This window comes from Vigna unguiculata, chromosome 11, assembly GCF_004118075.2.
Source record: "Vigna unguiculata cultivar IT97K-499-35 chromosome 11, ASM411807v1, whole genome shotgun sequence".
NCBI lineage: Eukaryota > Viridiplantae > Streptophyta > Magnoliopsida > Fabales > Fabaceae > Vigna > Vigna unguiculata.
This window is the reverse complement of record NC_040289.1, coordinates 5,267,927-5,390,019: the sequence shown is the minus strand read 5'-3', so window position 1 is coordinate 5,390,019 and position 122,093 is coordinate 5,267,927. Positions and strand designations below refer to the sequence as shown.

Sequence of the window (122,093 nt, the reverse complement as noted above, 5' to 3'; positions counted from 1 at the left end):
TACCACTATCTTTTTCTTTTAAAAATTCAATTATCCACACTAAATCACCTTAAAAAATAGAAGATAAAAGTCAAAAAAATAGGAGTAGTCAAATTATATTTTTTTTTAATTTTCTATTGTCCTATATATCCATCCTACTACCGAAAGGGTTGTTCAAATACAATCATCAATTTTATCAGATAACAAAAATTACATGTCATTAAGTTTTAGGAATGATGCATTAACAGTACCAAATTTATTATAACAAAAGGAAAAGAAAAATGGTGCATTATTGATCATATGCTATTTCTTTTGTCATTATTCATTGAGAAATGTTAACAGCCAAACAACCATAGATCTGGACCAGAAATTTTCAATTATGTGTGTACCTTTTGCCAATTAAGATGAACACCTTTCAACAAATTATAGCTCACATGCCTTATTTAATCAAGTATGCGGGTACGTTTGGTAATATATTAATTTGTTTTGTAGTCTTTTAGCTATTATTTTATAAATGAATTTTAGAAATTATTTTCAAATATTAATCACTATTTTTTACTTCATCATAAATTTAGTCTATTTTAGTTTTAAATAAGATACATGGTCTTCCTACTTTTAGAAAAAATATATAATTTTGATCCAATCTTTAGTTTTGTATAAATTATTTACTTTATACTTAATTACTTAAACCATGCTATTATGATATCTTAAATGAATGTAGTAAGTCCAAAGTTCCTGAATCTAAGGGGAAAAAATATACATTAAATTGTAAATTTTTTATCAGAAAATGTAGAATAAGAAAATATCTTATTTCAATGTGGAGAAAATAGATGGATTTTTTTTTACTTAAACTTAAAAAATAAAAGGTTAAATATGTTATTGGTCCTTCAAATTTAAGTGAAATTTGTAATTAGTTTATCTTTACAACTTTTGACCAATTTAGTCATTCATTTTTAAAAATGCATAATTTAGTTCTTTTAACCAAATTTTGTAAAGTTTATCTGACATTTCAAGTGCATTTCATGATAGTATTTGAATTATTTATATTGTTTGACACATTTTTACTTCAATGTTAACTCAAATATTGTCATAAAATGCGTTTAAAATGTCAAATAAACTTAACAAAATTTGGTAAGAATAACTAAATTTACGCATTTATAAAGATGAAGGATTAAATTGGTATAAAATTTAGAAGAGTGACTAATTCCAAAATTTATTAAAACTTGAGGGACAAAAAACATATTTAATAAAAAAAAACATCATTATTTATATTTTAATTTCTTTCCTTTACTAACAGTATGGTACCGTTTGGTAGTGGGCCACCTCTACTTGTAGCCCAAACATGATACCCCAAGGACAATGCCGAATTATAGACATAAAAAATGTTACTTTTTAGTGAGTTCAGATAGTATACTACTTTAGATGTGTTAAAAATCTGGTTTGAGTGAATATTATTATAGACAATTTCGATTTTAAATTTTTTTTCATAATCGATAACCAAATCTGACTCTGATTGACGATGAAATATATTTTATTTTGTAATTAAATATAAAAATACTAATGGTGTATAATTACCATAAAATAATATAATTTGGTAAACACTATTTCAACTTTTGAAATATTCAGAATTTTTTTTTCATTTTACTATCACTATTTTATTTATATTTATCTTCATTTCTTATTTATTTTTCTTTAATCGAAGACCTTCAATTATCATTTTGTTTTTATTTTTCTCTCGTTTCTCCCGATACATTGTATAGATGTGATTCTAATCAATGCAACATTATGTGAATATAAAAAGAAAACTTCTTTATCATCTAAAATTAACTTATACCTAACCTAAGTTTAAAATATACGATAAATATATATTTTTATGTTTTTTCTTATAAATGGTTATTCAGAAATTTTTGCACTCAATCCTCAATAATCATGGGGAATCTAACCGACAGTGTTGGCATAAATAGCCATTTAGAAATAATATTGGATGAAAATAAAAATAAAAGTAAGTATTTTTTATTTTTTTATTCATTTCAATACAAATACCTTTAACGTTTATGTTATTTTTTATTGACACAATCGATTTTCTTATCTTTTTAACATCTTTTATAGTCGCAAAGTATTTCCGTAACTAATTATAGGATTGTATTTTAATATTTATTTTCGTTTTACATTTAATAATGAAAAGTAAATAATAAATAAAATAATGTTTTTTTCTCATTTTCTCAACCATATAACTTATTTTATCAACTTATTACCTCAATTTTTTTATCTTCCATTTTTTTCCATTCTCTCAGTTTCTTTCCCGAGTTAAACTCTACCAAACAAATCATAGAGAAAAATGTGGTCAAGTGTGGTTACAATCGTTTATTAAGAAATTAACGGCTGTAAATTACAGTATAATTAACTATAATTTCAATGATTAGTTTTTAATCAATATAATAATAATAATGATAATAATAATAATAATAATAATAATAATAATAATAATTGTTATTATTATCCTCTTCTCGCTAAAGACACTTTTTTATCCCATGTTGTTCAATGTTTTAGAAAACAAGTAAAAATTGCCCAATCTCAATTTCTATTTTATAATATCAATATAAAATACGAAACTTTTTTTTATTTATATCTTTAACCATTTGTTATCCATGAGAGAGATTGTAGTAAATACGTGCGTTAATAATTACTATTAAAAAGATATATATTTAAATTCTTTTCACAATTTTTTAAATATAAATATATGTTATCACTATATTTGTTAGAATTATAATAAAAGTAATTTCTGAATATCTTTTATTTTTCTTATATTTCTTAAGATTAACAGAAAAAGGAAAGCAGTATTCCCGCAAAGATTTCCCGTAAAGAACACTGTACTTGATCGGTACTATTTCGGTGCGGAACCAGACAATCTCAAGATCTCTCTGTGTCGAACCTCCTCCTGTTCTTCCCTAGACTTCTCCTGGATCTTCTTGCCGTCTGCACTCCGGGGGTGAGGGTACCTGCAGGCACTCCGACGCTCAAGTTAGAGAGTGATCAATATGGGTAGTGATAGGTTAATCAGAAAAGCGTACCTTTACCTGTTCACTAGGCCTTAATTTTCACCAATTTCTTAATGGACCTGTTATTAATATTTGCGGGCCATTTGTATTTGAGGATCGATTCCTTCCTTTTCCGACTGAGGTTGCACGCATCGGTTCTTTCCTTATTGGCAGGAATTGTTCTTCTGTGCCTTTAATAAAGATCAGTTCTTTCCATTCCAAAGTTTGTCCGTCTGTACTTTTCACATATCAGTTCCTTCCTTTTTGGGGTTTGGCCGTCTGTACTTTTCAAATATAAACTCCTTCCTTTCTTGGCCGTTTGTACTTTTCCAATATCAACTCCTTCCTTTCTTGGCCGTCTGTACTTCTCCAATATCAACTCCTTCCTTTCTTGGCCGTCTGTACTTCTCAAATATCAACTCCTTCCTTTCTTGAGGTTTGATTGCATGCTGCCCCTCTGTAACACATGTTCCGCCTGCTACCCCTTGGGCCGGGGTGTACTCGGCCACGAGGCCCAAGAAGTACACGGCCGCTGCGCTTACTGGGCTGCCAGCGTTACGCTGGAACCAAGCCCTCGCGGTTGGGCCATCGTGTGGGGATGCCCCTTTCTGGGCCGGGATCATCTCGGCCAGTTTCCTCTTATTGGGCCGGGTACTACCCGGCCATACACTAACACCAGCCCCCCTAGGCTCGTAGTGAACGAAGTTCACAAGAGGCTATGATGTGCTGCCTTTGGAAATGGTGTCGAGACGTTCCCAACCATATGCGTTTATGAGTCTTGCTTTAATTATGGGGAAAGAGAAAGTATTAACTTGGCTCGCCGTTCGAGGTTGTCTTATCATAATGAGGTGGTTTAGGTGGGAAGTTTCAACGGAGATGTGCCGACAACCGTTGGATGCAGCGAGATCTCATGGTGATGAGGGGGTTACTTTTGTGAGAGTGGTCCACTATAAATAGAGGTGGGGTCTTGATGTTGTGAGGCAAAGGATTCATTTAGGAAGTGAGCCACCACCAGCCGAGCCTTTCCCGTCTGCGCCATCTCAGGTATGTCGTCCTCCTCTGCTTATTATCTTTCCAGTAGGCATAGCGACTCTGAGGAGGAAGGGACCATGTTTGACTCCCCGTGTAGTGATAATGTGCAGAGGGACGATGAGGACTCTGTGGGTGCCGAGGAGTTCTCGGCCCTACGTCACCCGGGGTACGAGTGGGTAGATCCCCGGGTGAAGCTCCCTCTGTCTAGGTTTAGTAAATCTGCCACCATAGTTGATTTTCGTAAGAAGTATGATATTCTAGCTGATACAGTAGACGATCGTGTTATTAGTGTAAAGCGAGCCAGGAGTGGGGATAGTGTATGTCACAGTCAAGAAGGTCATTCGCATGACTTTTTCTACATGTACTCTACCTTAGTCTCTGATTTGCATGTGCGTCTTCCCTTCGATGATTTTACCATGGGAGTGTTACGGGTGCTGAATGTAGCACCCACCCAGCTGCATCCTAATAGTTGGGCGTCCCTTCAGGCGTTCCGACTGGTCTGCCGAGTGTTCTATTTGAGACCCTCCCCGCAGGTTTTCTTGCAGTACTATTGTACGCGTCCGGGGGATTTGGTTAGTTGGTTGTCTTTAGTGGGTCAAAGCCACCAGTGTCTACTCGTGTCTTACACGCAATCTTTTAAGAGGTTTAAGACTGGTTTCTTTAAGGTAGTCATCCGGTCCGCTGGGTCAGGATATTTTTACTTTGAAAATGGCGAGCCCAAATTTCCGTTCTACTGGACCAAACATCCCACCCCCTATCGAGTTTGGCCGAGAGCATCCCTTACCCAGGAGCAGTGGCGGAGTTTTATGTATGCAGGGGGGTGCCTTGGCACCCCCAAAAATTTTGAAATTTTTTTTTACCATATATATTTTGATTTTTTTTTATAGATATTAGTATTTTGATTTTATTTTATTATAAATATTAAATCAAATATTTTATTTCCTTTATAAACATAATAATTAATAATAATAAATAATAAAATATAAAATCAAATATAATAAAAAATAAAGATTAAAAAGATTTATCAAGATATTTTATATTATTTGTTTTCACTATAAATTGTGTTTTTTATAAATTGTTCTCATATTTCATTCTCATTTGTTTTCTTTTATTTCTGAAAAGAAAAAGATCTATTATTTTTTCTCTTATTTCTCCTTTATTCTCTTCCATTCTCGAGGAAGAAAAGAAGAAGGTAATTCTCTATTGTCTCATTTGATAGTGAAATATTAATTCAATAATTTATTTAATGAGCCACTTTTATATGTTTATGCCTTGAATTTCTTACACATTGTTCTCATCTTCCATTCTTACCTATTTTCTTTTGTTTCTGAAGAGAAAAAGATCAATTATTTTTGCTTTCATCTCTCAACTGTTCTCTTCCATCCTCGAAGAAATAAAGAAGGTAATTCTCTATTGTCTCATTTGATAGTGAAATATTAATTCAATAATTTATTTAATGAGTCACTTTTATATGTTTATGTCTTGAATTTCTTACAAATTGTTCTCATCTTCCATTCTTACCTATTTTCTTTTGTTTCTGAAGAGAAAAAGATCAATTATTTTTGCTTTCATCTCTCAATTGTTCTCTTCCATCCTCGAAGAAATAAAGAAGGTAATTCTCTTTTGTCTCACTTGATAGTCAAATATTAGTTTAATAATTTATTTAATGAGCCTCTTTTATATTAATTTTTTATTTTATCAACATAGAAGAAAAAATGATTGTACTGTGTGTTTTTTATAATTGAATTTTAAGTGTGGTTTGATTATCATCGAATTTTATTTTGGTATTTATGTCTCTCAATTTTTTATTAGATTATGATAAATCATTTTTTAGTATTTTTTTTAAATAGGTATATTGATGAAGAATAAAAGAATAGATTCATTTTTTAAAAGTGATAAAAGGGAAGCTACCCGTGAAGATGAAAACAGGACAAATTCAACTCTTCCAGATATTCTGAAGCATGATACTAATGTTCCAATTGTTCAATCAGAGGAGCCCCCTTTTAAGGTTCAAAAAATTATAGGTGAGGAGTTTCATATTAATTCTTTGGAACGTGATCCAGGAAAACGTATTCAAATATGGGAATATCCAATGAGTCAAAGAGATGAGATTCGAAGAGCTTATTTAAAATGGGGTCCATATCAAATGCAACTTGAAAATTATCCTTATTCTAAGGAAAAACATCCAAGGAGATTTCAATCTAGTTGGTTTAAAATGTTTCCTTCTTGGCTAGAGTATTCCCCGGCTAATGATGGAGCTTATTGTTTGGCATGTTATCTATTTAGTTCAAAGCCATATGGTCGTTTTGGATCAGATGTGTTTACTAAACAAGGTTTTAGATCATGGAGAAAGGTTAATGCGGGAAAAAGATGTGCATTTCTCAACCACATTGGAGATAGTGACAATAATAAAATGTATAAATTTTGGATGTATTATTTTGGCTCCCCCAACAATGTTAGTCAAGATCCGCCACTGCCCAGGAGGATCTGTATGTGCTGTCTTATTTGGACCAATTGCCCAAGAAACTCTCCTCCAAGAAAATTATTGGTGTGTTTAGTTCCTCTCGTCCACGCGACGACCTTTTCGGTATGTATGTTCGTCTAACTCCCCATAGAGATGCGTCTGGTATGTTTGGACTAACGCTTATTTCTTTTTTGCAGATATCATGGCTGCTGCTGGTCCTTCTGGCAAAGAAGTGTTTCTGGAGCTGAGGAGGAAAAAGCTTGAGGAGGAGAAGAGGAAATGGGGTGAGAGTGCTAGCCGTGTTCCCGCGGAGACGACTTCCCAAAAGGGCGACCTGATGCCTCTTACCGCGGCGAAGAAGAAAGGCAAGCGTAGGGATTGTACCGCAAGGCCGAGTACTCCTCGGTCATCCTCCCCCAAGAAGTCTCGAGGCACTTCCTCTGCTGATGATGCGGCTGACGCTTTGTCTACGATGTTTGATGCACAACTCAAAATTAACCAAGGCATAGAGGTTTCCTTATCGTCGGAGGAGGCTGAGATTGTTTAAGCCATGCGTCCTTAGACTGTGCTGTACGCGCTGAATGAATTTCACGCCAGGGCGATGGTGATGGGTCGCCATCTGAACACAGTGCTAAGCCAACTGCCAGAGACAAGCAAACTGACTGCTGAGATAGAGAGTTTACTGAGGAATTTGGCCGAGTCCAATAGCAGGAGGCAAGAGGTTTCGCTTCAGTTGGGAAGTGTGAAAAATGAGCGATCTCAGCTGCTAGCAGAGCGTAATATCTTGAAGGCGCGCTGCAGGGATTTTGAGAAGAAAGATGAGGATTCCCAGGCGGCCTTGGAGCGTCTAGAGAAGGAGCTGGCGGCTGAGAAGAGGGATAACGCTGAGAAGGCTGATTGGATTTACCAGTTGGAGGGGTACGTGATGTCCCAGCACGAGGAAGGTTTCCACAAGGCCTTGCGCCAGGCTGCTCACTACTTTAATTTTGACGCGGGAGATGGGCGTTTCAATATTGATGAAGATGTGTACCAAGGTTCCGTCATGGCTGTGGAGGACATCCCTGTTGCTGGGCAACAGAAACCTACTGCTTCCCCCGAAGATTGATGTCTTATTTTGTATTTTCTTGTTTTTAGAAACTATTTGTCGAGCTTTGATTTTCTATTTGTTGGACATGTATTAAGACACATTGTATGTTTGGATGTGATGCTTCAAACTTTCTTTTAGATTTTTGTGTTTGCGTTTTGCTGCTTGTGTCTCTTTGTATGTTGCTATTTGTGTTTGCAGGTGAAGGTGAGATGTGCTCGACCACTTTGGGCCGTGATGTGGCTGGCCACCTTTGGCCGAGATGTGCTCGGCCGCTCCTGGCCGGGATGTACTCGGCCACTTTGGGCCAGGGTTGCGTTTTCTTCTAGGTCATCTGCTCCTTAAGCTTTAGCATGGTTGTGTATTACCTTAGGTGTTTGCTTGTATGGGGGGATCATCTAGGGCGATGAAGCTTCCTTTCCCATTGGTATAAGTATGGGGGGATCATCTAGTTCGATGAAGCTTCCTTTCCCATGAGAGAGTATGAAATTTTGTCGGTTATTGTTCTTGATCAGGATATATGCATTTGTTGACAATAGATAAGATAATTATAGGATAATGAAATAATCATGCTTTATTTATGACTATGATGCCTCGTTAAAACCTTCTTGACCAAAAATCCTCCTTAGGGAAAAAAGATCAAGGTAGGAAAGAGTACATCATTTATTGCGCAATCGAAATCACAAAAGAGTCTGAAAAATAAATGTTTGACAAACTAACTGTAATAAAACTTGAGATGTGAGGCGTTCCAGGTGGCTGGGACAGGGGCACCAGATAGGTGCTCCAACCTGTATGCGTCGTTTCCCACAGCTTCGCTGATTCGGAATGGTCCTTCCCAATTGGGCGAGAACTTCCCTTCGTGCTTCCGAGCGGCACTTGCCATACGCCATACTAGATCTCCCTAGTGAAACGATCGTGGTTTGACTTTAGTATTATAGCGGCGCTGGGCCCTTAGTTTAGATGCTTCCTCCCGAATGCGAACTTGATCTCGGAGCTCTTGAACCAGGTCCAAGCTTGTTAGCATACTTTCTTCATTAAGACGTGCGTCGAACAGGCGGCGCCGTAAAGAGGGCTCTCCAATCTCGACCGGGATCATTGCGTCTACTCCATATGCTAAGCAGTAGGGTGTCTCTTGTGTTGTTGACTGCGGGGTGCAGCGATATGCCCATAAGACTTCTAATAACTCGTCAGCCCACCTTCCTTTGGCATCTCCCAACCTCTTTTTAAGTTCTCATAGTATGACCTTGTTTGCTGCTTCGGCTTGCCCATTTGTTTGTGGGTGTTTGACTGAGCTGGTTATATGTTGTATATGGAGTCCCCTATAGAACTCAGCTAGCCCCTTGTCGATGAACTGTCTACCATTGTCTGTTATGACGATGCTTGGTATGCCAAACCTACAAACTATATTCTTCCAGACAAATTTTTGTACCTGTTGGGCCGTGATCAAGGCCAGTGGCTCCGCCTCAATCCACTTAGTGAAGTAGTCTATAGCTACCAACAAGAACTTTACCTGACCTTTCCCTGGGCTGAAGGGCCCTAGAATATCCATGCCCCACTTGGCGAAAGGCCAAGGGGAGGTAATACCGTGCAACTCCTCTAACTTGAGATGTATCATGTTACCGTGCTGTTGGCACTGGGTGCACTTCCTTACGTACTTCTCGCAGTCTTCCTTGACAGTCGACCAATAGTATCCTGCTCACAATACCCGAGCTGCCATGGTTCTAGATCCTGAATGTAAGCCACAAATTCCCGTGTGTAACTCTTCCATAATATACTAGGCTTGGTGGTTTGTGACGCATTTTAACAGAGGGTTGGAGAAACCCCGTTTGTACAATTCTTCACCAACCAAAGTGTATCGAGAAGCTTTCCTACGCATGATAGGGTCATCAATTCCATTCGTGTCACCGTGTTGAATGAACTGTATAATAGGAGTCATCCATCCTTTCTCCTCTGGTGCGACTGTCTCAGTAGTATTGCATTCTGCCAAAGTTACAGTAGGACGGTCGAGTGTGACATGGATCACTGTATGATGTTGTCCCTTGACTTTGGTAGTTGCCAACTTCGAGAGCAAGTCGGCTCTAGCATTTTGGGCTCTATCAACATGCTTTACGCTCGCTGTTCTGAATCTGTTCAACATGCCCTGCACAACATGATAATATCGTAATAGGAGGGGGTCCTTTACTTGGAAAGTGTCGTCCAAGTGTCCTACAATCAGTTGCGAATCAGATCGGCATGTCACCGTATCTGCTCCCATGTCTGCTGCAAGGGTCAATCCTGCTATTAATGCCTCATATTCTGCCTGATTGTTAGAGGGTTTAAAGCCAAAGCACAAAGCTTGTTCGAGTAGTAAATCATTCGGTCCTTGCAAAACAATCCCAGCGCCCCGCCTTTCGCATTTGAGGAGCCATCCATCGACAGGATCCAACCTTCCTCGCGTACGTCAGGATCTCCCGTTAATTCGTTGACAAAGTCTGCCAGGCATTGTCCCTTGATCGGCCCTCGAGCTTCACATCGAAGATGATACTCAGATAGTTCTATGGACCACCCGACCATTCGGCCGGCGAGGTCGGGTCGCCTCAAGACTTTGTGTTTTGGGTAGTCAGACTTGACTATTACCTCGTTCCCCTGAAAGTACGGTCGCAGTCGTCTAGTTGTTATCACAAGTGCTAGGATTACCTTTTCCACTGTCTGGTATCGCAATTCTGCATCATGTAGGGCTTTGCTGACAAAGTACACGGGTTGCTGGTCCCCCGCATGATCTTGTACAATGGTCGCGCTAACAACATTGGTAGAGATGCCTAGATATACTAACAAGGGTTCTCCCTTGCTAGGTTTCTGTAGTACTGGGGGAGAAGACAAATACTCCTTCAATGCTTGGAAAGATTGCTCGCAAGCCTCGTCCCATACGAATTTTTGCGCTTTTTTCATAAGCCTCAGCATCGGCTGGATTCTTTCTGCTAACTTAGGCATAAAACGTGACAACGCAGTTAGCCTCCCTACCAATCTCTGTATCTCCTTGATGTTGGCTGGACTCCTCATGTTAACAACCGCTTGGCACTTGTCGGGGATGGCCTCTATTCCCCTTTGGGTTAGCATGAAACCCAGGAACTTCCCGTCTGCAACCCCGAAAACACACTTTTCTGGATTCAGTCTCATGTCATACTTCCGTAGGGCTGCCAAGACCTCGTCCAAATCTTTGACGTGTTGCTCGAGTGAATCTGACATGACTACCATGTCGTCGACGTAAACCCCCATACACTTTCCGATGAGATGACGAAACACCTTGTCCATCAGCCGCTGGTATGTGGCTCCAGCATTCTTTAGCCCAAAAGGCATGACTTCATAGTAAAAGTTAGTTTCCTCTGTGATGAATGCCGTTTTTTCTTTGTCAGGAGGATACATTGGGATCTGATTGTACCCAGAGTATGCGTCCAAAAAACTAAGCACCTTGTGTCCAGCTGCACTGTCTACCAATCTGTCGATGCTTAGGAGAGGGTATGTGTCTTTAGGGCACGCCTTGTTCAGGTTGGTGTAGTCTGTACACATCCGCCATTTTCTATTTGCCTTTTTTACCAACACTACGTTGGCCAGCCAGGTCGTGTAGGTGGCCTCCTTAATGAAGCCTGCTGAAATTAACTTCTGTACCTCCACTTTGGCTGCTTCCCTTTTTTCTCCTCCCATCTTCCTTCTCTTCTGTGCAACAGGCCGAGCTTCCCGAAAAATAGACAGTTTGTGACTGACTACTTTTGGGTCAATGCCTGGCATGTCGGCCGCACTCCAGGCGAACAAATCAACGTTCCTCTGTAACACTTCCCGCATCTCGGGGGTCTCTACAAGTGTCCTACTGACATGGGTGTATCAATGCTCATCGAAATGGAATTCTTCTGTGCTTTCGATTGGTTCCACCCTCTCCTCGCTGCTGACCCGCGAATCCAGGTCTACTTCTACTTATTTTTATCTAAACTATTTTAAAATTTAAAAACACTCCTGGAATTTGTAACCAAATATATTTTTGAATATACACAGAAATAGCATTCCTAAGTATACTATTTCTAAAATACGATTACAAGAATCTAAGACTACTTTCGTTTTACATTTTTTGTATCACCAAAACTTTTTCTCCTTATAATGATGGTTAAGATCACAATCTATAAATTTGGAACAATAGCCAGGGTACATAAAACTAAAACATACGTTGCAATGTAAATAAGTATTGAGATAAAAATACCAAACTGGGAAAAGAATATATGTACTTTTGCCAAAATTTAGCCCTTCTTATATTCTGTTAAAACTCAGAATACAATTTGAATACTATAATTACAGATATTTGAAAAACTATTGAGATATTTGATTTTCTTTATATAAATATTGTTTAGCTTGAGTTATGGTGAATTCTCGGATATCAGAACTATTTACTTTGCTTTTACTTTTCGTACTTACGAGCAATGAGGTTTTGCCTCAGTCTTTACAAAAATACCTATCTTTCCCTGACATGATTGAAGGATCATTAATTTAGCTTGATAATATACAACAAATACTTGACCAGAATTCACAAAGCATTTATAAAGCATTTTATTTGAACTGAAACAATTTTACGATTTTATTCAATCATCCTATAATTTTACCATGATCATGGATGGTATTTGAATTAAATATTTTAAGGAGTACATTTGCAACACAGGGGGGAATCTTTCGGTGTGTTGATGTTTTTGAATCCTTAAACTTTGTCTCCAAATAAGACATCATGCATAATTGTTTTCGAAATGCCCTAAAGATTCATGATTACCTCTGAAAAGATTTATATAAGGGAGCCAGTTGAAGATATCATTTTCCATCTTCAAACTAAACCAGTTGAAGATGGCATCTTCCATCTTCAAACTTTTCCTGTCATCAATCATTCTCTGTACCATGTTGCAGCCATACACCGAAGCTCTCAGAAAGGCAAGCATGTTATGTTACTCTTCAACTCCTTATCTGACCACACAGTAGCCATTGTTTCACAATCACAATTTCACATTTTGCTGCTAGATATATACATACAATGCTTCACAATTGTTTTGCTTTATTTTGATTCTTTGTAGCAGACCTATATTGTATACTTGGGAGAACACTCTCATGGTCAAACTCCTTCCCTTCGTGATCTTGAGTCAGCCACAAATTCTCACCATCATTTACTGGCTCCAGTCTTGGGAAGGTATATGTAGAATCTTCTACCATTGGTTCATTCAAGTCCTATGCATAAAAAAAAAAAAAAACTTTGTTGAAGAATAACTCACTTTGAGTACTTTCATATCTCTTGAGCAAGATTAGTTTGAATAAACATCTAAAACATGATCAGAGTGCATATAAAAAAGAATCTAAGAACTTCTGTTTATCTGTGATATTATTAGCTAGTTTATTACCTGAATAGTTTTTCTTCTTTTTTTGTTCGCAGCCATGAGAAAGCAAAGGAAGTAGTGATATACTCGTACAATAAGCACATCAATGGCTTTGCTGCACTGCTTGAAGAGGAAGAGGCATCAGAGATTGCAAGTGAGAAAAATGATTTGTATTTTTGTAGCCATATTCTGTAAATCTTTTAGGTATAATTGGAGTTATAACACCATTTTGAAGACACAAGTACTATGTTTGGATGTATTGGTGCAGAAAATCCAAGTGTAATTTCTGTATTCTTGAGCAAAGAGTATAAATTGCACACTACCAGATCATGGGACTTTCTTGGCATGGAAAAATATGGAGGAATTCCTACAGAATCCGCTTGGTTGAAAGGAAAATTCGGAGAAGATACAGTTATTGCTAATCTGGATTCAGGTAAATCCTACCCTACACTTTAGTTGATCATAATACAAGAGAATTTGTTAGGAGAAAGAGGCTCTAAAATGGAAAACTTATTCACTTTTCATTGTGATTATTCATGCCATAAGCAATACAATTTATAGGTTTACAATTTTCGTCCGTTGTACTCCCAACGGCTATAAACGACTAGTACATTAACTACCCAACGGCTAGTGCATTAACTATTCAACGGCTAGTACATTAACCACCCAACGGCTAGTACATTAACCACCCAACGGCTAATACATTTAAGTTTATTAAAATAAAAACCCAACAAAACTCCCCCGTAAGCTTAAATGTTTCTTTTATCCTCCATCCCGATCAGTTTCTTGCAGTTATTGAACAACATAGTCGGTAGTGGTTTTGTAAAAAAATCTGCAATTTGATCTCGGCTTCCCACGTGCACCAGCTCCACATTGCCTTCCCTTTACCTGTTCTCGGATGAAATGAAAACGCACATCAATGTGCTTGCTCCTTTCATGGTTGACCGGATTCTTCGCCAACTCAATGGCCGACTTGTTGTCCACTCGTATCACAGTATCTTCTTCTTGTTTCATCTCTAGTTTGCTTAGAAGATTTCTAAGCCATACCGCATGACATACACACCATGATGCTGCAACATACTCAGCTTCACATGTTGATAATGTTACTATGGGTTGCTTCTTTGAAAGCCAAGTGAACGCTGTGTGGCCCATGAAAAATACATACCCGGATGTACTTTTCCGGTCGTCTACATCTCCGCACCAATCACTATCTGAGTACCCTACAAGTTCGTAGTTGTCTGACTTAGTATAGTATAGTCCGAGTGATATTGTTCCTCGAATATACCTTAGTATTCGCTTCAGAACCTTCCAATGATTGTAGCTCGGCTCCTCCATATACCGACTTACTATACCAACACTTAGTAGTAAGTCTGGCCTTGTACTCGTCAGATAGCGAAGGCTTCCAACCAAGCTTCGGTACTTGTTGGCATCAACTCGGTCTCCTCCATCAAACTTCGAGAGTTTTGTACCCGGTTCCATTGGGGTCGAAACCGGGTTGCAGTTTGTCATCTTGAACTTGTTCAAGATCTCCTCGGCATACCTTTCTTGGGACACAAAAATGCCTTTCTCACCCTGTTTGACTTCCAAGCCAAGGAAGTACTCCATCAATCCCATGTCTGTCATCTCAAACTCCTTTGTCATTATGTCTTTGAATTCTTGAATCATCTCAACATTGTTCCCCATGAATATGAGGTCATCTACATAAAGAGCAACAAACATTACATCACCTTTACTTTTCTTTATGTACAGAGCATGTTCATATGGACATTGCTCATATCCTTTCTTCTTGAAGTACTTGTCAATGCGGTAATTCCATGCCCGAGGAGCTTGCTTCAACCCATAAAGCGCTTTCTTCAATCTTAGTACTTTCTTCTCTTCTCCTCTTCTCATGTATCCCAGTGGTTGTTCAACATAAACTTCTTCCTCTAGGATTCCGTTCAGAAATACTGACTTCACGTCCATCTGATAGATTGACCATTTGTGTTGAGCTGCCATTGAAATTAGCAGTCGAACTGTCTCCATTCTAGTGACTGGCGCAAACACCTCAGCATAGTCAATTCCCTCCTTTTGTTTATAGCCTTTAGCAACAAGTCGGGCTTTGTAACGCTCTATTTCACCTTGAGCATTCATCTTCTTCTTATATACCCATTTCACACCAATGGGCCGAGCTCCTGTGGGGGGATTGGACAACTCCCACGTGTTATTGCGCTCAATTGCATCGATCTCCTCATCCATTGCAAGTCTCCACTTCTCATCTTGCACCGCCTCCTCAAAGGTTATGTTCTCAGAACCTGCCAAAAGACAAACAACATGTACCTGTTCAGTAGACTCATACAATTCTTGTATGGTTCGTATTCTGGGTCGTCGGGGTTCATCTTCATCGTTAGTGGTTTCAAAATTTTCTGTAGCCGGTGGTATAGCAATTGACGGGCTAGTATCTCCACTCATCTCTTCAACTGAGTTGTTCCAACTCCACTCATTGGCTTCATCTACTCGAACATCACGACTTACTATCACTTTTTGGTTTATTGGGTCTAACAATTTGTAGGCTTTTGTCATCTCATCATACCCAATAAACATATACTTCTTGCACTTATCCTCGAGTTTCGTTCTTTGCTGACTTGGTACGTGGGCATATGCTACACTGCCAAACACCTTGAGATGAGACACATTCGGCTTTTGTCCACTCCATACTTCTTGTGGTGTCTTTTCATTCAACCTTGCATGTGGACACCTATTTTGTATATAAATGGCACATTGTACGGCTTCTGCCTAAAACTCCTTTGGCATATTCTTACTCTTCATCATGGACCGAACCATATAAAGAATAGTTCGGTTTTTCCTCTCAGCTACACCATTCTGTTGTGGTGAGTATGAGGCTGTCAAAAATCTTCTTATGCCGTGCTCATCACAGTACTTCATGAACTCTGTTGATGTGAACTCGCCTCCCCTATCAGACCGAACAGCCTTAATGTGTTTGTTTGTCTCCTTCTCCACCATCACTCTAAACTTCTTGAACACCTTGAATACCTCAGACTTTTCCTTCAAGAAGTAGACCCATGTCTTTCGTGAAAAATCATCTACAAAAGAAATAAAGTATCTCTTACCACTGAAGGATTCAGGAGTAATTGGTCCACACACGTCGGTATGAATTAGGCCCAGTTGTTCCTTTGCTTGGTACTTGGCATTTCTCGGAAACGAAGTCCTCGATTGTTTGCCGAGTATACATTCTTCACACAATTTACTTTTGAACTCCATGCTTGGCAACCCATGCACCATACCTTTTTTCACCAGTTCCATCAGCCCATCAAAATGTAAGTGACCAAACCGGAAGTGCCACATCATTGTCTCATCCTGGACATCAAGTTTCAAACACTTCTCTTGTATGATCTTTAATTCCAACTTATACATTTGGTTTTTCTTCATCTCTACACGAGCAATCAAACGTCCAAGTTTGTCCTTCAAGTCTAGTACTCGGTCTTTCATTAACACCGAGTAACCCTTTTCCATCAACTGTCCCATGCTCAAAATGTTACTTTTGAGATCAGGTACATAGTATACGTCTCGAATTTCCCCAACTCGACCATCCTTCTGCAAGTACCAGATCGTTCCTCGACCTTTTACCGCAACCTTTGAATCATCTCCAAAAGACACATCTCCAGCTTCTACTTTTGCTAAGTCTTTAAAGAAGTGCTCATCTCCGCACATGTGGTTACTTGCACCTGTGTCAAGGTACCACACCGAGTTGGTTGAACTGCTTTGTTGTCCTGTCGAGTTGTTCAATTGCATATCCTCGGCTATTGACATCATCAACAACCCTCCATTCTCTTCAACATCTTCTGTGAGAAAATTGGTCGTCACTTCCTTCTTACTTTCAGATCGACACTCTTTTGCAAAGTGCCCAACTTTACCACAATTGTAACACCTATCCGAGTTACAATCCTTTGCATAGTGACCGTACTTGCCACACTTGTAGCACTCAACGTTTGAGTTGCTCACCCGACCTCCTCTCCATGAACAGCGTCCTCTTTCGCGCCAATTTTGGTTGTTGGTATGTTCTCTCTCTCCTTCCTGTCCGCCTCGACCTCGGCCACTGCGACCGTTTCCTCTACCTCCCCGACCTCTTCCTCTGCTTTGAGTGTTCTGAGTATAAAACGCCTTTTTCTCCTGGAAATTTGTCTTTGCTTGGAGTGCTTGGCCAAAGTAGTCTTCCTTCGTCTTTCTTCTTCTCTGTTCATACGCTTCCAAGGACCCAGCAAGCTCCTCCACCGTGAGTTTTGAGAGGTCTTTGGATTCCTCTATGGCACACACAATGTTGTCAAAGTCAATTGTCAATGACCTCAAAATTTTCTCCACAACTCGGTTTGCAGGCAACGGCTCCCCATTCTTGCCGAGTTGGTTTGCTACCGTCCCCACCCGAGATATGAACTCGGTTACCCCTTCGTTCTCCTTCATCAGCAGCCTCTCAAACTCTTCTCTGAGAGCTTGAAGACGAACCTGTTTCACACGGTCATCTCCCTTATATGTTTTCTCCAGGATCTCCCACGCCTCTTTTGAAGTCGTAGTGTTTGCTAACTTCTCAAGGCCTGCATCGTCCACAGCTCGGTACAATGCATACATAGCTTTCCTGTCTTTGACTCGTGTTTTTCTCAATGAAGCAATATGGGCGACTGTCTGTTCATCAGAATCCTCTGGCTCTTCGAAGCCACTTTCAACTACATCCCATACGTCTTGGGATCCGAGGTTGGCCTTCATCTGCATGCTCCACTTATCGTAGTTGGCTTTTTGTGTCAACTGGGGTAAGGACATATTGTTGGCCATCACTCTCTCACTATTTGTTTCACTCAGACACTCGGGTAACTGACTCTCTCTAACACTCAAGAACAACCTAGCTTTCTCTAGCTCTCTGGCTGTCTACCTAGCTCTTGATACCACTTTGTTAGGAGAAAGAGGCTCTAAAATGGAAAACTTATTCACTTTTCATTGTGATTATTCATGCCATAAGCAATACAATTTATAGGTTTACAATTTTCGTCCGTTGTATTCCCAACGGCTATAAACGACTAGTATTAACTACTCAACGGCTAGTGCATTAACTATTCAACGGCTAGTACATTAACCACCCAACGGCTAATACATTTAAGTTTATTAAAATAAAAACCCAACAGAATTTAGATATGAAATATTACCTTAGAAACGTCATTGGAATTGTTTGTCAAGTTAGCAAAAAATATTTATGTTGGCGAGATAAATAGATGGAAGGAGCAAAATATATACCGGAACTAATCCAAACATTAAACTGAAACAATCAAACTCAAACTAAAATAGTAACATAGTACAGGAAACTGTATTTTAGCCTAACATTTTTGTTGAACAGGCGTTTGGCCCGAACACCCAAGTTTCAGCGACAACGGATTTGGCCCTCTGCCATCAACGTGGCGTGGGAACGGGGTCTGTCAGATTGACCATGTTTCTCCTCCAAACAAGACTTTCTGTAACAGGTCATTTTCTCTCTTATAATTCCACTAAACACAACCCTTTCATAGTGTATCTGAAATTTTCAAATGTCAACGTACAAGTTAGTGTAATCAATCAGGTGTTGCATTTTTGTATATGTTTTCATCAGAATGAAATAGTTTCAGTTGAAGTTTTGATTACCATCTTTGAAAAAAGTACTCATTACAGAACTATGTTACATGATGAAGCAGGAAGTTGATAGGAGCAAGAATCTTCAGCAGTAGTTACGAGGCACATTATGGGAAACTTGATCCTTCAAAACTCGTATCGCTGCATACAAAGTGTGTTGGTCTGCAAATGATGCTGGTGGCTGCCATGAAGCAGATATTCTACAAGCCTTTGATCATGCCATAAATGATGGTGTTGATGTCATCTCTGCCTCCCTCGGTGGCTCTAATCCTTATATTGAATCCTTCTTCACAGATGCGGTTTCCATAGGGGCATTCCATGCAGTTGCTAGAAACATAGTTGTAGTTTGTTCCGCCGGGAATGATGGACCAGCACCTAGAACTGTCATAAATGTTGCACCCTAGCACAATCGACAGGGATTTTCTCACCAACATTTCTCTCGGTAGAAACCACCACCTTAAGGTAAATTTACATGTTTCTGTTATCATTAACTGGAAGAGATATGATTAAAGGAAAAACCATGCTGCATATATAATCTGGTTTAATTGGATTGCATGTATGTATGAATATCAGGGAGCGAGTCTTAATAGAGGCTTACCATCACGGAAATATTATCCATTGGTTCATGCTGCCAATGCTAGACTTCCTAATTCCACAACCGATGACGCGTAAGCTCGAATTCACCAAAACTTGCTTCTGATATTTGCTTTCATATTGGCGGCTTATTCACTAGCCACAAGTCCATCAAATCTACCATCAGATAAACGCCGTATTCCTTTCAATATGCAACAGGGAACTTCTATGGCATGCCCTCATGTTGCTGGTATCGCAGGTCTTCTCAAAACACTTCATCCTGATTGGAGCCCAGCAGCTATTAAATCAGCCATTATGACTACTGGTAAGTTTGCAAAAATATTTCTTTCCATTCTTGTTCTTCTGTTGACATCATTCAAACACAATACACTTCTTATATGTGTGATTCTGTTATAAAGAGAATGAGATTAGATGGATGAAACTTCTTGTAAATGAGAACAAACTTTAATACTATGTTGTGATTAGATGATGAAAAAGAAAATTAAACTTTTGAAGAGCTTTTCTTGATAACAACAACCTACCGATTCGAGACGCATTTGATCAGATAGCAAGTCCGTTTGAATATGGCTCTGGACATATTCAGCCTAACCTTGCAATGGACCCTGGACTTGTTTATGATATGAGAACAAGGGATTAGTTGGACTTCATATGCGCTCATGATGACAGCCAAAATTTTCTCAGATACTTTAGCCGCATCTCGTACAATTGCCCAGAGTCCTACAACATTGAAAATCTCAACTATCCTTCTATCACAGTAGCAAATCGAGGGATGAACCCTATAAATGTTACTCGGACAGTTACCAATGTGGGGACTCCAACTAGCACATATGTTGTTAAAGCTAACATAACTGAGGGATTTAAGGTTCTTGTTGAACCAAGTTCGTTGACTTTTAAGACTGTTGGAGAAAAGAAGACATTTCGGGTTATTCTTCAGGCAATGAGTTGGCCCAGTAACGGTTTCCCAGTATTTGGGAACTTGTCTTGGACAGATGGAAATCACACAGTAACCAGTCCTATTGTAGTCCTTTAACCTCAGAAATTACTCTCAGGAACAATATCATTTACCATCTCAGTATTTTTATTGTGTTTGTCTTTGATGTTATTAGGATGCAAGTCTAATGTGTTTTTTCACTATTGGAATGTTGTATCGAACTTCGTTTTATTGGAGCTTTGCTTGTATTAGGCACCCTCAAATTGTGCATGGAGCTCATATGCTGGGTTTATTCTAACTACTAGGATTTGAGAAGTTTTCATGTGAATTTGTTACTTTATTTTGAATTGTTTTAATGGTTCAAACACATCACTCTTCCTCTGATAAAGGGAATCCAGACCCTCCGTTTTAGATTATCAATAAAGGATACTTGTTTCCTCCAAGGTATTCAGTTTGAAGGGTTCACACATCTGCCTATAATTGTGTGAATTGCATTATCTTTACGTTTTCCTTTTTTGAAGTGATGAAATACAGAGTGAAAGCAAAAAGTATATCAGTAGTCTTTCTTACACACCTTGACCTTTATTTACAAGGGTTGTTACATCACAAAAGTTTATTTACAAGAGCTATTATATCAGAAGAGGATGAGGTCATGGAAACCTCAAATTTTCAAAATGCTCAAGGGCGGAGGCTTTTATGGACAAAAAAGGACTATCATACTAAGTTTTTTTTTTTTTTAATAAAATTTGACAAAATTTATTTTTCTAACAGGAATTAAATATTTTTTTTTTCAAAATTACATCAAACATTTCTTTGGTACATAAAAGTACTGTCACGTGTATTATCAAAAGTTTCTAAACAAAAACCGCTTTAAAAAATAATTTTCCAAAACAAAAAGGCATCCATCAAAATTTCCATATGAAAATTGTTTTTTAACGACGTGGCAACACCTGAGATAAAAGAAAGGTTTGGTAATGATTAATTGACTACTTTTTTCTTACTATTTCTCTTACCACCTATCGTAGATTTAACTTCTGCATTTTAATTTTAACTTTTAATTTACTTTTAAGTTGTAGAAGTGTCAGAGAAAATAAAAAAAAGTCCATTCTGCGCGTGAGTAATCTTTTAGGCAAAAAATCCTCATTTTTTTAGGTATTTTGGAAGTTACCATTTTTAGGACCTCATTTTTTCGCACCCACCAAGTTTCATAAAACCCATTTTTCCATTCTTCGTTGAACATTGCAAATCATAAGGTAAGAAAACAAAGCCCCTTTCCTACTATGCACACTACAACCCATAAAGCTAGTTAATGAAGCCCCTCCCATTTTTGAACGAAGGAGATTTTTCACATAATAAAGTTGACAAATTTTGGAAGTCATGAGAACACACAATTGTCTCCCTTACAAAAAGGGTGAATCCTAGTTGTGCACACCAATACCAAAACTAATCCCACTTCTTCTAAACCAAGTGTAAGTTCATTTGGAAAAAAACTAACCTGCAACATTTTTAAACTTATCTTGCAACCCAAGCGCAATTATGATGTAACCCATGAAGGAGTTTTTGTATAAAAAAAGTTGACAGATATTGGAAGTGCATAAGAACACACAAATCTCTCCCCTACTAAAAGGGTGGACTTCAACTATGCACACAAATACCAGACCCCATCCCACTTATTATAAACCAAGTGTAAGTTCCTTTGGGAAAAAAACTAGTCTGCATTATTCTTAAATTTATCTATAATCCAAAAGCAATTAAGGTGTAACCCACGAAGGATTTTTTGCACAAAATAAAATTGACAGATTTTGGAAGTGCATGAGAACACACAATTTTCTCCCTTACTAAAAGGGCGGACATCAGCTGTGCACATCAATACCAGACTCTATCCCACTTCTTCTAAACCATGTGTAAGTTCATTTAGGGAAACATTAGCCTGCAATATTTTTAAACTTATGTTGCAACCCAAGAATAATTAAGGTGTAACCTACGAATGCGTTTTCGCACAAAATAAAATTGTCAGATTTTGAAAGTGCATGAGAACACACAATTTTTTTCCCTTACTAAAAGGGTGGACCTCAATTGTGCATACCAATACTAGACTCCATTCCACTTCTTCTAAACCAAGTGTAAGTTCATTTAAGGAAAAACTAGTCTGCAACATCTTTAAACTTATCTTGCAACCCAAGAGTAATTAAGGTGTAACCCACAAAGGAGTTTTTGCACAAAGTAAAATTGATAGATTTTGGATGTGCATAAGAACACACAATTTTCACCCTTACTAAAAGGGTGGACACCAGTTGTGCATACCAATACCAGACTCCATCCCACTTCTTCTAAACCAGGTGTAAGTTCATTTAGGGAAAAAACTAGCCTGCAACATTTTTAAACTTATGTTGCAACCCAAGAGCAATTAAGGTGTAACCTACAAAGGAGTTTTTGCACAAAATAAAATTGACAAATTCTGGAAGTGCATGAGAACACACAATTCTCTCCCTTACTAAAAGGGTGGACCCGAGCTGTGCACACAAATACCAGACCCCATCCCATTTCTTCAAAACTGGGTGTAAGTTCATTTGGGGAAAAACTAGCCTGCAACATTTTTAAATTTATCTTGCAACCCAAGAGCAATTAAGGTGTAACCCACGAAAGAGCTTTTGCACAAATTAAAATTGATAGATTTTGAAATTACATAAGAACACACAATTCTCCCTCTTACAACCTAATCCTAGGTGACGAAGTAAATCAATAACAATATTCATCTCTGCAAAACCCCCAATGTCTTGTGCATTGGACGAACAAAAATTACGACCAAAACCCTTCGTTTAGGGCTTGAAAAATTCAGTCCAAAGAAAAGAAGGGTAGAAGGGGCTAGAAGGGTTATGGTTTGTAATGTAACGAGTACAACAAAAGGGGCTTCGTTTGCTAGCTTTATGGGTTGCAATGTGCTGATTAGAAGGGAAGGGGCTTTGTTTTCTTACCTTATGGGTGACAATGTTCAAAGAAGAAGGGAAAAATGGGTTCTGTGTGAAGTTTCTAGGTGGGTGCGAAGAAATGGGGTCCGAAAGTGGCAGCTTCTTAAAAGCCTAATAGAATGGAGATTTTCTGTCCAAAAGATCACCCACGCGCGGAATGTACTTTTATATTTCCAGTAACACTTTTACAACTTAAAAGTATATTAAAAGTTAAAATTGAAATGCAAAAGTTCAATCCACGTTAGGTGGTAAGAGAAGTGGTAAAAAAAAGTAGTTAACTAATCATTTTCCATGATCAAATATGTTAACTGATACTAGTAAAATGAAAAACCTTAGTATTTTATAAGAGTCTTATACAAATAAGGAGTGAAGCATTGGAATGATGGTGACATCTATTTTTTATTAGGAATCAGTAAAAAACTTTTTTAAAAACCTTTCTATCATATTTATTTTTCTTGCAAAATCTTTTATATTATATCTTTTTTGCAAAATCTTATCTTAATTATTTTCGTTGTCAACAATTGTCTGTCAATGTATTAGAAAGCAAACCTTATAAAACCTAATGTGAAGTGAGGTTATATATATATATATATATATATATATATATATATATATATATATATATATATATATATATTGAAATATATATCTAAAAACTTTAAATATAACAGACGAATACATTAAAGAGTTAGAACAATATAAAAAATATATAAATTATAGGTTCTGTAACGTCCCATTTAATCAATAACCCTAATTAAAGGGAACGTCACACAGTCTGATATACATACATCATCCAAGCATGTTATGACCTTCCAATCAATACACTAAGACTCGACTCGACTCATCCGGTTACATATAATCTAGTCAGATTTAGCATATGCTTGCACTTGTGGTGGATTACCCTGCTCACCCCCAAGCTAAGTGTTACAAGTGTTACAATGAATCAATTCCCTCACACACAAGGTTAGCCCTTAATGAGTTTCAGGTCTCCTGCTACTCTCACCACAGGAGTCAGTCCGCTCTAAGTGAGACTAACTGACTCCTTAGAGTGTCAAGATGCAATCCTTACCTTGAATCCTTACCAAGTTATATAGATGGGGCACCACCATGGACTCCCACTAACAGTGGTCATGGAATTATGTCCCGACCACTGAAGCACCACCAGGAAGTCTCACCTAGAGACTCGTGGGTTTACGTACTAACAACATACCAATCACATTCAAAACAAACAAATAATATTGATCATGCATTTAACACCTCACGCCATCATTTGTAACCCATCCTCATTCATATTCCATGTTGATTTCATACCATCCCATTCTTCTCAATTCAGGGATATAGAACTTCACCTCATACCAATACCATACCATCAAGGTAACATTATTGTTCATACCAAATTCATGACCACATATATAACCAACCATTTCATTGAAATCGCATGCCAAGATTTATCCAAGTTCATCATTCACAATCCATGAATCACATCACTCATGCAAATTCATTCATCTCATACTTTATAAATGCATACCAAGACATACATATATCACAAAATAGTATTCATCCCAAATAAATGAGTGCCGACATTTAAGTACTTGCAATTCCATACAATCAAGCACAACCCACAACCATAATTCTTACACCAAAATTCTCAAGAAAATTTATTATCACAAAACCAAAATCATTGCAGTAATGCGTGACACATTTCTCAAGCTATAGACATCTAATCGACAATCCAACACGTCAAACCATAAAATAGCATGTTATGAACCACATGTCAAAATTTGAGCTCAATCCAACGGTTAATGAGTCGGGAAAGTCAATTTTACTAAAACTGCGTATACCAGAAAAATACACAGTCGCCCAGCGACCCAGGGAACTCGCCCAGCGACTGTGCGACGCATCAGAATACGAGAAATAACGTCAAATATCACAGTTTCATGAATATTTGAACTCCTAACTCAGAAATATACCAAAAACTAACGTTTCCCCCCAATCTTTTCTCATATTTCACAAAACATTAATCGCATAAAATAGAAATAACGTGAAACCCTAGCTTTCCTTACCTAGAAAAGGGCTAATATTGGATTTCGACTCTTAAGCCAGCGAAACCAGTAGCTCCAAAGACAGATCTATGAACTGAAACAGTGGGACGACAAAGGAGACTGGATTCACACAGTGAGTCCCCACATAAACCACGAAAACAACTTAGAAAGGCTAGGTTTGAGAACTAAGTTACGTGAACGGGAGATAGAGGTTGAGCTCACTTGAACTTGGGTAGATCTCCAAATCCTAGCGAAGGTTCTGTGGAGAGAAAATGAGTGAGTTAGGGCACTGATTTTTTAGAATGACTTGCAATTGACCTTGGCTACTTTAGGGGCCTTGGCACCCTATGGGCCATCCCTTTTGGCCCAACAATGTGGCAGCCCTTAACATTAGGGCACTCAATAAAAGTGGGCCTTACAGGTTCAATATTTGTTAAGACACAACTGGCATGTAAGTCCCATTTAATAAAGAAACTTATTTAAATAAAACATGACATAGAATGATATAAAACAACATTGTTATGGAATAAAAATGTCATTCTCTACAGTTGTCCGTAATATTTGGAAAGAAAACTAAGACACACCACGATACCACTAACAAGACGAGATAAAAGTATAACAATATTCAAAATACATGCTCAAGGGACATGATAGTACATGGGTCACAATGCCTTAAAAGAAGACTTGGAGCAAGGGGATTCAACCCAAGATAAGCTATGCAACGAGGTTTCCATCCCTCTGATAATCACGAGGAGTTTCCACATCTGCTCACATCAATAAATTGATGATCATCACAAAAGAGAAAACCATACATAGAACACACAGACAAATAGAAAGGGTAAGCTAGGGTGAAAAAGGTTTTATCATACAATTGCATAAAATTTAAAAGACAAAGATACATAAAACAACCAAGCATGTGATGATAGACAAGCAAGACTCTAAGACTCAATTATCCGGATACATATAATCAGTCGGATTCACTGGATGTTTGCACTTGTGGTGGCCTCTACTGCTCTACAGAGCCATTGCCAATGGGTTTCACCCTACCACGCACAAGATTAGCCTTCAAAAATCTAAGACCATTATTCTGCCAAAGACTAGGGCCTCCTGCTACTCTCACCACTTGAGTCAGTACGTTCTACGTGAGACTAACTAACTCTTTAGACTTTCAGGATATGCAATCCTTACTTGAATCCTTACTAAATTATATAATGATGCACCACCATAAAACCTTCGTGGAATTACGTTCTAACCATGAGGCACCACTATGAGCTCCATCAAAAAGGGTCATGGAATTACGTCCTGACCATGAGACACCACCATTAGATCTTAACAAGAGATTCATGGAATTACGTTCTGATCATGAGGCACCACCATGAGATCTTACCAAGAGATTCAGGGAATTACGTCCTAGACCTTACCAAAATCATGTCTCAAAACCAAACATAAAATTATCATGCATACCAATCTCATGCCCATATTTATAACCAACCATCAAAACATATTCCATACGAGAGATCATACCAAACTCATCAGTTCCAGCCTATACAATTAGAATTCACATGCATATTCACATACTTCGAACTTTAAATAGGGTACTCCCAAACAATCATACAACCAACAATAGAAAATAGGGAAAAGAACACAAATTTCTGCATCAATCTCGCTCAAGCTATGGACCCTCGCTCAAGCGAAAGAGGTCTTTCGCTCAAGCTACAGGTCCTTGCTTAGGCGAGACTGCCACCAGAGAGCACTATAGTGTTCGCGAGTTTTCACTTGGGCGAGACCTCCTCGCTTGAGCGAGACTGCCCTTCGCCCAAAGGTGAGGTCCCTCGCCTGGGCTACAACCAAGTGAACCACAACAGGCTCCCACGAGCTCTCCGCTTGAGCGAGAGCTCGAGTAGGAACCTTGGTCAGTTTCTGCTATTCTCGCCTAAGCGAGGCAAGCTCGCTTATGCAAAAACATCAGATCCCGCCACTATTCAAGCACATATCAATAGGCCCTTCATACCCAACAACATACAGAGGCATTCCATACATTCACAACAGCACACAAGCTATACAAATACGAAACAAAGCTAAAAAATAGGCAGATTTACGGAAAATATGAAAGACCCTAGCTTCCCTTACCTTGAGTGGAGCTAAAAATGTAAGCACAACAGTCCTAGGAGAAGATGGGAGTATGGTAACTCTAACCAGTGCGGGGAACTGGAAAAACAGACGCACAACACCTAGCATAAGGTTTCAAACTTGACCCAAGATAGAATCAAGACACTGGAATGGAAAGGAAAGGGTAAAGTCCAAGTTCAACTTACCCGAAGAAGACTTTTGAGTGAAACAGTGGTTGCTCTGATTGTGCCCTAGCAGAGCTCTACGTTTCAGCTGTGAGAGAGAGAGAGGAGAGTAACAGTTTTGAGCACCCTATGAACTAGCTTTAGACCCAATAGATTAGGACAGACCCTTAAACATCAGGGCAGAATTAAGTGGGCCTTACATGACACATGCATGGGATGTAGAATTTTTTTTCCTGGTTTCTGATAGTGTTATATATATTTGTTTGTAATAGTTATAATATATAAAAATTTATAAATTATCTTCATTTCAGCAGTACAAGTCAAGTCATGATTACAGAGAACATTTTGTAATTTTCTCTACAACTCGAATTCTAAATATGACCAGCCTTTTCTGTTGAAAAGAAAAAGAAAAAACCCTTTAGTAAAAGAAAAGCATCAGTTCTCTTTACTAAAATAATTGAAAAAGTGTGGATCTGATTACTCGTTGTTAGATTTTACTTTGATTGTTAGTTTCTTTGTACAAGTTAAAATTATATTGTAAAATAAATTAATAAATATATTTCACAAAATTAATAAAAATAATTTTACAAATATATGAACTAATTTTAATTTATAAACGGATTATTTTTTTAATTCTCAGAATCGCTTTTAAAATGTTTGCGCATAATACCAATATAAAGGGAAACGCATTAAGAATGGCCGACAAAACTTTCAGTTTTATGGGACTTACACTTTCATTTTAGCATGGACACGTTTAACACGTTTTTTTTTTCACACAGAAAAAATTGAGTTAATATTTATTAGAGGTCCATGATATTTTGAATGTTTACGATAAAAGGAAGTTTAAATTAAACAAAATGCTTGAATATATATTTGTTCTATTCTTGTGTATAACTTTATAATTAATAAATCTAACTACAATTTTATATATAATTAAATTAAGGTTAAGTATATTTTTAGTCCCTTAAATTTTTGTAAAAATTGGACTTAGTCGTCTTTCGATAACTCATTCCAACAAACTAGAAAGAGAGTCTAACTCTTGTATACGTCAAAACACATTATCGTTAGGGGTAAAGCTGTCAAAATGGGTTGGAACCTGCAAGCCAACCTAACCCACCATAGGTTTGGGCTAGGTTGGGTTGAAATTTTTTTACAAATTTTAATACGGGTTGATTTTTGACCTGACCCACCTAGAATCCGACTCACCCGGATTGAACTGTAGTGAGCCGAGTTGGCTCACCAACCCGCAAATAAAGGGTCACAAAGTGTTTTTTGTTAAGTTGGACTTTGCATTTAGGTTGTTTTTTTAGCCAACACATAGATAATTTGTATTTTTGTGATTTTGGTTTGTATTTGAATTGTATTTAGATTTTAATTAGAATTATAATTTAGTTTTGACTGAAAAAAATAATAAATTGTATTTTCTTAATTATGTGAGTCTATGAACCAACCCGTTTAACCTACCAACCCATGGTGGGTCGAGCCAGGTTCGAATTTGTTTGGCTCGCTAACAAGTGAGCCGGGTTGGGTTGCTCACTAAGTGATCAACCCATGGTGGGTCGAGCTGGGTCAGGTCGGGTTACCCGCTTTGACAGCTCTAGTTAGGGATGTCAAAATGGGTCTGCCTGATCCGTTTTGGCCCACCAAAAACTGGTCGGGTCGGGTTGGTCCACCACAACGAAACAAGTTGGATACTACAACCCGTCCTGCCCTTAGGGTGAGTCGGCGGGCTGGCCTGCCACTTTTGTTTTTTAATTTTTTTTTTATTATTTTTTAATTTTCTTTTAACTTTTTTTAAATTTCTATTTATAAATTATATTTTTTATATATATATATATATATATATATATATATATAAATTAGTTTATATAATATATAATTTTTTTTTAATTTTTAAACATAAAAAATAAAAAAAAATGGTTTAACGAGTTAGGCGGGCCGAACCACAGCGGGTTGACAAGTTGGAAATTCCAACCCGACCTATCCTTTTCTTGGCTGAAGCAGGGACTTTGGAATGGAGGTTCAATTTGTGTTGGCAGCTACACAAGCAAGGTGAATTTTCTCTTTGGATAATAATTAACTTGTGTTTATTCGTGAATGGTTGATACATTTACATTACTAATTAGTTTTTCCTTTGGATTGATGCCAATTTTATAAACTTAATGTTTATATGGTTGATTCATATATCTTCATCATTTATTGACTAGTTTTAACTTTGGATTGATGTAAATTTTATAAACCGTTTACTTTAAAATTTGTAGTGACTTCAAGACACCACAATTTACCAAAAATTGGACATGTTTGGATCGAAAATGGAAGGTGACCTAAACAATAAAACGATACTTGAATGCTTCACATTACTTTGAGAGAGTGTTATAAGCATTGTATAATAACTTCAATAAAAAAGACTTAATTTAGTTGAGATTTCCTATGTTTAATGTTGACTCTTAAAAGAGGAAAATGTAAAAAAATAATCCTTGAGCAATTCCTTGTATTATGTTGAAGCACTTATTCCAATCCAATAATTTGGTTCTTGTACAATCTTTTTTCATCATACAGTAGTGATGTGCGTTAGAATGTATCGTATACAAATATAAAATGCAAAGTTGTTTTTCTTGATGATGTTCTACCTAGGAAAACATGATTAATTATAGTAAATCTATCATAAAAAACAATTTTAATTTAGAAAGACTAATGTTCATCTATGTGTTTGGATAGTTGCATAATAACGAAAACAAATTCTCTGTTTGACATCAAAAACAACACCTAATTAGATAATTATTAACATATTTCTCACCGAAAAGATAGAAATCCAAGCTTTTGTTGGGCATATACTCGTAAATTAGAATCTTCTCTTTTTCATGAATGCAGCAACCAAGTAGTTGAACAAGATTAATGTGCTGAAGTTCACATATAATTCGTTTCTAAACTCCACAATTCCTTGTGCAAAACTTCTTGAAAGTCTTTTTATGGCATATCATTAGAGAGTGTGCGTCTCGTCCCTTCCATCTAATTCTCTTGTGTGCGTGAATGTTTTTTCCAGCAAAGTGGTATCCAAGCTTTACACTCTGAGTACCGAGTGCGAGAAAGAAAGGAGAGAGAGTAAAACTGTGTGAGAAAGGAAGAAAGGAATGCGTCTCGGTGAGAGATGTTGTTAATGGTATGGTGATGCCCCAATTGAAGACGAAAACTACTTATGATAATTGGTGTTTACAAATGAAGATCCTTCTGAGATCCCAAGACATTTGGGATACAGTGGATGTAAGACCCGAGAAATTAAATAAATAAATATTTATTTAATATAAATGCGGGTAATGAGATCTTTATAATATTTAATGCGGAAAGTTATGATAAGGAACAATACTAGTTCAAATGGTTGAGAGAATATTTGATTATGTTGAGAGGACTTGGCTTGATAATGGCACTTGAATGGCCATCACTCAATGTATTAGTTAATTTTTGTTATTTTAATTTAATGGGTTTTATTAGGCTGAAAAAAGGAATGATAGAGAATTGGTTTAGTGAGTTGAGAGAGCTTGAACTGTGGATGTGAGGACTGAGTGTAGAGCACCAAAAAGAGAGAATTCTAAAGAGGCTAGGAGGTATATTGAAGCTAGGCCAATTTATTGAGTGTAGAGCATCAAAAAGGGAGAATTATGAAGAGGCTAGGAGGTATATTGAAGCTAGGCAAATTTTCCGTGCGAGAAGAACTTTATGATTTTGCAAATTGAGTAAGGAATCCAGGTTAAGGGAGCTGAACCCATGTTTGATTATATTTACAGTAAATTCTTGATTGGATGATCTGCTTATGTGTAATTGTTCTTCCTGTATGAATTTTGTTCACGTTTCTATATTTTTTTTGTCCAGAAACTGCTTGATATGAACTTACTGTCAAGCGACACATAAGAAATAACCCAATTTATGGGTTTTGGAAAGAACCACTTGACGGTTACGAATGTCCGCCAGGCGACACATGCAGTTTTGGTTCGTTTTGAGTTTTATGCATTCTAGAGTAATTTTGATAGGGGGAAAATGATCCTTAGTGTTGAGTTGAATGTTGAATGTTATGAATTGTGGAGTTGTACTGTGTTTTAAGCTATTGGATGAATAAATGTGTGTATGATCATGAAGGCATGTTAGGGTTTGGGAAAAGTTAGGGATTTTTAGTCTAGGGAATAATTGTGGTATAAAATGTGATGAAACCATGTAAGATTGAATTATGATGGATAATATGTGCAAGTAAAACACCTGACTTGAGACTTTGGGATGGGAATTGGTGAAAGGAAGGGTAATTGGGGTGTTAGGGTTCAAACATGTGTTGAATAATTTTGGGTAATTCCCAGAATGGGATGCACTGTCTAGAGGCACCCAGTTTACCAGTAGGCGCCATCGCAGTGAAGGCTGCAATGTGTGATTTGCAATGAAAATGCTACAGGACTGAAATATTGTTAGTGGTTACTTGATTCTACGTTGGGATAATGAGATAATAGGTAAAGCATATAATAGTTTTGAGTTAATATATGAAAGGTGGTGTGTATTGGTGTCAACCCAATTTAGTAAATAACTCACTGAGATAATTCTATTTCCAACGAAGTAGTAATTTCTACTGTAGAAGCGGTACATAGCCCCGCAGAAGATAAATTTTCGTTTAGCATCTCTCTTTGAACATAAAATGCTGGTCTTTTAGGTAAAGACACTCTTTCACTCTTGTTTGTCAACATTGATATAACATCAGACATTGTAGGTCTATCATTTGCATAATGTTCAACACATAGAAGACCGGCATGAATACACCTCTGCACATCATCAGAATCTAATGACTCCATTAATGATGGATCCACTGATTCAACACACTTGTCATCTTTCCATAATTCCCATACCTGTAAGTATTTTAGAAATTAGACATAGACTATCATGCCAAAAAACAAAACTCATCATGCTAAAAAGAAATCTCACTATAGTTTATTTTACATACGTGTCCAATTAAATTTATTGGGTGATCATCATCATAAAAACTAGTGTTTTTCCGTCCACAAACGATCTCAAGCATCAACACTCCAAAACTGTACACATCAGACTTTGTAGAAAAAACTCCTTCCATAGCATATTCCGGAGACATATAACCGCTGCAAGAAGTATTGCATGCAAAATAAATTTTACTTATACATTAATACAAAATAAATGTAACAAAGAGTTCAGCAAACTCACTATGTCCCAACAACCCTGTTGGTATTTGATACGGAGTCTTGTTGGGTAAACATTCTAGCCATTCCAAAATCTGAAATTTTTGGATTCATGTTCTCGTCAAGAAGTATATTACTTGCTTTCAAGTCTCTGTGAATGACTTTAAGTCTTGAGTACTTGTGAAGATATAATAATCCTTGAGAAATTCCTTGTATTATGTTGAAACGCTTATTCCAATCTAGTAATTTGCTTCTTGTACAGTCTTCTCCATGGTTATACAGTAGTGATAGTGGTATGCATTAGAATGTATAGTATACAAATGTAAAAAGCAAAAGTAACTTTTCTTCATGATGTTCTACCTAGGAAAACATAAGTAATTATAGTAAATCTATCATAAAAAACAGTTGCAGTTGAGAAAACTCAATCTTATAACCTACATGTGTTTGGATAGCTGCGTAATAATGATAATAAATTTTATCTGTTTGACATCCAAAACAACATATAATTAGATAATGATTAACACATTCCTCACCGAAAAGATAGAAATCCAAGCTTTTGTTGGGCATATACTCGTAAATTAGAATCTTCTCTTCTTCATGAATGCAGCAACCAAGTAGTTGAACAAGATTCATGTGCTGAAGTTCACATATTAGTGTTACTTCGTTTTTAAACTCCACAATTCCCTGTGTCGAACTTTTTGAAAGCCTTTTTATAGCAACCTCCTCTCCTGTTGGCAAAGTTCCCTAATAAAATGAAATCAATAAGGTCATGAGTACTCAAAACAAAGCTATCAATACATAAACTTATGCAATTTCAATTAATCACCTTATAAACTGGTCCAAAACCTCCCTGTCCTAACTTATTTTCGGATGAAAACCCATTTGTGGCTTCCACAACTAATGTATAATCGAACACTTTCAAACCGTGTCCCTTTTTAAAATCATTTCCAAAATCATCGATTTCGGATAATTTCATCGCCATTTCTTTCCGTTTCTTCTCTGTTCAGATGAAAATGAGGAATATCAAAATATAGAAAAATGATTAAAAGGTTGTTTTAAACAATGAGTTTGAATCCAACTACCTTGAAGCACATGTTTTCGTTTCTTTATGGCTACGAACAGAATGGATGCGCATATTAGCAGTATAGTGGCTGCTATTACTGTACTTATCCATATCCAACTTTTTTTACCTGCATACAATAATTACAAATCTTCAATTATAATTTTTCGAAGCCGTTGTTAATCGTTTCAGTAAAAGGACTATACTGTGTTTCTATTCGGAGATCACTGTCGACATAAGATAAAATTTTCATCAAAAAAAAATATGCCAGAGAACTATTCACAGTCTATGCAATTTAGAGTACCATTGGAATCTTTTAATAGTTAGATGAAAGGAGAGAGACGAAAAATTCATGAGTTCGATTTTTCAACTAACAATTAAAAAAGAAAAACTAAACAACTAATATTTGAGAATAAACAAAATTAACTTCGAATTAGACCTACCGTGATGATGAGGGGTTATTATCTTCCCTTTGGTCTCCAGTATGTAAACGTCTTCACCCGAAGTAGTGCCGTCAACTATAATATCTTTGGATGAATTCCAATGATAGAAATCACATCCAATTCCATCATCAGAAAGTTCTCTGAATCCATTGCAATTACAATCGCTCCAGCAAGCAGCCTCACAATCACTGTGAATAATATTCTGATTGAATTCAAAGGTTTGATTTTCATAATTAGAGAAAAGAATCTTTTTGGTGAAGACATCACCAGGACTCCTGCACTTAGGTATATCCTGCCATCTTTGGCACCCTCCTTCTGTGTTATATCCATAACACAGATCAGCCCTTGCAACATATCCCTCTTTGTTGTTGTAAGATAACCTCCCATTGGGGTGAAGATGTTGAAGCACAAAGTTGCCTGTGTCCAACAAAGTGGCCACAGTGTTGTTGATAGGTTGAGGAGGAGAATACAGAATTATTGGTTTCTTCACAGATTCAGATTCTATTTTCAGCACGCCTGAGAAGTTTAGGGATAGAACTGCGTCATCATTGATAGGTTGTTCCCTATTACCCTTCCAAACTATCTGATTCTCATATGCACTTTGGACTGTCAAGTAAGTAAAATCTCCATCCGCAATTCCAATCGTATAAAATCTGAGAAAATATTTGCGACTCTTTGAATATAGTGATGGTGAGGAAGAATTCAGTGTATCACCGGGCTTTAAACTGTCATGTGCTGCGTGAACATGAACACAAGAACTCCAGCACAACCACAAGTGCATGAAAGGAAGCAGTAGTTTCTGTAAGATAAGCCTCATAGGATGCTTCAAGTATTGAAAGGCTAATCTGTAAGAGGGTGCTTTGCGAAGGAATGAGAGAGTCATACTATATATGTGGGTAAGTTGAAATAGTATGCATGTATTTTTTAAGTCTAATTTTTTGTTATACTGCTGCCACTTAAATTAAACATATATATGATCAAATATGTGAACTGATACTTGTAAAATGAAAAACCTTTTAGTATTTTTTAAGAGTATTATACAAATAAGGAGTGAAGCATTGGAATGATGGTGACGTCTATTTTTTATTAGGAATCAGTAAAAACCTTTTTATCATATTTATTTTTGTTGCAAAATCTTTTATATTATATTTTTTTGGAAGATCTTATCTTAATCATTTTCGTTGTAAAAAACTCTTTGTCAATGTATCAGAAAGCAAACCTTATAAAACCTAATGTGAAGTGAGGTTATCGTATTGATTTTATGAAAGTAATTACAACGCTATTTCAACAGAATATATATATTGAAATACATATCTAAAAACTTTAAATATAACAGACGAATACATTAAAGAGTTATAACAGTATAAAAAATATATAAATTATAGGTTCAATATTTGTTAAGACAGAAGTGGCACATGCATGGGATGTAGAATTTTTTTTTCCTGGTTTCTTATAGTGTTATATATATTTGTTTATAATAGTTATAATATATAAAAATTTATAAATTATCTTCATTTCAGCAATACAAGTCAAGTCATTACAGAGAACATTTTGGAATTTTCTCTACAACTCGAATTTTAAATATGACCAGCCTTTTCTGTTGAAAAGAAAAAGAAAAGACCCTTTAGTAAAAGAAAAGCATCAGTTCTCTTTACTAAAATAATTGAAAAAGTGTGGATAAGCTGATTACTCGTTGTTAGATTCTACTTTGATTGTTAGTTTCTTTGTACAAGTTAAAATTATATTGTAAAATAACTTAATAAATATATTTCACAAAATTAATAAAAATAATTTTACAAACATATAAACTAATTTTAATTTATAAACGAATTATTTTTTTAAATTCTCAGAATCGCTTTTAAAATGTTTGCGCATAATACCAATATAAAGGGAAAAGCATTAAGAATGGCCGACAAAACTTTTAGTTTTATGGGACTTACGCTTTCATTTTAGCATGGACACGTTTAACACTTTTTTTTTTTCACACAGAAAAAATTGAGTTAATATTTATTAGAGGTCCATGATAGTTTGAATGTTTACGATAAAAGGAAGTTTAAATTAAACAAAATGGTTGAATATATATTTCCTCTATTATTGTGTATAACTTTATAAATGTGTAATTTTAGTGTTAATAAATCTAACTACAATTTTTTATTGATTATTGACATATATAATTAAATTAGGTTATAAATATGATTTTAGTCCCTTAATTTTTTTAGAAATAATTGGACTTAGTCCTCCTTCGATAACTCATTCCAACAAACTAGAAAGAGAGCCTAACTCTTGTACACGTCAAAACACATTATCGTTAGGAGTATAATTGTCAAAATGAGTTAGGACCCGCGAGCCAACCTGGGCCATCACGGATTTGGACCGGGTTGGGTTGAAATTTTTTTTACAAATTTTAATACGGGTTGATTTTTGACCTGACCTACCTAGAACTTGGCTCACCTGGATTGAACCCGTGGTGAGCCGAGTTGGCTCACCAACCCGCAAATGAAGGGTCACAAAGTGTTTTTTGTTATGTTAGGCTTTGCATTTGGGTCAGATTAGGTTGCTTTTTTAGTCAACACATAAATAATTTGTATTTTTATGATTTTGGTTTGTATTTAGATTGTATTAAAGTTTATTTAGATTTTAATTAGAAACATAATTTAGTTTTGACAGAAAAAAATAATAAATTGTATTTTTTTAATTATGTGAGCTTGTGAGCCAACTCGTTTAACCCACCAACCCATGGTGGGTCGGACCGAGTTCGAATTTGTTTGGCTCGCTAATAAGTGAGCCGGGTTGGGTTGGCTCACTAAATGATTAACCCGCGGTGGATTGAGCTGGGCAAGGTCAGGTTACCCGTTTTGGCAGCTCTAGTTATGGGTGTCAAAACGGGTTTGTCTGACCTGTTTTGGCCTACCAAAAAATGGTTGGGTCGGGTTTACCCACCACAATGAAACGGGTTGGATACTACAACTCATCCCGCCTCAACGTAGGTCGATGGACTGGCCCGCCACTTTTGTCTTTTAATTTTTAATTTTTATTATTTTTTTAATTTTCTTTTTTAATTTTTGTTTATAAATTAGGTATATATATATATATATATATATATATATATATATATATATATATATATATATATATATTAGTTTATATAATATATAATTTTTTTTTAATTTTTAAACAAAAAAAATATAAAAAAACGGTTTAGCGGGTAAGGCGGACCGAGTTATAGCGGGTTGACAAGTTAGAAATTCCAATATGGCCCGTTCTTTTCTTGACGGGTCTGACCCGCTTTGACATGCCTAATTATCGTCTCTAGTGAGCTAAAAACATGATTTGTTAATCACTCAAACTTTGAATTTGGATAAGTCATGAGTGGCTTGTGAAAAGAATACATGGTTGAGTCACATATGGCATAAAAAAAATACTTGAATAAATTCTGCCATAAGCAGTTAGGAGCCAAAAGAATACTCAAGTCAATCCAAAAATGACTTGGGTAGCTAAAATATTGAATATGAGGTGCCTAAATGAGTTGGTTTTTGAATAGCGTTTTAAATGTATATTATTTGATTTTTGATGTCGCTTTTCACTTTGAATCAGGTGTTCCTGTGATTGAAATGACTGAGTGTGAGTGTTAGGCTGAAACAGGTGAATTTTCTCTTTGGATAATAATTAACTTGTGTTTATTCGTGAATGGTCGATACATTTACATTACTGATTAGTTTTTCCTTTGGATTGATGCCAATTTTATAAACTTAACGTTTATACATGAATGGTTGATTCATATATCTTCATCATTTATTGATAAGTTTTAGCTCTGGATCGATGTAAATTTTATAAACTTTTTACTTTAAAATTTGTAGTGACTTCAAGACACCAAAATTTACCAAAAATTGAACATGTTTGGATCGAAAATGGAAGGTGACCTAAACAATAAAACGATACTTGAATGCTTCACATTACTTTGAGAGAGTGTTATAAGCATTGTATAATAACTTCAATAAAAAAGACTTAAATTAGTTGAGATTTCCTATGTTTAATGTTGACTCTTAAAAGAGGAAAATGTAAAAAAAAAAAAAAAAAAAAAAAAAAAAAAAAAAAAAAAGTTGTTTTAGCCTTTAAGTCTTGAGTACCTTCCCTCATCAGAAATCTGAATAACTATAAGAAGCCACCTTCCATGCTCTAGAAATCTTGCTTCTTGCTTCTTTCAACTTGCAACCCATTTTTCTATGCAATTGCACGCCATAAAAAAAAAAAATATATATATATATATATATATATATATATATATATATATATATATATATATATAATGCTATGGAGGTTGACCAAGTCTAAGCTTCATATAGGGAATTGGTGTAGAAACTGAAACCCCTTTGTCTTAAATCTTGTCCAAACAGAAGCCGAGGATCCCTTTGGTTCTCTACACACAAAAACCTCACTGTATTGTATATGTGAATGTGATTTTGCACCACAATCGTGTGAGGGAAAATATAATTGGTGGTAGTAGTTGTACATGTAATTTATTGCCTAATATGAATCTTTTCTTTTGAGTATTTGTTATAATGTGTGTCTAAGTTGTTTCAATCGTCTACCATAATGCCATAACCTGTCGATTATAGTGTTGTTGTTGCATTTAAAAGCTCTTTGTATTTGTTGAAAATGAGACTTTAAATGTGAACTTATATGAGATCTGTGGTACAGAGAAAGAAAATATTTACCAACTAAATATACTACTTGTAAAATGAAACAACCTTTTTCAAAATATAAAATCAGTTTTAAAAAATAAATAAGTACAAATATTAACTTTTATTAGGGGTTATATACGGATAGAAAAATTTGATGGTGTTCGTATAGAATTTTTCGTTTTTTATAATAGTTACAATAATATACATTTATAAATTAGCTTGGTTTCAGCAATGTAAGTCGAGATAACAGAACATTTTAGAATTAATGTTTGCAACTCGTATTCTAAGTATGACCAGTCTTTTTTTTTATTGGAAAGAAAAAGAGAAGACCTTTAGTAAAAGAAGAAAAGTATCAGTTATCTTTACTGAAATAATTGATAAAATATCCGATATTTCACCAAAAAAATATGTTTTATTAATAAATAATTTTAATGATCAAAAAGTTGTTAATTATTATAATAATTAATTTAGATACTAATTTACAAAATAAAAGTTATTGGTAACTAAAATAGTCACTATTGCGAAAAAAGAGTTATAATTTATTTCTAAATCGATTTCTAAAATTTATCGACTAATATTTTAACTATCAAAGGAAATTTATTACTGATAATGTTAATTTTTACCATTATTCTAGCTATATTTCATTAGCAAAATCATCTCTTCCAAAGCTTTTAACCTATTTAATCCTCAATTTTACCTTACTTTTGTAAATAAATACATTTTGGGTTACATCTATCTAAATATACCATTAATCCTCATTTTTTGTGTCCTTTTTGTAGATGGGAAGCTTTGTCCAAAAATCCAGATTAATGAGTGACCCGGAATAGCAAGGAGAAGAAGAAAAATGTCAACAGGAAGCGCCTGGCGACACGAAGCAGGCGCCAGGCGGAACAGACCGCCAGTCAAGCACCAACCAAGCGCTAGCCAGGCGCCCCTGTTACGAACCGCCTGGCGGTAACTGGACACCGCCGGGCGGTAGCTGCCAGTTTTGCCCACTGTTTGCTCGATACCGCCTGGCGGTGAGACCCTTCCGCCAGGCGCCAGTGTTCGCTGATGTGGCAAGTTGGCTCCTTTTCTTCTGTTTTCGCGAGGGGAAAAGGATCTTGGACATTTTGGAGCTCGAACAACACGTCTTGGAGCGCTTGGAGGAGTGCTAGGGCTTGTGGGAACAGCTCCATCTTCCTCTTTGTGTCTCCTTCCTCTTCCATTTCCATTTTGTAAGCGTGAGCTCTCCATGACAATGGAGAGCTAAACCCATTTTTGTTGGGGTTAGATGTAGCCACTGAACTCTTATGTATTTTCGAATGGGTTGAATATATATATGCTTCTTCCATTGATTTCTAGTATCTTTGTTTATGCATTTAAAGCTTGCTTTGTTTTACCCATTCATTGCATGATATTTGGGTCATTAGGTATTGGAAAATATCTCTTGAAACCTTGAATTGGAACAAGATACCTAATGGAACTTGTATCTAGGAATGGAACTTGACCCATTAGTTGTCTTAAACCCTAATTTGTAAAGCGGGTTTGTTTATTTAGGGATTCAAGGAATTGACTCTAAATAAGGAAACCTAGGCTCATTCAACTAAGGAATTAGAGTTTGAGTAAACTTGTGGGTTGACATTAGTAATTAATGGAGAAGAGTTTTATTGCTTAATATACATGAGAGTGAAGTAGGTGAAGTCTAACTCCAACAATATCAATCCATTGCATTTCTAGCCTTTACCATTTTCTAGAGTCTTCAAATATCCAAGTTCAATTTTAATTGTTTATGAAATATTTACTTTCTTGCATATAAAAACCCAAATCATGAATTTATTCATTAGTTTAAATTAGTCACTAATTACACAACTATTTAGTATACACGAGTCTCTTGGGAAACGATATCCCGGTCTTACCGGTTACTACTTGCGCGACTTGGTACACTTGCCAAAGTCATAACAATTACTAAACATCAGTGACCAATTTAACAATCAATTATAATTTTTCATTAATAATAGTGACTATTTCTGTAGCCAATAATTTTTTCATTTGTAAATTTGGTATCTAAATTTGTCACAATAATGATTAACAATTTTTTGTCAATAAAATTTGTTGTTAATGAGACATATTTTTTTTAGTGTTCGAAGGTAGTTCTCTTATAAACACTTCTAACTAAAAAGGTCAGTATTTTATAAATAAATTAAAAAATTCAATTTTATAAAATTAATAAAAAATCACTACTAGATATATGAGTTTTAATAACATTTAAAAAATGTTGCTAAAGCCTAAAAAAATGTTACCATTTGCAAAGGTAACATTTATACACATGTTATGTATAGTACATGTTACAAAAAGGCTTTAGCAACATTTTTATCTATATTTAGCATCATTTTAAAAATGTTACTAATTAGTGTCTTTACTAACATTAGAAAAATGTTACAAATTTAGTTTTTTGTAACACTTGGAAAATGTTACCAATACATTTTCTAGCATTTAAAAAAAATGTTACCTCTATATATATTCTAACATTTCAATAAATGTTACCAATAATCTTGTTTTGTAACCATTAAAAAATGTTACAAATTGTCTTTTTGTAACAATTAAAAAATGTTACAAATTATCTTTTTGTAACATTTTAAAATTGTTACTAATTTATCTACTTGCTACACATAAGGAAAATTCAGCAATCTAATCTATTTTGCTATTTATTTTTTATAAAATTATGTTAAAACATAGAAATACTAGTAATGTATCGTATTTCTCAAAAGCAAAGCAAGAGCAACCATGTAATCTGAAACCTCATGTCAAAGCCATGTCAAGTTGAGCCTCAAGTTCACAAGTGCCAAACCAGAACAATTTAAGAAAAACAGATGGCCAACTAACTTTATTAAGGTCATTTTAAATCCTGAACAAATTATCCTTTCAAGTTTGTTTACTTTCATTGTTCCAACCTTTTCAAACACCAACCACTTGCAATCTGCATCAAATGTCTCCCTTTTGTAGTGATATACTATCGTATAGAGGGAGATATGGAGGAAAACGAGGCAAAGCTCCCAATGGCATGTTGAAAGCCCTCTCCAATGCTCTATAAATATTCTCTGCATGCCTAAGCTTTCATCTTTAACCTATCCACCTGAAAAGTTTGAGAATTCAGCTCATGTTAACTGCATATAGAGTGTAAAACAATGGAATACTATCATAGTAACTACTCAACGACAATAATGGTGGTAAAAAAAGAATTCTCTCAACATGATACCTGCCAATATAAAGCGTTTTAATAATGTAAGCACTGAGTAGACCGGCCTGCAAGGTGATATGGACATATCAGACCCTATGATGCACACATGATATATGTATCCACTGCCCAAAACAAGTTCTATGAGCTACATTGATTTAAGAAACGTGTTAATTGCTCAAACTTTTGCATCCTCAATTGCTTTTTAATCATTAACTATACTTGGCTAAATCTGATTCAACAAGGTCTGCAATTTAATAACCTCTCTGGTTTATTGCTTCATAGTGTAATCATATCATGCATACAAAACATTCCCCTGCCTTGATTTGGAAGAAAGCTGCTTCACTGCTATTATTTTCCCATCTGATAAATTTTCCCATCTGATAAATTTCCCTGCATATGGAGCAATGCAATATAGTTGTTGGGTTGGAATGCTGATTTTTCCCTCAAAAGTAATATCTTCAATTAAAATAGACTCATAATAATTGAGGGGGTATGCCATATTATCCAAATTACCTTGTACATAGGACCAAACCCTCCTTCTCCAATTTTGTTGGCTTTGTTGAAGTTATTTGATTTGTCGTAAGGTAAATATACCCATTTGCAGTTTTAACCCCTTTAGCTCTGTCAATTAAACATAAAAAGACTGTAAATTTAACTGCATACCCTAAATTTAGGCTCATAAGAAAATTCATGTTGCATGCAAGAGTTCATTTTTGTACATTGAAAGTCCTTAAGGTGAAGCACAAAGGTTATCATCATGACAGAATAAGTTATTTGCAATTACCTTTTGCTAAAGAACTTTTCTGTCCTATAAATTATAAACATAAAAGAGATGACTTGTGCCTATTCAAGAAATACAGTTCACACCTCTGTCTCACTTTTACTTGTGCCAATTTCAAAATATCTGCTCAAGCAAGAAAGGTAAAAGAAGAAATTCAGCACAGATAAAGAACAAAAATCAAACACTTCTATAGCTGACGAAGGATATCAATAACGATAGCCCTAATGATTTATTCTTTATAAACATCTTTCAGAACATTGTATATACAACAACATGCAGAAAAAAAAAACATAAAAGCATCAAAAGAAATTCCCTCCGAAACCAATTCTAGCACTCAAAACTAAGGATGACAACAGCAACTAGAAATTCAGAATCGGACACCACATCAACAAGTATAAGAACGATAATCATAAGCAATAGCCAGAAACAAAAGGTTAGAGAAAACAAAAACAGTGTTGTGGCATGAGGGGAATATATATAAAAAGTATGATAAAAATTGAAGAAAAACATAGAAAAAGAGATCATACAACTGGCCATATGCATCTTAATGAGCTTAAAATCCTCCAGTGTGATACCTTTTTCCTTGTCAAGTGTATTCACCATATCCACATCTTCCTGGTCCAGAAGATGCTTGCTGCAAGGTTCATAACCCCAAGAATACCAAATTACAACACAGATGCACACAGAGAGAAAGAAGGAATCTTGGGGAGGAGATGAAACATACTAATGAGATGATGTCCAGAAATTGGCAGCCATATTTCTTCAGAAGTTGTGATTAGAAATAATGGTTTAGAAGTAACTAATAATTTCTTGGCAGGGTGCATAATTATGTTGCAACACTTAATTCCAGCTTGCAGGCAAATTGGAGACAAGAAAAGTTATTATAGTTCATTCTTAAAGTCACCGATTGTTCTATCTATTAAAAATCAGGTGTATATATATAGTTGTATAGTTAAATATTAAAAAAAGGCATTAATCAGTTCCTTCTATTGGACAGGAAAATAATTTGGCCAATCATAAGATCATAGAACAATTCCACATTACACCAAAAGAATAAAAAGGACAATTTATAGACCATCAGAATGCAGTCTTTGCAGCAGTTGAATAAAATATACACAAATAGTTGTTGCTTTTACAAAGTAAATGAGGAAAAAAAAGAAAGCCACGCACCAAGACTCCAGGAACAAAGCTGAGGAGAATTATATGCCTTGAAATCCCTGAAATGCATAACCAGCGACATAATACAACATAGATGAAAATAATTTATTTTCTCACATCCAGCAGCAAATTTTCCAGTACAACATGGGCAGAGGAATAACCATGACAATATGGAAACTAAAGAAGTAGGCACACAAAGAGAAGCCATAAAAAACCATTCCACTCAAACATAACCCTTACAGCCCAATCGAAGACAGCCAATAATGTCATTCATTCAGAGGAAAATAAGAGAGTCAAAAATCTTTAATTTTACCAAAGTCTAATCGAAAACAGCGATGAATATCGTTCAGTGGCGAAACTTGTCAAGATTTAAATCCAGATATCATAACGCAAACCCTAAGATCCTATAAAATTCATCTGTACACACAAAATCAGTATATCTTGAAACAAATAATTGGACTTCAATTCAAAATGACCAAAATACTATATTAATTATTATCATCCTAGTTTGTATCAACTCACAAAACAGTAACTATTTTCAAACAGAATTGTTATCATTTTTACCCAATAATAATTTGCCTTAAACAAATAATCTTTCCAGAGCATAATCTTTCAAGCTAAAACCATCATCGTCGTCCAAGTCTTTAACACCATCATTTTTAGTTCCATTAAAATGAGTAATGTCTAATCATCTTGGTGTATAGTTTCATGCTCCTCAGCCTACTAATTTTAATTAATTTTGATCACTTCTTCTTAACTAATTTTGATTATTCATATATAACAAATATAACATCATTTATCGTGTATTGTTTTAACTATCAAATTTTACTTGGCCAAGGCTGACAATTTGAATGTTTAATTTCCCATTTTTTAGATGCTTCTATCAACTCTGAATTACCCTTTTTCCATTAAAAAAAAGGAAGCTATTAAACATATAATGAAACGCTTAGAAGATGGGGTACATACCAATATAATACACAAGTCCTTTTGAGAATTGAGAGTATCATCACATATGAAAATTTATGCTTTGAAAGTGATGCTTTTATGGAACATTTGGAAAGTTTGAATTTAGGATAACATTATACAGATCAGGCACAAAGCAGAAACAAAATTATACAAAGTTTCTTATTGAAGGACAATTATATAACAATAATTGATTTAATATTCCATTCAAACTGAGATTAAACTGACAAAGCACACACAGGTTTATTTTTCACTCACCTACACAATATCTTCAGGAACACAAAGAACACCTCCCTGCTTTGTGCTGGCTTCACCGATTTGCCCTAATATGAAATTAAAACCAATGAATCAGAAATTTATCAATAATAAAGAGATATATTAAAATTAAAACGAAGCAATTTGAGAGAAATTTTGGAAGAAGCATTAGAATTTTGAAACTGAAAGAGACGTGTATTTACACACAAACCTGAAGATGGCAATGGTTGAAGGATAAGTCAATGGAGACAAAATCACACTTCGGAAGAAGAAGGAAAACGTTGCAGAAGTTGGAGAAGTTAAGAAACAGTCACAGGCACATGAGGTTTGCGAGGTCTGCGAGGTTTGCAAGGCTCGAGTCTTAAACCTAAAATATGAAATTAGACACTTGCAAAGTTGGAGAAGTTGGACACTTTGTTAGTGTATATAATATTACTTTAAAATTAAGTTAAGAAACAGAAACAGAAACATGCCATAAACATGCGGGGTTCTTGGGATGTCTGAAATTAACTTTTAGTGTTTGTTTTTAATTAATTATAATATTGTTTTTAATTTATTTTTAAATAAATTAAAATATTAATTTAAAATCAATTTGTAACAATGTAAAATATAAATAATCGAAAACAATGTTTAAGGTTTGTTGTTAATTTAAATTTATTATTAAATAAATTATAATAATACTTTAAATTTACTTTAAAATAAATTAAAATATTACTTTAAAAAATTAAATTTTAAATTAATATTAACTATTTCAATGTTATAATAAAATTATTATTATCATTTTAAAATTTTACAATTAAGGTAAAAAAATAAAAACTAATTATTTATTTATAGTAACATTTATTTAAAAATGTTACAATATCATGATAACAATATTTATAGTAACATTTTTAATTGTTTATGGTAACATTTTTTTAAAAGTATTACTATAGCCATTTGTAAAGTAACATTTACAATAAATGTAACAAGAAAATGTTACTAAATCTACTAAATCTAGTAGTGAATAAATTTTAAAAATATATAAACTAATTTTAATTTGTAAACGAATTAATTCTTTTATTTTAAACATTATTTTAAAATGTTTGCACCAGATATATCAATATAAAGGTAAATACATTAACAATGGCCGACAAAACACTGTGTTATGGGACCTATACTTTCATTTCCTTTTGCTTTTGAGTAATTTCTATCCTCCATGATTGAAATTTCAAAGATACATGGGATATCATTTTAGCATGGACAAATTTAACACTTTTTTTTTTCCAAAAGAGGGAAATCGAAGTCATATTTATTAGTGGTTCAAGATGATTTCAAAAGAATTACTATATAAGCTCATTGTAATTTGTAAATGAACTTTAAATTAGAAATTATATATATGTTTTTCCTATTGCTATGTATAACTTTATAAATTTCTAATTTTAGATTTTATAAATCTAACATTAAATTTTTCCCGATTTTTTTTTAAATTAAACAATTTTAATTGATTGTCAACATGTATCATCCAATTTAACATTTCCAAGGTTAATTTGGGTATTGTATAAGTTTTTTAACACCAAACAAAAATAGGTAAGAAATGTTCGTATTTGTTATACTAGCTCATATCAAGATACCCTGATTAAACACGAAAAATTGTGAAGCATGGATTCATCGTTATATTGTTGGATTCTATTGTCGAAATGGTTAACTTCATGACAATTTTTATTTAATTCTGTCTTGAAGATATATTATTTTAAAAAATTATATCGTCCTTGTAATGAGCCTCTATTAAGTGATAAAGAAACTCTATCATAAAAATATCATGATAAAAGTTATATTGTTGGATTCTATTGCCGAAATGGTTAACTTCATGACAATTTTTATTTAATTCTGTCTTGAAGATATATTATTTTAAAAAATTATATCGTCCTTGTAATGAGCCACTATTAAGTGATAAAGAAATTCTATCATAAAAATATCATGATAAAAGTTGTCGCAAAGTCGATGAACATTACTAGAGAAATAATTTTTAGCAGAGATTATTTTTAGTATTTTCGGAGGTTTTAACTTCGTTAAAGACGTTACTCATTGGTTTGCTTTTCTCTTAAAAAAATCAGAATTGTTAAGAGATTATCGACGATTTTGACTAACCCCTGATAATTCAGTATTTACCAACGATTATGAACCACGTTATTTACCAGCAGTTATGAACCTCCTTATCGGCAGTTCTGAACCCTCGTTATTTACCGGCAGTTTTGGAAACCTCGTTACTTTACCGGCAGTTCTGGAACCCCTAGTACTTTAGGGAGGTTTTTCAAATCTCTACTAGTTTCAACTTCAGTGTTTTTAAATCCTTGATGGTGTTTTTTACTAATTCATTGTTTATAGATGTTTTTTCTTGATGTTTCAAATCCCTTTAATTTTATTTGTTGCACTTTTTTTATCCACAAAATTCCTAAAACATATCAAATAAAAAGCAAAATTTTATAAATTTTGATATTTCTTTATAACTATATATAACATTTATAAAATCAAGGAACTTTGTCTTTAAGTTCAAGGTAAATAATAAGTTAAAACGTTCAAACTAATGAAATATTATAATATCTTTGTTTCTTCATAAAAGTAAAATAGTGAAAGTTTAATAACATTCTTCGACTATCAATCTTGATTTGAATAATCCCTTTATCCATTAGGAACATTCCCTTGATCAATACCTAACATAACAAATAATCATAATTAGTAATATTTATTACTATATAAAATATATATTAATATATTAAAGATTTAAATATTATCCGTGATGGATGAAACATAAAAAAGTCTTAAGGCAATTCTCCTTGATAGTTTTGTAGAAAGAAAATCATTATTGTTTTCATTTCATTGACGTGTGATGTTAATGAAGAAACCTATTTTAAAACACTGTTAATCAAATTGTCTGCATTGCATTTTACAACATTTATTATATAGACAACATCGTAAAAGGTCTTAATCTTCAATTTTACTTAATCTCCTTCTTAATAATTTTAACGTGCTTACGGAAACATATAAAAAACACATAACTATCTTTATTAGAAATTGTAAGGTTGTATGAGAACTAAAACTCAACCTTTTTTTCTCATGCATAGACTAATTCCTAAGGGTCATTTATATGATCAATTACTTAGTTTAATCTATTTAAAATATCAGAATAAATAAAGAAATAAAAAAAAGATTTTTTTTGTGCACAATCCTATTTTAGCATTCCCAATCTTGCTTTTTTGTTTTTCTTTTACAACTTGATTTTTATTTGGCCTAATTTTTTATTCTTATCCCCACTCTCGACTTTTTGATCACTTATGTTTTTGATAAAGAGGATAGTGATATGATTCTGATAATTAGAAGCAATATCTCTTAAAATGGTTAGGATGAATATTAGTAATGGTGATTGATTTTATGCTCTAATTTGTTGTTAGAATCAATATTAGATATTTTACTCTGATCTGCTATGATTTGATTCTCGTAATGTGCTCATATCATGATTAATTTCTTCCTTATATTGTTCAGTACAATTAAGGTAGCATTACATCATTACATTGGTATGGCAAAGGTGTGTACACCAGTGCAGTAAGGGCTTTTTGCCCCGGTTATTTTTCTCATTTTGCCTCGGGTCTGGAATCGAGACATATTGGGATGAGGCCAAAAGGTACCCCTTTTGGCCTCGGTTGTTACCCGAAGCCATAGAGTTCCTTTTTTGCCCCGGGTCCATGAGAACCGAAGCCATAAGATAAAAATATTTTTTTTAATTAAATTTTTCGCGGCACAAATCTGAAAGTCGATTTTTCGCCGGACCAGAACCAGAATCGTTTCATCCAACAACACCAGAATCAAATAACTCCATCCCTGTAATGAACGCGAACCAGAATCCCCCATCCCAGCAATGAACGCGAACCAGAATCCCCCATCGACGAACCACCATTGTCGTAGTGATGAACGCGAACCACCACTGCAAGCCATCATCGGCGCCACTGCGACGAACGACGAGAAGATAGGAAGAGCTCACCAGGAACCATGAATGTGAGAACGATGACGGTGCAGATTCACGACCTCTGTTGCGGTGACGGTGGCTTTCTGCAGTGGCGGAGATCTCGACGGTGGTTCCTCTAGTGGAGCGCGATGGCGATCTCGTGAAAGGTGCTGCCATGGTGGATCGCGTCACCGTGTTGCAGATCTGGTGCCCTATTTTCGCGTCGCAGTGGTGGCCGGCGCCGATCAGGTTCACGACGACAGCTTCGCAGGTCACGGTGGCTAGGATTTAGGGTTCCCATATGGTTATGTGCGCGCGAGGAAGAAGATGGATAAGATGGAGAAGATGCAGCCGCACGCGAGGAAGAAGTAGAGGGGTTCGCGTTTTTGTGCCCTAATTAAACTATTTGGCCCTGGTTCAGTGCCACCCGAGGCCAATGACATAACCTTTTGGCTTCGGGTCTATTCAACAGAAGCATATAAGCACCTTTTGGCACCGGTTTTTTTTGAACCGAAGCCTATAACCCCTTTTGGCCTCGGGTTTTTCTTGAACCGAGACATAAAAGTTGCCTGAAATTGCAAAATGTCACCGCGTCGTTATATGCTTCGGTTCCTTGCCAATCGAGGCCTATAAGGCGAGGTAAAAATACAATTCTGCACTAGTGGTATAATAGTTTGTCATATGAAAAAGGGGAAAAAAGAAAATATTTTCTAGATTTCTCTCTTTCTTTCTCATTATCACTCATACACCTTTCTACCTCTCCTGGGTAAAAACAAAAATCTTAGGAAAGGAGGCAGAATTAAAAAAAAGAAAAAGAGTAGAGACACTTAATGAACGAGTGAGATTAATAGAGAAAAGAAATTGAAAAGTTTAGAAGGTACGTCATTGCCACTATTTTTTTCTTTTGATGTATGCATTTCTAATTTTTATTATATTTTCTTTTAATATTGTATGTATTTTTACTTTACATTAACCTTTTGCTTTATGGATATTATTTCTTACTATTCATAAATATTTTATTCTAAAAATCATAAAATATAGTTTTTCTAGCATTCAATTTCTTTTAATTACTCGGTAATTGTTCACCAATTAAAAATTAAAATCATAATCAAATTAATAAATTCTGACTCAAGCTAACTAATTTATCGTAGTCAACCCTTTAAATTCAGTGTATGTTGTCCAAGCTTGTTACTAAGGTTTGTTTTTGGAAGTTAATTGGTGAAGAATGGATTGTTTGTTTCTAGAAAAAAAAAAAAGTAGAACAATGCCAAAACATAAATGAAGTTTGCTTTGTTTTGCTTCTTTGTTGGCAGTAAAATTGTTTTCTTTACTTCTATTTGGTTGGTGCTATATTCTGTTCTAAACCTTTTCGGTGGCACTTTCAAAAGTAACTCTTGATTATATATTAATTGGTTTTTGAAAGAAACTAAGGGGAGAACAAGCGGAAAAAGTCAAAAGTACTTCATTATAGAAAAAAACCAATTGAGTGTAAAGACAAGTGGAACCATCCATAGAGTGTAACACATATAAGAAAAGTGGTGAAGTCCATTATTTTTTTTGACAATTTAATTTGAAGTATGTCAAAAACAGGTGGTGATGGAAGTTCTGAAATTGATAGAGCTCAAAAGTTACTAATTGATGTTATAACTTAATGAGAAAACGAGAGAATCCTTTTGATATTCAGTTTGGTGAGTGATAAGTTATGAGATTTATAACCATAGATTAGTCTCATAATATCAATTTGGGGATTCTTATAACTGAAAGCTCTCACAATACAGAAAATTCAATTTTCTATTAAAACTCATGTGGATCATTTAATCAAATCCTTTCTATTGTGGTAAATGTGTCTTTATAATCTTTTTAAGTTATAAATTTACTAACGAAATCTTTCAATTTCTTGCAATTGTATGATTGTTGATTCATACACTATCATATAAATCCTTCAATCATTGCAATGGTATGGTTGTTGACTCAGACACTCTCAGAAGTCAATATCGAATAATCAAATTTCAATTTTAATTTCAAAATTGCGTTATGTACATGAACTAATTAACACAAATATAATCTATGCACACAATTGTTATAGGTGGAGGACCTGAATTCAATTAGCATAATTGAAATTTAAGTAACTGTAACTATATAGTTGCAATATGTTGCAATATCTAGAGAACTAAAATTGATATTAAACCCTATACAAATAAGCTAACTAATTATGGGAGATTAAACTTTACAAAAAAAAAAATGCAGATAAACAAAATCTCGTTCTACAACTTAGGTGGAAGTAGTAATTTCTTCCATAGAGTTAGTATTTAACTCTTCAGAAGACGTTTTGTTATCAAAGTAACTTCTTTCCAAATAGAAAGCAGGTTTTTGAGGCAAGCTAAGTTTTGAACTTTCATTTGTTAACATTGATACAACATCACACATTGTTGGTCTGTCATTTGCATATTGTGCTACACATAAGAGACCCACTTGAATGCATCTTTTCACTTCGTCAATATCAAATGACTCACTCAATGATGGATCTACTAATTGGAGAGGTTCACCTTCTTTCCATAACTCCCACGCCTATAAACATTTTAGACAAATTAGACAATGGAGAATAATATTAAGAAAAAGGAACTCTTTTACAGTAATTTCACATACATGTCCTATTAGATTAAGAGGGAGATCAACATCATATAAGCTAGTGTTTCTTCTCCCACTAACAATTTCAAGCAGCAACACTCCAAAGCTGTATACATCAGATTTTGTAGAAAAAATTCCTTCCATGGCATATTCAGGAGACATGTAACCACTACAAGAAAAAGTTATTCATCATATGACAAAAACAAACTTTATTTACATATTCTTGTGTTGGAAAGAAATAGTTTTGAAAGCTTACTAGGTTCCAATAATCCTACTAGTATTTCTCATGGATTCTTCCTGTGTAAACATTCTTGCCAATCCAAAATCAGAAATTTTAGGATTCATATTCTCATCAAGAAGTATGTTACTAGCTTTCAAGTCTCTATGAATTACTTTTAGTCTCGAGTACTTATGAAGGTAGAGTAATCCTTGAGAGATTCCTCCTATTATATTGAATCGCTTCTTCCAGTCCAATAACTTGCTTCTGTTACAATCTTCTCAATGGAAAGAAATATATATTCTGAGAATATATACTATAGTTAATGGTAACAAAGGAAAAGGACTTTCTTAAGTTGTACAAAGCATGAAACATGTTGCAAAATTAAGTTGTAATGTAATTCTCACCAAATAGATAGTAATCTAAGCTTTGGTTTGACATGAACTCATATATCAGAATCCTTTCGTCTTCATGAATACAATACCCAAGTAGTTGTACAAGATTCGTGTGCTGAAGTTCACATATAAGCACCACTTCATTTTTGAATTCTACAATTCCTTGTCTTGATGTTTTCGAAAGTCTTTTTATGGCAACCTCATGCCCAGAAGGAAGGATTCCCTAAAATGCAAACCAAAAGATTATTAGACCTTTAATAAAGAAACTTCTTAATAACACAAAAATCAATACTTGTTTCATATCACCTTATAAACAGGTCCAAATCCTCCTTGCCCTAATTTGTTTTCAGGAGAAAAATCGTCTGTTGCCGCCAATACTAATGTATAGTGAAACACATTTAGATTTTGTACCATCTTGAATTCATTGTCAACGGCATTGACATCAGAGAATCTATTTGATGTTGCTAAATCTGCCATATTATTCTCAGCCACCCCTTTTCTTTTTTTCTCTGTTTAGATTCAAATATGAATGATAAAGATTGAGATCAAATCAAGGGGTTGAGTTCAATAAAGCATCTAGATTTCAATAAATCTGTTTATTTTATATATAACTAACCTTCAAGCAGACTTTTAGTTTTCTTTATGGCAAGAGCAATTGCACAGATTATTAACAGAGCAGCTACTACTGATACAACAGTTATCCATATCCACATTTTTTTACCTGCATGAAGCATTCGGCATTTACAAACACAAGCTAAAGTTAAATATTAGTAACTTTTATGATACTTTAAAAGTTATAAACTAAATTAAAAGGGAAGTACAAGGAAGTTCTGAAATTCTGTAAGGTCAACATACCTTTGTTATGGGATTTGTTTGTAAGTACGAAAAACTTATGGCCCCCACTTGCAACAGTAGTACCTGTCGTAGAGTTCCACAGAAAGAACACACAACCAGTTCCATCATCATCATCAAAGTATGTGAATCCAAAACAAGTGCAGTTTCTCCAGCACATATCCTGACAATCACTTAGGCCATAACTCGAATTTTCTAGAAGGGTTGCCATGTTTTCATTGGGGTACCCTACCCTGCTGTCAAATACATCACCACGATGCCTACATAAGGGTATCTCCTCCCATCGTTGGCACCCTTCATCTTCGTTGTAGCCATAACACAGATCAGCCCTCGCAACATTATTATCAACTCCATTCCGATTTATCAGCTGCCCAGTTTCTAAAAGCGCCCATCTTGTATGCTCTTCATTGAAAGTGGTGATTGAGAAGTAGCTTTCGTTTTCGTTTGAGACAATCACGTAATGTGTGTCGTGCATGACTCCACCGTTTTCCAGTTTCCCACTTGCCCAACACAATTTTCCTCTTCGCTTGATGATCAATTCCCTTTCAGTGGGTTCCCATTCAAGTTCAAATGCCCCAAGACTTGGTTTTTCAGAAGTCAACCACGAAACCAGTGACCATTTATGACCACTCTTGTGATTCACACCTAACTTCATCCCAGGGAACAAATTATCAGTAGGGTAATCAAAACTTTGCCACAGCGTAGTGTTTGTTCCATTGGGGTGAAGTTGTTGCAGCACAAAGTTGCCTGTGTCCAACAAGGTGGCCACAGTGTTTTTGGAAGGTTGTGGTGAAGAATAAAGGATGATGGGTTTACTATGTTTGGATTCTATTTTCAGCACACCGGAGCGGCTTAGCAACAGCCTTGCATGCCTGTCAACAGGTTGATTTCTATTACCAACCCAAGCCGGCCAATACTCATATTTGGGGGCTAAACCTGATATGATCAAGTAACAGCAGTTGTCAAGTGTTTGAAACCCAAGGCCATAACCGTTTTCAGAACGAACCAGGCCCCAGGAACTCAGATTTTCTCCAGGCTTCAAACTGTTCTTTTGGGAGGTAACGTGGTTACAAGTGATCCACCACCAGAAGCTCAAAGCATACACAAAATTTTGAGGTTTACAACTCACCATCTTCGGTTCTCGCCCGGCAATGTAACAATATGCACCGAATGGGTTCAACATGTGGCGGTTGGCAATGACGAACTCGCTCGTGAGACGCCGCAGCGTGGAAGGAGACCTCGTGAAAAGAGCCTTAGCGTCGCCGATCCGGCCATCGTCGCACCAGCAGCGCCCCACGACGACTTCTGACAACAATCGAACAGGCTATCTCTCATGTCCAAAGCGGAAGAACATGCGAGAACGAAATGCTTCAATTTTGTCAGTTCTCTAATTCGCTCGGAAAAAAAAAAATCAGATTTGATCAAACGGTTTTGAACGGATTAGGTTTCTTTGTTAGTTCTATTTCTGATATCGTAGGGTTATTCTCTGTGCGTGTGGTCGGAAGCGGCTCTAACATGTTCGACCGCGAAACCACCTACGTGCATCGTCATTAGCACGAGATCAGCATCTTAGGGCACCGTCACCAATGTCAGCCTCCGCCACGGACCAAGACGTTGTATATGATGAAGGAGTTTTACATGTGGATGCTTGAGAGATGAAAAATAACTTTACAGGAGGAAAGAGTCTCTTGAAATTATGTTTAGATCTTATTAAAAATAAATAATCAAATAAATAAAATGACTGTGTAAAATAATTGCAAATGAAAATATAAATGGAGTCGGGTGATAAATGTTTCAAAATCCCTTTTAAAAAAAAATAATAACTTTTTATTCCTAAATTTTAACGATTTACTTTTATCATTTCAGATATTATTTTCTAACTGATTTTTTATTATTCTTTTTGTTCATTTTCAATATTTAAAAATCACTTAAAAGATAACACTTTATGTTGTAAAATAAGTTATCAAAATTTAATAATTAAAATATCATCATAAGAAAAAAGAGCACCTTAACGATCCCCATTAAATAATACTCACAAAAATATGGAAACTCCCTCGTTCTAAACATATTCACCAACCTCATCATTTTTCTCATTCTTTTTAGTGGTTTATGTATATCTTTTAGTATTAATGAAAATTATCCATTCCTTTCATGAGATTTTATCTAGTCTAACACATTCAGTTAAAGAAAAATGTAACGTCCCATTAAATTAACAAACATAATTACGGAAACATCGCATGAGATAACATATAGTGCAGTCCTGGAGTTTAAGCCCAACTCCTTACAACATAAGACGCACCATGGTGCCATAGGAAAACCGGTTATAAAGTTAAAAAGGAATATAAAGAGATCATAAGTCAAATGAGTACATGGGTCGTAGCCCTAAGAAAAGCCCAACAAAATAAAACATCAGGTCCAGCCCAGGTGGACTATGCAACGGAATCATCTCCCCTCTGTTGGCCACGAGTACCCCTCGCCTCTGCTCGTATCAATAATTTGATGATCATCGCAAGAGTAGAAGGATAACATACAAGGCATTCAAACAAGAAAGGGTAAGCTAAAGCCAAAAGATTTCATCAATATAATCAAGTACATTTTCACAATCCAATACACACATATCAACCAAGCATGTTATGACTTCTCAAACAATACACTAAGACTCGACTCGACTCATCCGGATACATATAACCTGGTCGGATTCAGTGGATGCTTGCACTTGTGGTGGATACCTCTGCTCACCCCCGAGCTGCTCACCCCCGAGCTATGTGTAAGTGTCACAATGAATCAATTTCCCTCACCATAAGGTTAGCCTTTAATGAATTTCAGGCCTCCTGCTACTCTCACCACAGGATTCAGTCTGCTTTAGGTGAGACTAACTGACTCCTTAGAGTGTCAGGATGCAACCTTACCTTGAATCCTTACCAAGTTATACAGATGGGGCACCACCATGGACACCCACTAACAAGGGTCATGGAATTATGTCCCGACCACTGAAGCACGACCCCGAAGATCTCACCTAGAGATCCCAAGGAATTACGCACTGACACGGACCAATCATGCTCAATAAATCAAAAGGAATTAACCTGCATATACATTTACATATCACACCAGCTCTTTATAGTTTCTCCTCTTTCATTTTCCCGGTAAATCCATACCCATCTATCATTCTTAAACCATAGTGGTGAATTTCATCTCATGCCAATACCATGCTACTTTAATACCAACCATCTTATTTATTTCTCATGCCAAAATCACACAATCGCAACAATCAAGCTTGTAGCCACAGCTCATCTCATGCATCTCCTTTCACAAGCCTCATACATTATATAGAGTACAACATAAACCAAACATTTAATTTAGCCAAACAAGAAAACAGTGTGACCCGCAGCGAATCTCGCTCAAGCTAGGAGCTCTCGCTCAGGTGAGAGGAGTGCCCTCGCTTAGGCGAGATCGCGACAGGGACGCTGGGAGGCTCTCGCATGGCTCGCTTAGGTGAGCCTTCTCGCCTGAGCGAGACAACCCATTGCCCAAAGGTGAGGTTCCTCGCTTAGGCTAAAACAGAAGCAACGTGCCAAGGCTCTCACGCGTGCTCGCTTAGGCGAGCGTCTCTCGCCTGAGCGAGATGGTGCCTCGCTCAAAACAAGAGCTTTCGCCTGAGCGAGAGCTCGAGTGTAGCCTTGGCCTGTTCCTGCAAGTCTCGCCTAGGTGAGACAGGCTCGCTTGGGCGAGTGTATCAAACCTCGCCGCTGTTCCTCTCTGCCAAAAACACATTTCCATACCCAAGCAATAATACCAACCATACCATACTCCCACAGCAACATATAAGCACGAAAATCACCAAAACACAACCAAGGTAACAACCATTGCACCAAACAAGAGGGTTCTAGCTTCCCTTACCTGGAAAACAAGCTAGCAGCTGGGTCCTTGGGTACGAACAATGAACGCAACAACTCTTAGAGTGGATTAGCGAGTTGGAAACAGTGAAACCAGTTCAAAACGAGCTCACCATGACTGACCCTAGTTGAAACCACGAAGAAGGAACTAAATGGAACTAAGGTACGAGTTAGAACAGACTTACGTGAAGTGGGGGTCCGGTTGGAGTTCACTTGGAGAGGGTTGACGACTAACCCTAGTAGAGCTCTGAAACGGAAAGGGAGGCAGTGTTTAGGTTCATATTGCAAAAGTGATACTGAAAGGGAAACCCTAGCAGCTTTAGGGCCTTAGCACCCTATGGGCCAGCCTTTAGGCCCAACAGATTAAGGCCAGCCCTTAAACATTAGGGTAGAGAAATGAAACTGGGCCTTACAAAAAAAGTATTTAAAATTAGATTGGATGAATTGATAATCCCATTTTATTTTTAAATCTAATCAGTTCAACAATTTTTGTCATTTAGTTTTAAATATTTTTTAAAAAGGTATAAATACTTTAAAATTGAAAATAATATGTTTTTAAAAACCATTTTAAAAGTTTGTAACAAATCAAGGTTTATTTAAAATAGATTAAAAAAATATATAAAACTATTTCACTTGAAAAACATTTTGTGTAATTTGGGTTTAAATAACAAAGTTGAAATGAATATCCACTAGAGAAAAATCACATTTTATAACGAATTTTTATACAAGTTATAATTCATCCTTTATAATAAGTGATCAAGTAATAAAATTATCAATAAGATAGCACTTTCTGTATTGGCGCGGCTCAATGATTTGGAAGGCCTCAAGCAAACATAAAAGTGAGACTTTTTATTTAAAATTTCTTTTCCGAGTTTGTTTTGATGCAAAAATATTTATTAATCCGTTTAATTTATAAGTTTCATTTAACATTTAACATTTCATTTAACATCGTTGATCTTAGATAAGTTTTTATTATCTTTAGCTTTGAGAAACTTCTTTTAATTGAGACAACTAATACATGAATTATTAAAATTATTTTATAAGCTATATATAAAACGAATGAATTAAAACAATAAAATTTGATTCTAGTTGTCAAGAAAATAAATTCAACAGTAGACTTGTAGTATCTTAAAGTCTCAAGTCTCTTTTTCATTCTCAAGCCTTAACTTTTTCACAAACATGCCAGGGTTATTTATTTTAAGATGAATCATTAATAAAAATAATTAAAAAATTGTTAATCTTCTTAACTCGATAGTAGGTATTTTTTCCCTAAACTTTAATTATCTTCCTACAAAACACCTAGTTTTGAATTATGCTCCAACTAATCTATTATCCACTACAAGACTAAACCATAATCTAATTAGTAGTTTTGTAGAAAAATTCAGTTCCTTGTCAAGATATGAAAAAAAAAACTCTCGAAACTAGTACATCGAAAAGTACTGAAAAACAAAAATTGGGAAAAAGTAACGCATTTCTAATTCTAATACAAATCCAAAATAGAACAAAAGTAACAACAACACAAATAGAAAAGAAAGACATACTAACCAGAGATGAGGATCAAAAAATTGGTACACACAGTAACATGAGATTCAAGTGATTTAAAGAATGTAATATGGCAAAATCCTAAAAAAATGTACTCTTAAAAGATAAGAAAGGAAGAAGAGGCAAGAGAAGTCACAAAGATAAAAGAAGAAAATATAATTCAACTTGATTATAAGAGAATAAAGATAACTAATCATTCTCTTTCTTGTAAAAAAAGTTATAATTTACTAAAAAAGCTATTTCTATTACTAGTAAAATATTTTTTGAGGTCATTTTTTATCTTAAACATAATTTTATAATTAGTTTAATAGAAGTATATTAATTAGTACTAAACAAAAATTTGAGGCCTTTTTTTCTCAAACAATTTTATAATTAATTTAAAAGAGAAATGTTAGTAGTAAAAAAATATTTTTGAGGTTTTCTTTTTTTTAGGCCTAAAATGAGTACTTTACTTGCTTTACCCCTGAGTCAGTCTTGTACACCTATAGTAGTAATAATCAGTATATACAGTGGACGTGGTTACATTTTTGTAATAAAGAAGAAAATTTTTTATACTAGTACTAATTATAACCAGTATAAAAAATGGTCGTGATGACATAAAAAATAAAACTTTTTATATCGATTCTAATTATAATTGGTATAGAAAGTGGGTGTAGTGTCCTTTTTGCAATAAAGAAGAAAACTTTCTATATCAATTCTAGTTATAATTGGTATGGAAAATAATTTCTTATTTTTTTATTTGTAAACACAGAAACAAAGGGTTCTCAAAGTATTCTCTCTCGTTTAGGGTTTCTTTATGCATGCCATTCTCTCTTAATAACTCCTCCTCATTACCGCTACAACTTGGTCGGGGCATCTTTGCCCTAAAAACATTGTTTGTGTTCATTCTAGAGCAAACTAATAAAGAGAACCTAAACCTTGTATATGTTGAGAGACATTACCCTCTTTAGTAAGCATAAACTATAGTATGATGATATATCTTAAGCAAGGATGTTGTTTAAAGAATATTCGCATTAAGCCAAGAGTTACTTGTTGAAATAATACTTGGGTTAGGCCAAAAGTGGTTGTGGGCTGAATAAATATTTGGATGGTGTCAGTCATAAGTGACCCATTATTTCAAAAGATGAGTTATGTTGACTTAATTGATGACCTGTGGTGTATGTTTTGCAAAGATGTGACAAGAGTAACTTTTGTGCACATTGAACTTACAACAATAAGTATTTGTTACGGTTGTAGAAATTTAGTTATTACCTGAGATGCATTTGTAGAACTTACAGTGATGTGTGATCCTTAGTGGACATCTATTAATTACATAACATGTTTCGTGCTTAGTGGTTTGACTATTAAGTTCATGAAATTGAATGTAGTATGTGTGTTATTTAGGAATTTTTATTATATGAATTCAATGATTTGATGGAACAAGTTGTTTGATAGTTGTTTCTGCAAAAGTTTTTGGATGCCATGAATTTTTAGATTACTATATTAGGCCATAAGAACTCCATTATTTCAAACGATGAGTTATGTGGACATAACTTATGACCTGTGGTGTATATTTTGCTAGCATGTGACAAGTGTAAGTTTTTTGCACATTGAACTTGGAACAATAAGTATTTGTTACAATTGTACAAAATTTGTGATTACCTAATATGCATAATTGGCACAGTAGTCAGAAATGGAAGTTTTGTGAAGAAAGTTTACTCTAGTTGATTAGTTATTACTCATGTGCAAATAAATGATGATCTCCTTTTCCATGCTTGGAGTAGGCATTTCTATTATTGCTTGTACTTTGTCAAGATCCACTTCTATCCCCTTTTGGCTAATAATGAATCCCAACAACTTTTTCGATTTCACACCAAATGTGCATTTAGCTGCATTATTTCGGAGTTTGAACTTTCACAACCTTCCAAACAATCTTTTCAAGTTGACAATGTGCTCTTCTTCAAATTCAGATTTAGCGATCATATCCTCCATATAAACTTCAATCTCTTTAGGGTTCATGTAGTGAAAAAGGGCCACCATCACCCTTTAATAAGTTGCCCCAACATGCTTGAGACTGAATGACATCATCTTATAACAAAATGTTCCCCACAATGTAATAAAGGAGGTTTTTTCCATATCCTCGAGGGTCATCTGGATCTGATTATAACCTAAGAAGCCATCCATAAATGAAAATTATTCTTTGGACTGACCTGATTCAAGTCTCGATAATCAACACACATTCGAACTTTCTCGTCCTTCTTGCTACCCATTGGGGATATCTTGCCCCAGCTAAAAATCCAACATCAAATTGTTTTTTTTACTTCTTTAATTTTCAAGGACATCTTCGATTTCATTCTCCTTAATTTTTGTAGGACCGAAGAACATTCTAGCTTAAGTAGGAGTTTGTGTTGCACTATGTCAACATACAACCTTAACATATCATTATACAACCAAGCGAACATATCTTTGAACTCCCTCAATAGACCACACAATTGTTCATGTATTTCTTTCTTCACAATAGTGCCAATTTTCACCTATTTTTTCCTCATCTACATCTCTCAACTTGAGTACTTCAACATCCTATTGATGGGGTTTTATTTCTTTAGCTTATTGTTCCACTAATCTCAGCATTTAAAGGGGAGGGTTTTCAGTCATCCTCATGATCATCTTCCATATTATCAACAGGGTGCTCAAAATTAGGAATATTGACATTAATATTTTCAAAACATTCATCATCATATTTGCATTATTTGAGTTTATAAAACAGATAAATGAACAAAAGACGATGAAAAACATAAACTATAGATGATTTTAGGGTTAAATATGTTTTTTGTCACACTAAGCATACAAGAAAAATGTTAGCCCATAAAGTCATGAATCCTATAGCTCCGAGTAAAGCAATAGGATAAACTAGAATTATAACATTTTCTCCAAATTAAACATCATGGGTAAATTCTTTATCTCCCAATTGTTCAGTTGCACGTCTAGAAGTCAAGACCACACAAAGTTTGAGCTTTCAGATCCACATCCATCTTTGATTGCCGATATCTGACTAGTGTTAATCCATCCAGCACCCTGGAAGCTCTCCTTGATGTCACATATGCAAATCTTCCCTACCTTTAGTTCTCACCCTTCCATTCGAACCATGCTTCTCTCCTTTTTTTTCTTCCACCAGCCTTCTCTTGTCCTCTTTAAGCCGTATTTGTTTTCAATGACCTCTAAGGGTAGTGTCGACCCTTGCTCATTTTTACCAAACCCTTTTCCGTACTAGTAACCTTCTTTTAACATAATCTTGGTCATCGTAAGGGAAGCACAAGATATGTGTGGGTTTATTAAAAATGGTTCAACATATGTATTTCACACAATTTCCAATGATTGAAAGGTTATCTCAAGAGCTCCCTTCATTGCTTCAACATAACAAGCATATGGGGGCCCTTCATGAGGAGATCCCCATTTCCTAAGACTATTACCAGTTTATCACCCATGCATATTTCGACTTCTGGTGTAGTGTTGAGGGCACCACTACCACAAAGTGGATCCAAGGGCGGCCGAGCAAACAATTATAAGTTAGGAGAATATCCATGACTTGAAAAGTTATTTGGAAGACGCATGGACCAACATGAACTGGCAGCTCTATTTCTCCCATTACTTCTCTCTTTCTTCCATTGAAGGCCTTCACAATCATGACGCTCGACTTCATGTGACACTATCACATGACAACTTTTCTAGTGTTGCTCTTGGCATCACATTTAGTGAGGAACTATTGTTAATTAAAACTTGTGCCATGACATGGTCCAAACATTTCATGGATACGTGTCAAGCCTTAATGTGTCCTCTACCTTCAACAGGTTTTCATCATCGATATATTTTTATTTTTGAATCCGACAAGGATATACCTCATTCCTACGTATTTTCATTCAAAATGAAAAATCAGAGAGCTCGTAGTTTTAAATGAAAAACTATTTGAGAAATTCTTTAATTTTTATTTAGTTAACTCGATGAAGACTAATCTCGCTCCTACGTATTTCTATTCATAATGAAACATCAGAGATCACATAGTTTTTAAAAAATATTTTAGAAATTGTTGATTTCATTCTTTAATTTTTATAATTTTGAAAACCTTTTTATGTTTTTTGGTATTTTAAATTATTTGAAGATGAGTGTTACGTGATGTGAGTGGTCGAATAGACATTAAAGTTAATTAAAGAAAACTATTTTTTATTTTTATTTCTTTATATTTTTTTTATATGTTCTAGAAAAAAAAGTTGAAAATTGGTGTCACGCGACGTGCAGAAACTAAAAGAAGCTAGGAAAAATATATTTTATGATTTTTAAAATAAGATATTTATGAATAGTGGAAAATAATATTCCTAAAACAAAATGCCAAAGTTAGGTGTAAAAAAGAAATACTTACAATATTAAAAGGAAATATAACAAAAATTGGGAATGCATACATCAAAAGAGAAAATAGTGATACTGATGTACCTTCTAAACTTTTCAATTCCTCTTCCTCTCCATTAATCTTACTCCTTTATTAACTATCTTTTCTCCTATTTTTTTTTTTTTTTTGCATCCTTTCCTAAAATCCTAAAATTTATGTATTTTTTTCTAGGAGACGTAAAAAGGTATGTCTGTGTGTTAGTAGTAATGAGAAAGAAAGGAAGAGAGAAGTGTAAAAAATATTTTCTTTTTTCCCTTTTTCATATGAAAAACTGTGTATATACACACATTTGTCATACCAATGTAATGCTAGCCTTATTATACTGGATAATACATAGAATGAATCGATCATTATATGTGCACATTACCATAATCAAATAACAATACATCAGACATTGCTTCTAATTATCTTAATCATATAACTATTTTCTTTGTGTAAAACAAAAGTGATAAAGAAGTCCAGAGTGAGGATAAAAAAAAAATTGGACAAAAAAATAAAAAAGAAGGTGTAAAAGGAAAATAGAAAAGGAAGATTGAAAACGTTAAGCAAGGATAGGAGTTGTAATCACAAAACTTTTTTTTAATTTACTTTTTTCTTTATTTTATTTTTTATTTTTTATATTTATATATTTTTTATTTTTTATTTAAATGATTTTTTTTAAATATTAATGTGAGAAAAAATGAAAAATAAACATATCTTTTTTATAAAAGTGTTTTAATTTGAGAAATGTATTCAATTCTTTATTTAAACATAAAATATGAAAAAGAGTATATTTTAGAAAAATATATTAATAATATATGAATAAAGAAAACAAAAACAAAAATGAAAAATATAATAGTAAAATAAAAATATCAAACAACAAACATGTATAAAGATTAATATTAATATTGGAATATGTTTTTCTCAACGGCCCCTTTTTCTCTCTCTCAAGAAATAAAAAAAAAAAAAAAAATCTAACAACACGCATCACGTCTTAGACAAACACCTGCAAACAAACATTAATACTGTTTCAAGATTCACACTACTCCAATTTTCGATGGCAACAGTACCCATCTCTTAACTTTTTCCGTTTTACATGGCATCACCATCAAGTATTTTTGAACCCATCCATCTCCTCCCATCAACCAAGACAGAACCTCAAGCTGCCCTACCAAACATTATTCTTCCTCTGCACACCTTCTTGAGCCCAACACGCCAACCCACACACGGTTGTTTTTCTACCAGATTCAACACCACACATGCGTATCACATTTTTTCTTCATCCTTAACTTTTATCCCGTACACGACCAGCTTCATCCTTCTCCTTCCTAAAATTTTCTTTTCTCCGATCACCACTCATCTCGTTCTCCAAAAATCACACCATTCCGGTGAGTTCCCGACGAGACCAGCAACGGCGACGATGGAGTCCGTACCGCATCCACCCGAGAGGAGTGTGAACACAGAATATAGGTAAGAATGCTTTCTGAATTTGTAATCTCAAGTCTGTGTTGTTTATTTCAGAGGATTACAGTATTTAAATAGTTTTGCAGAAGATAAAATAAAAAAAAACTGCTTCCCCACTCTGCCGCAACTCATGGGAAGCTTTTCTGAAAAATCGGGTAGCTAATATATAGCTCCCTCAATCCCTAAAGAATCGGTCAGCATAAGACCGTTTATTTAAATAAAATAACTCACAAACGTAAATATGCAAATAAACATAAATCCACTAACAATCCCTCCCTTAAACTAAAGCTTTAAGCTTTTAAACTTTAGTTCTGATGCTTCAATCATGCCCAACATACTTCTGATCTTCACAAATTGCTCCAGCTTGAGTGGCTTAGTCATTATGTCAGCTATTTGATTTTGGGTGCTGCAGTGGCTCAACTTGATTTTTCCTTCTCTGACAAGATCTCTTAAGAAATGAAATCTAACATCAATATGTTTGCTTCTGCCATGAAATACTGGATTTTCAGATAACTTAATAGCTGAATTACTGTCACACAGAATTAGAATGAGTTTCTGTTCTTTAAAACCAATGGTCTCCAAAATTCTCATGATCCAGATGCATTGACATGCACATGAAGTTGCAGCTATGTATTCTGACTCTGTAGTAGATAACGTCACTATTGGCTGCTTTTTGGATGACCATGAAACTGCACCTGTTCCTAAGGAGAATACGAATCCTGATGTGCTCTTCCTATCGTCTATATCACCTGCATAATCACTATCTGTATAAGCCACTAGTTTTATATCTTCTCCTTTCTTGTAGAATATTCCAAGCTCAGTAGTTCCCTTTAGATATCGTAGGATTCGTTTGATAGCATTCCAATGAGTCTCTGAAGGATTAGCCATGAATCTGCTAATTAGACTGACCGCATACATCAAATCAGGTCTGGTTGCAGTCAGATACATAAGACTTCCAACTGCTTGTTTGAAGAGCGTGGCATTTGCCTTAGTTTCTGTATCCATTTTGGATAACTTGGTTCCTGGAACTATTGGATTCTTTACTGCATTGCACTCTATCATATTAAATCGAGCCAATACTTCCTAGGCATATTTTCGTTGACATATGAAGATACCATGTGTACTCTGCAAAACTTCAATTCCCAGAAAATACCTCATCTTCCCCAAGTCAGTCATGTCAAACATCGATATCATAGAATTCTTAAACTCATTACACATGCCTCTATCATTGCTAGTGTAAATTAAATCATCCACATATAGACTTACAATAAGAATTTTACCTTCCTTTGCTGACTTTGTGAACAGAGTATGTTCGCAAAAACATCTTTCAAAGCCATTATGTAAGAAGTATGCTTCTATTTTGTTGTACCATGCTCTGGGTGCTTGTTTGAGCCCATAAAGTGCCTTCTTTAATTTGTACACCTTTTCTTCCTGTCCCTTTTCTATGAATCCAGCTGGTTGTTGAACATATATCTCCTCCTTTAGTTCTCCATGGAGGAATGCGCTTTTCACATCAAGTTGAAAAATAAGCCAGCTATTTTGTGCAGCCATAGATAGAATTATGCGAATAGTGTCTAATTTGGCAACTGGTGCAAACACTTCTGTGTAATCCACTCCATAGTGTTGTGCATAGCCTTTTGCAACTAACCTTGCTTTAAATTTTTCAACCTCACCGTTCTCCTTGACCTTGGTTTTGTAAATCCACTTCACTCCAATTGGCTTCACTTCTTTGGGAGCATGAGTTAATTCCCAAGTTTGGTTTTTCTCTATAGCCTCTATCTCTTTCACCATTGCTTCTCGCCACTTCTTGCTCTTAACAGCCTCTTCAAAGGTTACTGGATCAGTTTCTGCTACTAGCATAGCATTAGTATTGATGTCATCATATATGCTTCCCCCTTCTTCATAGTCTGCCATCCATACAGGTTTTCTTCTATTTCTTCTCGCCCTCCCTTCAGTTGGGACCTCACATGTTTGAGTGTGAGGTTCGTTTCTGATAGTTGCTCCTACAGTTTTTGGTTCTGGCTGCTGCTCCTCGTTGTCGGATTCAGATTGTGTATCAATGTCATCTTCTCTTTCAGCAATTTCTTGCTGTTTTTCTGCTCCACTCTGCTCCCACCTCCAACTTTTATTTTCTTCAAATATAACATCCTTGCTGATTATTATTTTCTTGTTGACTGGATCAAAGAGTCTGTATGCCTTGGATTCATCACTGACTCCAAACAGAACACATGGTTTGCTTTTGTCATCAAGTTTAACCCGCTGCTGATCTGGTGTGTGGACATGAGCTAGACACCCGAACACACGAAAATAATCAACAGATGGTTTTATTCCACTCCATGCTTCCTCTGGGGTCTTATCCTGGATGGCTGATGTAGGGCTTCTATTCAGAATGTGTGCACACCATTTTGTTGCTTCTGGCCAAAAGATTTTTGGAACCTGTCTTCCAATTAGCATAGAACGAACCATATTCATGATGGTTCTATTCTTTCTCTCAGCAACTCCGTTCTGCTGCGGAGTATAGGCAGCAGTCAATTGCCTTCTTATTCCGTGATTTCTGCAGAAATCGTCAAATTCTTTTGAAGAAAATTCTCCTCCTCTATCTGTTCTTAAACAGATAATACTTTCTCCAACTTCATTTTCAACTAATGCTTTGAAGCTTTTGAACAAAGAAAATGTTTCAGCCTTCTCACTTAAGAAATATATCCAAGTTTTTGTTGATAAATCATCAATAAAACTTAGAAAATATCTCTTATTGCTGCTTGATGTTGGTTTGATTGGCCCGCATAAATCTGCATGAATTAGCTGCAGTTTTTTTGATGCTCTCCATACTCCTTTCTTGGACATAGTGTTCCTGTGTTGTTTTCCTGCCAGACATTGTGTGCAAATATTTTTAGGGACTGTAATTCGAGGCAAACCTGTCACCATTTGTTTAGAGGCAAGGGTGTTTAAGCCATCATAGCTTAGGTGTCCGAGCCTGTTGTGCCACAATTGAGAGTTGTTTTCTACATTCATCTGGAGACACGTATCTATTCCCATGGCTGCTGTCAGTACAAACATCCTGCTAGCATTCATTTGAACTTCACATATTTCTCCTTTCTCAGGGTGTGTAATAGTGCAAGTATTGTTCTGAATTTTAATACTCAGCCCTTTTTCCTGAAGTTGTCCTATACTCAATAGGTTATTTTTCAGTTCAGGAACATAGTACACATGTGTGACAATATGCATCAATCCATTCACCTTCATCCGAATACTTCCTTTCCCCATTACAGCTATATGGGTATCATTTCCCAGCTTTACTTTGCCTCTAAAATTCTCATCTAATTCTGAAAACCACCCCTTGTTGCCACTCATGTGGTTGCTGCACCCTGAGTCTAAGAACCACTCATTCTTCTTTACTTCTTTGCTTTCTGCGATAGCCATTAGTAAAATTTCTTCCTCGTGTTCTTCCTCCATTTCTGCATAATTTGCTTTCTTCTCCCACATAGGACATTCATATTGAAAATGTCCAAGTTATGACATTTGAAACATTCAACTTCATTCTTGTTGAATGTTTGCCTCCCCCTTCCTCTACCTCGGAAGGCTCCTCTTGCTCTCCCTCTTCCTCTTCCTCTTCCATCAAACACAGTTTGCATAACTTGCTCGACTTCCACTGAGTGTGTCATTCTCTACTCATGAACTAATAGACTACTTTGCAATTCATCTATAGTCATGGTGTCCAAGTTATTGGATTCTTCAATTGAGCATACTACATAGTTGAATTTTGTTGTCATAGACCGTAAAATTTTAGCGGTTATGACACTTTCTTGCATATTCTCTCCTACTGCTTTCATACTTTTGGCTATCTTTAAAGTGCGGCCAAAGTAGGAATTTACTGTTTCGTTCTCCTTCATTTGCAGTGTCTCAAATTCTTTGCGTAAGGCTTGCAATTGCGCACGTTTCACCCTTGTGGACCCTTGAAATTTCTGTTTCATGGAATCCCATATATTTTTGGACGTTTCATCATTTAGAATTGTATCCAAAATTTCTCTATCAATTGCTTGATAGAGATAATTTTTCACCTTCAAATCTTTGAGTTTTTGTTCTTCCAGCCGTTGGAGTTCTGCTTCTGATGCTCTTGCCTTGTTTGGGACAACATCAATACCGTGTTCCACCAAACTCCAATACTCCTTAGAGCGCAGGAAATTCTCCATTAATTTTGCCCAATGGTCATAGTGACCATCAAACTTTGGAATGGCGGGTTGAACGTATTTGCTTGGTTCAGCCATTTCAGGTATACCCAAAACTCACAGTGTATCACTCTTCCCAACCCCAATTCAGAAAGCAGAACTCTCTAGTGTTTCTCTCTCTCCCTCTCACGATCTTTCACGGTAGCTTTCTTGGTTCAGACCCCTGTGAAGGAGCTCTGATACCAAATTGTGAACACAGAATATAGGTAAGAATGCTTTCTGAATTTGTAATCTCAATTCTGTGTTGTTTATTTTAGAGGATTACAGTATTTAAATAGTTTTGCAGAAGATAAAATAAAAAAAAACTGCTTCCCCACTCTGCCGCAACTCATGGGAAGCTTTTCTGAAAAATCGGGTAGCTAATATATAGCTCCCTCAATCCCTAAAGAATCGGTCAGCATAAGACCGTTTATTTAAATAAAATAACTCACAAACGTAAATATGCAAATAAACATAAATCCACTAACAAGGAGCACCATCTTCTTCCCATCATCGCGCGCATCCCTCTCGGCTCCGGCGAGATTCTAGCGAAGATCTCACCGGCGACGTTAATAGGAGTCGTGAAGCTCATCCTCGGGAACATCCCCTGCACGTCGTTGCACTGCGAAGTTGTTCCGTGCAATCACTCAGCTCGCCGACGATTAGAGTTCGCGCCCTTCTTTCCGCCCACCATTGCACGAGTCAGCAAGCGGAGAAAGGGCGTTTCGATTCCAAGTAACCATCCTATCTCTCCCTTTCTCTGATGCATTTTCCTGTCTTTTTTTTTGGATTCATTAGTGTGATTTTTGTTTGCTTTTTCTACTGGGCAAATCATTAACGGAAATTACGAAATTAAGCAGGTTTTTTTAAAATTATGGAGATTGGTAAAACGTGCAGTCACACGATTTCCTAACACAAAAATCGTGTTCTCTTGAACGTTTTCCCTGCGAAGTGGGTTAACAAGTCAAATTGAGAAATTGTATAGGGGATGACGTTTCCTACCAAAGTCGTCAGGGCTCAAAAGGTTTTTAGATGAAATCATGGGGGGTACACGTTTTGTTGTCCTGTAATCGATTACCATCTAATCGATTACAAGTTGCATTCCCGTAATTCTGGATTCGTATAATTACACTTAATATAATCAATTACATACGTAATTTTGACATTTTTACTCCATTGCATTTTAATTGAATCTAAAGGTGGTATGGTTAAATGTGACGAAATAAATTTAACATCAAAAGCAATAAAATTAAATAAAACAGAGATAATAAATTAAGGATGAAGTTGTAAATAAAGTGTAATGTAACAAATTACAAGGTTCATGATGAAAACAAGTAATTAAAATCTAAAAAATTAACATTAACATAATGTAGGTTTAAGATGGTGGGGAGTGGCGATGCACGTATGTCATGTCTTTTTCGAGTCGATCAACCCGTGCATCTATATCATCAAATCAGGTACCCACAAAAGCATAGAGGTTACGTATCTCATGCATAATATCATTGAACATTATAGAGGTAGGATCCTGAACAGGGTGAGGTTGTGGGGACGATATCTGCTCGTCATGAATAGGCTGATGAACAATGTAACGCTTATGCACCCATTCATAATTTTGGTTTTTGACAAAACCAAATGAATGAATGAATGATTTTAGCACCAATCTGGTAATTCATGTTTCTCATAATGTTCATCTTCAACAGGAACCTCATATTGATCAAATATATTAGTAATGAGGTGTGGATATGGTAGAGGGGCATTGTCCCGTAAAACCCGTTTCATGTAGTTCCTAACAAGATGAACCTAATTGATCTCCCTTCCAGTCAAGAGAGCTTACATCAATATGATGTCTTCCTCAGTGGCCTGTGCTAGATTAGTACAACGGGGCAGCAGACTATTTGCATTGTCACAACATATTATTCTTTTGGCATCATGACTTGAATAATCAACTTTCCATTCATCTACCATATTCCCCTCAAAGCACACATTGTGACTTCCCAAATTAGTCATACCAAAGAAGAAATTTGGATCTATTTGAATTGATACATTCTTCACTTCACTATGTATATCTCCTTTATCAGTAATGCACAAATTGGAATAAAAGACACAAACTAATTTCAGATAATAAACATCAACAGTAGTAAGGAATGGTAGTAAACCCAAATTGTTCAACACAACATAAAACTCAAAGTTCTTGCCATTGAAAAAGGCAACATCTAGGTATCGTGGTTCAATGATGTCTCGGTTGCAAAATTTGGATGAATGCCTTGCATCCTTTGGATGATTCTTCCATTTGGATGCTTTTGAATGATTCAATCTGTGGGTTATGTTCAAAATTGAAAATTATGAAGTTTAGAATGAACGAGATGCAATTTGGTTAAGAATTGAGGCTGATTCGTGGATGTGGAGGTGCAGGACAACGGCAGGCAGTTGGGAGAGAATGGTTTCACGCAGTTAAGAGATAGAAAATGTTCATTTTATAGTGCAGGACAACCTATAATCGATTACAGGGTTTCGGTAATCGATTATAGGGTTTTTGTAATCGATTACAAACATAGTATACGATTACATAAACATGTAATATGGCAAATGTCACTATTAATCGATTACATGGTACATGTAATCGATTACAGCGTAAGATTATTTGCTAAATGCCCTTGTTAATCGATTACAAGTATCCTATAATTGATTATAGTGTGAATTTTTGCCAGCAAAGGCACTTCTTAGTCGATTACTGAACTTGGTAATCGATTACAAGTCATTTTTCTTGACAGCTTATAATTTGGTTACTTATGAAACATAGTAAATTATTTTGCATATATCGTTTTGTTTACTTCGACACTGGAAAGGTTAAACAAATTCCATATATCAAATTACAAAACATAGTGAAATTACACTACACTCCCTTGAAATCATAAAGAAACAAAATAAGCAAAATTTTAGTGACTGAATACAATTAAGGAAATAAATTAGGGCAACCATCTATATTTTGTATTCCTGCGCTTTTCCACATATCATTCAGAATTGATATCTTCATATTGTTTAGAAGGTGTTAGTGGTCGAATATCTCTAGTTTGGATGAAAACCTCAATTTAGAAAGAAATGTGTGGTTTAACGGATCGGTCTAGACTTTTAACATGATTCCAGTGATTGATCATCTGTGATAAGTCAAAGTCACATTTGATTTCTGCAGTATCATGCACCAGGCGTCTGTTGCGTATTATCGCAGGTCGACAATAGTCAATTTGTTTAACTATTCTTCGGTTACTACATTCCACTAATTCTATTATGGTTTGTAATAATTGATTATAGGTGTAATCTTGTCTGATTGATAAGGTTTTCTAGCATCCAAATTGAATTCAAGACCAAAACCATAACTACTCTTTATGATCCCAGAGTCTCTTAGAGGTCCACCATAATAAATAATTGTTGGTAAAATTGAGATGGAGTTTGAGGATGAGGATGAGGTGTTTGGGATTAAAAGAGAAATAATTTCTTCAATAGATCTTGTAAACGTCACATACAACTCAATGATTGTGTTTAATGGGAAAGAACACTTAAATTGCAACATTTGAAAAACATCTTCATCGGTCTTCAATTTAAATGTCGCATACATAGTATGTCCTTCGGAGTGATGGTGGGGTCGTTTGAAGTAGATGTTGTTTATAGATGTGTTTAAGGGGCAAGTAATAGTTGCGCAGACTTTTTGTTTTAGCACGTTGTATCTGCAGTTGTATGGAATACGAAATAGTTTAGGACTATCACATATGAACTTCACTCCATCATCACAGAGTTTCATTTCATCGTTTGCAAATAAGGCCGCGAGGTAAGAATTTGTTAAATCTTGAGATTCGGTGATGCCAAATATTTCACTGGGAAAATTATCCATGTATGGGTTGTAAATGATGTTGGAATGGGCAAAGAAGATGGAAACGAATGATAGTTTTTTAGAGTTCAATTTGTGTAATTGATAGAGTGGCATGTGCATGGTATTTATAACCATTATTGCATACGTATAATTGAAGTGGTAAAATTTATAGAATTAAATGAAAATACATGAAGGTCCCATAATTAAATTTTTTATTATACAATTATATTCATCAACGATGGTCGCCTATGCCACAAGTTGGCCTTCGTGTTGGTCGTCGGGGTCGTCTTTCAAGTTGTGGTGGAGTAGGGGGAGACTCACTTTCCTCATCAGTTTCTTTAACTTTGACGAATTGAGAAGCTTCATCAGATCCATGAAATGGCATTTCCGATTGATAATATTGTTGTGAAGAGGAAGGCCATCGGTATACTGATGGTAGAGTCCATGTAGATGTCCAAAACATTTGTGATGGAGCACTACCAAAGCTGGAAAATTATGGCACGAAGGAACTACCATACATATGGGATGGACCCGTGTCAAAGGTAGACGGTGGTGGGAAAAGACCATACGAAGTCAGAACCTGATGAGCAATGACGGAGGTTGCATTCCCTGGTCTCAATTTCCATAACCAGGCGTTTGATTTTGTGACTGAAGGAAGTAAAAAAAAGGTCCTATCAGTACGTTGCTAGTGATGTGAAGGCAGTTCAAGATATTGTTCAGGCATGTCATACTGATAGACGAACAATAATTAATTCACATCTTTCAAAATCAATAATACAAATTTAGAATTTTCAAATACAAAAAATATTGAATTCTCACTTCATCATTGGACAATTAGTTAACAAACGAAATGTATCGGATGGTATGAGTGATGTAACATTGCATGTACAATGATTTATGACGCAGATGGTCACTCTTGCTAAATGGTTCACCTCGAACAAACGAATCGTGACGATTATTCCATAGTGTTATATATCGATGATGATATTGTCTCCAATTAATATCCGCCCTTACTCGGAGATCAATTCTGTGAACCTCATCTAGGTTAATCGGGTCTGGTGGGATGCTCTGTCGCCAACCAAATTGTCTGACCACCTGGTCAACTTGGTAAAATTCCATAGTCGTAAAACAAATTAGAGGAACAAATGCTCGAATAATTTGATAAACATTTATGATGATTAAGCGATTCACCATTGGTTGGAAATAAGGTGTCCATAGGAACTGCAATAATTAAGCAAAATATTAAATAAACGAAAATACCAAGCTAATATGTACAAATATGTATAGGCACAAAACGTAATAAGGAACTTGTTTCGATTATATTTTATCAATTTTCTTCCGAAACTCGAGCACAACTATTTGGTCATGGAATATGGAATGCGTAAGTCGACACCACCTTACGCTTAAGGGGAACACTAAGCCAACCTCAATGTTGTCATCCATGACTAGTTCAATTTCTGGATAGATACATGTGAATCTCTCCCAGGCCCAACACTGTAGTAGTAACATGCATCCCTTGATGTTGTCTTGTGTGAACTTAGTATTGTGATCTAGTGCACGATACAAACAAGCCAACACTACTGCTCCCCAACTCAAGTTTGAAACATTAGACAAGTCTCTTAACAGTGACAAATACATAAAATGAACGAGACTAGTTGATGTATTTGACATCAACATACCACCGATTAGTATAAGGATGTGCATATTGTGCAATTGTGTCGTGGTTGGCGTTAGGCGGTAAGTCTGAACTGCCAGCCGAGGGCGACTCTAGAGAACTGGCGCCTAGCGGTGCTGAATGACCGTCAGACGGTCTGTAGTACGACTTTGCCTCGTAGTGCTTAGGCTACGCCAGACGATAGTGCAATGGCAATTTGTAGTGTGTGGTGTTTTGAATGGCTAGTTGTGAGGGTCTTTGATATGGGATATGTTTGCATGGATTATGAGCGAGGAAGTTCGTAATGGAGCTAGAAACGCGTTATGAATACGGATGGGGAGGTTTGTATTGAATGTACTCTTGTGTGGGGATATGAGCGGGGAGGTCTGTATATTCCGTGCTCACACTTAAAGTTGTTGCGAGCGGGAAGGTTCGTAACTAGATGTGTTCACGCGTGTTGGACTACGAGCGAGGAGGTTCGTAGAGTTGAACCATGAGCAGGCAAGTTTGTGGAAGCATATGAAATTTGTAAGACCATGGTTGAGGATGTGTTAATCTCATATAGGTTATGAGGTTAGGGTTGCCTATGTACCTTATAGTATGAGGGTTGTTAAAGATGGAATCTTGATAAGTTAAATTCTTTTAGGTGAGGTGTTTTTATTGTTGATTTTGCATGTTTTTTCCTGTTTGAGCTCACCCTTTCTATTTGTGTTTAGTGATGATCATGTGATTTGTCACACGGTAGCAGTTGATGGTTTTGGTGATGTTGGAGATGCATCCAGACTGAGTGAGGGCCAGAGCTTGGGGTTGATTTTAAAAAAGCATACTTTAAACAATTTGTATTTCTTTCAAGTGTGGATTTCTACTTGTAATAGAATAATTATGAGATATTGAGTTTTGATTTAGACGCGGATAAAGTTTTAAAATTTCCCGCGTTTTTGGGGATAATATTTATGTTTGAATTTATTTTCAATTATAATTTTCTTTATTAAGTAATATCCAATGAGGGTGTTATAGACTAGGTTGGACTCAACTAAGCTAAAGGTGGCCCGAAAGTGACTTAGCCCGGAACAAACCTAACTCAACTCTGGTCGAGGTGGACCTAAAATTACTCTAGCTAGCATAGACCCAACTTGACTCAGCCTAAAGTGGAACCAACTTTAGTCGCCTTAACATGGATCTGACTTGACTAATTCTATCATGGGCCCATTTAACTCGACCCAATGCAGGCCTTACTAGACTTGGTCTAAAGAGCATCTAACTTGACTTGGACTGAGGTGGGCTCGACTTGAGTTGGCCTGACGTGGGCTTAACTTTGCTTGACTTGATATAGGCTTAAATTAACTTACCCTAACATAGACTCAACTTAACCTAACCCAAGCCTTACCAAACACAACCTACTTGATTGGAACTAACCCAACCCTGTCCATACTGACTAAGGATCAATTCAAGTAGACCTTATCTTTGTCTTACTCAACTTGACCTAGGCATGACCCGACTTGACGAACATAAGTTCAACCCTACTTTCCTCGAAAGAAGTCAGGCATGCCTAAGTCTAACTTAACCATCCCAAAATTAGATAAATTAGATTTGGCCCAACCAAAACACAGTTTGACCTAACTTGTACCAACCTGTGATCGGCCTAACTTGAAATAGATCAGGCTGAGTTAAGTCGAGCCTAGACCTTATCTGTCTCGACCTGACTTGGACTAGACCTAACTTGGCTCCTCTTTCGACCAACCTCAAATGGTGTAGGCTTAACCTAACTTGATCTAAGTCCATATGTTGACCCTAACTCCTATAAATTTTGGTTGCATATTGATTTTATGAACTTTTTCTTATATGGGTTTTTTGGTCTTATAGACTTTTTTTGACACCAACGCATGAGTCACGGCCAAACCCCATGAGCTGGGCCAAAATTCACATGTCTAACTTTTGTAATTGTATGATTGTTGACCTACACACTCTCGTCCAAATCCTTCAATTATTGCATATCCCTTCATTGTTGCAATTGCTCTCGTCTAAATCCTTAATTATTACAATACCTCCATTATTGCAATTGCATGATTGTTTACTCATACACTCTCATAAGTTAATATAAAGTAATTAAATTTCAATTCAAATTTCAAAATTGCTTTATATGCATGACCTAATTGACACAATTACAATCTATTCACATATTTGTGATAGGTGGAGGACTTGAATCCAATTAGTATAATTGAAACTTGAGTACACTAAAACTATAGTTGCAATAACTAGAGAAGTAAAATTGAAATTAAACCCTGTATAAAAAACCTAACCAAATATGGGAGATGAATCTGTACAAGAAAAATATATACAAAAACAGGAATCTCGATCTACACTCAAGAGGAAGCAGTAATTTCTTCCATAGAGTCAGTATTTAACTCCTCAGAAGACACTTTCTTATAAGAGTAATCTCTTTCACAATAGAAAGCAGGTCTTTGAGGCAAGTTAACTATTGAACATTCTTTTGTTAACATTGATATAACATTAGACATTGTTGGTCGATCATTTGCATATTGTGCGACACATAAGAGACCCACATGAATATCTTTTCACTTCGTCAAGATCAAATGACTCACTCAATGATGGATCCACTAACCGGAGAAGTGCACCTTCTTTCCATAACTCCCATGCCTATCAATATTTTAGACAAATTAGACAAAGAAGAATAATATACAAGAAAAAGGAACACTTTTATAGTTATTTCACGTACATGTCCTATTAGATTAAGAGGGTGATCATCATCATAGAAGCTAGTGTTTCTTCTCCCACTAACGATTTCAAGCAGCAAAACTCCAAAGCTGTAGACATCAGATTTTGTAGAAAAAATTCCTTCCATGGCATATTCAGGAGACATGTAACCACTACAAGAAAAAGTAATTCATAATATGACAAAAGCAAACTTTATGTACATATTTTTGTGTTGGAAAGAAATAGTTTTGAGAGCTTACTAGGTTCCAACAATCCTACTAGTATTTGTCATGGATTCTTCCTGTGTAAACATTCTTGCCAATCCAAAATCAGAAATTTTTGGATTCATATTCTCATCAAGAAGTATGTTACTAGCTTTCAAGTCTCTATGAATTACTTTTAGTCTCGAGTACTTATGAAGATAGAGTAATCCTTGAGAGATTCCTCCTATTATATTGAAGCGCTTCTTCCAGTCCAAAACCTTGCCTCTGTCACAATCTTCTCAAGGAAAGGAATCATAAATATTCTGAGAATATATACTACAGACAAAGGTAACAAAGCAAAAGGACTTTCCTAAATTTCCCATCGCATGAAGCATATTGCAAAATTAAGTTGAGAAATAATTCTCACCAAATAGGTAGTAGTCCAAGCTTTTGTTTGACATGAACTCATAAATTAGAATCCTTTCCTCTTCATGAATACAGTATCCAAGTAGTTGTACAAGATTCGTGTGCTGAAGTTCACATATAAGGAACACTTCATTTTTGAATTCCACAATTCCTTGTCTTGATGTTTTTGAAAGTCTTTTTATTGCAACTTCTTGCCCAGAAGGAAGGATTCCCTAAAATACCAACGAAAAATATTACTGGACCTTTAATAAAGAAACTTCTTAATTAATATCACAAAATTAATACTTGGTTTCATATCACCTTATAAACAGGTCCAAATCCACCTTGTCCTAATTTGTTTTCAGGAGAAAAATCGTCTGTTGCCGCCAATACTAATGTATAGTGAAACACTTTTAGATTTTGTATCATCTTGAATTCTTCGTCAAAGCCTTTGACATCATCGAATCTATTTGGTGCTGCTAAATCTGCATTATTATTATGATTCTCCACACCTTTTCGTTTTATAACTAACCTTCAAACAGACGTTTTCTTTTCTTTATGGCAAGAGCAATTGCACAGATTAATAACAGAGCAGCTACTACTGATACAACAGTTATCCATATCCACATTTTTTTACCTGCATGAAGCATTCGGCATTTACAAACACAAGCTAAAGTTAAATATTAGTAACTTTTATGATACTTTAAAAGTTATAAACTAAATTAAAAGGGAAGTACAAGGAAGTTCTGAAATTCTGTAAGGTAAACACACCTTTGTTATGGGATTTGTTTGCAAGTACGAAAAACTTATTTCCCCCACTTGCAACATTAGTACCTTTCGTAGAGTTCCACTGAAAGAACACACAACCAGTTCCATCATCATCATCAAAGTATGTGAATCCAAAACAAGTGCAGTTTCTCCAGCACATATCCTGACAATCACTTAGGCCATAACTCGAATTTGCTAGATGGGTTGCCATGTTTTCATTGGGGTACCCTACCCTGCTGTCAAATACATCACCACGATGCCTACATAAGGGTATCTCCTCCCATCGTTGGCACCCTTCATCTTTGTTGTAGCCATAACACAGATCAGCCCTCGCAACATTATTATCAACACCATTCCGATTTATCAGCTGCCCAGTTTCTAAAAGCGCCCATATTGTAAGCTCTTCACTGAAAGTCGTGATTGAGAAGTAGCTTTCATTTTCATTTGAGACAATCACGTAATGTGTGTCGTGCATGAATCCACTGTTTCCCAGTTTCCCATTCGCCCAACACAATTTCCCTCTTCGCTTGATCATCAATTCCCTTTTAGTGGGTTCCCATTCAAGTTCAAATGCCCCAACACTTGGTTCTTCAGTAGTCAACCACGAAACTAGTGACCATTTATGACCACTCTTGTGATTCACACCTAACTTCATCCCAGGGAGCAAAGTATTAGTAGGGTAATCAAAACTTTGCCACAGCGTAGTGTTTGTTCCATTGGGGTGAAGTTGTTGCAGCACAAAGTTGCCTGTGTCCAACAAGGTGGCCACAGTGTTTTCGGAAGGTTGTGGTGAAGAATAAAGGATGATGGGTTCAACATGTTTGGATTCTATTTTCAGCACACCGGAGTGGCTTAGCAACAGCCTTGCATGCGTGTCAACAGGTTGATTTCTATTACCAATCCACACTTCCCAATTCTCCTTTTTGGGGCCACATATGAGCAAGTAATAACGGTTACTAATTTTTTTAAACTGAATGACATAATAACCGTTTTCAGAACTTAACAGGGTGGTGGACTTCAGTCTTTCTCCAGGCTTCAAACTGTTCTTTTCAGAGGTAACGTGGATACAAGTGATCCACAACCAGAAGCTCAAAGCAAGCACAAAATATTGAGGTTTAAAACTCACCATCTTCGCATACTGAAAGTTCAGACTGGATAGTTTAGTATCCCCGGATGTTGGAAGGTACCATCGTTTATCATTTAGGAGCAACGAGTGGTGCACGTTAACTAGCTTCAATTTCAAGTACATTCAGTAACTTTTTGCACTATGTTTTAGGGTAGATCCAAAATAAATAAGAGTACGGTCAAGTACGTTTTTAGTCATTTCTGTTTAAAATTTTAATACAAATGCATCATATTAGTATTAAGTTTTTTATATTATTTCACATATTTCTAATTTGGTATCTATTAGAAAATGGTTTGACACGTCAAAAAAATTATCATTCTAAACACTACGACAACCTTCACATACTCTTATTTTAGTGTCAAAAATATTGTCGTAAATTCGGTAACTTTTACAGTATTTTTAAAGGTTAGTTTAAAATTGAAAATTACTTTGTTTAACTACTTTAAAAATTTATAATAAACCAAGGTTTATATAGAACAAATTAAATAAAAAGTGGTATAGAACTTTTTCTCTTAAAAACTTATTTGGGTTAAATGAGAGAATATTTTGAGTGTTGTTCAATAAGGAAGTTGAGATGAATATGTAAGGTATAAACTCTTATGCAAGGATAATATATGTATCAATCATATTTAAATTCACACACTAACTTAACAGATGAACAGTGGATAACGAAACAAGAACTTTCTTTACTATAGGGGACCAAAATTTGTTGAGAATAATGGAGTAAACAAAAGTAAAAAAGCAACTTTCCAGCATTCCCCTAAGCCAAGTGGAAAGTTCAAAGTAGATTGAGAGGAAGCAATGAAAAAGAATTAACAATATTTTTTCATATTCAGCAGATTGTCCAAGTCCCTGGGAATTAGGCTTCCATATTCTGTTTACGTTTGCAGTGCATACGAGTTTGCACTTGTGGCTTGTCACTGTAGGTTCTGCATGGTGGTTGCCTCTTTCTATCTCTTTAAGCTTAACCCTTCATAATTTCTTATTACTCTTGTGAAGGATGGTGAGGGTTGTCATTGGTCTTGCGGGTCTAGTGACTTATGAAACGTGGATGGATGTTTCCGACTTCGACAATGACATTTGCATGGTTTATGGCAGCCTTTTAGTTTGTTCATTTGTGGTAGTGAACATAAGAGAAGCCATACCACCCATGTCCCCTCCTTTGAGTCACGTGAGCTAAAATGAAAATAAACTTATACCTCATTTTTTTCTTTCCTTATAGGACCCATGGTGGTGCATCCAAAAAGTACATGTTTACCACTTTTAGTAAATGTTAAGCCTTGGTAACTTTTACGTAGCATTGCATGATTTTGGAGGGATGCCTTTCCTTTTCTTCCTTTCACATCATGTGGTAGGTGTTTGTAAGGAGGCCATGCGACCCACATATCTAAACTTTTATTTCAATAGCTTTGGGTTCTTTGTTTCTATGGCATTTAATAACTTTGTTTTGATTTGTTCTGACGTAACTTTTATGCATGGCCAAGTGATCTAATTTTGAATATGTGGGCCACAAATACACATATATACTTCAAGTATTCATGCCTTTTGTTTTCCTTCTTCACGTCTTTGGTGCAATCCACGTTTGAGATTTATGGCCAGATTCTCTTTTTCTTTTTGGTGCATCCATATGCGGTTTGGTGATGGTTCTAAATTTTTTTTTAAAGTATTTATATAAGAATTAAGCATGGTACATGAATATTTATTTGCACGGCGATTTCAATTTAATGATAATATAAATATGAGTTTATATTTCTTTTGGTTGTAATATAAAAGTTAAAGTCGATATAGTGAATTATGTGGTATAACTCAGTGTGAGTGTGATTACAATAATTAAGTATTTTAGTTGGATGTGTTATCATTTGCAAGGTCTTTGTTAAATTTTGTTTATGTATCATTATTTATTGTTAGCTTATTCCTATTTGTTTGTTTTGTGTGTTGTTTGTGTTTGTGCGATGATCGTATGATGTGTGTTATACGGAAACAGGTGATATTGCAGATGATTCTGACATGGAGTAGACTAACGTGAGAAAGGGGTGAACTCGGGATTTATGTTCATTTTTTTTAGTTGTTAATTACATATTAAAGACAGTGTAATTTATTTTTAGTGTCGTTGTTATTTAAAAATTTTAGACAATGGATGTTTGAACTACGTATTTTTTCATAGATTAAATTATGAATTTTTTTCTTAAGTTCATTTTATTGATAATTGTTTCCGCTAATAGTGCTCATTTTATAACTTTTCATGATATTCAAACATTTGGGGTGTTACAATAGACAATTTTTTGAAAACAATTCATCATATATTGGTGGTGAGCACGATGAAGACATTAATTCTTGATTTTACTGTGATTTGATTTTCATCTCATGGGTTGCTTTAAAAATTATTTAAATATTTGAATACATAAAAATAAGTAAATAAATAATAATTTTTCTTTTTTATGTGGGTTGGTAAACTAACCCGTGGAGGGTTGAGCCGGATTGTAAAATTTTTTGCTACCAAAAAGTGAGTCAGGTTGAACTCACTCATTTTTAACCCGGCTCGTGTGAGTCGGGTTGACTTACTTTGACATCTATATCGAGATCATTGGAAAAGTCGACAACCTTGACGAAGTTGAGAACCTTGATAATCTAATATATTCTTAGATATGGTTACATATTAATGAGTGATAATAAAATATTTAAAATATTATGATAAGAGATATTATGATTTATTAATTTAAAGGACTTATTTTATTTTCTGAGATAAAAATTCCTTGAATATTTATCGAGAAGATATTAAACTGATTCTCTAAAAATAAAGTAGTTATAAGAAGGTATTAAAACTGAATTAGATTTCCTAAATATGATAATATATCTAAATCATTTATGTAGGAGATAACTGGATTTTTGGGCTAATAGTTTCACTAAAAATAGAGTTAGGGTTAGGGAAATCAATTCCATAACTTTTCGGTGATTTAGAGAGTGAAAGTTAAGGAGAGCCGTGATTATTTTTGTAACATTTTTTTGAGAGGAACTCATGAGAAGGGATTTAGAGTTCAAAGTGAAGGTTAAAAGGTTTTATTTTCGACCTTTAAATTTTTAGGTAAGAGAAATTAACTTGTGTCAAATCCAAAGCTTTTCACTGATTTAGAGAATGAAATTTAAGGAGATCAGTGAGTATTTTTGAAGCATTTTTGGAGAGAAACTTGTTGGAAGGGGTTTAGACCTCAAAGTGAAGATTAAAAGGTTTTAATTTCAACCCTTAAAATTTCGGGTAAGGAGAACTAATACGTGTCTACCTTCATTTGTTTATCTTCTAAAAGATCAAGCAAAGCAAATGTTGACGTTTACAACTGACCATCTTCGAGTTCTAAAACTTCAGACTGCAAGATTTACAATCACGGGATCTAAGAAGGGACCTATCGTTTATCATTTAGGAGTAACGAGTGGTGCACGTTAACTAGCTTCAATTTCAAGTACATTCGGAACTTATGCATTATGTTTTAGAGTAGATCAGAATAAACAACAGTATTACTAAGAATGTGGAAACTCCTTCGTTCTAAACATTTCAATATTCATGTAAACGATAATCGGCAAATAATAGCTAAAAGATAATATCATACTCAGAGTATCATACTATCTATACACACAGATATTTATTTAATGTAAAATGTTAAAATTAAAATTTAATTTATAATTTATTATGTTAAATGAAATTTAAATTAAAATTTAATTTGTATTTAATTTAACATTATATTTTATATTTTTTTAATTTGATTTATATTTTATTTTAAAATATTATAATTTTTTTTTTAAATATCAATTTGTATCAATGGGTACTCACATGTTGTATAAAACTTACACTAGTGCGTAATGGGTTTTTTATAGTGTCCTATATGTCTCAGCTCACTTGCAAACGAAGCATATGAAGACGCGGTGGCACTTTTATAATTTTTTCGAACTTTTATGCTTTGGTTATACTTAGAATCGAGGCATAAACCTCCTAAAACTTTTATTTTTGCCGCTGCTTTGATATTTTTAAACTGGTGGCAAACTTTTATGCCTCAGGTCATATATCTAACTGAGGCAGATAGATGTTTATGCCTCGGGTCTATTTTAACCGAGGCATATTTGATTGCTTTTCAAGTGGAATATGCCTCGGGTCACATCTAACCGAGACAGATAGATGTTTATGTCTCGGTTTAAAATCAACCGAGGCAATAAGCCTTCTTAAGGTTTAAAAGAAATCGCGTGAAGTAGCGGCCATTTTTTTTTCTTCCTTTTCAGAACGCCATTGTTGTAGAATGTAGAGGTTCCTTCTTCCACGTAACTGCAGTTTCGTCTCTCCACTACCAGTCTGTCGTCGAGCGGGTCTCCTCCGTCACGCGTGCCTCCTCCATTGTTGTCGTCGTCGAGGTTGTGAAGTCGCTTCCATTGTCATCGTTCAATCCCACTTGTAGGAATGTTCTTCTCCTTTTTCTAATCGTAAAACCCTCTTGTGGGTTTCGAACGTCGATGTGTGTGTCAAAGTTGCGATTTGGCTCACATTGGTTCAGTCGTGGGTGGTTTCACGTTTTCCGTTTAGATATGGTGGTGAAGAGCGGTTGTTCTGTGTCGCCGGCGAGATGAATGAAGGTGTCGCGAAGTTCTTCCAGTGTGATGCGGTGGTCGAAGATGGTGGTGACGACACACTGGTGACATTTAGGGTTTGAAGGGTGGTTAGGGTTTCTGATTTGGGAGAAGGTTGAAGATGATGATGTGGCACACTATGGTTGGTGCGGGTGTGTGTACAAGGATCATGGCTACGTGTCATGTTGTTATTGAGTCAGAAAGTACTTTTTTTAAATTTGTGATGGACATTAGGCCTCTGTTCCCTCTAGAACCGAGGTAGTAACCCTCGCATATGCCTCGGTTCATAACCGAGGCATAAATATATCCTTTTTTACCTCGCCAACATATGTCTCGAGTGTAAAACCAAAGTCAAAAGGCCAAAATAATCGCGAATAACGTGTTGAATCTCCTGTTGCAAGTCATGTAGCGGATAAAAACTATTTGTGTCTGACCCAACCTGTTATCATCCCTACATTTCACCGACCTTTATAATTTCAGGAGTAAAAACTTTTTTGGTGTCAAAATATTATTGACTTTTACACTATTGTGTTTAAGGGTAGTTTGAAATTTAAAATAACTTTGTTTAACTATTTTAAAAAAATATAACAAATCAAGGTTTCTTTAAAACAAATTAAACAAAAAATGATATCGAACTATTTCACTTGAAAATTATGTGGTTCAATAAATGAGAGAATATTTTGAGTGTTGTTAAGTAAGGAAGTTGAGATGAATATGTAAGGTATATAAAACTCTTATGCAAGGACAATATATGAATCAATCATATTTAACCATTGACACACTCACTTAATAAATGAACAGTGGAGATTGAAACAAGAACTTTATTTCCTACCGGGGACCAAAATTTGTTGAGAATCAAAAACAAAATCTATATCACTTAGGGAATGGAGTAAACCAAAAACATTTTTTCAGTATTCCACTAAGCAAATTGGAAAGCGTAGAGTAGATTGAGAGAAGCAATGCAAAAATAATTAATAGTATTTGTTCAGCAGATTGTACAAGCCCCACGGAATTAAGCTTCCTCACCAAAAAGAGAATTTGATGGTTTACAGTGGACGATTAAAAATAGAAAAAAAAAACATAAACATAAATATAGTTTCTAAATATTAGAGTAAATGATATTAATATCAATTTAAAGGACTTTAGTATCACATAAATGATTAATTTAAAAAATAATATACAAATAAGCTTCGTAAACATCAACTAAAATAAATAAGATTACAGTTTAAAGGATCATAATTTAAATTATTTTTAATATTTATATTTATTTAAATTAGTGTCTTATCATAAGGATAAGGAGAACAAGAATAAAGATATATAAAACTTCGGTCCATCCATTTATAAATGGTAACAAAAATTACTAAAGAATACAACGTAATACCTATGATTGCAATTGTGCAAAGTATAAAATCAGATGTTTAAGCCAAGCCACAAACGTACCTAAAGTCTTTCCTGCGAATTGAACCTTTATACTTGGCAAAGCAACATTCCATATCTTGTACCAAAGAGGTGGAGATACAAGCTAAGAAGACTCCACCCGCCTTTGCTTGAGACTTCCTATGATGTTTCTCCATCAACATGTGCCCACCTCTCGATAATAGGTTAGGTGCACCATTAAGCTTTTGTTGTCGTCAATTATGTGATCGACATTCACTTGAATTGTTCTTAAGAGAAAGACATTGTCACAAGTATATTTTGAGAATCGTCATCTTGAGTTTCATGCATGCTTCTTTCTTCCGGTACAACAGGCCATTTCTTATTATATGGATCATTTGCATGGAATGTTTATCTTGCCTAAGCTACCGTAATAAACCTGAACTTATCCATCCTCACTCTATTACCATCCATCCGTTTACACTTGAAGACTGATAGTCTAAATGTCACAATCAAATTGTCATTTGTCATGTCTTGTATGATTATAAAGTAACTCATAGATGAAAGTGGTCATATATGGACACACTCAAGTATGTCTTTAGAGAACAACACATAAAGGTTCCAACCAACATTTTATCAAATTTATGCATAGATTTACGATATACACATATTAACAAATTATCAAAAATAATTTTTCTAAACTGAGTTCGTTGAACAATTCAAAATTTAATACAAATGATTATACTGAATCTCAAATGAGAAAAAAAGGTTTGCTCAATGTCTACATCCAAATTTTATTTTCACATTTTTTATACTCGTTATATTGATACCTCATATCAAATTCCATTTTAATTTGGGATTATTTCTACCATTTTCTTCTAAAAAATTAATTGTAGATAGGATTTAATCATATCAAAATGTGGACAACATCAATTTTATCTCCTTTCTGTTATTATTTTCATCATAAACCATTTTTTGTTCTATATTAATTACACATATTTTTCTATCAGTATGTAGTATTGAATTTTCGTAACATTCTAAAGGCTTTGAATACCTCATATGGATATTTGTATTGTATTCAAGAGTATTGAAATTGAATATATAACAACGTGTAAAGCAAACTAAAGTGTCATTAAATAGAATACAGATATTAAGGTTCAATGCTAAAAGAAAAAACTTGAGAACAAAAGCTATTAAGGCAAATGACAAAGCAGTAATACTATGAATCAACTCTATATTCAACAGTATATTGATACAAAGGGTGGTGTATATGCAGCAACCAATATATAGCAACCAACCATATCTGTCATAATGAAATAACAACAACTTCACAAGTAATTAATACTCTAAAATGGTAACTTTTTGCCATCAAATTGAACAAACATTAAGAGAATTCTCGTGTGAAAAATCTAAACCAAATTCTTTAGTGGATGTTTCTTCCCCAAGAACTTTTGTTCTAACATAATATGCTGGTTTTTTAGGCACAGTAGTCACTTTAGTTTTGTTGGTTAACATAGATACAACGTTGGAGATAGAAGGGCGATCATCTGCATTTTCTTCCACACATAACAGACCAGCATGCACACATCTCACCACTTCATCTTCTGAAAATGAATCATTCAGTGATGGATCCACCAACTTAAGAACCTCACCTTCTTTCCATAGCTCCCATGTCTAGAAAAGTGGTTATTTTTTCAAGTTAAATTACCAATAATAATAACAGTACTATAATGTGTGATGAAACATTAAAGTGAAGTACTTATCGTACATGTCCTACTAGATTCAGTTGTCTTTCTTCAGTGTAGAAGCTATTGTTTCTTTTGCCACTAACAATTTCAAAGAGCAACACTCCAAAGCTATACACATCAGATTTTGTTGAGAAAACCCCTTCCATGGCATATTCAGGAGACATGTAACCACTACAAAAAGTAAAAAAAAAAAAACATGTTACAAAACAACTTAAGTTTATGCAACAACTATGATAAACGAACTTGGTTCACTCACTAAGTGCCTACAATCCTGGTTGTGTTTGATTCAGAATCCTGCTGTGTGAACATTTTTGCTATGCCGAAATCAGAAATTTTGGGGTTCATATTCTCATCAAGGAGTATGTTGCTAGCCTTCAAGTCTCTGTGAATGATTCTGTGTCTTGAGTATTTGTGAAGGTATAGTAATCCTTGAGCAATTCCTTCTATTACACTGAAACGCTTATTCCAATCTAGCAGCTGATTTTGTGCAGAATCTTCCACAATGAAACATGAATATATATCCTTGTCATTTCATGATAGAAAAACTGTTGTAACTTAGCCATCATAGTTTGTGAGAAACATCAAGTTCAAAAGTTAATTAGCAGTTCTTAATTAACATAAGAAACTCAATTATTGGTCTGATAATGAATTTTTTAAGCTGAAAATAAAGGATTTCTTATCAGAAGAGAATATATCATAAAGGGTTTCAGAATAAATGACTGAAAAAGTCGACTTTAGGAATCTTTTACCAAAGAATAGTTTTCATTTTTTTTTTCATGTGCATATCCAACACTCTATGATCTTAAATTTCTTACCAAATAAAATGCAGTCCAAGCTTTTGTTAGGCATGTATTCATATATCAAAATCCTCTCTTCTTCGTGAATGCAGTAACCGAGTAGCTGAACCAAATTTGTGTGTTGAAGTTTAGATATGACTGTTAATTCATTTTTGAATTCCACTAGACCTTGTCTAGAAGATTTTGAAAGTTTCTTCACAGCAACTTCTTGCATTGTAGATAGAATTCCCTGGAGAAAAACCACAGAAATTATCAATCCTCTAAAGAAAACATTAAATGCTATATTTTAACAGTTTCATGTGACCTTCTAAACTATAAAGAACAAAAAGGTTACCTTGTAAACAGGTCCAAAACCACCTTGTCCTAACTTGTTTTCAGATGAAAAGTCATTTGTGGCCTCCATTATTGATGCATACTTAAAAACTTTCAAGTCATGTTCCTCCTTTAAAACAACTTCTAGTTTTTCTGCACAAGAAGAGGTGCTGGAAGCTTCAAGATCCTCATTTTCAATCCCCATTCTTTTTGTTTTCAGCTCTATTTAAATGACAATGTATCACAGATAAAAACCATAATCAAGGACCAGTGATAAAAATCATGAAGTAAAACACTTAAGAAATGTAGATTATAAAAAACAACATTGATGCATACCTTCAAGGTCATGTTTTCTTTTCCTTAACACTCTACAACACAGAAGGCAAAGGCAGATTACGAGTATAGTAGCTCCTATCGCAACAATTGGCCATATCCATTTTTTTTGTGCTGATAAGAAAAGTGATAAAAATCAAGAAACAACAATTGACTTCAGAAACAACACTTACAAGAAATATATTGAAACCAAGAAATATAAACCTAACTATAACAAGACTAGAATAAATGAAGTTTACCCAACAAAAGAAGACATTCCTAAAGATAAGATATATATATATATATATATATATATATATATATATATATATATATATATATATAGTTATGAGAAAATAGGCAAAATTCAAGCTAATAAAAGTAAAATAGAAATCCATATTTTGTATATAAAAACAGTAGATATAACTAGCTTAAATATGTTTCTGTTTTCAGAAATATAAAGACATTTGGCTTGTACAATTTTATATTTAATAATAGAGTACTATAACTAAATTCTAAAAGCTCACATAAACACTTTAATTATTCCTCCCATCCAAAACTATTCCACGAGGGAAACAGAAATCAAACTTTTAGTTTTAAAAGACTTTTTAAAGTAAAGCTATCAAAAATAAACTTTAACTTTAGTAGCTTTTAGGTTTAAAAAAAAGTAGGGAAAAGTATAAATTTTACAGCGATTAGAAAATAAAAAATAAGTCATATATACACATGGATCAAATTTCGGTATATATGGTCAAAGAAAACATCTTCAGAAATACTTATTTATTTCGAATAAAATTTAGCTATATAGTAAAGTTGTCAAATTATAGTGATAATAGATAGACGAATTTGTTGTCAAATTATAGTGATAATAGATAGAAGAATTTCGATTCTCTGTTCAATTTTTTAATATTATCCTTCAGTTATGTCTTCAAAGTATACATAATGAATGTTTATTTCGACATGAAAAAAAAATCAGAATCTTAACTCGGTATAAACTTACTCTTGTTATGGTTGGTCTTTACTAGCATGTAAAACTTGTCACCCTCGCTTGCAATATTGGTACCCTTGGTTGAATTCCAGAGAAAGAAGGTGCAACCAGTTTCATTATCATAAAGATGAGTGAATGCAACACAGCTGCAGGTGCTCCAGCAAATAGCTTGGCAATCATTTACACCATAACTTGAATTTTCTTCATGTCTTTTCAAGTCCAAGTCAAGATTGGCATAACCTTGCTTCAGTTCAAATGCATCACCAGAATCTCTGCAATAGGGTAGATCCTCCCATCTTCTGCACCCTCCATCTGTGTTGTATCCATAACACAGATCAGCCCTTGCAACATCACCTCCATTCCTGTTTATCAACTGTCCAGTGGACAACAGTGTCCATTTTGTAAGATCTTCATCAGAACTTTTCAGTGTGATGTAAGCTTCATTTTCATTTGAGACAAACACGATGTTGTCATAAGCCTCCCCCATGATGTTCTGCAACTCGTTTTCACCAGCAGCCCAGTAAAGCTTTTGTTCTTTCTTGATCATCAACTGCTTTGTTTTGTGCTCCCATTCAAGGCTGAATGAACCAGGAGTGGGAAGATGCTTACTCAACCATGAAACCAGTGACCATTTCCGACCAGTTTTAAGGTTCACACCTAACTTCATCCCTGGCAGCAAAGTATCAGTGGGAAAATCAAAACTTTCCCACAACACACCCATTTTAGACCCATTGGGGTGAAGTTGCTGAAGCACAAAGTTGCCTGTGTCCAACAACATGGCCACAGTGTTGTTGATAGGTTGAGGAGGAGAATACAGAATAATTGGTTTCTTCAGAGATGCAGATTCTATTTTGAGTACCCCAGAATGATTCAATGCTAGAACTGCAGAATTTGTGTCAACAGGTTGGTCTCTGTTAGCAGTCCACACAGCCCACTCATCCTTTTGAGCATATATATATAAGTTTGCAACATTCTCATCATCATATGTTGTGCCAAAGTACATGCAATATGTACCCTTTTCTGAACACAATTTGGCTCCTTCTGTGGCATTCAAGGTATCACCTGGCTTCAAAATATTACTGGTGGCTTCAACATGAACACAGGTAATCCACCACAAGAACAAGAAGTAGGTCAGAATTGGCAACATATGAAGTTTTCTATGTTCACTGCAAGCCATGATTTCTGTGATAGAATGATTCAGTTGCTGAAATTTTAAGCTTCAATTAAGCTTTTGGTTTTGTATAATATAGGGTAGTTATTGAGGACAAGCTGTCTTTTGGAAAAAGTTAAACATACAACCCCACTATTTTGGGAGACATTATTCAAAAGGATCTTTATTACGTGATGAAGGTGGATGTTAATTAATTACGTATAAAGAGTCAATTGAAATTTTCTATTAAATTTTCACAACTTTCTTTTATAATATGAAGTCTCATTTCTTAAGTGATTTTGAAATATTGAGAACGAAAAAATAGAAACCAATAATAGCTAAGGTTATAAGAGAAAGTTATCTAAATTTAGTAGTCAAAAAATCATTTTTCATTACGTATATATAATATTGGTGTACGAGTTAATTTATAAATAATTCAAACATATTTTATTCTCTTCTTTGAGTTAAGTTACTTTCTTCTTTTCAATTTAAAATCAATCTTTCTAATTTCTATGATTTAAATATATATATATATATATATATATATATATATATATATATATATATATATATATATATATATATATATATATATAAACCCTTTATCCAAATACGTAATTAAATATTGTCTAAAATTTATGTATGGTATAAGTGAACTTTCATATTTTATATATGCTGACACCTCTAAAGTACAATAATAATCATCACATAAAAATTTTATTAAAAAACAAATAAGAACAAAACATTGAAAATCACACAAAATTCATAGTAAAGAAATATTTCACAAAATATAGACAAATAAAAATTATTATGGAAAATAAGTACTTTAAAAATAAAATAACATAATTATTTAATTTAAAAAGTAGATTTTTATACGCCCGTGATTATTAATTAAGATAATATTTGTGTTACAAATCGATCTTTTCTTATTAAAAATAGTTTATAGGGTTAATAATAATTAGATTCAAATCATAGTAGTTCAGCGATAATTCATAATTCTTTGATATCTAAAAAAATTCATTTTGTAGAGAAATTGAAAATAATTTCTAGATAACTAATATGATTAATGAGAGAAAAAATTCTAATCATAAAGGATAAATGAGTCAAATTACAAGAAAATTTAGTAAGGTTAGATCCAATAAAGTTAATATTAAATTCTCTAAAACAAAAGCTTCTAAAAATTATAATTTCCTTTTTTTGAACTTGAGAGAATTGACTATTTTTTTTCAATATATTAATGAATTTCTCTTTTTCGTTGTATACGAAGTTTAAATATGGAATGAATTTCGTGATGAGTTTTTTTTTGTAGTAATTACTTTTTATCTATGTGTGTGTGAAGTAATTTTATCATAATTTTAGTATGATCCTTTCAAACTTTTCTTTTCTTTTTCAATAAAATATTTATGTAATAGCATGAATTTATTTAAAAAATTTGGAAAACAACACTATAACAAGTTCTTTTAAGTACGTAAACATTTTAAATTTGAGAAAAAATATTTTAAATTTAAAAAAATTGTAAACATGAATATGATTACAACCAATTATATTTCTTCTTTTTCATTTAGGATGACCCATTATTTTTCTATCAAAAGTAGATCGCACTTCTTCATCAGAGTAATTAATTCATGGTGACACTTTATTCTAGAAAACATCATGTGAACAATGGTGGTTGCCACTTTTCATTTTGAAGACTTGTTTGGATAACGAGTGAAGACATGTGTAAATTTTCAATTCAATATGAACTAAAGACCTTTTTTTATCTTAAAGGTATATATATCCTTCCACTTTGTATGTCAAATGTATATATAACTTCAAAGACTTCTACCTTAAGAAAAGCTCAAAGACTTGGACTTGCTTTAATTCCTCGTGTAGAACATGGATTAAAAATATCGATAACTTCTAGATTTTAATAAACAGAGACTGGAAAGAGAAAATTTTAGAGGTAAATAAATATTTTGTACCTCTAAAATTGATATGTCCGAAAAAGAAGTTCAATATTCTTTATATCCAACGTTTAATAAATATATTCTCATCTTAACACTAATTTCATCAATCTTGAATTAATTGTACCAATATATATAATCATTCTAATAAGGTTGTAATAGATCATTCTGAACCGAAAATCGAGACATATAAATTATGACAAATTTTGTCGCAAACTATTATAAAAAAAATTAAATATGTTTTTTATCTCTTAACTTTCAGTGAATTTTGGAATTAGTCAATCTCGAAACTTTAGACCAATTTAATCATTCATCTTTCGAAATATGTGAATTTAGTACTTTTAATCAAATTTGGTTAAGTTTATTTGATGTTTCGTATGCATGTCACGACTATATTTGAGTTGTTTATATTGTTTAACACATTTTTTCTTTAATGTTAAGTCGAATACTATTATGAAATGCGCTTGAAATGTCAAATAAACTTAACAAAATTTGATTAAAATGACTAAATCCATATATTTCAAAAAATAAAGGACTAAATTGGTCCAAAGTTTCAGAATTCACTAAAAGTTAAGAGACGAAAAATATATTTAACCCTAAAAAAAATTATAGTGACTATCACAACAAAATTAACATATTTATTAAATATTAAGCATTAAAAATACTGGAAAAAAGTAGAGATGCTAATTTTAGTAAAACCTTTGTAAAAGGTGCTAGAAACTTATTCGATATAAAATAATATAGTGCATGAGTGAAGTAGAATGGTGAAAACAAAGCAGTAAAAAGAAAACAAATAGAACATAACCTTTTTGGCAGTGTCATCCGTGTTGACTTAACTCACATTTGATGATAGAAATTTTTTATATTTTCTGTCTTTACTAAATGACTTGACTCGAGTCATATTAGAGACAAACAATATTTTCAAATGATAGATTAGCACACTAAAGTTGACATTTTTACATTAAATATGGAAGAGACAACTTACTTTACTCGGATTTTATATATATCATGAAGTTTCTTCAAACGGACAAAGTTATATTCGTTATTCTAGAACAAACCACTAAATTAAGGATAACTTTATTATGACAATGCTTTTATAATTGAATAAGAAATAGGCAAATAAGAAAATGTAATGAGTTATATGAATGACAAATTAAAAATAAATAAATAGAAAAGAGTTACAATTTGTTGTTAAAATTGTTCAAATAATAGTATCTCAAAATTAAGGTAATGTTTGGCCTAGGTTTAATCATTGTTAGCAAAAGATAAAGATAAGAATTTTATATATCCAATTATAATATGCAAAAGGAGAATAATGACTCGGATTTATTCTATTCATATAATTTTCACATGATCGAGGATATCGAAGGAATAATAAATTGAATAAATAAATAAATAAACATGATAAAAATAGAGAGAAGACTATAAAAAAAATCTCATTAACAACTCATTTCAATGATTAAGAATTGTTAATTATTATAAATTATTGACAAATTTATAAAATAAAAAATATTGATTACTAAAACAGTTATTATTATAAATAAAAAATTATAATTTATTTTTAAATTAATAATTGTTGGGAATAGTCTAAGTGTGAGTCAAAGTTTTATATCGGATAAAATAGATAAAGTTAAACATTATATAAGAATAAAGACCCATAACACTATTACCTTAAAATTTTTGGATGACTTATATGTGTAAGACCAATGTCATATATCTTACAAAGTGCGAAATCAATGAGAGGATCTGAGAGTATATGTGGGAAGTTTAAAACTCCTATATTACAATTTATATATATATATATATATATTATTTTAATTACCATACCTTTTATTTTAATTAACCATTTAGTGCTTAATATTCAAATAGTTAGTCTTTGTTGTTTAATAATGCATGTATAGTGTCTTCGGTTTAATAACATCGTCATTCCTACAAAATTTTAATTCTAAACCCTTACGTTTATAATTTTATAATTTACTGTCACGTTTTTTTTTTTTTTGTATTTCATAGTGTCCTTTGTTCACTATTTGATGTCATGACTAAATATTAAATATTGAGAAACACAATTCTTTCAACATGCATAATATCAATATTATGTAAAAAAAAGAGTATTCTCATACGGTAATTAGAAAAAAAAAATACTATGATGGTATCCTTAACCTAAGGAATTGTTATAAGAAATCTTTTAAACTTGGTAAATTTGCACTCTTTTCTAAATTTCTTGACTATTCAACCAATGGAGTATTTAACCCAAATTTTAAAAACACTTCATTTGATACTTCCAATAAAATATCATAACTATTATTTTGAACAAAATGGAATCCACAAAGTAAACTATCTTTACTATTTTTCTTTTTTTGCCACTTCAAAAACATCATATTAAAGTGTCATTGTTTTAGTGTCTACAAAATTTCGTATGAGCGATTATTTCATAATATTAAGTGCATAAATTCATTTAAGTATATACATTATTTTCTTAAACATGGTTGCTCAAAAAGAAACATTTAGAATTTTTTATTTGGTCTTTCCTCGACAAAGTATCCTTACACTCTCTTCAACGAGAACACTTAAATTGAGAATCGTGACACTTAAGTTGGATTGCTTTGAGTATCAAATATTTTTCCTTATATATTAATATTATATTATAGAGATCTATTTAAATTTGCAGAGTTTATTATTCATCACCTTACTTAAAAAAAATAAGGATTAAATATGTTTTAAATATGTTTTTATCCCTCAAGTTTCAGTAAATTTTGAAATTAGTCTCTTTTTGAAATTTTATATCAATTTAGTCCTTCATCTTTAGAAATGCGTGGATTTAGTCATTCTTACCAAATTTTGTTAAGTTTATTTAACATTTTAAACACATTTTATGATAATATTTGAGTTAACATTGAAGCGAAAATGTGTTAAACGGTGTAAATAATTCAAATACTATCATGAAATGCGCTGGAAAAGTCAGATAAACTTAACAAATTTTGGTTAAAAGAACTAAATTAACGCATTTTTAAAGATGAATGACGTCAAAAATTTTGAAGAGAAACTAATTCTAAATTTCACTAAAATTTGATGGACAAAAAACATATTTAACCCAAAAAATAATAATAATAGACGTGTGAAAAAATTGTATTTGAAGAGTTAATTTGTACCATACATACCAATACCAAAAGGATGAAATGATACGGTATGAAAGACTTGGGTGAGGGGCAAAAGAATACAAAAAGAAGAAACTTATTTCACGTTATCTGAAATGCAAAATTAATGTTTTGATGTGATGGCAAAATTAATGTTTTCATGTGAGGGCAAAATTAATGTTTCCTTCTTTTGCACAAGTAATCAAATTCTTGGTCTCTTACATCCATGTACCCCTCTAAATCTAACCCATTTTATTTTTCTCATTTTCCTCGATTCATTTTCTATTCTTTTTTTTAATACAAATTCTTTCATTCTCTCTCTTACGTGCAACATGAAGATATTTCGATGAAGCATATGTAAGGTTTTTAGTAAAGATAAGAATTATCAGATGTTATGTTTGAAGGTGATAATTTAGAAGATTAATTCATTTATTTGAAGAATTTGAATTTTTTTATGTTAAAATGATTTGTTTCAATAAAATAATAAAAAAGTCGAATTAAAAAGATGGAAGGTATTTCAAATAAATAAAATAAAAGAATTTAAAATACTCTCAAAAGTATAAGAATTTAAAAGTTCACTCAATTATCACTCCACTCACAAAGGTCGAGCCGAGTAGGTTCGGGAAGAAAGTCGAGTGGAGTCGACCTGAGTTGAAGGTCAAGTGCGTTTGGCACGAGTCGAGGACAAACTAAGTTGACCCGTACCAAAGGTCGAGCCTAGTTAGTCTAGGATAAATCTTTAGGAGTCAATTCAGACTGAAAGCTTATACAAGTTGTCTTGGATCGAATGTTGAGATAACTCAACTCAGGCTCAATAATAAAGTTGTGTTTGTCTTAAAATAGATATTAAATTTCTTTATCCAAATAAGAAAATTAAAATCTAAGATATTTCAATTATCTCATCCAAACAAACTATTTAAGAAATGAAGGAAAATTAATTATAATTATTTAAGAAACTATTTAAGATATTTCAATTAGTATATATTTGAATCTCTTGGAATTGATGAAATGTCACAATATCACGGTATATGAAAAAATACTCCAATCCAATACTCAAGAGTGTATTTTAGAATGACTTGCTTTTATTCTACAGCACCCATCTCTTAAATAGGCACTGTAGAATATATTTACATTAATATTCAATAAAGGGGGAGGGATTATAGGAGATTTCCTATTTACATGGAGTAATTGAGAATCCCTAACAGCTAGGTATTACGTGTATAGAATAATCTATTAAAGATAGAATAAATTATATTTATATACAGTAAAATCCCCCATGAAATTGATGCTGCTAAATCAACCAGCAACAATTTGCCAACAAGAAATTGATGGCGCTGTCGAGTCATAGCTTTGGTAAAGATATCTGCAACTTGAAGATCAGTAGAGATGTAAGGAAGAGAGATGACATTGTTGGTCAAGGCCTCTCGAATATAATGACAATCCACTTCAATATGCTTGGTACGTTCATGGAACACTAGATTTGCAGCAATCTAAATAGCACTTGTATTGTCTGCATGAAGAGGTGTAGATGTAGGTTGGGAAAACCCAAGTTGGTCCAAAAGACTACGTAACCACACAACTTCAGCATAAGCAGCTGACATTGAACGATATTCAGCCTCAGTAGAAGATTTAGAAACACGATCTTGCTTCTTACATTTCCAAGAAATTTAGGCATCACCAAGAAACATACGCCAATCGGTAGTAGACCTACGAGTATCCGGAGATCCTGCCCAATCAGCATCACTATATGCCATAAGCTGTAAAGATGAGGCTTTGGGAAAGAATAACCCACGTGTAGATGAACCTTTAAGATAGCGGATAATACGACGAACCACAGCAAAATGAAGATGACGAGGAGAAGACATAAATTGGTTGACCTAGTGAACAACATACGAAATGTCAGGTCTAGTAGTGGTGAGATAAATAAGACAGCCTACCAAACGCCGATAGAGAGTGGGATCAGGCAAGATGTCTCGTTCATCTTTCCTATAATTGACATTTACTTCCATAGGAGCATCAATTGAAGGAGTTCCAGCTAAACCCGCCAATTTGATTAAATCTTGAATATACTTTTGTTGGTTTAAAAAGATGCCATTGGATTGATGATGAACCTCCAATCCCAAAAAATATGTGAGTTGTCCAAGATCTTTCATGTGAAATGTTGCATGGAGCTCAGTTTGCAACTTAGTAATTAACTCATGATCAGTTCCCGTAATAATGAGATCATCCACATAAACCAATAGGAGAACGATACCGGTGATAGACTTGTGAAAGAAAAGAGAATAGTCATATTGACTCTGCGTAAAGGAGAACTTAAGCAGAGTAGTACGAAACTTCTCAAACCAAGGCCGAGGAGCCTATTTAAGCCCATACAAGGAACGTCGAAGTTTACAAACATCAGAAGAGGAAGAAGGAAGAATACCAAAAGGAAGTTTCATATAGATTTTGTAATATCTCGTCAGGATATTACGAATTTTAATAAAATAAGAAAAAATAAATAATTACACTGCATTTAATAATACCTCATTTCCCAAAAACACGAGAAATTCAAATCTTTTATTATAACCAGTATAATTCAAAATCATAATTATAATCCATAGTAAAACCTCCAAAGTTTGAGTAATAAAGGATTACAATTTATTTCCAAAAACATAAAATATATAAACACCAAACTCCTAATCTAGCCCCCACTCCGAGCCTAAGCCTCACCAGCACCACCTGCAATATCATCTGCTCACGTGTACCGCATACACGATCATCGCCAAACACAAGTAGATATGGTGAGCTAAAAAGATAACACATAAGTATACACCAAACATATATATATATATATATATATATATATATATATATATATATATATATATATATATATATATATATATATATATATAAAATAAAATACATCAAAATAAAATCTCTTCTTTTATTCCGCATGGCCACAACCATGTATAATCTCATTTTACCACCAAGGGACCTCCTCCTTCTTTATCACATGGCCACAACCATGTAATATCAATACACATCAAGGAAGACTCGTTCCCTTCCTTCCACATGGCCACAACCATGTAGTATCCGTGCACATCAAGGAGACTCGTTCCAGCTCTTCTACATGGCCACAACCATGTTAGCAATGTTCTACATCTTCTAGTGAGTATCTCAAGGTGCCTTGCTGCCACACCTATCGGCCACAACCGATAGAGCACGTGCGAGAACCATGCTACGGATCACACACCGTAACGGCAGGTGGAGTTTCCAAATACGAACATAGTCCGTAACATTCCAGGACTACCAAACTCGTCAGCGAATCACTGAGGAGGGCAATCCATCTGGACCCATCCATACTGGCCATAACCAGCACACTCACACCAGCAACACTCGCCAACCCGAGCCATAACTCAAAGGTTTCTCGTGTTCATCCGCTATCCCAAGCCATAACTCAAGGAAAGTCATTCCGGGCCACAACCCATAAAATGCCATGTGCTTAACCCCTATCCTGAGCCACAACTTAAGGATATATTCCGGGCCACAACCCATGGAACACAAGCAAGCCCACCGTCGAGATATCTTAGAAGCCTTATAGACCACGCATCACCATTCAAACTTCAATCAATCCAATACCGCAAAATTTATTGCCTTTAAACCTATCATCCATCCATCCTTGGCTTAAACTTCCAGCTTTCACCTAAGCACTCCAGTTCATCTTGCTTAGGCTAGGTTACCTCGCCTAAGTGAGCACCTCGCACAAAACCAGCCTCGAACCCTCGCTTAGGCGAGTTACACTCGCCTGTGCGAGATTACATTTCGCCCAACGATCTCATCTCTCGCCTGGGCTACGAGTTAAGCCACCATCAGAATGTTCTTCGAATTCTCGCTTAGGCGAGAGGCTCTCGCCTGAGCGAGACACTCTTTCGCTCAAAAATGGGATCCTCGCTTGAACAGGATGCCCAGCTAAATCACCTAACCCTCTCGAGTTCTCTCTTAGGCGAGACTCACTCGCCTAAGCGAGATGGCCTTTCGCCCAAACCAAAAATCCTCCGCCTGAGCGATAGCCTCGAGCAGACAAGGGTTTACGAGTCCCTGCATATCTCGCCTAGGCGAGCCTGGCTCGCTTGAGCGAGACATGCATACTCTGGCACTGTTTCACGCACACGAACCACAACAACATACCCAAATTCACACTCCACTTCATGCCAAAAAATCTAGAATAATGCACCAAACATGTACACATAATTCAGGCCCAAAATACTTCCCAAAAGTCAAATTTAAAGCATAAGTTGCACTTACAGTACCCAAACCCTCATTATTTCCATACAATTGCATAAAACGTTTGATCCCATGCCACAAGAACAACCAGTACAACATCTGATCAATTGAGGCACGAAAAATTTGGTTACACACACAACACAATCATACAAAACAATACAATTAAACCAGGATTTCGAGTTCAACTCCCCTAACCTGGAATTTTCCCTTGCTTAGAAAAATGCAGAGTGTTGGAAGTCCCTCCTTGATCACTAGGTAGCCTAATACCTTTCCTTCACTATGCTCTCAATTGCCAAAACCCTCTCAATTTTCGCACCCTTGCAAAGCCCTCAGAAAACAACTTCTCCAAACCCCAAATTGCCTTTTAAAGGTGCCTTAAAGGGGTTTAATGCATAAAACGAAAATTAAGTCTTTTAATGGAAAGTTTTATTGTTACTTAAGGCCTTTAGTATTTGTTTTCAGCCCTCCTAGGAGCCCCCTTCTACTAGGGTTCTCTCCACCTTTTCATATTCATGCCATACCAATTTTTAGCAAAAAGAGAATTAAATTTTCACCACCAAGGTTTGAAGCCATGACCATGCCAAAGCCAATTTAATACTAAACCATCAGGCCAACTCATGTTTCTTGCTAACTCACACAATTCAAGTATGATATCATACCAAACATGCTCCATCACATTATTAAAACAGTAATAAATAAATAACACATAATTTGGCACACATAGGATCTTACAAATTTCTTCTTTGAGATCACCGTGAAGAAAAGCATTCTTCATATCCATTTGATGCAATGGCCAAGATTGAGAAGCAGCAATAGCAAGGATAGTCTGAATTGTAGTCATCTTAGCAACAGGAGCAAATGTCTCCTCATAATCAATCCCATACTCTTGTCTATTACCAAGAGCGACCAGTCGAGCTTTATAGCAATCTAAAGAGCCATCAGATCAAAGTTTGATAGAGAACACCCATTTACTTCCAATAGGTTTTATCGTGGGAGGACAAGACACAATATCCCATGTGTGATTTTTTTGAAGTGCTTGTAGTTCTTCTTGCATTGCCTTTTTCCAACAGTCATGTTCCATAGCCTAGGTATAACTAGAAGGAATAGAAATAGACGACAATGTAGTGGATAAAGAAATAGGTGTAAAGAAGCCATACCAATTAGGAGGTTTTGATGATCGAGTGGACCGACGAAGAGGTAGAACAGATGTGACAGGATCAAGTTTCGGCGGAGGGACATAATCAAGTGTCGGAGCAGAATCAGGAAGGGTACCAGAAGGAAGACGACATCTTGTATACACCAAACCAGGCTTGAATCGTTCCATAGTGTGAGAAGAGTCTAAAAATTGTGGCATAAAGGAAAAAGATGAAGATGATGGTGCAACATAAGAAGGAAAGAAAAACTGATTTTCAAAGAAGACCACATTCCTAGAAACTCTAATGCGACGAAGCTGCGGATCATAGCAAACATAACCTTTTTGATTAATAGCATAACCTAGAAAAGCACACTTAAGAGATTGATTAGTGAGTTTGTGACGTTCATGAGGAGGAAGATGTACAAAACAAACACAACCAAAAGTACGGAGATTAAAGTAAGAAGGGGAATACCCAAACAACTTATAGAAAGGAGAAACATTATGTAGAGTAGGAGAAGGTAACCGATTTATTAAATGAACAGCAGTGGAGAGAGCTTCACACCAAAAACGAAGAGGAATAGAGGATTCTAGCAAAAGAGTGCGAACAACATCAAGAAGATGACGGTTCTTTCTTTCAGCAACACCATTTTGTTGTGGTGTGGAAGGACAAGAACGTTGAGATAGAATTTCCTCATTTTGAAGAAAACTTTGAAATGCGTTAGATATATATTCACCTTCAGAATCTGATCTTAAAATTTTTATGTGAGCAGAGAATTGAGTCTTAAGGAACGAAACAAAACGTTGAAAAACAGAGAAAACTTCTGCTTTAGACTGAAGAAAATATACCCAAGTAAATCGGCTGTAGTCATCTATGAACGTGACAAAATACTTATAACCTGCATGAGATACAATAAGAGAAATCCCCCAAACATCACTACGAATAATGTCAAAACAATGATTTGTCTGAGATGCATTATGAGGAAGTGGTAAAGTTTTACTTTTACCAAGTTTGCAGGTAGTACAATCAAATGAAACAGGGGAGTTTTTATTGCCCAAAGAACCATATTTAAACAAGGTACTAAGTACTTGAGAATTTGGATGGCCTAAACGATTATGCCACATTTTATTTAGCTGTCTATCATCAACACAAACTAGAGAAAAAACAGGACAATATGTGGAAGGTGAGATGCATAGCAGAAAGAGTCATCCTACTTTAGGTCCCTTCAGAATGATCTTCACTGACACTTGATCCTGCACAACACAACCAGAACGAGAAAATTGGACATTATAATCATGATCAACTAATTGGCCAACAGATATGAGATTTGTGGAAAGATTAGGAGACACAAAGACATTAGGCAAAGAAGGAGAAATATCACCAATAGCACTAATAGGTAAGGAGGTTCCGTTAGCTGTGTAAATTTATTGATTGCCATCATAAGGTTTCACATTGGATAGGGACACAACAAAATTTGTCATATGGTTAGACGCTCCAGAATCAAGATACCAAGGTTGAGAAGAAATAGGAGTATTACCTGAAAGACCAAGGGCAGAAAAGGCCGACACAATCATTTATTGTACCATTTCTAGAGTAAGAGTGTTGGCAGGAGGTGTAGGAACAAAAGCTAGAGCAAGCAAAGCAGTAGAACTCGAAGCACCAACAAAGACATGATAAGCAGTGTCTTGTTTCTTTGCAGGGCGAATAGGACAAGCGGAGATAATATGCCCCCTTTTCTTGCAATAGTTACAAAATTTTTGTGAACAATCCTTTGCAAGATGACCAAATCCCTTACAACTGTAGCATTGGACAAAATGCATATCTCTGGGCTTATTCTTTCCTTGGGCGGCATAGGCCACACTAACTAGAGCAGAAGAATTCATATTTTGTTCCATAATTGTGTGCGTTTTGATTCGTTGTTCTTCTCGGAGAAGCTCACTCAAGCAAGCATCCAACGTAGGCACAGGGTCACGATTCATCAGATTGGATCGAGTAGCGTCAAAATCAGATCATAGCTTCATCAAAAATTGATCTCGCTTTCTAGTCTCGTGCACCGTTTGGACAACTGATAGGGCTTCACTAGAAATACCCGCGTAAATAATATTTGAATATTCAGCCCAAAGATTTTGAAAACCAGAATAATATTCCTCAATCGATAGACTTCATTGTGTGAAATTAGCCACTCATATTCCAATTGAAACCTTCGAGCTGCATTGGCTTGATGATAAACCTTTTTCAAATAATCCCATATATCCTTAGCAGTGTTGTAAGGCCGAAGATTCAGGATAAAATGAGGCTCAACAGAGCTAAGAATCCAGGTCATGATTTAGGCATCTTTCGTTTCCCACTTCGCCAAATCTGCTTCAGCCGTCGGTGTGGGAATTTTGCCATCAATATGACCCCATAATTCTTTGCCTTTGACAAAAAGCTTAAATTGGAACTCCCAAGCAGCATAATTCTTTCCATTAAATCGAACCAGAAAAGTGTCGACTTTATCTGAGGCCATGATGAACAAGGATGCAGAGAATGGGTTTTCGAAATCAAAACCGGAGAAGACAGGGGCGTGACGAACGTCAAACCAGAATGAATCGAAGAGTGTGAGCGAGCAATAACAAGAACGAACCGTGAATCGAAGCGAACACGATAATCACAGTGATACGAACAAGATTCACGAACCACCACCGCCCGCGAACCCAAACGACCAAGAAGCTCAAAATCGCGAACAAGAATAGATTCACGAACCACCACCGCTCGCGAACCCAAACGACCAAGAAGCGAACAGGTTGAAGAACTCCCACCGATTGCGAACGTCAATCACAATTTCGAAACCAACGACTGGGAACAGCGTGCAGAAAATGGATTCCGAATAGCGTGACGAAGATGGAGGCAGCGGAGCTCGATAATAGTGTATAGAAGAAGACCAGGATGGCAGCAGAGCTCGATAACAGGTCGAAGAAGAAGCGAGATGGAGAACCAGAGTGACCCACGATTCAGAGCGGGATGGAGAACAAGAGTGACCCACGGTTCAGAGTTGTAGCTCTGATACCATGTCACAATATCACGGTATATGAAAACATACTCCAATCCAAAACTCAAGAGTGTATTTTAGAATGACTTGCTTTTATTCTACAGCACCATTTTCTTAAATAGACACTGTAGAATATATTTACATTAATATTCAATAAAGGGAGAGGGATTATAGGAGATTTCCTATTTACATGGAGTAATTGAGAATCCCTAACAGCTAGGTATTACGTATATAAAATAATCTATTAAAGACAGAATAAATTATATTTATACACACGTGAAATTCATCATCCAAACTCAAGGTAAATCATTGTGAACGGGATGTGAACAATTTTTTGTGAACTTGATGTGAACAAATTTTTGAAGAAAAAAATTGAGTGAAAAGTTGCACCAACTTTCTTTAGTGAAGAAAATACAAAATAAATCCTAGACTATTTAAAGAGAAATCCACAATCCAAAATTTTAATTAATACATTGAAAATAAACTCTTATGTGTACAAAAGGAATAGCTAATCCTGAACCGCATAGAATGGAAAGCAATTCAACCACTCTGTCATGAGATTGCCTGACTCCTTAAATTTCTACAATCTTTCAAGAAAATCAATAACAAAATTAACACTACAAGTTAACTCCAAATCTTCAGCCGTCGGCAACAACAGAATAGATGAACACTATGGCTATGGTTCAACTTATAAGCTTACATAGATATCAGTATACTAAGGAATATGATTTAGGCTTTTTTGAGTCATCCGAGTTTGATGTCTCAGCTTTCCTCTTATAGCTGCCCTGAATTACCTTACCATCACCGAACATAGGTGTCAAGCCACAAGGAACATGCTTCTCAACAGTTGCAAAACCACTTTTTGGATCACTAGTCTGTCTGCCAATAACATAAAAACCAAACAGTCACATACATTGGTATATTCAAACACTTGCATTATTCAGTACAAGAACTTTAATTTTACTGTCATCCAGTGTTTCAACTTCGTAGTTAATCTGGATAACACTGCAACATGGCATGCTCCAAGTTTCTCAATTCATTTCATGCAAACAGTTTTTTAAATTAAAACTTGAGGAATTTTTAGTTAGCATAAAATTAGAAGCATACCCTGGTTTAACATGACCACTGAGAACAAGATACGGGGTCTGTAAACGAGCTTGAGCTTCCCACATTCTCTCCACAGACAGTAATGGTGTATCGGAACTCTTCATTTGCTTCATCTTCAATTCCTCTTGATATTGCTTCATACGCTTCTCTCGCTTCATTTTTCCAGGTCCTTTACCGTGGAACTTATGAGAAATCATTCGAAAGGCTTCCTTAGGAGTTAAAATCCTCCCAAATTCATCGGTCCTTTCAATCCGAATCTCCCTTTTTTTCTGAGTTTCCTTCTCGTCATCATCTAATATTCCACCCAATTTACTTTTCTTCTTCTCCATGTTTCTGCCACCCCATTCAATGTTTTCATTGAGTGTTCCACGTTCTTTAAGCAGTTTCAAAGCACCCGACAATCCTTTCCCTACAGGAACTTCGTGAATAGTTTCATCAGGAACGATTTCTTCTTTGTCTTCCTTATTGGGTACTTCATCTTCATTAGTTTCTTGAACTTCATTAGTCTTTTCTTCATCATCATGATGTATAAAAATATCTTCACTTTCTTGTTTACGCGCTTCTGGAAAGTAGAAAGTAACATGCCTAAGTAGGATGAAATTCATTATATTGGAAACCACAACAAATAAATCAGAATTACCTTCATGAATGTGGAGAGCCCAGACAAATTCTTCCATCTCTGTGAAGACCACCTTGTTTTGTCGTGACTCTCCACTCTCATTAGTATGATTTGAGGTAGCAAGCAACGCAATAGCTCCAAGACCAGATACCCCTTCTTGCTCGTACTTTTTAAGAGCTAATCTTCTTGCTTTCTCTAACGATTTACGAAGATCTTCATCGTCATCATCTACAAAACCTGGAATTTCATCTTCCTCGGTTTTAACATTAAGGGTTTGTTTCTGACGCAGCAATTTGGAGGCTTCCTCTGACCGGTAAGCATTACTTCTCATCTTAGACTCCGATCTTTCTTGCTCTTCTTTGATAGCTTGCATTCTCACACAAAATCAGATTTACAGAGTTAACCAGGTTTCTCCTATTTACGTCCTCTAAGCCTTCTTATACAAATTTTGATAAGCTTCGGATCAAACTTTTTTAATAATGTAATATCCTTTTAATATTTTTTTAATATCTTTTAAATAATTATAAATATAATTTATCTATAATAATATATAGAAAAGATTTCATCTTTTGTATCCACATTTTCAAATACCAATTTTACCCTTTAAAATATAATTATTTATTAAATTTTTAAAAATTAACTGTTATTTTTATAAACTTTTTTAAAAAATCGTTTATCTTTGTTTCTTCTCTTTTTCTCTATTTATCTTATCTTTTTCTGATATATTTCATTTTATTTTTAATAAATATAATTTTATTTTATATATTAATTTAAAAACGTTACATTATCATCACCTACTAATATAATATCACATATTTAAAAAATGCATACATAGGCACAACAGCTAGTCTTTATAATAATCATAATCATTTAAAAAATTTAAAAAGATGTAATCAATTTTAAAAATATTTGATAGGTATTCCATGCTGATATTTTTATATAGTTAAATAAATTTATAATTCAAAAATATCGGATAAAATTATTATTACTATTTTTATTATTATATATTAATATTATTTTCATTATTAATATATAATATTAGTTCTTATTATTATTGTATATTATTATTAATAATATTATCATTATACATTACTATTATTATAAATTAATATTATTGATATTATTATTATTACAATTATTATATATTAATATTATTATATTATTATTAATATTATTATATTTTATATTAATAATTAATAATAATATTATTATATATAAAAAAATATATTACTGTTATTATTATCAAATATGTACACAAAAAAGGTTTTTAGAATAACGATTAAAAATTAATTTTTAAAAGGGTTAAATATGTTTTTGATCTTTCAACTTGTAATACTGAAAATTGAAATTAGTCTCTCTTGAAACTTTCAACCAATTTAGTTCTTCAACACTGTAAATGCGTGCATTTAATCATTTTAACCACTTTTAACCAAATTTTATTAGGTTGATTTGACGTTTTAAACACATTTCACTATAGTACTTCAGTTTGTTTACACGGTTTGATAGATGATCGCTTCCATGTTAGTTAAGAAACGAATTTGAAACGTCAACTAAACTTACAAAAAGAATGATTTACAAGACTAAATTCACACAATTTTAAAGATGATAGGCTAAATTAATTCAAGATTTCCAAGAGAGATTAATTTCAATTTTCACTGAAAGTTGGAAGACTAAAACTATATTTAACTCATTTTAAAATAATAATTAAGGGTATAAAACTAGAAAACGATATGTGAACACAAAGAGGAAATCATTTTTATATATAGTTATAGATTATATTATAATAATAATAATAATATATATTAATAGTAATAATAATAAATATAATAATAACAATAATATAAATAATAATAATAATAATAATAAATCATGTTATCTTAATAATTATTATTAATATTAATATTAATATAAATATCATATTTTTATATTATTATATATCATTATTATATATTAATGTTACTATATTATTATTAGTATTAATATATTTTATATTAATATCTTTTTTATTATTATTATATATTTTTATTAATGTTATTATTATTGTTATTTTTCTTTAATTGATAGTAGTATTTATTTTAATTTATAGTAATATTGATAATAGTAGTATTAGTTTAATTATTATTGTGAGATCTACAAATTTTAAGAATTAGAAAAGTATATAAATATGATTAAATATTTTAAGTAAAAGTAAAATAGTTTATTAGTTATAAACTAATGGCTTATTTTAATTTAGTAGATTTGTTTTCTATGAAATAAGATTTGATGAATAATTGTTTAACTAAACAAAATTGAGTATGGTTAGATATTAGGAGATATTTTTCGATATTATTATATATTAAATATTGTTATAAATTTAAAGATATCTTTAGTTAGATATTATAAGATATTTTTATATATTGTTATATATCGTTTTTAGATAATAATAAGTAATAATAATAATAATAATAATAATAAATAATGTATTTTTCTTAAAGTTATTAAATTTATAAATAAAAGAAGTAAATATGAGAGAACAACATCTAGGGCAAGAATTTTAGTAGAAACAGTAACAGGTCAAGAAGAAGGAAAAATGTTTTAAAGATGGAGTTTTCATGTTTTAAAGATTGAATTTCTATTGAGAACTAAGTAAGAAGTGAAGATTAACTTCGGTGTTAATACTTTTTATATTAATACTAGCATCCAAGCGCGATATTTCGTCTGAATGTACACATTGATTAGATATGAATGATTGTATTGATTGATCGTATGTTAATAGGTGATAATAGAGTAATGTTATTAAGTTAATATGTAAAATAAATTTATATAAAATAAAATAAATAGAAAATTTATTGTTGATGAATAAAAAAAAGAAAAACAGTTTTATAGAAAATAAGTATAAATAACCATTAATTTTAAAAAATTTAATAAATAATTATATTGTAAAGGATAAAATTGGTATTATGAAATATGGACACAAAAAGATAATCTCTTTATATATTGTTATAGATTATTATATATTTTAATATTATTCATAATATTATTATTATAATTCTAATTGTATATTAATATTTTCTATATTATTATTTTATTATTTTATTTTTATTGTATATTATTATTAATATTATCATTATTTTATATTAATATTATTGATAATACTTATATTATAATGTTTATAATTATATTATTAATATATATTAATATTATTGATATTATTATTGCTATTATAATTATTATGTTAATAATATAATAATAACATCATTATTATTGTATAATTTTATTATTATTACTATTATTATATATTAATATTTTTTATATTAATAATAATAATATTGTTATTATCATTATTACTATTCATTGATATTAGTATTTGTATTATAATTGTTATTATTATTATATATTAATATTATTGGTATTAATATTATTATTATGATTATAATATTATATATTATTTTTAAAATTTTTAATAATATTATTAATAGTAATATTAGTACAATAATTATTGTGAGATCTTAGAAGTTTTAATAATTAGAAAAATATACAAATATGATTAAATATTTTAATTAAAAGATTAAACACACTACTAGAAATTCTTATATTACTTGGGATTTTTCATGCAAATTTGTTAAAAACATTTGCAAGAAAATATTTTTTTCTGCCATTTTTTCTAAGAATTTTAATTGGCATGTAATTCTTTTGTGGGTAATCATTTCCTACAAAATTATAAAATTTGCAAGTATTTCCTATAAAATTTGTTGCGAAGAGTTTTTTTTACAAAAAATTTTGCAAGAAAATTGGTACCAATTTCTTGCAAATTTTTTTTCACAACAAAATTTGTAAGTATTTCCTAAAAAAAAATTCAAAACAAAATTGGCAGGAAATGTGAGTTTTTTTTGTTGGTTATAAACTAATAATTTATTTTATTTTGAAATTTTTTTTAAAGAAAAAAGATTTGATGAATAATTGTTCAATTAAAAAAAATTATTAGATATTAGGAGATATTTTTGGATATTTTTATATAATACATTGTTACAAATTAAAAGATATTCTTAGATATGGTTATGAGATATTTTTATATATTATTATATATTATTGTCAAAGAATAATAAGTGATAATAAAATAATGTATTTTCCTTAACCTTGTGTTTGGATGAAGCATTTCAACAATACTAAGAAATTGAAATGCATTGTATTTGGTTCAGCCCGTCTTTGTCTTCGAGCCCACCGGCTCGATTGGGTCGTCAGTCCAGTTTGGGTCTTCGGGCCTGCCCGACCAGTTTATGTTGTAGTGTCAGTCCAGTCTGTATGGGCTGTTGGGCCAACTCGACACATCTTGGTCATCAGGCCTACCTGGGCGGTGTGGGTCGTCGGGCCTACCTGGACGATGTGGGTTGTTTGGATTAACCGACCTATTTGAGTTGTCAAGTCTGCTCGACCCATATGTGTCATCAAGTCACCCCGTGTGTCTAGGTTGTCGGGCTCGCCCATCTTGGTCATTGGGCCGCTTGACTCGTCTGGGTCGTCGGACCCGCCTAACTCGTCTGGGTCATTGGACCTACTCGGCCCATCTGGGTCTTCGAGCCTGTTCGACACGTTTGGGTCGTCGGGCCTACTCGACCCGTTTGTGTCGTTAGATCAGTTCGATCTATCTGAATCATCTAGCCAATCCAATCTGTTATGGTTGTCGAGTTTGCTGAATTCGTTTGAGGTTGAGTCCAATGTGTGAGGTTGAGTCCAAAGTGTGAGGTTGAGTAAGAAAATTTTCAAATTTCACCTTTTTTTAGGGTATTTGAATTTCTTCTAATTTAGCTAATTGAAATACTTCAAAAAAATGCATGCGTTTGAAATATTTTTTAATTTCTCTATCCAAACAAAACATTTCATTGCAAAGAATTTTAAATTCTCCAAATAAATGAATCACCCTCTAGAATTGCCTCATCCAAACACACCTTAAAGATATTGAACTTATAAATATAAGAGGTAAATATAAGAGGACGAAGTTTATGGAAAGAACTTTAATAGAAATAATAAGAAGTCAAGGAAAAGAAAAAATATTTTAAAGATTGAGTTTTTATGCGAAAAGAAGGAAGAAATGAAGATTAGCATGCGGTTGTTTTTAATATTCTGCACCGGTTCGGGAAGGGCCTTTGGCAGCGGTTGTTTTTAATATTCTGCACCGGTTCGGGAACCGAAGCATATTGGGGCGAGGCCAAAAGGTCATAGCTTTTGGCCTCGGTTAAGAACCGAAGCCATAGAGGGCGCTTCTGCCTCGGTTTTTAATGCACCCAAGGCCATAGACCCTGCCTTTTGCCTCGGTTTTCACTGCACCCGAGGCCATATGGGCCTTTTTTTTTTTCAAATTCGATAACCCTTTTGGCCTCGGTTTTTCCTGCACCCGAGGCCATATGGGCTATTTTTGGCTTCGGTTTTTGTTGCACCCGAGGCCATATGGGTTTTTTTTTTTTTTTTTAGATTCGATACCCTTTTGGCCTCGGTTTTGGCTGCACCCGAGGCCAAAAGCACCCTTTTTGCTTCGTTTCTGGTATGAACCGAGGCCTAATACTCTATTTTTTTTTAAATGCAGTTTCTGTTTTGGTGTTTTTCCCACATTTAAACCTGCAAATTTTGTTCAGCACCCAGCACAGACCAGAATAGACCAGAACAAAATATTTTAAAACACATCCACAATTCAAATTCATTTAAAAGACAATTACAAATCATTTACAATCAAGATACATGTTCTAATCAATAGTATTGTACATTTCAATTATATATTTGGCACATGCTATCCTACCAAACTTGATGGACTTTGCGGGAATTGCTGCAGGACTCTTGAATGTCTACAAAATAATAGATTAAGTTAAGTTAGTATATAAAAAGGAAATATTGCAAAGTATTCATTTTAATTGAAATATATATTACCGTTTCCCAATTTGTTGTAATACGAGCACGCACAGTGGTTGTCATCCATTGCATTATATAGTAACCGCACTCATATGAGCCGGTTTGTCTATTACACTACATTATATTAACAACGTTACAATTAATTAATGAAGAAAATCAAGCAAACAATCATGAAGATATGGATAGAAATATCAAACCTGGAGAGAACACCATACAAGACCTTTTGCCTTAGCCGTTGATCTCCCTAACAACATGTTATGTGCAGCAATTGAACTATGATATAGGGAATAAGTTAGGATATTTTTATATAACATGTCATATTCATAAGATTGATATTGAGGTTCTTACCAATCTATCACTTGTCTAAGATGGTTGGGGGGAGGGCGATGCAAAGAGCAAAACCACACAGCAAGGTTCTCCCTTAGGGAAACCACAAGTAACTGCCAATGACGCCTGATAAGAAAATAAATTCATTGTTATGCATTAAAATGACTTATTATATTCATGAGTTAACAAAAATGACTTACCCAGCAAGATAAGGGACAAAATAAATTTCTTTTCCACGTTGAAAGCATTTGGTCACATATGCTTGAATGTCATCAAACTTGTTGCCTTCATGGGTGAGTTGGGGGTCTATAAACCCATATACATCATTCAGCCCCATAGTTTCAGTGACACCAGACAGATACCTAAACCAAAAATTGATTTGATATAAGTAAATACATAAATATATCAAATAACTATATATAATGACTAAAAGACTTACATCATCCATAATTGAATAATGGTAATATTGAGTTCTTCTTGTCCTCGTGCAAGCTCCAAGACATCTTGGGAATGCAAGTAAAGTGGGATGTCAAGATCTCTCCCAAAAATGTTAGCATCCCAAGGAACCTGCATCGGCTTATCAGCTATGATTTCTGCAAGTTGGAGCAATGCACCAAGAGGATCATCCAAAGAGAGAAGAATCTTCTTTGATTGAGGTTTTTCCTATATTGATGCAATTTCAGTTAAAATGGAATATAATTTAAGTTTGAATATAATAAACATGTAAACTTAAAAATGTAGTATATTTGTGGGTTTAAGAGTCTGTACCGGGGGGTCAGTATCAACCAAATCTCTAGGCCAGGCGAGGAAACACTGGAATGCCTGTGCCACAGTATACACCTCATCTGTTGGCACAGGAACTAAAGCATACGGCATGAGAACCTCCTCTACCGTGACCTTAACCTCATCCTCTGATAACTCCATGCCATGAAGAACTGTGGCTGCCTCAAATACTTTTCCACGAGCCACTAGTGTCTTCTCTGTACCATCCCAAATATATAGCTGACATGGATGAGTGTCATCCATGTCATCCCCGGGTGGAGCTGAACAACTCCCTTTTCCGCTTCTACCTGTTAGAGCCAACGATTTATTAATGTTATTCAATTACTTTATTAAATATCATTTATTCAATTCATAACTTATAGAAAACAAATTTACCCGTGGGAGGCACAAATGGGTCTAGTTCTGGCGGATGATCCACTGGCGAACGAATGCCATAATGCTCAAATTGGCGCATTAGTTCTTCTCTCACTTGCGTCGTGATCATTTCCTTTAGTCTTTGTTCATAATCAGCACCATGACTGCATGAAGACTGACGAGAGGAGGAACCAAAAAATTGGCGTATGCCGACTCCTGATCCAGCACCACGCACACGTCCAGGGTGCTCAGGTCGTCCAATTGCAGCAGCAAGTATGTCATGACGACCTTCTGGAATGAATCCTCCTTGGGAGGTCTGCTCAACCAACGAATCCTACAAGGTAACAAAAACATTTATAAATCAAAATACAATATAAAACATGAACGAGCAATTTAGATAAGAATTGTATCTTACAATTTTCTCAGAGATTTCTCGTGCAGAGTCAGAAGTGTAGTTGCCTGATGAGCGTAAACGGGCTAACTTCCACTTCTGATGACGTGATGGTGGTGAAGGAGGCTCAGTATCTTCACCCTCAGAAGGTGGGGGCCTAGATTTTTTCTTTTCTGTCATTATCTTCTCTTCAAGTTTTCTATACCCACCACGAGATAATATGTGCGGGTTTGTATTTTGAGCACTTATGCTTTGAGCCTTTTTCCTCTTGACCTGTAACATATAAAACCCATTTTATGAATTAGTTAAAATTTTGCATAATTATCAATTGTGCTATTGATGATTTCAAATAAACATACCTGCCATCCCTCAGATGTCCGAAGCTCAAGAAACTGACGCCATGTGTCTTCATCAATCCAAGTGTATTTCAACAATGGATTTTCATTCTTTTTATGTCCAAAGACATACCTTGACGTCAACTTGGTCTTAAAACCACGAAATTTCTCAGCCACCGATGACAAACATTTTTGTTTTAAGGTCGGCACATTTGGAATATCAAATGTTAGCTGCAATATAGAAAATGTCATCAACAATATTTATCATATTATCAACAAAGTCAAAGTATAACTTTAATAACATTAATATTAGTTACCAATAAATCTTGCCATATCATTTCCCGATCAACTTCAGTCACATGATCAAAAGATGGCGTAAGGATTGATATTCTCTCTCGTGCCAACATTCCTAAATAGCTTTTGAAGACGTCCCCATAACGACCACTAGGTTCACCAGTGTCGACGTTAATATCAACATGTGTTTTCTGACCTTTAGCTCTTCTAATTAAGAGCTCTCTCAACCTAGTGGCTCCTCTAGTGGGTCTCTTAGTAGGTGCTTCATCCTCTGATGAAGTATGTTCAGCCATGTATCTGTGAAATGAAAACATAAAAAAACATTAATAAGCAACTGACAAATTAATATATAAAACATTATTTAAGAAAACACCTAAATGTTAACAAGAATATGAAATTCATACATAAAGTTATTGATTGGTCATATGTATATTCCTTCATCGTGATCTTCTCGAATTGCATGTACATCATCAACTAGATGGATTTCATCAATATTTGTCGTTCTTCTAAATGGGTGGGTGACAGCAATATTAAGATCACTCATATTCTCTTCATTAGGATCAATTTGTTTTTTTCCATGAAGAGCGACAAACCAATGTTCAGACGCAGGATCTTTAACATAGAAAACCTGAGATGCTTGTTGTGCCATGATAAATGGCTCGTCTCGATAACCCACCTTTCGAAAATCCACTAGAGTCATTCCTGATTCATCTATTTTGACACCACTCTTATTGTCAATCCACTTACATTTGAACAGTGGAATAGTAAACATGGTATAATCAACCTCCCATATCTCTTGTATTACACCATAGTATGTCATTGATCCTACTACGGGATTTTGATCTTTAGATGTAGAAAATTGTAGCGACTCGGCTTCAAGACTGACTCCACTATTTTGTACTGTGCTTTTATCATCAAGACACTTTGTATAGAATGTGCAATTATTGATTTCATAACCTGTACAACAGATGACATCAAATTTCAACCCATTTGCTAACCACATCAAAGTCTCAGAGCATTGCGCATCTTTCAAAACCTCAGATTTAAACCAAGGCATGAATGTTCTATTATGTTCCATCAAATGCCATTTCTCTGATTGTCTTGGATTGTTCTCTTTCACAATGACTTTGTGTGCAGATAAGTAAGGCATTACCTCATTTGTGTTGTTCAAAATGTATAGGTGTGCTTGCATCAACTCTTCGCGATTTTTGGTAACCACACTCACACCTCGTATGTTGTTACTTATAGAACACCTGTTCAACCATGATCTGTGAGGAACTCCTATCGGTTTTGCTTTTGCCATGTAATCTGAACAGAACTCGACACTTTCTTCAGCAATATATCTTTCGATCATTGAAGCTTCTGGACGATATTGATTTTTCACATACCCTTTAAAAATCTTCATGTAACGTTCAATGGGATACATCCATCTTAAGTATACTGGTCCACAAAACTTGATTTCTCTCACCACATGAACAAGTAAATGTACCATGATGTCAAAAAATGATGGAGGGAAAAACATCTCTAGCTGACACAAGATGATAACAATTTCGGCTTGAAGTTCATCTAACTTTAAAGGATCAATGACTTTGCTACAAATTGAAGAGAAGAATGCACACAAACGCATTATAGTTTGTCTAACATTTTTGGGTAAAATTCCACGAATAGCTACAGGTAACAATTGTTGCATTAAGATGTGGCAATCGTGAGACTTGAGGCCAACAAGCTTCAAGTCTTGCATGGACACTAAACTCTGAATATTTGAAGAGTATCCTTGAGGTACCTTGACACTCTTTAAACATAAGCAAAAACTTATCTTCTCTTGTCTAGACATAGTGTAACATGCAGGGGGCAAATAAGTGCGCCTACCAACCTCCCTTGGTGCCAAGTCTTCTCGGATCTTCATTTCAACCAAATCCAAACGAGCATTTACTCCATCTTTTGTCTTTCCCTGAATGTTGAGTAGTGTATCAATCAAGCTATCACACACATTCTTCTCTACATGCATGACATCTATGCAATGCCTAACTTCTAACTTCGACCAATATGGAAGGTCAAAGAATATTGATTTTTTCTTCCAAGGGCTCGATGCAGATGACTTCTTGGACGTTTTACCAAATACATGATGTACTTTATTAACTTTTTCATGAATTTCAATGCCAGTTAATGGAGTTGGTGCTTTGTCATTCTCTTGATGTCCATTGAATGCTTTCTTTAACCTTCGATAAGGATGATTAGCTTGTAAAAACCTTCGATGGCGCAGATACACGGTCTTCCTTCCATTTTTCAATTGATGAGATGCAGTGTTTTCTTCACATATAGGACATGCTTTATGACCCTTGACACTGTACCCTGACAAATTACCATAAGCTGGAAAGTCATTAATGGTGCAAAATAACATTGCATGCATCATGAAAGTTTCAGAAGCAACAGCATCAAATACTTCAACACCATCAACCCACAACACCTTCAAGTCTTCAACTAGAGGATTGAGATATACATATATGTCATTTCCAGGCTGCTTTGGACCAGATATCATCATAGACAACATCATGTATTTTCTCTTCATGCAGAGTCCAGGAGATAAGTTGTAAATGAATAATATAACAGGCCAACAACTGTGATTTGTACTTAAATTACCAAATGGATTCATTCCATCGGTAGCTAAGTCAAAACGAATATTTCTACATTCTTCACCGAACTTGGGAAATTCCTTATCAATATTTTTCCATTGCATTGAATCAGCTGGATGACGAAGGAGTCCGTCACATCTTCTCTCAGTTGCATGCCATCTAAGGTTTTTAGCGTCTTTAGGATTTGCAAACAAACGCTTAAGTCTAGGCACGATTGGAAGGTACCAGACTACTTTCAAAGCAGATCCTTCCTTCTCTATTTGACCATTATCTTCACTGTTTCTTTTCTGCTTGTACCGTGATGACCCACACTTTGGACATTTTTTCAAATCTTCAAATTCTTTTCTGTATAATATGCAATCATTAGGACATGCGTGTATCCTTTTATACTCCATACCCATCGGACAAAGAATTTTCTTGGCTTCATAGTTTCGAGTGGGTAGAGTATTTCCTTCGGGAAGAATTTCATTCAAGAGCACGAGCAATTCTGTGAAGCTTTTATCTGTCCAACCATTGGTCGCTTTCAAATTCATAAGTCTTAAAATCGCTGATAATCGCGTGAACTTAGTTGAACCAACATACAACGGAGTTTCCGCATCAGCAGACATCGTCTCATACACATGCGCTTGTGCAAAAGCTTCTGCGCCAACATCCCGTATCATGTCCTCTATATTGTCTTCTTCTACTCGCTCTTCACATCGCTCTTCACATCGCTCTTCCCGTCGCTCTTTCATGGAGGAATTGGCAAGATATTCAGATCGAGAAATAGTTGGAATGTGTATTAATTCGCCGTGCCATGTCCATATTGTATAACTTTTAAGGAAACCATCACAAATAAGATGTTCCCTAACTTGAGTTGCATTCAATTTTCTTCCATTCAAACAGTTGACACACGGACATCTGAACTTCACTTCATCATCACTTCTCCCCTCATAACGTTGCGCAAATTTTATAAATTCTTCTACTCCATTCTCATACTCAACGCTAATACGTGGTAAATTAATCCAATCTCGATCCATACTGAAATTGCGTGAACAATTTCAGTAATCTTTGAATCAATGCTCACGTCGTAATCAAGGTGTGACCCTATCCCATTTAAGAAGATTCACTTTCCTTATTTTATTAGTACATATTACTTTTAAAATACATATCTTAAATTTCACGAAATTTTGCCAGCATTTCGCATTGGCCTTCAGGATACACGAAATGAAAGTGATTATAAACCACAATCAAATATGCACCCGAAGATCAATACAAAACACAATTGACAAATATTCATGAATTTTAAGATATGTATTTTAAATATATATGCACTAATAAATTACTAGAAAGTGATTAATCTTCTTAAACTGTCCAATCGGACAATTCAAGATTCAATACATTTAAATTATTAGTATTGTATCCCCTTATATCTAATTTTAAAAAAATGTAATTTTTTCAAAATGAAAACTCGGGGACAATACATAATTTACGTATTGAATCTCAAACGGGAAACTAAGGCTAACTCACATATAAGAAAAAACAAACAACATGTTTTAACAAATAATTAATAAAATATATAAAGCAAACAACAGATTGGCATAATAGGAAAATATTAGAATTAGGAACCTGGGAGCGCGTAAAAAGAGCAGATGACACTGGAAGATGATGCAATTCAACGCGTTCGAAAGCTACAAGAGATAACAAAAAACACAAGAGAAAGTCATAAGTAACAAATAAAAGCAAAAACAACAATTTCCTTAACATCATATATTACCTATTTAATTATAGTGTTTTTACAATTCTCTTAAATTAAATTCAGACTTAATGCTCTACGTCTGAAGACACAATGCTCTTAAATTGAGACTCAATCCTTTCACAAAATTAATCAAAACACTCCAAACAATTTCTATCTCAATCCAAATTAACACTCACAATAACTAAAATTTAAAATTAACATACACAAAAACAGAAAATCAAACAAAAACGCGTTCGAAATTTACCTTAAAGAAAACCGCGGCGCGACAATTGCGGCAAAAGAACGAAAGTGTTCGCGTGGTTGTAGAGGGACGCCGGAACACTTGCAGAGAGACAGAGAGAGGGACGAGACAGCAGCAGTGGTCTCGCGTGGTGGTGGACGGACGCCAGACGAGACGGCGCAAGAGCTCGCGTGGTGGTCTCGCGTGGTGGTGGCTGGAGGCGCGACGAGACTGCGGTGGCTGGATGCGATACGAGACGGCGGTGGTGGCAGGAGGCTCGCGTGGTGGTCTCGAGTGGTGGGCTCGCCGGAAGACGCGGAGAGAAGAAGAAACAGCGTCGCCGGAATTTGCAGAGAGAAATGGCAACTGCGCACGCGAGGAGGAAGGGGTTCTGTTTTTGAGCCCTAATTAAACAATATGGCCTCGGTTCCACGTAGAACCGAGGCATATAACCCCTCTTTGGCCTCGGTTTCCTAACACCCGAGGCCTATAACCCCTCTTTGGCACCGGCTTTTCCCTAACCGAAGCCTATAGGTCAATTTCTGGCAACCTTTTGGCTTCGGGCCTCCTTAACCGAGGCCTATAACCCCTCTTTGGCACCGGTTTCTTAAGAACCGAGGCCTAAAGCGGCATTTGGCACTGGTTTTTGACTGAACCGAGGCCTATAAGTTGCCTTTAATTTCAAAATTGCCACCGCACCGTTATATGCTTCGGTTGCTCGTCAACCAAGGCCTATAAGGCGAGGTAAAATCCCAAATCTGCACTAGTATTACAAATAATATTAGTATATTATTATAATTATTATTATTATTCTTATTATAATTATTATTATTCTTATTATATATTATTATTTGTATTAGCAATAACATTAGTGTTATTAGTTGTACTGCTATTATTATTATTACCTTTATTATTAATATTACTATTACGGATTATTTTTATTATTAGTATTACTTTTATTACAAGTTTCAGCATCAATCTCGTATTATTTTTATTTTATACTAGGCAATATTTCAATATTTTAAGTTGTCTATATGTTTTTATTTAGAAATTTTAACATCAACTTCATATCTTTTATTTATTATAGGATCATTTATATCTCAAAATGTACACACTTTAATCCATTTCAATATTTTAAGTTGTCTATATGTTTTTATTTAGAAATTTTAACATCAACTTCATTTTTTTTATTATGAGATCATTCATATCTCAAAATGTGCACACTTTGATCTTAGTTTGTACCTACTTTTTACATTTATTTATTAATTAGTGATCATATTTCAATTATTTGCATTTTCTTAATATAATCTATTAATATTATTAGTGTAACACCCCATTTAATTAATAACGTAATTAAAGAAGGGTCACACTGGAATAATAACGTAGCGCAGTCCTGGAGTTTAAACTCACTCCTTACAACGTAAGGCACACCACGGTGCCACAGGAAAAACCAAATATGAAGTTAAAAGGAATATAGGAAATCACAAGTCAAACAGAATACATGGGCCGTGAACTCTTTATTTATAAATTATATTTTTAACTATACATGATTATAAAACTTAAATATAATTATTGAAATAAATTTTTTATTTTAAAATAATAATAATTAGATTAGTTTTCTTAATATAGATATAAAAACTATTATTATTTTTTTAGTACGACTATTATTAGCATAATTAGTATTACTATTGTTTTTATTGTTGTTATTATTATTATTATTATTATTGCTATTATTATTACTATGGTTGATGTGGTTGTCATTTTGTTGTCGTTGTTGTAGTATTGACATTAGTATTATTATTATTATTGTTATTATTATTATAATAATAATAATAATAATAATAATAATAATCAGTATTATTATTATTATTATTATTATTATTATTATTATTATTATTATTATTATTATTGTTGTTGTTGTTGTTTTTATTGTTTTTATTATTATTATTAGACTTAATTAGTAATTTGGTCATCTAATGTGTTAGTTTGATTTATTTTGGTCCTCCTATCATTGTTTACACTATTTAACAAATCTCAACTTTAATATCTACTAAAAAAGTGTTTGATACATAAGAAAAATTTAACACAATTGATTTAAAAGGATTATATACATTTATTTGTAAAGTTTGTGAATTAAAATGTATTAAAATTTGGGACAGTAACAAATTTCAATTTGGGTGTCAAAGTTCAAAGACTAAAAATATATTTAATCCTTTGTTTTGGCACCCCCTAAATTTTGTCTCAAGATCCGCCACTGATTTTTTAGGTTCAATTTTGGTCCTTTAATTTTTTTAAATGGTTCAATTTGGTCATTTATGTTAAGTTGACATCCGTGTCCATACATGTTATATGTCATTTTGTAAAATTTTTAATTTAATAAAAAAACATAAATTGTCACATCATTATCGTGTCACGTGTCAATTTGTGAAATTTTTAATTTTATTATTAATTTTAAAAATGGTTGACGTTAACGTCGTTTTCATACATGGGCATATGTCATTTTTGTGAATTTTTTTAATTTTTAATTTTTTAATTTAATAAAAAAACATATATTTTCACGTATCATGTCACGTGTCAATTTGTGGAATTTTTAATTTTAATTTTATTTAAAAAATAATTATTTAAAACAATATAAATATTGTTACGATGGTCCTGCCACATGTTAATATATCATTGGTTGTTTTCAATTTAGTCTCTTTATTTAAAATTTTGGTTCAATTTAGTCATCTTTATTGTTTAAAATGATTAAATTTTATCCTTTCCAATTTGAGACCAAATTAGTAATTAAGCTTAATTACAACTTACATATCATGTTAAAATAATATGTTATCATTTATACATCAAATCACTCTCAAGATACTCATATTATTTTATTTCTTATATTTTTTGTCTTTTAATTGTTTTACATTTGAAATTTTTTACACTTGTAAAAAATAAAATAATTTCAATATTTATGTGGAATAATTTGATGTATAAATTATAAAATATTATTTTGACATGTATATATAAGTTGTAATTAAACTTAATTACTAATTTGACCTCAACTTGAAAATAAATAAAAAAAATTAGATCATTTTAAAAAATAGGGAGACTAAATTGAATCAAAATTGTAA

The 122,093-nt window shown here is 34.3% G+C and overlaps 4 protein-coding genes, 1 long non-coding RNA gene and 2 pseudogenes across 6 annotated transcripts; 2 read left to right on the top strand and 5 right to left on the bottom strand.

Moving 5' to 3' along the window:
• The first annotated feature begins 12,439 nt into the window (after positions 1–12,439).
• Positions 12,440–20,279, top strand: LOC114170125 (annotated as a pseudogene).
• An 11,736-nt stretch (positions 20,280–32,015) lies between these two features.
• On the bottom strand, positions 32,016–34,983 carry LOC114169229 (G-type lectin S-receptor-like serine/threonine-protein kinase At1g67520). Of its 2 annotated transcripts, none has more exons than XM_028054281.1 (7): positions 34,138–34,983; positions 33,717–33,824; positions 33,461–33,633; positions 33,168–33,378; positions 32,660–32,897; positions 32,427–32,577; positions 32,016–32,331 (listed from the first exon to the last, which is right to left on the bottom strand). In XM_028054281.1, the coding sequence occupies exons 1-7, from the start codon at positions 34,952–34,954 to the stop codon at positions 32,017–32,019; spliced, it is 2,013 nt and encodes a 670-aa protein (XP_027910082.1). In that variant the 5' UTR covers positions 34,955–34,983; the 3' UTR covers position 32,016. The 2 variants fall into 2 exon arrangements, with proteins under 2 accessions (XP_027910082.1, XP_027910083.1); XM_028054282.1 differs by having other exon boundaries at positions 32,660–32,729.
• A 16,355-nt stretch (positions 34,984–51,338) lies between these two features.
• Positions 51,339–54,943, bottom strand: LOC114169224 (G-type lectin S-receptor-like serine/threonine-protein kinase CES101). Its single transcript, XM_028054277.1, has 7 exons — positions 53,271–54,943; positions 53,032–53,136; positions 52,722–52,924; positions 52,428–52,638; positions 52,060–52,297; positions 51,822–51,972; positions 51,339–51,743 (listed from the first exon to the last, which is right to left on the bottom strand). Exons 1-7 carry the CDS (start codon positions 54,448–54,450, stop codon positions 51,447–51,449), a joined length of 2,385 nt encoding a protein of 794 aa, XP_027910078.1. The 5' UTR covers positions 54,451–54,943; the 3' UTR covers positions 51,339–51,446.
• Positions 54,944–64,046: 9,103 nt separating this feature from the next.
• Positions 64,047–75,237, top strand: LOC114169239. Its single transcript, XR_003600865.1, has 2 exons — positions 64,047–64,571; positions 75,006–75,237. It is a non-coding gene; the product is annotated as an uncharacterized LOC114169239 (long non-coding RNA).
• A 1,415-nt stretch (positions 75,238–76,652) lies between these two features.
• Positions 76,653–79,673, bottom strand: LOC114170124 (annotated as a pseudogene).
• A 7,020-nt stretch (positions 79,674–86,693) lies between these two features.
• On the bottom strand, positions 86,694–90,860 carry LOC114169225 (G-type lectin S-receptor-like serine/threonine-protein kinase CES101). Its single transcript, XM_028054278.1, has 7 exons — positions 89,658–90,860; positions 88,682–88,792; positions 88,368–88,567; positions 88,052–88,262; positions 87,493–87,730; positions 87,257–87,407; positions 86,694–87,162 (listed from the first exon to the last, which is right to left on the bottom strand). Exons 1-7 carry the CDS (start codon positions 90,820–90,822, stop codon positions 86,857–86,859), a joined length of 2,382 nt encoding a protein of 793 aa, XP_027910079.1. The 5' UTR covers positions 90,823–90,860; the 3' UTR covers positions 86,694–86,856.
• Positions 90,861–104,791: 13,931 nt separating this feature from the next.
• Positions 104,792–106,415, bottom strand: LOC114170686 (SART-1 family protein DOT2-like). The gene is made up of 3 exons (XM_028056214.1): positions 106,047–106,415; positions 105,407–105,968; positions 104,792–105,178 (listed from the first exon to the last, which is right to left on the bottom strand). Exons 1-3 carry the CDS (start codon positions 106,396–106,398, stop codon positions 105,007–105,009), a joined length of 1,086 nt encoding a protein of 361 aa, XP_027912015.1. The 5' UTR covers positions 106,399–106,415; the 3' UTR covers positions 104,792–105,006.
• Between the last annotated feature and the right edge of the window lie 15,678 nt (positions 106,416–122,093).

What these genes read in the sequence shown, in the direction of transcription:
- LOC114169229 (XM_028054281.1), bottom strand. Translation starts at nt 34,954, where the DNA reads ATGAGGCTTATCTTACAGAAACTACTGCTTCCTTTCATGCACTTGTGG. An exon ending in CTTGGATTTCTATCTTTTCG is followed by an intron (nt 32,898 to 33,167) that starts GTGAGGAATGTG and finishes ACCATGGAGAAG; the next exon opens with ACTGTACAAGAAGCAAATTA. An exon ending in AACAGGGTTGTTGGGACATA is followed by an intron (nt 32,578 to 32,659) that starts GTGAGTTTGCTG and finishes TACTTCTTGCAG; the next exon opens with CGGTTATATGTCTCCGGAAT.
- LOC114169224 (XM_028054277.1), bottom strand. Translation starts at nt 54,450, where the DNA reads ATGTTGAACCCATTCGGTGCATATTGTTACATTGCCGGGCGAGAACCG. An exon ending in AACTAAAAGTCTGCTTGAAG is followed by an intron (nt 52,925 to 53,031) that starts GTTAGTTATATA and finishes GAATCTAAACAG; the next exon opens with AGAAAAAAAGAAAAGGGGTG. An exon ending in AGTAGGATTATTGGAACCTA is followed by an intron (nt 51,973 to 52,059) that starts GTAAGCTTTCAA and finishes TTTTTCTTGTAG; the next exon opens with TGGTTACATGTCTCCTGAAT.
- LOC114169225 (XM_028054278.1), bottom strand. Translation starts at nt 90,822, where the DNA reads ATGGCTTGCAGTGAACATAGAAAACTTCATATGTTGCCAATTCTGACC. An exon ending in GTTTTGGACCTGTTTACAAG is followed by an intron (nt 88,263 to 88,367) that starts GTAACCTTTTTG and finishes GTTTTTCTCCAG; the next exon opens with GGAATTCTATCTACAATGCA. An exon ending in AACTGAATCTAGTAGGACAT is followed by an intron (nt 87,163 to 87,256) that starts GTACGATAAGTA and finishes CCACTTTTCTAG; the next exon opens with ACATGGGAGCTATGGAAAGA.
- LOC114170686 (XM_028056214.1), bottom strand. Translation starts at nt 106,398, where the DNA reads ATGCAAGCTATCAAAGAAGAGCAAGAAAGATCGGAGTCTAAGATGAGA. An exon ending in GGCTCTCCACATTCATGAAG is followed by an intron (nt 105,969 to 106,046) that starts GTAATTCTGATT and finishes TCTACTTTCCAG; the next exon opens with AAGCGCGTAAACAAGAAAGT. An exon ending in AGTGGTCATGTTAAACCAGG is followed by an intron (nt 105,179 to 105,406) that starts GTATGCTTCTAA and finishes TGTTATTGGCAG; the next exon opens with ACAGACTAGTGATCCAAAAA.